The following is a 144,179-nucleotide window of genomic DNA, read 5'->3' as shown; positions in this document are numbered from 1 at the left end:
CTGTTAGTTCCCAGTGCCTCTTTCAAGCAGAGTCAATGGAGTGATCCTTGGGTGAACTTTCTATTTCCCATCCACTCATCAATATTTCTCTTGAAAAGGGCCAGTGAGGTGCTCTGCTGGACATGTATGGGAAGTCTATTCCAGAGCATAGGCAGCCTCTAGGTTATGAACCTGTCCCTCCAGCATGTTCTGTTGATTGTGGTAATGAGGTTGAGGTCCCTGGAGCATGTGGTGTGGAGGGATTTGGATTTCTTTAGGTATAACCTTTCTAACAGGGCTGGGTCAGACATGGCTTTGTATGTCAAGCAGAGATCGCCTCTTAATAGATGATATGTGACAGACAAAAGATGGAGTTTTTTTACCCTGTCCATGTTGGGCATGTGCTTAAGACCTAGGATCCTCTTCATGAGGTACTTATGGCCTTTCCAGCTGTTGCAGGTGTTTAATGAGGTACATGCCAAATGGGGCTTTATACTCGATGATTGGTCTAATGAGGGAAGAGTAGAGAGAGATGATGACCTCTTTCTTCCTGGATGCAAAACCCTTGGTAATGAGATTTGCCACATAAAAGGATTTTCCTGACCAGAGTGACAATGTGGTGGTCAAAGGCGAGGTTGCTGTCAACCTGTGTCTCCAGATCTTTTATAACACCTTCAGTGTTCAGTGGGCTACCATCAATTTGGTAATTAGTGGGAACTGAGTTTTTCTCAAAGGGAATGATGACGCATTTTTTGGCATTAAGTTTAAGGCCATGGTTTCAGCACCAGTCATTGGTCTCAGTGAAGCCTTTCTGTAGGATGTCTACATCACTTGGGGAGTTAATAATGGCTCTCATCTTGCAATCATCAGTGAACTTGGTCAGCCAGAGTCCCTCCATGTTGGCCTGGACTTCTGAGAAGTAGATGCCAAACAGGAGAGGACCCAAGACCGATACCTGTGGGACTCCACTCGTGACTGGTCAGCAGTCTGACTTGGAGTCTGCTACTTTAACACTGTGGGTTCTATCTGTGAGCCAATTTGCAACCCACCTAGCGATATAGGGGTTGTTGCCTAGTTTGGTGAGTCTATCAATAATTCCTGAGTGGGAAATGGTATCAAAGGCCTTGGCCAGATCAAGGTAGGTTATATGAACTGCCTTGCCCTCATCCACAGCTCTGGTGACTGACTCAAAGAAGTCAACCAGGTTGAGCAGACATGATCTACCCTTCACAAAACCAAATTGCATGGGATCTATAGTTTGGAGATTCCCTATATCCTTGTTAATTAGGTCCATGATGATGCGCTCCATAGCCTTACATATCAGACTTGTCAGGCTAATGGGGTGATAATTCCCAGGGTCTGTAGTCACTCCCCCTTTATGGAGAGGGATGACTGTAGCAGTATGCCATTCTGTAGGGACAAAGCCTGATGTGAGGCTGTGATTGAACATGGCACAGAGGTGTGGTGCCAGTTCACTTTGTAGTTCATGTAGAACGCAGCCAGGGATATTGTCGGGTCCCATGGAAGCTGTATTCTTGGCCTTGGACAAATATATATATATATATATATATATATATATATATATATATATATATATATATATATACACACACACACACACACACACACATACACACACACACACACACACACACACACACACACACACACACGGATGGCATTAGGTTGGTTAATCATGGCTAAGTTCAACCTTTGTGTCATTGATCCATATTGGTCAACACTGCTTAAGGTCGACATTTATGCAATAAAAGATGATCCCCTTCCCCAGGGATTGTGCAATCTTGGAGTTAGTATATATAATTAGCATAGGGTGGGGGGGTGTAAGCTCCCCTGCAAAAACACTGCTTAATATGTTGCATGCTCCAAAAACTAACCTCTTTGCATGCACAAAAGTCTGTTGACCTTGTCTGATTTAGTGTTACTGTGTCAATGTTAAGCATGTTTATGTAATGCCAAATTACCCTTATGAATAGATGTATATGTACACATTCAGAATAATTATTTTGGGATATGAAGAACAATTTCTTAATGATAGGTTGAAATGGAAAGGCTCAAGTGCCTTTTTTGCTGTAGAAATACCTAATAGAAAACAAAGATAACATGGAGAAAGATAGTTTTTGAGCCATAATTGCATTGTGCTAAAAAGGTCACATATTTTCTAGATATCATATGCACTTATTTTCTATCTGTCCTTTTATTGAGGAGAGGAAGAGATATACAGAGTTATTCTGTTGATCTTCAAATAGGCCTTGTCTGAACAGATGTGAACAGGTTTAGGATGAGAAATAGCTATGGATGTTTTCCCCTGAGTTTACACCATTTATGTACTGTATTGCATTACAAATTGGACTGGAATATGTTTTTTTTAAGAAATATTTTCTTAATTTAACATATTTACAATATATACACAGAAAGGAAGAAATTCAACATCACATACTGTTATACAATATTAGGAATATGTTGAATAATCAAAGTAGTCTTTTACAATTAACACTTTAAGAGTCTTGGTATTTCAGTAGCAACATTTCAAGGCTATTCCAACTGCTAAAAGTCTTAGTAAGATTTATAGATCTTGTTCTGATCAGTAGTTTTTCAGTTTTACATAGTATTGGTGTTAAATTAAAAAAAATTGAATGTAGATCTTGTTCTGATCAGTAGTTTTTCAGTTTTACATAGTATTGGTGTTAAATTAAAAAAAATTGAATGTAGAAACTGAATTTGATTTCAAATTTTTTGCAATAACGTTTCTAGCTACAGGCAGGAGACTCCAGAGCAGTTTTTGTTGCATGGCTTTTACAGATAAAGGAAGTGGAACATTCATTAGTATTATTGATTAAATTAAAGAACACTTAACATACCATAACACTTTAAGAACACATTTATCTCTTCCCAGTGTACATTTAATTTTCCACAGTCTATAAACATGTGTGTCCAATCTGCATTTATTTTACTGCATCATCAACAGACTGAAGGAGTCATTTGACTAAACTTAGAGATTTTATAGTGTGCTGGAATATGGTTTTCTTTCATTATTTTGGCTTTTGTTTGTGTGACAGAACCATCTTCACTATTATTTCTGTTTAGTTTGCTATTGACCTGTTCATTTATTTTTTCCTAGCCTTCATTTTGATAAGGTATGTTATCCCTGGACCAGATGTTCTGCCTCAAACAGCACACTCTGCACTACTGAAGAGATACAAAGTGGTGTGAGTATATTTATTTATTTCTTGACTAGTAAAGTCTGACTGGGTAGAAGTCAATTTCCAGTGGAGGCCTGGGGAGAAAAGCTCCAAATTATTAGAAAACTTTTTAAGAACAATAATTTTACAATTTTCAAAAATAAAAAAAGAAAAGAAAAGCATCTGTAGTTTAAATAATTATAAAAAATTAGACATAATATAAAAATATTGGTTAAGAATCAGTACAAGGTATATGACAACCATTTAATATTTAGAGGAAATTGTAGACATTATTTAGAGAAATTAAGGGTAAGTTAGTCTAATACAGACAGGAAATGCAATAAGAAGTGAGTGAAAAACAGGCTTTGGGTATATTTGGACATAAAGTCAGGAAAGAGAATTTCATAGAAGTAAGGAAGCAAGTGAAGAGGAGAATGTAAGAAATGAAAAAGTACTTGTTCACATTTAGAAATAGAGTTTATCCTAGTTTTGAGCAGGAACAGAGAAAGATTTTAGCTAGGAAGTCTTTCAGATGGGTTTTGAAAGATGGGAGAGACGTTATCGACTTGATGGATACAAGTAAGGGGATCCAGGCCTCAGCAACCTTGTGTGAATACAGACAATGCCCAGCAGATTTGATAGGTTAGTAGACAGACAGGAGTCTTTGGTCACTGGATTACAGTGACTGACTGGGAACATAGTTATGTATAATGTTTTTTTAGTGCTGGACAGGCAGATGGATGCTGAATAATTTAATAGGTGGTAAGAAGTTGTGTATATATTATTTGATGAGGCAGTTCAAACCAATTTTGGCTTTTTAGTGTCATACAGTGGTGGGTTCTGAAAGGGGTATTTGCTGCAACCTTGGCAACTGTGTTATAGCATTGTTCAAGTTTTAATTTTTGTGAAGCTTGGAGGTTAGTGAGGATGGCAGCACCATAAGGAAGTATGGAGAGGAGAGAAGTACTGGCAAGTGCAGTTACAGTTGCAACAGTGAGAAAGTTTTTGGCTCTGTAAAACATCCCTAGTTTTTGATACATTTTTCTTATGCAATTTTTATATGAAGGTCGTATATAGGCTTATTATCCATTATCATCCCTAATAATTTGACTTCAATAGTTGTATTATCAAGAGAGAGGACTTTACATTTTGTTTTTTCATGAGAAAGGGATTTGGGGAAAAAAAGTACAAGCTTGGTCTTTTTTGAGTTGAGCAGGAGTAGTGAGTTATGAAGCTATGTTCCAGTGTCTGTTAAAGCTTCCTGAGTAATGTTTTGGAGGTGTACCATGTTGTCAGATGTGCAAATGAGAGTAGAATCATCTGCATATTGCATTAAGGTCACCTGTTGTGTGGATGTGTAGAGGGTGTTGGTGAAAATGTTAAAGAGGAGGGGACCAAGGATAGAGCCTTGTGGTACACCAGTGATGAGTGGGAGGTAAGGAGAGAGCATGGAGTACCATTTTGCTGACTGATATCTATTGACCAGGTAGCTTTGGAACCACAGAAGGGTAGGCTGAGAGAGACCTAGTAAGAACATTTGAAGTAGAAGTTTACTGTGACAAACTGTGTCAAAGGCTTTATACAAGTCAAGAAATAAGGAAGATACTAGTTTGCCATTCTCTCTAGATTTTGTAACAGTATCTATATTGGTTAGAAGAGCAGTGCTAGTACCATGGGAAGGATGGAAGCCATGTTGTATAAGGGACAGGAGTTTTTCCTGCAGGGTATAGTCTAGTAATTCTGTTTGAATACATTTTTCAAGTATTTTGGTAAGGGGAGATAAGATTGCTATAGGTTTAAAATTATTAATGTGTGTTGAATTTCCTCCTTTGTGAAGAGGGATAATGTGCGACTTTTTCCAAAGAGATGGACCATGGGATTTCTGGATGTACCTATTTATAAGGATTGATACAGGATAGGCAATGTTATTGGCTGCTATTTTTAAGTATTCGCTTGGAAGGTCATCAGCTGAAGAAGAGCATGGTTTAAGTTTGCTTAAGTAGTTTTATATAAGATGTGGGCACAGGTTTGAAGTTGAAAGTGGATGTGGTGATATGTGGCTTTTGGGCAGAGTTGGAATTAGATGTTGGGGAATCCTTGGTTAGAGCTGCTATACTATCTATAAAATAAGAGTTGAACTGAGTTGCAGTTTCAAGTGGTGAGTTATCAGGTGAGGGGTTTGGGTTGAATTTTTGGCTAGGATATAAGATTTCTGTAATGGATATCCAAAAGGTTTTAGAATCGTGTTTAGTATTATTCTGAAAGTTATTGTAGTATAGCTTTTGTCTTTATTTATTTGCTTTTTATTATGATGGTGAAGCATTCTGAAGTTTTCAAGATATTGAGCTGTTTTATATTTTCAGCATTCTTTCCACACCTTTTCTCTATCCTGCATTCACATTCTACTCTTTTTTGATAGCCAGACTGCATTATTTGTTTTTAGTCTCTTCCTTCTAAGAGGTACAAGGTTATTTAGGATATTTAGCAAAGCTCAGTAGAATTCATTTGCAGCATCGCCCAAAGGGAGGATTTTTAGGAAGTTCCAGTAACAAGATGATAGTGTAGTAATGCACATTTCTGTGGTAAACCTGGAAAGGCTGCATGTTGTTTTTTAAACATGCTGTTTAACTAGATGTGTGAGAAGTCTGTTTTTTTTTAATTTCTCCAAGACTTTTGGGTTTCTAATGCCATGATGGGAATGGACCCCATTCTTAAGTCAAAGTAGAATTAAAGTTCATGAAATTAGTATTGTTTCAATCTTTGATGTCAGCCAAAAGTGCTCTTTGGAGCACCCGCAATGTGCCCAGTAATGACTCCTTCTGCAATTCGTATCAAGTTACATGGATTGGTAACATATCTAAATATGACTGTAGATTATTTTTTATAAGACCTGCTGCTCTTATTACTATTGGAACTGTCTGGGAATCTTTCTTCCACACTGCACTCATTTCTGCCCGCACATCCTGATATTTAATGACTTTGTGTCTGTCTGTATGCAGGACACTGTAGTCACTAGGTGTGGAGATTTCAATGAGCAATGCTACTCTTGTCTTCTTTCTTTGGACCACTACATCCAGTTTTCTAGTATCTGCCTTTTGAACTGTTGGCAATGGGTGGTCCCTTGTGATATAAACTTCATCATTTTCTATGATACTTTGTGGTTCATGTTTCCAGTGTTTTTCAGCCACTTCAATACCATAATGTTTGCACAATCCCCAGTGCAACAATCTTGCCACATTATTATGCCTTTCAGTATACAGTCCTTCTGCCATTAGTACCTGCAACAAGGTGTGCAACTGTTTCCATTTCAGTTTTACAAAACCTACATTTTCTCCCACATGTTCAATGAACTTTGTAAACTAATGTGTATGTAGCCCACTATCCTGGGCTGCCAATATTAACCTTTCATCTCTTGGTTTGAATTTGCCTCTCCTTAACCATTCCTGCATTCATTCCTGATCAACATGAGGTTCTTCCAGAAGTTTTCTATACTTGCAACTATATTTATGCTTTTTCCACATTTCTTGCCTTCTCATCTGGTCCTTCACTTTATTTGATTTTTTGCCACATTCAGTTGCTGGCTGATTTTTATCCACTTCTGGTCTGATTTCCATTCCTGCTTGATGTCAATATGTTTCTGCTAAATTAAGCAGAGAAGTCATCTTAGAGTTATTCTTTTCATGTTTCAAAACTTTCAGTACATTTGGGTTTTGTGAGGACAGCAAATGTGTGGAGTCCCACAATTGCAGATCGATAGATATAATCAATTTCAAGGAGGCTCATCCCTCCCTCAGAATAGAGAATATATAATCCTTGCATGCAATGATTTTTATAAATCATTTGGTGAGCATGAAGCATCCTTCTTGTTTTCCTATCTAATCTATCCAACATGTTTTGAGGCCAGTCAGTCTCTCCAAAACTGTAAGTTAGGACAGGAAGAGCAAATTGGTTTATAGCTTGAATTTTGTTCCTAGATGTCAGTGCTGTTTTCAGGATTAATTTAAGTCTTCTAAAATATTCCTTACTAAGTTTTATTCACATTTGTTTGTATTTTACTGTTGATCCTTTATCAGTTCCCAAGTATTTATACACTCCCTCTTGCTCAAGTTCTTTTATATCACATTCTTGTCCCAAACTGATGTTTTCCTGGTGTTGCAGTTTTCCTGCTTTAAAGGTTGCTTTTGCACATTTATCAAGACCAAATGGCATTCTTATATCATCTGAAAAAGTTTTGATAACTTGCAGTTGTGCTTTCAGTTTCTCATCTGATGAGCTATACAGTTTTAAATCATTGACAAAGAGAAGATGAGAAGTCTTTACACTTTGTTGTTTTCTAGAAGCCAAATTATAGCCATGGCCTAAGCTGTTAAGTAGACAGCTTAATGGGTTAAGGGCAAGTCAGAATAGCAGCCATGACAGAGAGTCACCCTGGAATATCCCCCTTTGAATTTTTATCTCTGGGATAATAATGTGTCCTTTATCATGGCTTGATTGCAAAGTGGTCTGCTATTGTTTCATGGTCACTGTAATGTAGTAGCTCAGTGCAGGGTGTATCTTATACATTTTAAGCACTCTTTTATCCATGAATGTGGGATACTATCAAATGCTTTTTAGTAGTCAATCCATGTCATACGTTGATTCTTTCCCTTTTTGCAGTCCTCCAGTATGACATTATTTAACAACAAATGATCATTTGTTCCATATGACTTTCTTTTATTGCCCTTTTGTTCTACTGCCGTAATTGAGTTTTCTTCTAAATGACTATAAACTCTGTCAGCATCAATTCCTGTGTATAGTTTATAAGTTTTCAGAAGACAAGTTATTGTTTTATAATTTTTAGGGTAGCTTGCAGGTTCACTCTTAAGTAGGAGCATTGTTTTTCCTGTTGTTAGCCAGGTTGGTGTCAGTTCTGTGTGTGCATATAGATAGTTCTTACTCATGGCTATATCTTCTTGCAAAGATGTTAATGCTTTCGGCCAAAAATTAGGTACTGCATCTGGGCCTGGGGTTTTCCAATTAGAGGCATTTCTTAACTTTGTTTCGATCTCTCTGGCTGTTACTTCATCCCATTTCATATCCTGTATCTTTGAACCTCTTATTCTTTCTTTATCTTCTTCTATCCATTTAGCATCTTTGTTATGTTCCACAGGATCTTCATAGATACTTCTCCAAAATTATCTATTTCTTCTTTTTTTGGCAGTCTTCCAAATCCTTTTACCTTATTTCCCAATTCTCTATAAAACTTTTTTGCATCATCAATAAATTGCTTATTTTGTACTTTTCCTTTATATTTATTTTTGTATCTTCTAAGTCTGTCTGCCTGTGCTGAAATTTTTAGTTTGTTATTTGCAATAGTGCATGATAGTTCCTGGTCTGTTCTAATGCTGTGCATTGCATTTATCACATCTGTTGTTCTTAGTATTTTTGTTGATCTATTCCCTCTTCTGTAATCTTCTAACAGTGATGCTTCTTGCCTTAACTGCTTTATAGTTTTCTCTATTCGTTATTTCCATGGTGGTATTCAATTTCTTTCCTTTCCCCTCACTACCCTGTGTTCTTGTGGTAGAACTTTATCAGTTATTAATTTAGCTGCACAGTAATATATCCTGTTTACTTCTGTTATATCATATGGACCTGTATGGAGACTCCTGATTATTGTGTTCATTTGTTTTATCAGACTTATGACTTTTGGGGTTTTATTAACCTTCTGCAGTCTATTTCTTTCATTGATCTTGATATATCTGTCTATGTCTAGTAAATCAAGCAACTCTTCTCTTAGTTCATTTTCTTCCAAACTAAAGGCACGTCCCTTGTTTTCTAATTCCTGCAGATATTCTATAGAAGATTCTATAGCATCTTCCTCTGTCACATTCTCTTCAACTTCATCCCTTGCCAGCTGTTGCTGTATCATATTGGAACTCACTGGCTTATCACTCCTCAACATTGACTGCATCAGAGTTTCCACAGTTTCCTGTTCCTTTCCTTGCTGTCTAGCTTCAAGTGAATGTTTAAACTGGTTTCCTGTGGAAGGCTCCAAATTATCTTCATATGGCAGCTGACCAATTGCTGTCTAGTTGTATAGGTTGAGAGATGATCACAGAGAGAGTCTGACATTGTATCTATGATGGATTATTTCTTAGGGTCTGATACTAGGATCCAGTCTAATAGGGAATTTGATGTCTTTCTATAATGTGTAGGGCTATCAATTAGTTGTGAAACCATATAAGCTCATGTTAGATGTCGGGAGTTAGAGTTTATGTCCAACTAACTGACATTTACGTCACCTAGTAGTATTTTTTCTTGTGGAAATGTTATGGGTATCCAATGTAGGATATCTTCCAGTATAGCTATATTGTTACCAGGAGGGATGTTAAAGGTAGTAATATAGGTTCATAGGTTCATAGGTAGGTACAAGGCTATCTGCCCAAGGACATTTATAAGCCTAGCCAGAGTGTGTCGGCTTTCACCACCCGATTGATTAATTAACTGATCCTCTGTCACGTAGAGACAATGAAGTGATCCCAGGGGTGTATTTTCTGTTACCCATCCACTCATCAAGGCTTCTCTTGAAGAGTGTTACTGAGGGGCTCTGCCTAATGTAGTTTGGAATTTTGTTCCAAAGCATGGGGAGTCTCTGTGACAGGAATCTATCCCTCCAGCATGTTCTATTTATTGTTGTGGTGAGGTTTAGCTCACTAGAGCATGTGACTTGCAGTGACTTGGATTTCTTTAGGTGGAGCATGTCCATCAATTCTGAGTTGGACATGGCTTTGTAAGTCAGGCAGAGATCACCTCTGAGTAAGCGATATGCCACTGAGTACAGCCAGAGTTTTTTCAGTCGGGCTGCATAGGATATATATGTTTGAGACCAGTTATCCTCTTGGTGAGGTACTTTTGTGATCTTTCCAGCTGTTGGAAGTGTCTTGTGAGATACTTCCCAAATGGGGCATTGTACTCTATGATGGGTCTGATGAGTGACAAGTAGAGGGGCACTATAACCTCTTTATTTATAGATGCAAACTCTTTAGTAAGTAGATGGGCCACATAGGATTTCCTAACTACTTTGGCAATATGATTGTCAAAGAAGAGATTACTATCTACCTGGGTCCCAGATCTCTTATTACCTCTTCTGTATTAAGGGGGCTGCCACCTATGTGGTAATTCATGGGTGTTTTGTTTTTCCCAACTGGGATGACTATGCATTTTTTGGCATTTAGCTTGAGGCCATGACTTTGACACCAGGTGTCCATTTCAGTAAGGCCCTTTTGGAGGATGTCCGTGTCAGACGGAGAGTCAATTATGGCTCCCAATTTGCAGCCATCAGTGAACTTGGTTAGCCATAGTCCTCCTGTGTTTGGCTGTACTTCTGAGAAGTATATGCCAAACAGTAGGGGTCCCAGGAACGAGCCTTGCGGGACACCACTTGTGACTGATTTAGAGTCGGACTTGGAGCCCGCTATTCTTACCGTGTGAGTTCTGTCTGTAAGCCAGTTGGCAACCCATCTCATGACATAGGGGTTTATGTTCAGGCTGGTGAGTTTTCCTGTAATACTCAAGTGGGGAATGGTGTCAAAAGCCTTGGCAAGGTCAAGGTAGGCCGTGTGAACCACCTTTCCCTCATCTATGGCCTTGGTGACTGTCTCGATGAAGTCAACCAGGTTTAGTAGGCATGATCTGCCCTTAACAAAGCTGAACTGGGAAGAGTCAAGTGTTTGGAGATTCCCAATGTCTTTGTTAATGAGTTCCATGATGATGCACTTCATAGCCTTGCAGACCAGGCTAGTCAGGCTTATGGGGTGATAGTTACCAGGGTCAGTTGTGGCCCCTCCTTTGTGGAGTGGAATAACTGTTGCTGTGCGCCATTCTATGGACATGTAGCCTGTGGAGAGGCTGAGGTTGAAAGTGTGTTTAGGTGGGGGGTTAGTTTATTCTGTAGTTCGTGCAAGATGCAGCCTGGGACACCATCTGGCTCCATTGACGCTGTGTTTTTGCCTTTTGAAAGGGCTGTTTTCTCCTGTGCGTCTGTGATTTCTGGGACACTACACTTTTCCGGTATTGTTGTGGGCCCTTTTGGGGGTGAGAGAGGGTGAAGTTTGCACTGAATCTATCTGCCAGGATGTTGGCAATATCAGTAGGTTCAGTATATTTTGTGCTATTTTGCACTAGTTCAGTGTATATCTGTGAGTTGCCACTTAGATTCTTAACATAGCTAAAGAAGGCTTTGTGGTTATATTTTGAATCCTTAGCTATTTTTCTTTCAAACTTAGCCTTGGATGATTTTACGAGGGACCTTAGTTTCCTTACTGATACTGATCAGGGATGTCTTTCCTTCTTGGGATTTGCTTTTTTCTGAACTAGTTTCCTCCTTCTATTGTATAACCTGTTTATAGCAGGGGTCCCTTCTCTTAGAGGAGTGAGTCTTGGTTTTGCTAGGGATGGCACGATCCATGCATCCTTGTAGGTGCTCATAGAGTGCATTTGTAAAGGTTTCTGCATCTTGAGCAGCATTATCCTTTAGCGTAGAGGCTGTGAAACTTACTGCCTCTGTCTTAAGTAAGGTGAAGCTTGCTTTAGAAAAGTTTTTACTGTGGTTTCCTTAGTTGGGGGTCGTGGTGGGGTGTGGACATCCAGAGTAATTACTTTATGGTCTGATCTAACCAGTGATGGGTTGATATCCGGTGTGGAACACCTGTCGCCCATGTTGGTGATGACCAGGTCCAATATGTTTTCACCTCTGGTAGGGGAGTTTACCAGCTGATCCAGGACATTTGAGTTGATGAATTCCAGGAAGCGCTGGGCCTGGGAGTTTGTACTCGAGTAGTTTCCCCAGTTAATGGTAGGGTAATTGAAATCGCCCAATATCAGGGTGTTTGGTAGGACCATGTTTTCCAGTGTCTCCAGAAAGATGGAGTGGTGATCCTGGGTCATGGAGGGTGATCTGTAGCAGACCACAATTTACATTGCAGATTTGCCCAATGTTAGTTCACATGGATGATCTCAGAGGTATCATGCTGCACCACTAACCTGGAGGTGTAGGTATCCTTGGTGAATATGGATACACCCCCTCCTTTTGTGTTTCGGTCCATGTTCTTTGGCCGAAATGTGTGGTATGAGTTGTAGCCCGGTAGTGCTGGGGTGCTCTCGGGATCCTTGAACCAGGATTCAATTATTGCACAGACGTCGATGTTCTCCATAAGGAGGAGTGCTTCGAGCACATGCATTTTGAGATTTAAACTCCTGGCACTGAGTAGCATAACCCTCAGTTTTTTGTTAATTGTGCTGTTTACGGAGGTGGGTTTGACTTTTGAGCCTTGCCTAAAAAAGGCACTATGGGGGCAGCAAGAGCCTTGGCCAGTATTCAAAAGCCTAGGGGTGACAGGTGCAAGCTGTCTCTTGTGAAGCAATGCGGCTTGTCAAACATGTCGTCCCAGGCTGACAGACACTGGATCCCCTTTGAATGACACCAGAAGCTTAGCCAATTGTTGAAATTGATCATTTTTTCTTTATACTGAGGTATCATTCGTGGTGAGGGCAGGATGCTACTCAGGCTCAGGATCATACCAGCCTGGGCTACATGATCAGAGAGCTCTACCATGTTTCTTTTCATGTAGTCCAGGGTGGTACATCTTAGGTCATTCAAACCAACATGAACAATGACAGTCATATTTGTACTTGTTCTGGAGTGACCTGAGTGCTTGTGTTATGTGGCAGATTCTGGCTCCCGACAGGTAGCTAACAGTAACCTTCTCCTTGTCCAACCTAGTGAGTGGGACATCAGTGTGCCTGACTATAGAGTCACCTATTACTAGTGTGTTAGGTATGTTATTTTGCCTTAAGGTCTGTGATTGTGCGGCACACTGATTTTGTGTTTTATGTGTTGTCTGGTTTGTGACAGGAAGTGCAGGTTGTTTGGGTGTCTGCTTTGGAGGTCTCCGATGCTTTTTCAGGCTTTTATTTAGAGCCTCCGAGTATGATTTTGTGTATTTATGTGTATTTTTTGCCAGTGCTAGTTTAGTAGGTCTATGTGTGGCTGGAGGTGTGGTGCAAGTGTTAACCTTCTCCTCTTGACTGCCTGTTCTAGTCTTGGGTGGAGAGAGCTTAGCCTCCAGTTTGGCTGTATAATTGCATCTCTCGCATATGTTAGTGTTTTGTGGTAGGAGGAGAGGGTTGTCTGTGTACATGAGGCAGTTGTAACATTGTCTCAGGATACCCAGATTCACCAGCTGGACTGGAGGGTACACCTGAAATTGCCCTTTGGTCATGCCTGAATAGTAGGGTGAACTGCTTGTTTATAATTGTTTACTTTGAGGAAAACAATAAGAGCCTCTGCTGAACTGAATTTTGGTATTGGTTTGGTGTAAGAGGAAATGTGGTAAGTGTTTGGAAATATTAAAGCAATAATACCACCTTTCCTCTTTATATGGTCATTACGGATGATATTATGGCCAGGAGGTAGAACTTCAGAATCATTTATGCTAGGTTTAAGCCACTTTTCAGTTACAGCAAGAGCACCAGGTTTATGTTGGGTAGTCTAGGCATGTAGTTCAGCAGTTTTATTTCTTATGCTTCTAACATTTATTGCAGCAAAAATTAGATCATCAAGCTTGGACATTGTCTGTTGTTGGGTTAGAGAAGTGTGTGGGAGAGAATTACGTTTGTGCTCATTGTGATAGGTGGGGCCAGGATTAGGGTTTATATTGCCTTCTCGAAGGATTTTAGCATATTGGGGAATTATGCATACTTGTTTTTGGAGAGGAATCTTGCACTTAATTTCATTCTGTTTTGAGTTGAAGTGCAGTTAATCAGTCTATATTTGGAATAAAGTTGAGGGGCAATACTAAATAGGTTTGGTGTAATGTGTGTAGAGTGTAAACAGGATGGATGGATAGGTGGTTGGGACAGAGTTGGACAGATGTTGAGAGATATTACGGAGTCATGGTAGGATGAAAGATGGCACAGTAAGAGGAAAAGAATAGATAAGCTGAAGAGTAGCATACTTAAATACAGGAATCTGTATTTTATAGATGTCAGGTAGCAATAAAGAAGGAAACAAGAAATTGCAGGGCAGTAGGAGATTCAGTGATGGTGGATTCTGAAAGCTTGTAGAGGATAGGTAAGAAGAGAAGTATTTTCTATAAAAAAGAGAGTTAGGTTGTCCTGATATCTTCTCTGGAATGCAAGGGGAAGAGGATATGAAAGATTATAGTAGTATGATGTAGCCAAAATAAGAAGAAATGAGGGTTTATTTGAGAAAAGTAAAAGATGCAATGTGGAAAAGATAGGTACTACTTGGGAGGGAATTATGGTGATTGGTGAGGTGATTATGAATACATATAGTGCAAAGCAGTATGCGAGGGTGAAAGATAGTTGGGAATGGAGCTAAAATTAAGAAACAGAAGTGTATGTATAGATATGATGGTTTTATATTTTGTGCATACATTTGAGGAGGGTTTTGGAATAAGAGTCACAGGTGAATTGTACCCTCAGATCAAATTATAACTGACAGCAATCGGTTTATAGAGAGTACAAAGCAATAAACAAAGAGTTGCCAAATTAAAACATGTTTTCTGTTATATCCTGATGCTAAATAACTAGAATATGCACTGTAGTCCACATAAAAGAAAAGGGGGACAGTGGCCAGATAGTAAGATGCATTTAGAGTGCATGGACTATTTCACTGAGCCTTTCAATCACAGAGCAGGCATGTATTTAACTGATTAAGTTAATACACATCAAGGGTCTTCATGATCAATGTGCTTACATTATACAATGGCAAAATTATCAGTAAACTTGTAGGAGTAGGGCCATGCGGCATAGCTCCTGCCGTATTGAGTTCAGATATAGTGATCACAGGCTCTAAAATGAGAGAAAGAAAAACTCTACTAAACTGTAATATTACATTGAGACAATAAGGTTAGTACTTATTATACAAAAAAAGAGATGGCAGAAAGACCAGAGTAAATTAAATACAGGGGAAGTGTAAGAGAAGAGTGATGGTAAGAAATTTATGAATGTAAGCTCAATGTAGTTTTAGCAGGTTGTATACTGACAGAGGATCACAGTAAATCAGTGTAAATATACCGCTGTATAAAGTAAATTACCAGAGCTTGGCAGTACACTGATAAGCAAAATACAAAACCATCAGTTAGAAAATATTCATGGGATTAACCAATACATCAAAGCAATGTTATATATATTCCAGAACACCAGCAACTCATATTACATATATGCTAAAGAGAACCATGCTCAGGATACATAAAACGTATTCGATTTGAATGAAATTATTACAAATGTTACACACCTCCAATGTCTTTTCACTTTTTACACAGTGTTAGATGCAATAGAAATGTAATAACATATGGCACATGTCTGCTCTATGAAGGAAGATAGTGACTTAGTGGAAGAGGAGACAACACTGAGGGAATATGTAGCAATGCATTCTACTACACCGGCCATCCCACCCTCATGTTAGATTGTAACTGAGAGCAATCAGTTTATAGCAACTACAAAGCAATTAACAAAGAGATGCTAAATTAAAACATGTTTTCTGTCATTTCCAGAGGCTTAATAACTGGCATAAACACTACAGCATATTATTCAAGAAAAAGGGGATAGCGGCAAGGGAGCCCGCAGGATTTTTTGCAGGGGGGTGCAAACCCAAGCCCCGCCCATACAGCCCCACCCACTCTGCTGCCCCACCCACACCGCTCCACCCCCGCCCACGCAGCCATTCCAGTGTCCCATTACTATTTCTCCCTATTTGTCATAGACACTGTTTAAATCTCTCAGTGTGCATACTGTTTTATGCTTTACTTCTACAATGATTACTGATATTTGGATTTCATTTACAACTTTTATTTCAAATTTTATAGCACAAACACTGATAGACATTTACTAAACCTAAACAAAGCAATAGTCTTACAATGAAAAGAGACTTAGCATTAAAACTTCTCTACCTTTGAAACCCACATTCACTGAAACAACATTGAAACTCGCATTCAAAGAAAATGCATCTGGCCAGTGGTAGGGTTTACCTTTGGGCTATTTTCAAATCATAGGCTCCTTGCACACATTTTGGAACCAATCAAAAGTTATTTGATCCACCTTCCTGACTGTATTAATTATGCTATATAATAATTGAATTATGTCCCTTGTATAATACAGCACCACTTGCTAGTGTGTTTTAAATTTATAGTTCTGAACATTTTTCCTTTAAGCAATGAAACAAATCATATGAACCAATGATGACAATCTGCCCAATTCAGAACATTTCAACCATAAAGGGCCATTCAAACTTCTGTCATACAATCCATCAATATCAATCAATATGCAGAATCTCTGCAGAAGTAAAAGTCATCTGAATAAATTCCACATTAAAGAGATATGAAACTAATGCAAAAGTTGTTGCTAGAAAACTTTATATTTCAGTGTTTCATCTACAAATTCAGTGCCTACTGATCTTAAAGAATACATTGCCCATGCTACATTAAAAAAATGGTAAGTTGGTATACTGCAACAGGGAATGGGTGGCAAGTTGAAAAACTGGTTCATAGTTACTAGGCATTTCCTCCAAAGGAGGACATTCTCAGGACTGCAGCACCCCATCCCTTAAAATACAAATCTATATGCTGTGGGAGTAGAACCTATAGACCTCTACATCAAGATGCAAATATGCTATCTACTGTGCTACTAACACTGCTTTCAAATTCTATACCACAACAGTGATACCATTTGCTTATTAAAACAGTTGCACATTTTAAACAGGCTTAGCATGAGCAGCAGTAAATTTCTCTTCCCTTGAAGCTCACAAGTCCTTATAAATACACTTGAAAATAAATTCCACCTGCTAACTCTAACTAGGGCATTACACACTCACGCACACACAACCCTCATCGTGTTAGTGCAAGAAGTCTGGACAAAGCGTAAAATAAACAGGGACAGATTATAAATATTGCCCTCATGAACTTAGAAAGTTGCTAAAAATAACAGAATTTGTTAGTATGCATTTTTCTAAAGGATATGATGTCTAAAACTCAAACATCTGTTATTATTTAGCAACTTCAATCCTTTTAGGATGAATATGGAGCAAAAATCTGGACATTCTGCAAAAACATGGACAGCTGAGGGGTATGCTACCTCACTTTTATACACACACACACACACACACACACACACACACACACACACACACACACACACACACCCACCCATACCTTTCCCTACCTATTTCTTACACACACACACACACACACACATACCTTTACCTACCTCTTTCTTACACACACACACACACACACACACACACACACACACACACACACACACACACACACACACACCTTTCCCTACCTATTTCTTACACACAATCAAATGAATGACCTGGCAGCAAAAGCAGCATTACACTTGAATGAATGGACCTGGCAGCACAAGCAGCATTGAATTCACACACACAAGCAGCATTGAATAACCTGGCAACACTGAATGAATGACCTGGCAGCAAAAGCAGCATTGAATGAAGCGAAAACTAACACATGATTGAATTTGAATGATCAAAGCAGAACTCACAGACTTGTTCTCCCACAGAGCATTTCAAATTGCGAGCGGACAACATCGTATCTTATTCTCCAAGGGTGAGAAGCATTTCAAATTGTGAGCGGACGACAATGCACGCATGGATTAGGTTCATAGGTGTGTTCATAGGTGTGTACTAGGCTAATGGCCCTGGAGCCTTTACAAGCCTAGCCCATAGAAGTGCCCTAGCATCATAATCCATTTAGACAATTCATGCCACTTTTCTTTATGTATGCCATCTTAAGAATGCCAACAATATCTTTGTAAAACATATCTTCAAAATACCATCACGACACAATCAACGTTGTTCTGTGTTATGGTACTCTTACTCTAGCTACACTTTAACACTTTTTTAGAAAGTGTCCACTTCTAAAGTGTTGAGCTTTTTCTCTTGAATCCTTTCATGGTTACACAGAACCCCCACTCTGAACAAGCACCAACCATTTAAAACAATATGGGAAAAAAAACATTCCATTTTGATGACAAGTGCATTAATGAAGTGCTACTCTAGACCGCTATCAAGGTAAGCATAATCTTGCCCCTATACCTTCATTTCAACTGTTCAGATTTTTGTAGAATATCTTAATTTTTTTTACCCCATATTTTGGTCTATCCATCACAGAATTTGTGGTTTCTGGCAAGTCATTGAGGACTAAAGTTACTAAATAATGGCATGCATTTAAAGTTTCAGACTTCATCCATCCACAACCCTTTTTTCTATTTTTGAGCATGGGGTTGGGGTGTCACTTCAGCAGTGAATTATCTAGAGCCAAGGTTCACATATCCATCAGAAAATGCACACCAACACATAACCTGCTATGCTAAGTTTACAGTAACATTTAAAATCTGTCCCTATTTGTGGCCCTTTGTCCCTCCTTGGCTTTGTCCAGATTTCTTGCATTTAGGGGTTGAGAGGTATGACCCCCCCATACATCTGACTGCTTACACTCCAGATCTATATCACCCAATTTCCAAAGTTGGGGTTATGTCAAAGCATTACAAAACTACAATTCCAGAATTTTATTTTCTCCAAAGATGAAGTCCAATATCACAGTGTCTTCCAGAAGGTACACACTGGGGCTTTTGCAGAAGATCACATTAATTCTTTCACCCAAACATGGCTGGTCTTTTAAATGCTGGTTCTCTACCAGTGTTACACTAAAATAAAAACAAGTAAATTCCCTCATTCCACTTCAAACTTTTACTTAGCAAGTGTGCTCGCAAAACGTGTGAACAGAAACTTTCTGGGACCCTACAGACTGCTTAAAATTTCCACCAGCTCCACATAGATGCTACTACTTTTGTACTAAAAGTATCTTAGGGCATATGTTTAAGCTATACATCACACATACCTTTGCACTACAAACTGAACAGCACCATGTACAAACTTAAGACATCCCAGTCAGAAGCTTATAAGCCTAAACTAGTCTGCTTAATGTAAAGTCCTAACAGAATCAATATAAAAATTAAAGGTTAATAATGAATACAAGACACATTTATCTACAAAATTCTGGTGTTTAAAATCTTGGTTTCAGGCCAGTATGTATGTATATACTATGGTTTCCTATAGATTTCTGTTCAGTCATTTAGTATACACTAATAAATCTTGTAGCAATCAATCTCAAGCCTTGAGTTTTTATTCTTGCAAGTCTTTTTATTCATATGAGTAAAGACCAAACATTATACAATATATAGGGTTGCCACCTTTTCAAATGCCCAAAGTGGGACATTTTTGGTACAACCGTCAGATTTTGCAGGCTAAAACAGACCTTCACTTTTTTTGCCTAAATAAAAGCTTATTCTTGTAGCATTTTAGTTGCTTATTCTGTTTCTTCTAACATGTGTGTGTTTCAGATACAGAAGAACAGTTTTATGCTACTCTTACATAAAATATAGGAAATAATTTTGTCCTAAAATCTCAAGACATTTGCCATTTTTACAATTGTTTTGCAGGACACAAGTGCCCAAAGAGGGACTGTCCCTCACAAAGTGTGACAGGTGGTAACTAAAGATATAAAAAACAAACAATTATAAATAAGTTGTTTTAGTTTTTTCCATTTCGGAAACAGTATAACTGCAGCCCCAAGAAACCTCCTCCAAGATAATTTGTATGAAAACTAGAAATTGGGCATTTATAGATTTGTTCTTGAATGCAAATGATGCACATCAGAAAACTGACATAGTACAGTATACAAAGTTTTGCATGTCACAAGGGAAAAATGAAAGTTCATCATTTTGACTTTAGTTTTAAGAGAGAGAAAAGAGTACTGGAATAACAAACGTTTCAGAGTTACAGTGAGACAAAAATATCTGCCAAATAGCTACTACATGCTTTTCACAACGGCAAAAGGTTCAGTACCTAAAGACACCCATCTTACTGAAGAACCGAGCCAAAGACTGAACTCAGCGAGTTAAATTGTTCATTACAATGAAACACAGAACTTTGTGTGGTATATAAACTTAGAAGGGGACAATTTGCTGAAGGAAACAGATTCAACGCAACAATGAGAATGACTTGTGCAGAGCAACTGAAGTAGCTTTGTCCTAATTAAGGGTCATAACAGAGTCTACTGTGTGCGAGATACAAAAACTGAAAATGAATAGGAGTCATGACAGGTTTAGGAAGCATAAAAGGAAATATCCTGCAACTTAAAAAACACTGCAACTAAACAAGTGTGAAGACGCAATGAAAATAACACTTTGCTAAAGCTGTAATATGATGAAAATAATTCTCAGTCAAAAAGGTTGCATGTACAAGAACAAAATGTGTTACTTGCCAACTCTATTTTCCTAAGAATGTGCACAGATGTAACAGTCTGCAAGAAAAAGGTACATACAATATGTAACCAGAGATTAAGCTAGAAAGTCAGAAATGTGGGCAGAGAAGCTGAACACAACCAAATTGTGGCATTTTAGAAATCTGTGCAGAGAAGCTAAACATTTACAATCAAATTGTGGTGTTTTTAAGCTACACATAGGCAAGTGTGCAGTGTCATATATGTTTACATATTAACAGCACTAAATTATGAAGCAGAATAAGCAAGCCGACTTATGTAAATTTCTTACTTATTCTAATAATCATGCAGAAACAAGGTTTAGAAAATATTTACATGTGCCTACTAGAATAAAAAATACAAGCATAGCTGTAGACAGGAGAATAGCAGATACCATAGTAGATAAGAATCTTGTCAGAAGAGTGACAACTTGCTTAAGGGCTACAAAGACTCAGTTAATGGTTTGGGCTGTTTGCCAGATTGCCACCAAATACAAGTATATCCTACAGAGTCAGTAGCGGTGCTTGCTCCAAGGAAAAACACAATAGCGTCAAGGAGTTGAATTGCTGAGATGAATCATATTGACATCACATATGCTTAAAAACAAGAGTACTCAATGGTTAAGCAGTTAGACCCGGTATGTCTGACAGAGCTCAATTCTCCAATTAAATTCTCACATAGTCAGCCTTTTGTGCAGTCTAAATGCTCTCTCTCTCTGTTTCCATGAGTTTCTGTTCAACACCCAATTTCTTCCCACATGCCCCATGTGAACTGATTACCTTTCCAGCTGCCTACAAGTGTCACACATGTGAATGTGCATCATGCAATAGTCAGAAGGCATGGATGCAAACAATGCAAGCAGCCAAACTAATAATGTTCTTTACACAGAGTATGGACAGTTGCTATGGAGAACATGGAGGCATTTGCTTAAAATAAACATAAGAGATGGTGTTGAAAATTGTAACTGTTTGTGATGCCTCCCCTACCTGAGGAAAAGCAAAACATTCTTTATATAAAATATGTTTCATTAGGTGTTTCCACAAGGAGTTGAGAAAATAAGAGTTCATTAGGGTACAGAACATCCTGACAGACTTGTCTAGACATTCTGCACCAGCATCAGACAGTGTATGCAGCAGCTCAACACAATAACTGGTAGCATACAAAACCAGTCTACATGTCACCTCTATCAAGGCAAACAAACAGAACAGTACAGTACCTTCACCTGCTGAGCTGTTCTTATGACTGCCAGTATTTACGGCTACATAACTACATTCAGTAGCCCTTTCTAACATACAGACTCTCAAGTGTCCCCAATGTCCAGGGATGTTGGATTTTACTTTTTTGCTCTGTACATCCTGAATTTGGTGATGTTAAAAAAAAAAAACAGTGGCACACCGCAGACAAGAAACAGTGACAACAGTTTAGAGTTACAGTTTCCTTCAAAAATTAATATCAATTCATGTCCTCACATTCTGTCATTTTCCAAGTCCATCCATCCACAACCCCCTTTTTTCTGTTTTTTGCACATGGGGTCAGGTGTCACTTCAACAGTGACAATCATCTAGATGACCAAGGATTACATTGTCAGGTGGCTAGCCCTGTCCCTGTAGTTCTTTTACACCACACACTTGCACCCACACTACCACCTATGGCCAATTTAGAGTGCCCAATCCACCTACTGCATTTGGAAGTGTGGGAGGAAAACAGAACACCCAGATGATACACAAGAGAACACAGGGAGGGCATGCTGACTCTGCACAGAAGGCACCCCGGCTGAGAGATGAACTGGGGAACCTCTTGCTGAGGCAACACCACCATCTGCTGCCACTATGCCGCTCATATTGTCAACTTTCCAAGGGAACACTACTAAACTTTATAAAGTATTCCTGATTTGAGGTCTTTGTTCCCGGTTATTTTTGTCTTTGTCCCTGCCTGGTTCTGTAACCACAAATACTCTACAGAGTACTTTTTCCCTCAGCATCACTTAGAATATTGTGTTTTTTAAGGAGGTGATACCCATTTGGAAAGGTCAGACCATCTACAAACCATCATTTTGCCACTAAGCAAAAAACAAAGTACCAGTAGCCTTGCCATGTACCTGAAATCAAGAGGTGGTCAGTAAAGGAAAGTACTACTTCATGTACCCCTACGATGTGTCATTTGATTTATACTAGACTCCTTAAAATTTACAGGAATAACTGTTGCAATGTAAAACATAGCTCTCAACCTTCAATTTTAAAACGAAGAACACTACCTCTCATAATGTGGAACAAATGGACAAAATGGGGAACACTTACTACCAGCTTTCCAACAACTTCAGCTAAGAAACTTACAGAATAAATATATGTTACTTTAAGCTTATACAATTATGCTTGGGAGTTAATTTAGTATTGTTTGCCATGTTTATAAGCTAAAAATCGTAATACTGAATGTGAGGCAGATCCTTTCAATGTGAAAATGTGACGAACACAGACATTTAAAAGCTCAAAATAAGGAGAGGCCCTCGTAGTAAGACACACCTGAGAGGTATGGAAAGGCGAAGATGCACACTACCCATCATGTTCTGAACTAAGCAGGACATGCAGTCGATGACATGTTTAAATCAGAAGAATGGCGTTTAAATTCGCATAAAACCCTTAGTATTTCTTAAAAACACTTACTTTAGCAAACTATAACCATAAGGGCACACTACATTATTCACAAAAACACCACCCGTGGGCATTACACTGCAGCCTGCAGTTTCTTTATATCCATTAGGTTATAGGTTAGGTTAGTAGTACTAGGCTAACTGCCCTTATGAGCCATTTTAAGCCTAGCCAATTGCCCCATGTGAGAATAAAACCCTGAACCTTGTAAGGTAAGGTAAACACTTTAAGCATTATACCAATCTCCCACATTGAAAAAGTCTCTCAAGTGTTCATTCTTAAGATTTTTTAACAAATTACCATGGTAAATAATACTGAATCATACTAATTACTCTTCTGTAGTCACTATTTGTACAGCTGTTAGCCATGCTGGGTGCTTCTTAGCTGAAGTTACATTTGCACATTAGGTCCACATTTTGGAGGCAGAGCACACAGCTGTTCAGATTTTGCCACATATTTTGGTCTGTTCCTCAAAATGTGTGGTTTTCTGGCAAAATGAGTACTGAAGTCACTATAATGACATGATGTATTTGGGTTTCACCCTTCATTTACTTCAGAAAAATGGATGCTAGCACAAATCCTGTTATTCTAGCAACTTTCTAAGTATATAACAGCAGTATTTAAAATGTGTCCCTATTTTTGGTCTTTAAACCACCACTGTTTTAGGCCTTATCCAGACTTCTTGTGCTAAGAAGATGGGAGGTATGTTTGGAGGTGTTCTACTGATAGCTATACTTAGGAATTCATGGCATCTCCCGTTATTCGGTGAGGCGTTGCAGCATCAGTTACTTGCTTCACCATCCGTGATTCTACAAGGGGCCTCAAGTCTTAACTATTTTATACATGCTGTGGACAGGAACAGAACAGTACAGCTACAAACCTACGAAAACCACAACGGTGCAATAATCCGCTCTTCATTTTTAGTGCGTGTTATCGCTATAGGAGTGTACACTCCTTTACCCAACTTATCGCTTTTGAGGGGTATTCACCATGCAGTCTCCTGCACTACAGTAACACATAAATCTGCATAGTACAGGGGAAAGAAAGAAAAAGAATATATTACCTCGTTCTTCATTTTCGTCAAAAGTCTTGAGTTCATGGAAGTAAACCGTGCTTCGGAAAAGACTCAGCCGAAGTAAAATAGCGAATGTCTAGCTTTTTTGCACACCACCCTTACTTGTCTGTCTTTTGGGACAGTAAGTACTGATTTACAGTACAAAGTAATTAAAGCCTGCAATACCAATCTGACCGGTTTTGTTGCGTCTTCAGTTGACAAAAAGAATACAAAACATTTCAAATAAATACTCCGAAAAAAAAAATTCATTCAAATTTCATTCAAATTAAACAAACATCAATACTTCTAGACTCATAAAACCATATGAAACTATAAAACTTTTAAGAGTTGATAGAAAGCTAAAGTTCTCAAATTTACACATTAATCCACTACGCCCGTATTCCAAAGCACACGTTAATCCAATTTATAAACATACATCTATTGTGGCTGGATACGGTGATAATTTGCCACCTCCCTAATATAGCTTCTTCAAAATATATTAATTTTACCTGAAGAGTCATATTATTAGCCGTGGGAACAGATTTTTCAGGACTTCCAAAACGATCAACACACAACTTGCTAAGCCAGCGAGTGATATAAATACACTTTCTTACAACAGTTACAGAACATGTAAAACTATTTATTTTCTGTATTTACATAGCTAAAAACTTAAGCTATAAAACAAAACAAAAACACACTCCTGCCCCTTCCGTGTAAAGATGTCGGATTTCTATGTGATGCATTATGGGACTGGCCCCGTATCCTTTCTTAAAGAAGAATGCCAAGTCTTTCGTGAAAGAAGAATGCCCAAAGTATTTTTTTTTTTTGAAAGAAAATTAATCTCCTGGCAAGCCAGTTCCAGGGGGGTGCAAGTGCACCCCCTTGCACCTGCCTGCGGGCGCCCTTGGATAGCGGCCAGCTTAATAAGAGGTCCTTAGAGTGCATGGACTATTTCACTAAGCCTTTCAATCACAGAGCAGGCATGTATTTAACTGATTACGTTAATACACATCAAGGTTCTTTGTGATAAATGTGTTTACATTTTACAATGGCAAAATTCTGAGTAAACTTGTAAGAGTAAGGACATGTTTCAGAGCTCCTGCATACTGAGGTCAGATGTAGTAACCACAGGCTCAGAAATGAAAGAAAGAGAAAAACTCTACTAAATTGTAATATTATATTGAAGCAATATGGTTTATACTTATTATACAAAATGAAATGGTGGAAGGACCACAGTAAGTTAAAACAAGAGAATACAGGGGAAGTATAACAGAAGAGTGATGGTAAGAAAGTTTATGAATGTAAGCTCAAAGTAGTTTTAGTAGGGAGTATACTGACAGAGGATCACAGTAATACAGAGTAAATGTACTGCTGTATCAAGTAAATTATCAGAACTTGGCAGTACACTGATAAGCAAAGTATAAAACCGTCACTTAGAAAATAATTCATGGGATTTACCAGTACATCAGAATAATGTTACACATATTCCAGAACACCATCAACTCACATCACATATGTGTTAAAGGGAAACATGCTCTGTATACACAAAGCTTATTCGATCTGAATGAAATTATTACAAATATTACACACCACCAAAGTCTTTCCACTGTTTTACAGTGTTAGAACAAATAGAAATGTAATAACATATAGCAAGTACCTGCTCTATGAAGGAAGATAGTGACTGAGTGGAAGAGGTGACAACACTGAGGGAATATTTAGCAATACATTCTACTACAGTGACCATCCCACCCTCGGGTCAAATTGTAACTGAGAGCAATCAGTTTATAGCAAGTACAAAGCAATTAACAAAGAGATGCTAAATGAAAACAGGTTTTCTGTCATTTCCTGAGGCTAAATAACTGGTCTATACAGTACAGTCTATTGTTCAAGAAAAAGGGGATACGGCCATGTTAGTAAGAGGTCCTTAGAGTACACGGAATATTTCAGATTGACTTTCAATCACAGAACAGGCATGTATTTAACTGATTAAGTTAATACATATCAAGGTTCTTCATGATACATGTGCATACATTACACAATGACAAAATTCTCAGTAAACTTGTAGGAAGAGAGACTTATGGCAGACCTCTTTCTGTATTGAGGTCAAATGTAGTGACCACAGGCTATTATACAATTACAAAATTTTCAATAAACTTCTAGGATTATGGCCTTGTGGCAGAGCTCCTTCAGAATTGAGGTCAGACATAGCATATAGAGTGTGAACAAGTACATGCTTGTTGTTGTTGTTATATTGCAGTGCAGCTCTCAACTGATCACATATTTCTCCACCTCTCAGTGCAAGAAATCTGGACAAAGCCAAAAATAATGGGGGAACAAAGCCCCGAAAACAGGTACATATTTTAAATATTGCTCTTATAAACAAAGTTCGAATAGCAGATTTTGCATTATTTTGCATTTTCATAAAGATATGAAGTCTGAAATTGAAATGTCTGTCATTATTTAGCATTATTTAGTGACTTCAGTCCTCAATGATTTGCCAGAAAATAACAAATTTTATGAGAAACTTACCAAAAATATGAGGCAAAAATCTGGACATTCTGTGAAAATGTAGACATTAAAGAGATATGACATCATCTAGTAACATATTCTACTATTTTTGTCACTGTTTTTTGTGTGTTTGTTGGCTTGTTTGTTTTTGTTTTTGTTGTTTTAGAAAAGCAGAACAGTGTTCTACTAAATATCAGTTTTTGATCACTGAGATGATCGAATCACATGTGTGTTGACCAGGTGGCTTTGGAACCGACCTGTTTTTCTTTTTTCCTATGGTCACTGCCTGAGCATAGAAGTTGTTATATTATTTGCTGCTTATTTTGCTCTGTGGAGTAATAGATTGTTTCTTTTAAGCATGTTATTTTGGTCTTCAGTTGCCTTAGTGCGTTAGCTCAGATTAACTCTTTAAGCATTGCAATTCTGTTGGTTGTGGATAAAGATAATCAATAAGCATCTGCCAGACTGCAGTTGCATATTCATCAAGTAAGGTTGCCACTCTCCGTTTTTTCTCCTGGAGTGTCTGGAACAACCACAGTACTCCGGTTCTCCGATTCAACTGGGACTCCAGATTTTTGCACTGCTTCATCAGCGCTTCTTCTACATTGATGAAAGAGAACATCACCTTCTTGTTGATTGGCTGTGTGCTGTGTTGGGAAAGAGCCAATCAACAACATAGACTAAGAAATTAAAAGCAGGGCTATCAACTACTAGTCACCTTACTAAGATTTCGGTCTGTAGGCTGTACTGTGTGGTGTCATGGGATTTTCTGGATGGACTTCAAATTCTTGTGGTATTGGGCTGCTCAGGAGTCTGCTTCAGCTTGTAGAGGTCGATAGTGGATGCACACTTTTCTCTGGATTTTAATTGAATTTCTGGGCTGCTTGCTTTCTTGTACTGCCTGCTGCTGCTGTTTCCCTTCTCATGATCATACCAACAAGCCTGGAGTAGAAAGACTGCAGAGAATATTCACTCATCCATCAGAGGTAAGTGAAACTGCACAAACAGAAAAAAATTTCGCTTTTTTCTTTTCAGGGCTATAAAAATATTTTGGCCTGCTCCCATAAAATATGTTTTTCTGGCAAGTCAGAGGATTGAATTCTTTTTAACTTATCCTTCATAATTTATTGTGATGCAAAGCTTTTTATTCTAGCAAATTTTAGATGTAATAGCAATATTTTACATTTGTACCTGCGTCTACTTCAGTAGACCGAAATTACACTTAATCAAAACCTACTTTACCGAGATGACATCACCATGAATAAACTGAAGCTTCACATTATTACATTTTTATCGGGAACGGAGGTACTTGACCAACATGGGGAAGTTTGCCCTTTTTTTGCCACTGTAGTATGATCCTGGAGTTAGTATATTTAGTTAGGGGGTTGTGAGAGGTGCAGCCCCCCACCTGGGTGGGTTTGACATACTGCAGTGTATTTTTACATTGAATGTTGGTCAAGTGCCCCCATTCTCTGTAAAAAAAAATGTGGTAATGTGAAGCTTTGGTTTATTCAAAGTTCGGTGATATCGTCTCAGTAAAGTAAGTTTTCATTAAGTGTATTTTCAGTTTATTGAAGTAGACCCTTGTCCCTATATTTATTGAGCTAAGAGGTCAGGTATGCTTGCAGGCAATTGCAGGGTTGAAGAGTTTTAAATATTATATGCTTCAGGAAATATATTTTATTCAAGCAACATTGGTCTGTTTGAATATTTCTGGTGCTAAGAGATTTGTCTATATTTTTACCTCACAAAAAAGTCTGTTCCTCATAGAATTGTGGTGGTTAATCACTAACACTGGAGTTTATAAGAGCAACATTTTAAATCTGCCCATTATTTTAAGCTTTGTTCCAGTGTCTTGCGCTAAGAGGTTAAGGTATGGAGCGATTTAACTCCATAAATTATACTTGTGTTATAGTTGATATCTTTAACTCATTCACTCCAATGGAGTTCAGGAAGTTTGCACTGTAACTTCCAGTGGGCGGAGCCTAAGCCTTTTGACAAAATCAAATGATGTTTTCACATTTCAAACAAATATTCATATTTCTGGAACTATAAAGGTTATGAAAGAAGTATAAATAGCAAAGTCTTCAGCACAAATAATTTTTATAGTGGTAGTATTCTTTAGGTTCTAGGTCTTAAACTGAATTGTATAAGTCACAGTAAATGAAAAAATAAGTAAACACCTAGGGATCTAAATCCGGTAGCATTTAAACCAGAGAATAATATAGAAAAATAATGTTCTGGAACCATGAGTAGCTCAGAAACTTTATTCACACTTATATACACAAGTAAAAACTTTTGCAAACTGCTTCATGCATACTTTTTTAACTAAAAAGTGACTCTTTATATAGTGTGTTCTTAATACAACAATTAAAACAATTAAATTAAACAATTAAGAAAGAATATCAATCAAATCTGAAGTTAAAAGTATACATGAAATCTAAAATTAAAATATACTAATTCCAAAGTTAATATATATGCATATAAGTATGTATAAAATCTTAAACAGACTATGTAATTTTATTATGCAATTCTTCCAACACTGGTTTTAAACTAAAGGCATCATTTAACCTAGGTGGGTACTGTGCCTTAAAACATAGGATCCATTTATTTTCTTGTACTTCAGTTATGTTTTTTATATTTCCACCCCTAAACAGCTCTGGAGTTTTATATAAAATAAGAAATTTAAAATTATCCCCCAGATTTACTAATCTTCCGTGCAGGACTAGCTTAGCCCTGCACAGAAGCGACTGTTTAGGAGCAGGACGGCAGCATGCTTATGCATATTAATGATGCGCACTGCCCGAACTCCTAGACTTACACGGAGCATTTAAGAGTGCAGGGGTCATGTCTGAGAGCAGAGCTCTCAGAATAAAAACGCCCCCACAATGTAGAACAGCAGAAAGGGGAATTCAATGAACGAGACCGCTCATGGGTGACCGCATATCCCCACCAACAGTCCCCCTTGTGATAACAGCAACAGAATATAGAAATAAAATGAAGACACCTTTTATTTTTTTTAACAATCTGATTACAGCTAACTGTAAGTGCACAGGTGTGCCCATTGCTTAGCTACAGTTAAAGCAGCTATAAAGGATGAAGAGGATAACAAGGAAGATATAAGCAAATGAAGCAGCACATCAGTAGTGTAGTGGGCAGAGCAGGCATTCCCGGTTCGAGTCCCACTGCAGCACATCCAATTTTACATGGCAAAGCACGTTATGACCAATATTTCTGTTGCATAACCCACTAAATAACATATATTTATGAATACTGCAGTAAATGCACATGTGAGGTGTCAAGTATAATGAACAAGGAACTTGTAAGCAGGTCTAAGCACCAATAAGCAGTAGTAAGCATATATAAGCACTAGTAAGCGAGTGTAACCCTGCTTGCATGGCGGTTAGCAATGCCTACACTGGCTACGCAATTCTAAAGCTAACCCTCTATAAGCAGATGTAACAGCAGGTTAGCAGTGCTTACCATCATGCAAACCCTCTTACAACTGCTCAAAAGTGCCTTAATCACTCTGTATCCAATGGCCCTTGTTCTGCCCATCAACAAAATAATTAGCCATGCAGGTCTCAAACCCAGCACCCTATACACCATAGTCCCAATAGTTATCCACCAAGCCATCACAGAAGTACAGAAGAATGAGATAGTAGCAAACAAGTCCTCACCATAGGGGTTCCTATCAGCAGACCGAAGACACATGTTTTCAAATGTGTCTTGGTCGAACTGACAAAACCAACACTGCAAAATATTGAATCGGGATGTAAGCAAATTCTTTCCCTGGGAAAGAATTCACTTGGCCACTTTGTTACTTTGCCATTTTCAGCACTGTAGTGCGATCTCGGAGTTGGTACCATGTTAGGGGGTGTGGGAGGTGAAGCCCCCCACTTAATCTCATCTTTTTTTTTTTTTTTTTTTTTTTTTGTTGGAACAGCAATTTTTTTCCTTGGAAAAAAATTGCTGTTCTGACAGTTCAGTTTTGTAAGCTTTCGTTTATATGGGATCAATTAATCACCATTCGCTTACCTAAGCATTCAGTGATCTAATATAGACCCCACCATAGTATAACCAAACTGAACCTGTGAAATGCATCAGTATACAGTCATATGTACCATAACCCACTACATAACATAAATATGTGAACTGGCGTACAGCAGTAAGCCCAGAAGTTAGGTATAATTGTAATAGAGTGTTGACGTCCCCAATAAAACACAAGGACCCCACAGAGTGTATGTACACATTAATCATGGATATCAGGCATACATATAAGGTGTAATAAATAATAACACAATGCCAAAAAGGCATTATAATGAAGGTCTAATGTAAGCAATGCTAAGCATTGCACAGGCCAGCTTAGGAGGTGTGAGCAATGTGTAGACCAGCTAACTCTTTGTGCCCAGTGGTATACCCCTTTAAACAATGCCAACATTAGGTAAGCAGCTTTGCCCATAGCTTAGCTTTTTCAAAACTGGCCAATCGCAGAAAAGTGCAGGAAATCAGCCCTACTTAAACCCAAGAGGTGGGACTACATCTCATAACTGGTTGTAGCTTTCCCTTGCAGGCATTATGGAAGTAAAGGGAGAAGGAGTGCACTTCTGGGTGCAGCACTGGTGCATCCAGGAGTCCAAGGTCATGGCAGCACTCCTAGTTAAAGACCATGCACAGAGACTGCTGCAGGGCCAGTACCAGGGCTCCCAGTATAAGGCAGAAGCCTGGGACCATCTTGCCTGCGACCTCACCAGTGCCACTGGCATACCCCAAACTGGTGAGCAGGTTAGGCACCACTATGCCAACCTGAAGTGGTGGAAGAGGGACCTCTTGGAGGAGTGTGTTCAACAGGCTAGGACATCAGGGGATGTTCCAGATGTGTGTAAGTATCACCCCAGTATGTGTGTAATGATTGCAAGCTCAGGTGTATCACGGATAGGTATGGCTAAATATTCCTCTTATGTCCCCCACAGCTGTAATGGAGCCGTCCATGAACCAAGAAGCCTACATCAGCCGCCTGGCATGGTTGAGATGCGAGGCAGGTCAGTAATACTCATGCTTTTACTGTCATAGGAAATAAAAATAAAAGTAGTAGTAAATTAATTGCTAGTATAAAACCTGTATTGTTCAAGGCAAGTACTGCATACACTAGAGAATATGGCAGGAAGAGTCTCATATTGTTTGTATGTCAATAAAAGTGTAATTACCTGACAAAACAGGTCTAACTGCTGGACTGCATGCGTATATTCTGGTATCATATGGTAATGTAGATTTGCAATCATATAATAGTAGGGTGGTATTAAGCACTGTTAACCACACAATGACCATAAATTGAATGTGTAGGAATGCCTGTATATGACAGGTGTAATCCCCAGAGGTCATTTAGTACAAATGAGAGACACATAGACAGTAAACAGGGAAAATGCAGGCAACAAAAACTGAATAGCACATGTAACTGAGATGTGAACTGTTGTTTTTTTTAGCACACACAGCTACAGTTAAAATCCTCCCAGTGGTAGTAGTCTGCATACAGAATCATACCCTACAACTGTACAGATATGTCCAGAATGTCTATGAAAGTGGCCCATATGTATTGCCTATCAACCTGTCCCCCTGGGAAATCAGTGAGATGATCCCAGATGTATAGGCAGCAAACAGGAAATACAACTGATTGGCGCACATCTATGACAACAAACCTGGCACACTAGCAGCTCCCCAACACCTTATGTGACTAGGAAGCCACGCATGTCCCATTTACACCTCAGCTTGTTAAGCTGTGGTCAGAGTGTGTACAGTAACAGAGTGAGATGTATGTGCATAATAGTAATGTGGAACCTGGTACTGTGTGGGGAACATTCAGGTAGTGCTAATAAACATTCCTCCCACAAGTCTGTCAGATACCAACACTGTGCCCAGAAATACAAGAATGATATGCAGTTGCTCTGAATAATGAGGTATTACACATCACTGTCACCCACACTGTCCTACAACATATAACTGTCTAGGAATTCTGTATAAGTGTGTTATACAAGGTCAGAATGCATACGCACAGGAGATTAATAAGACAGAAAGCAGATTGGAGATATACAGCAATATCAATATAGCAGACACAACTGTGATGGACAGTGTTTAAGTTGTAGCAGACACAGCCATGATCTGAATACTGGATGTGGAATTAGACTACATACAGATTCATACCCCACAACTGTACACGAGGCCAGAATGTCCAGTATATGTGCCCATATCTGCTGCCTGTCCCCCTGTCAAGTCTGTGGGATGATCCCAGATGTGTAGCCAGCAAATAGGGAATACAAGTGATTGTCAACCATCATGAGAACACACCTGTCAATGTAGCAGCCCTCGAAACTGTTAGGAGAGTAATATTCCAAGTATGTCCTATCTACACTCCCATGTTATCAAACTGTGACCAGAGTGTGTACAGTAACAGAGTGAGATGTATGTGCAGAATACTAATGTGTAATCTGGAACTTTGTGTGGCGACAGTCAGGTAGTGCTAACAAACATTGCTCCTACAGGTATGTTGGGTAAGAACACTGTGCTGAGAAATACAGACCAATATAACTTGTACTGGTACTGTCCACGCTGGTATTGTAGGGGATTGTGAGTGTTGCAGTTTCTCTGAATAATAAGGTATCACTGGTCACTGTTACCCACACTGTGCTACATAATATAACTGTGTAGGAAAGCATGTATATGTGTGTGTCAGGTCACTAAAGGTGGAAGAGGGCAACATTCTAGATATGTCCAGGCACACCGGCATGTGGCCAACACATGGCCAGAGTCTGTGCAGAAAGAGTTGGATAGCATAGTGCAAAACATCAACCCAGAATCCAGGCGTATGTGTACAAACAGTTAGTCAGTGTTAACAAACATTCCCTCCACAGGTATACCAGGTAAGAGGTGTATACCGCAGGTAAAACCGGTTCATGTGTAATGACGACAATAGCCATATCACTGTCCAAAATAAGGCTATAGGGTAGTGTAGTACGACTTGTAAGGTACAGATAACAGCACTGACTAGGAAAGTAATGTGGACTACAGGAATATACTACTTGTTAATTGTCATCTTCCCCCCACACCCTATCTCCAACAGTAATCAACATACCCACCCCAACTGGCATGTAATGACTCTGATAATGTCCAATTGTTTGATAAATATTTTAATGGTTCCCATGCACGTACCATATTGAATTATTCCAACATTGTTGGCATGGTGCCATCAACATACCTGCATGCTGTTCTTATTACCACTGTGGTCCCATATATGCATGTGTTTTGTTTGCTATGCAACTGTTCCGTATCTGGTGTCTGGTTAATGGGAATATCTATGCATGCTGTTACACCTAATCCTGGAATGTGTTGACTATTACTAACCCATATATGATGATGAAATCTAAACACTATATTACGCTTGGGAAGGCCAGTCCCAGCGGACCCACCTATCCCACCTCAGCTGGACTTGGCACTAGCATGTCTGGGGCCCAACCCCATACCTCCTTGTCTGTTGGTCCTGCACCACCTTCAGGTGGAACCGCCTCAGGGGATGGGGCTGGCCCCCCCGGGAGTGGGCGGGCACAGGCACCTATCACCCGTCGTCAGATCGGGGTCGTGGTGCGTAGAATGATCAATGAGCAGTTCGATGATCTTCTATGCCAGCTCGAGGGCTGTGTGTCACGATTGGACAGTCAGCCTGGCTTTGCAGCTCAGCCCCCAGCACAGCCACCTTTGGGGCTGTGAAGGTACTGTGGTGACTGCCCATGGGTGAGGACCTCAGTCCCACTGTTACCACTAGGGGGCTTGTGGGCTTCAGATATCCTAACACCCCTCCCCATCAAGGTGTTTACCCCCCACGTGTCATATACCACCCCTGAATGCATCTTGTGTGTCTTGTCTGTTAACCTACCCAACCTACCTCCCCAAATATACCTACTACCCCTCCCCAACATCCCTCTCTCACCTGAAAAAAGAAAAAAACAGCAATCTGTTCCCACAAAAAAAAATCTTGCCCCATACATAGCTGTCCATTTCGCACACATGTCCACTGAACACATGTAATCTGGTCTAATTGGCATCAAAACTTATTACTGTTGTCCTCACCCCTATCCCAGGGGTTTGGGTGTCCAAATCTACCTCCAAAGTCAGTGTATATGCACAGCTGTTGCTGTAGAAGAAATGAGCAGCTATGGACCTTCCCTACACCTGTCCTGCACATCCCTAGCTATTTTTCCTACTGTCTTTCCCTCTTTGTGCCCCTTTTTCACCACTTTCCTATCAACCCTTTTTTCTTTTCTTTTAAAGAAATTAGCATGGGGGTAAGTGAGAGAAAGCACTTTTAAGCAGCAGTGAGCAGGTCTAAGCCTGTTTGCATGGGGGTAAGCAATGCCTACACTGGTTAAGCAATTAAGAAGCTAACTGAGTATAAGAAGCTGTAACTGGAAGATAGCAGTGCTTACCTCTGCACAAACCCACTTACAACTGCTTTAAAGTTCCTTAATCACTCTGTATCCAATGGCCCATGTTCTGCCCAGCAACAAAATAAACAGCCTATGCAAGGCTCGACCCCAGGACCCTACACACCATAGACAAAGTGATTTACCACTAAGCCATGCAAGATATACATAACCCTGATGATTTCAAAAACATATCATCCAGCCCAGTCATCAAACAGTACAGAGAATGTAGTCCAACATTTAGATGTATGTGTGTGTGTAAATATATTAATATCTAAACAGATACAACATATCTATATATGTAGGCCAGTTATTTTACATTAAGCAGGTTTGTGGTCTGCACTCTTGTGGGAGGAGAGGCTAGAGTCTGCCCTTCTGAGCTGGGAATTTCTGGTTAAAGGCTTATTGTGCCTGCTTATTTGAACTGTTTCTTTCTGAAATTTGTGTGCCTTGTTTGCTGTAGCCCAGAATTTAGCAGTTTATTGGCCATTTTTGGGCTAATTTATATCTCTTTCATTTCCCTGCTATAAAAAATGCATTTGCACTGTTTTTTTGCACTTGTATTCAGCTCAGCAAGTGCCTGCCAGGTGTCCTGCAGAGTTCTACAGCAGCAGAAAGACAAAAGAGAGACTTTGGAGTGATTAAGCACTCTTGCTGTCTTTAACTAATTCTGCCTAAAATGCAGATTTTGTAGCATTTCTGTGGTTTAAAAAGCTTGTCTCTGCTACATATTGTACTTATTTGCTGCCTGCACTTGAACTAAGTTGTTTTTGTGTTTAAATAATCTGTTTAACTGTTGTATGCTACACACTAAAGTGCAATAGCCATTTCTGTGCATTTAAAGTGTTTTTTTTATTGTATCTGCTTTATTTTCTAAAAAAAACAAACAAAAATATATACTTGTTTCCCACCTGTCTGAACTAGTACAGTCCAGTTTTCAGGTTATTGCTGAATTCAGGGCTGTGTTACAAGTGTCTGTGTTGCCCATACCTTACTTGGATAGAAGGAAGTGTCTCTGTTCACCTGTGAGAGAGGGGAGCTTTGAGCAGCCTATCTGTCCCTGGAGGAGTGGTTTCAACCCAGAAGTTAGTAGTTAATTGGCCATTTTGGGCTAATTTCTATCTTTTTCATTTCCCTGTTACAAAAACCACATTTGCGTGGTTTTGCGCGCCATGCAGTGCCTATTAGCTAGGGATAAAGTATTCCTGGCTCCATGAAGTCTACTCTTCAATTTTTCCCTTCGAACTAGAAAAACTTTCAACTTAAGCACTCTAACCAGTCATTTCACAGCCCAGCACTTGCTCAAAACTCATAGCAAGCACTAATTAACTCTAGCATTAGACCCCCCTATACTGTCCAGAAGGACAAGGCTCTCTATTCATCCCTACCAGCCCATCAGTAAAACAGCTCACTTTACCTATTCAGGCATTTCCAAAGGGCAATTTCAGGTGGACTCCGCACTCCAACTGGTGAATCTGGGCATTTTGAGGCGATGTTACAACTGCCTCATGTACACAGACAACCCTCTCCTCCTACCACCAAACACTAATATATGAAAGAGATTCAATTATACAGCCAAACTGGAGGCAAAGCTCTCTCAACCCAAGACTGGAACTGACAGTCAAGAGGAGAAGGGAAATACTTGCAACACACCACCAGTCTCACACAGACCTACTAAACCAACACCGGCAAATAACACACATAAATACACAAAAGCATACTCAGGGGCTCTAAATAAAAATCTGCAAAAGCAAAAGAGACCCCCAAAGCAGACATCCAAGCAACCTCCACACCCCATCACAAACCATGAAACACATATTTCACATAATCAGTGTGCCACCCAATCACAGCCCTTAAGGCAAAATAACATACCCAACACACTAGTAATAGGTGACTCTATAGTCAGGCACACTGATGTCCCACTAACAAGGCTGGACGAGGAGAAGGTTACAGTTAGCTGCCTGTCGGGGGCAAGAATCCGCCACATAACACAAGCACTCTGGTCACTCCAGAACAAGTACAAATACGACTCTGTCATTGTCCATGTTGGTGTGAATGACCTGAGATGTACCTCCTTGGACTACATGAAAAGAGACATGGAAGAGCTCGCTGATCATATAGCCCAGGCTGGTATGACCTTGACCCTGAGTAGCATCCTGCCCTCACCAAGAATGATGCCACAGTATAAAGACAAAAATTATCAATTTCAACAATTGGCTAAGTTTCTGGTGTCATTCAAAGGGGATCCAGTATCTGTCCACCTGGGATGACATGCTCGACAAGCCACATTGCTTCACAAGAGATGGCTTGCACATGTCACCCTTATGCTTTCAAATACTGGCCAAGGCTTTTGCCGCCCCAATAGTGCCTTTTTTGGGCAAGGCTCAAAAGACAAACCCACCACCGTAAATAACATAAGTAACCAAAGACTGAGGGTAATGCTGCTCAATGCCAGAATTCTAAACCTCAAAATGCATGCACTCGAGGCGCTCCTCAGTATGGATAACATAGATATCTGTCCAGTAACAGAAACCTGGTATAAGGCTCCAGAGAGCACCCCAGCACTACCAGGCTATAATTCATACCATACTTTTTGGCCACAGAACCCGGACTGAAACACAAAAGGTAGGGGTGTATCCATATTCATCAAGGATATCCACACCACCAGGTTAGTGGCATAGCACAATGCCACAGAGATCATCCTTGTGCAACTAGCAATGGGCAAAACTGCAGTTCAAATTGTAGCTTGCTACAGATCACCCACCATGACCCAGGACCCCCCCATTCCACGTTTCTGGAGATACTCGAAAATATGAAGGTCCTACCAAACGTCCTAATACTGGGTGATTTCAATTACCCAAACATTAACTGGGAGAACTACTCAAGTACTAACTCCCTTGCCAATGCTTCCTAGAATTTATAAACTCGAATGCCCTGGATCAACTGATCAACACCCCACCAGAGGTGACAATGTATTGTACCTGGTCATCACCAACATGGGCGACTGGTGTTCCACACCAGAGGTCAACCCCTCACTGGTTAGATCAGACCATAGACTAATCACTCTGGATATCCACATTCTGCCCCCCACCCCCAATCAAGGAAACCACAGTGAAAAACTTTTCAAAAGCAAACTTCACGTTACTTAAGACTGAGGTGGAAAGGTTCACAGCCCCCATGCTAAAGGACAATGCTGTCCAAGCTGCTGAATCCCTTACAAAGGCAGTCTATGAGCACCTGCAAGAATGCATGGATCATGCTATCCCAAGCAAAACCAAGACTCACTCCTCCAAGAAAAGAAAACCAGTCTGGTGGACCCCTGCCATAAATAAGCTATACAATATAAGGCAGAAACTAGTACAGAAAAGAGTAAAATCCCAAGAAGGAAAGACATCCCTGATCAGTATCAGCAAGAAACTATGATCCTTCATAAAATCATCCAAGGCTAGCTTCGAAAAAAAAATTGTCAAGGACTCCAAAGATAACCACAAAGTGTTCTTTAGCTATGTCAAGAACCTAAGTGGAAACTCTCAGATCTGCTCTGAGTTAGTGCAGAATGGCACAAAATACACTGAACAGACTGATATTGCCAACATTCTGGCAGACAGGTTTAGTGCAAACTTCACCCCCCACCCCCTAATGGGCCCATAACCATACCAGAAGAATGTAAAGCCCTGGCAGTCACTGACACACAGGTTAAAACAGCCCTATCCAAAGCCAAAAATACAGCTTCAGTGGGACCCGACGGTGTCCCAGGCTGCGTCTTACACGAGCTCCAAAATTAACTAACCCCTCACCTAAACACACTGTTCAAACTCAGCCTCCCTACAGGCTACGTACCCATAGAGTGGCACACAGCAACAGTTATCCTGCTCCACAAAGGTGGAGCCACAATGGACCCTGGGAACTATCACCCTATAAGCCTGACAAGCCTGGTCTGCAAAGCTATGGAGCGCATCATCATGGAACTCATTAACAGAGACATTGGGAACCTCCAAACATTGGACCCTACCCAGTTTGGCTTTGTTAAGGGCAGATCATGCCTCCTAAACCTGGTGGACTTCTTTGAGACAGTTACCAAGACTTTAGACAAGGGAAAGGAGGTCCACACAGCCTACCTAGACCTTGCAAAGGCTTTCAACACCATTCCCCATTCTGGTATAATAGACAAGCTCACCAGCCTGAACATAAACCCCTACGTCACAAGATGGGTTGCCAGTTGGCTCATGGATAGAACCCACATGGTGAGAGTTGTAGGCTCTAGATCCAACTCTAAATGGGCTACAAGTGGCATCCTCCAGGGCTCAGTCCTGGGACCCCTCCTGTTCGGTATATACTTCTCAGAGGTACAGGCAAGCACAGGAGAACTATGGCTGACCAAGTTTGCAGATGACTGCAAACTGGGGGCCATAATTGACTCTCTGGCTGATACAGACATCCTCCAGAAGGGTCTCACTGAGACGGATATCTGGTGTCAAAATAATGACTTCAAGCTAAATGCCAAAACGTGCATAGTCATCCCCTTTGGAAAAAACAAAGTACCCATGAACTACCACATACATGGTAGTCCCCAAAATACAGAAAATGTAATAAGGGATCTGGGGACCAAAGTAGATAGTAATCTCTCCTTTGATAATCATATTGCCAAGGTGGTTAGGAAATCCTTCTATGTGGCCCACCTAATCACAAAAGGGTTTGCATCTAGAACAAAAAAAGTTATTATGCCCCTTTACTCATCACTCATCAGACTCATCATAGAGTACAGTGCCCCATTTGTGATGTACCTTACAAGACACCTGCAACAGCTGGAAAGACCACAGAAGTACCTCACCAAGAGTATTACTGGCCTCAAACAGTTGCCCTATGCAGCCCAACTGAAAAAACTCCAGATGTACTCGGTTGCATGCCGCTTACTCAGAGGTGATCTCTGCCTGACATACCAGGCCATGTCCAACCCAGAATGGATGGACATGCTCCACCTAAAAAAAAAAAACAAATCCTCGAGAGCCAGACGCTCTAGGGATCTAAACCTCACCACAACAATAAATAGGATGTGCTGGAGGGATAGATTCCTGTCCCAGAGACTCTCCATGCTTTGGAACAGGATTCCAATCTATATTAGGTAGAGCCCCTCACTAACACTCTTCAAGAGAAACCTTGACGAGTGGATGGGAAACAGAAAATTTACCCCGGGGATCACTGCAGTGGCTCTGCTGGACACAGGCACAGGGAACTAATGGCTCTGCTGGACAAAGGCACAGGGAACTAATCTAAGGGGGCGGCAAAAGTCAACATATTCTGGCTAGGCTTATAGATGTCCTTGGGCAGATGGCCTAGTACTTGCCTATATACCTATGGACCTATATAAATATATATGAACATATATTCATGCAAATGCTTACATCAAAACATATATATGTCCACGCCTATATGTCTACATATACACAGCAAGTTACATATATGTAAGCAGATATATATCTATGTAGGTATATACGGACATAGTTATAAATATGTAAGTAGATATATATATCCATATACGTATATATGGACATACATTTGTAGATATCAATGGGAGATTAACTAGATCATATATGTCCACATGCACTGTTAATGGGGTTGAGAGTTCCCCAAACAATATACGTCTTGTAGGAATAGGTATACCCCCACCCCACTCCCCCACAGCCAAACACATCCACCCTGCAATACACTACCAAGTGTTGCAGATCCCATAACCAGGTCCTGACATGACATGGGCACAAGATGTTAACAGTGCTACATCCCACCTGTAAGATGTCAAGCTGGTATTGGTAACATATCATGCAGTACAGTCTGACTACCATAGGAAATGTAAAATGTGGAAGCTATCAACATCCCCAGGATACATATACACAGACACATACATGCAGATATATATATATATATATATATATATATATATATATATATATATATATATATATATATATATATACACACACACACACACACACATATATATATATATATATATATGTGTGTATATATATATATATATATATATATATATATATATGTATATATAAAGATAAATATACATATATAGAGATATACATGTGACTACACATACACTTGCAGAGATATGTACAGTAAGATACTTATGTTGTTTCCCTTCGGGAAAAACAAGGTTACCCCTAGCTACCAAATAGGTGGCAATCCACTGAGCATAGAAGAAGTTATCAGGGACCTGGGGACCCAGGTTGATAGTAGTCTGTCATTCGACACCCATGTAGCTAAAGTAGTTAGGAAGACCTTCTACATTGCCCACCTTATCATGAAGGGATTCTCATCTAGATCAAGGGAGGTCATAGTCTCCCTATACTCATCACTCATCAGACCAATGATTGAGTACAATGCCCCATTGAATGTATCTGACCCGACACTTGCAGCAGCTGGAGAGGCCACAAAAGTTCCTCACCAAAAGGATAAAGGGTCTCAAACATCTGTCCTATGCTGCCCGACTGAAAGAACTCCAGCTCTATTCAGTCGCTACCGCTTGCTCAGAGGTGACCTTTGCCTAACATACAAGGCCATGTCAAACCCAGATTTGATGAATATGCTTCACCTCAAAAATCTAGATCCATCAGAGCCACAAGGGCGGAGACTTAAACCTCGACACGGCTATTAATAGGACGCTGGAGGGATAGATTCATCACCCAAAGACTCCTATGCTGTGGAATAAAATCCCGGTATATGTGAGGCAGAGCACCTCGCTGGCCTTGTTCAAGAGAAATCTTGACCAATGGATGGGAGATCGCAGATATACCCCAGGGATTACCTCAGTGTCACTGCTCAACAGAGGCACAGCAAAATAATGGGTATAGTTCCCCATACTAAAGGGGTGGCGTAAGCCACAAAACTATGGGCTAGGCTTGTAAATGCCCTCGGGCAGATAGCCTAGTATGAACCTATGAACCTATGAACCTATGTAGGAGCACACAATATGAAACAGCCACTATGCCTACAGTTAACACCCTAACAATTGGACACTGTATGAGCCACCCATACAAATGACATTTGGTGCCTGCAACATATACCCACAGAGAGGCCATAGGATAAAACACCACACACGGGTTTTCAGAAATGGAATACCTTTATTTGTGTACTATTACACATGTATATGCCATGTCACATAGCTGTTCAGACACTGACATCCATATCAACAGAGTAATGCAACTGTGAAACAGTTATACTAATACAGTAGTCTGGAAAGATTGCTGTCCAGGCCAAGCCCTCCAAATCATACAATAGTGAAGACAGACTCGGCCACAGGATACCACACAATAAACAGTAAGTGATGCAGGTGTATATTCCAGCAGCCTCTATCTACACTCTGTACACAATCACTAGGTGGTTGACCAAATGGGATGTAACTGTTACATCACAAGGCATAACTGACACCATCACAGACACACTGGCAAACAGAACAGTCTGCATGGCAGGAGGCAGTAGGCCTGCAATAACCCACTTTATGTAAGTAATGTCAAGATAGGTGAAATGTATGGTACTGTACATCCAGATACCTTAAGGCAGCTCTGCCCTGATACCCCCACATTTTGTAACAGCTTTGGTTATGTATGGTGCATCCCCCCCAGACTCAGCAATACAGGGCCATATACCACTGTTGCATACACTGGCCTCTGGAATGCATATGGGCACACATGTATTATGTAGGTGAAGCCCACATATATGGCCCCAGCCCCACCGTATGTGTGGGGGATACAACAGCAGTGGACTGCTGGCAGGAATGGCAGTGTGGTATACGTATATGTGCATATGTATCACTATCTGTATATGTATAGGCATATAATGCTCTGTATATGTATATATCTGGGTGTGTATATGCATATGTATGTACATATACACACCCATCTATATATGTCGATATGTACATGTGTAATTATGTATATAGATATCTGGATAATCATATGCACATATATATTCACCATATGTCCAGAAAATGGGGTTAGCCCTACCTCAACCCCTATAGTCCCAACTTCATAGTGCAAGGGGATGTCAGGTATGTTTAGTGGGTATATTAGTAGACTATTTCTACTGTAACAGGGATTGTCTTCACAGACATGGTGTGTGTGGGAGGTCACATCTGCTTTTCACATGTGCGCCATTGACTACTGACAGACATCCTAAGGACATCATAGTACAGTACCGCTGCAAGCACATAATGCTCCTGTAGACTACAGCAGAGATATTGGCCAATATATGTGGACATTCTGACACACTCTGTACAGTCCAGGGGTATACACAGAACCCCTTAGTGCAGAACATGTGGCCCACATCTGACAATATGGATGTTAACTGCCATGTAGATGGGTATAACACATAATGACTGGTATACATTCATCCCCATAGGTTATGCATTCACACACCCCTGTCTGTCCTGACACATAATAACTGCTGATACAGAGGTGCCATGGCCACATACTACCCACTAGATATTGATAAACATCTGCACAGCATCCCAATGCTCTGTCTGACATACGACTGTTAAGGGAGGCCCAGCAGCAGTACATCTGGCAAGTATCTGGACATGACATCTCATTGCATAAGTACACTAAGCTACTAGGCATGTAACAAAGTACTGTGCAGGCTACAGGCAGACTGGCTCAGCACTGGCCTACATCTTCTATGGGAGAATGCACATGTACCTGCATATATAGCAGGCTCTACAGGCATGTCACAGCACAGGGTAAGATACACCTCTGTGAAAGTGCATAACCACAAGCAATGTGAACACAGCCACAGCCACATATGTTAAGCTAGCATAATATTACAGTATATGGACTATCTGTCCAACACCATCCTCATATGTCCCACTCACACACTAACCCTACATATACTGGGCCTCTACACAGTGTGGCCTGATGCCTGTCTGTGGTATGGGACATGTGTGTGTATGGCTCTACAAACATGTAAGCCAATACAGTAACATACAGTGGAGCAGCATGTAACATCAGACAGAATGGGACCTAGAACGATGACATCTACCACAGTCTGTACACAGGCCAAGGTGTATATTAACAATACACACACTGTTGACATTCACCATAAGTACACAGACCTCAGTACTGTACAAACAACCACAAAACGTCCAAGTTATGCCATCAACTATAACCCCTACTGTACATAACATGTGTAGCAGTCTGATATCTCACTGGCTTGTTATCAGATATGATAATTATGGTGTACAGCACATATGCACCTCTTAATGCATGACATATGTACAAAGGTTGAGAGTTGTGGCTGGAAGCACATACACAGGGCCAATATTGACATGTTGCTGTGATAACATCATGCATTTACTGTTGTAACAGGATTTGTTGCAACATATGTCCTATGAGGGATATGAAGTTAGTAACTGTCACGGCTTTCACCATCTACAGACTGCAATCCTCACATTACCTTCTGTAGTTCACAGATACATGCTCTGTGGATAACACATGAAAGCAAAGGCAACACACACTGCCCAGACTGCAGATGACCCTACAGAGGAGAAGTCCTCATAAACATAGAACTGACATGTCAGGTATTAATACATGTAGGACAGCCATATCTTCACACACCCTGTTAAACCAGCGTTACTCCGAATGCAGTATAGCAGCACTTACAGTCTGTAGTCAGGTCAGGCACATTCCCCTCCTGTGTGTTCGCCTGTTTCCACAGTGTATGTTGTCAGAGGTAAATCCCCAATCCATCTGAGATGCTGTTTGCCAAACAACAGATCGAGTTCCTGCTCACAGTGAATGAAAACGCCCAACACCAACATGATATTCCTAGATGTTGGAGTGCGTTTCCATCCAATTGGCTATGGGAATGTTACAACAGCTGTTCCACATGCAGTCAGCTAGGGCAGGACTGCAATTCATGCAGAGGCATCAGCTGATTATGAGCATTACCTAAAATGCACAAGCTGCTGCCTAAGTAAAGCAGGTGTAGGTCTCCACATCCACCAGTTAGGGAGTGAGAGAGGCAGACAGAGGCAAAGACAAGTCAGGGAAGGGTGGGAAAGTAAAACTTAAGCATGCTTGTGTCACACACCTACCAGCACAGGGTATCAAACCCCTGACGACTATGTAGTGCTATCATAGTTTTATGCAGTTATTGGATGCGCCACATAGGTTACCTGTTGTGGAGCCCTCAGAAAATATATGTGAAGGTGAATGACATCTGCAACAGGGATATGGTAGCTATACGGTAGGTGAAGTACACATGACTGTCCACATGAACAGGTGCCAGCATCAACAGAGCCACACTCTCACAGGGATGCACATACATTGACACACTTGGCAGGGCCAGGATTGCAACTCATCACTAGTGAGATTGTCACATCACATTACTGTGCAGGCATCACATGCACCACATGGGTCATAAGGAGGATATATGGGCAAAGGGTATGGAGAGGTGTCTGACATCAGACAGCATGCTTCAGTATGCCAGTGGGAGTTGTAGTGAGTGTGGATGTGATTAGACGCATAACATAACACACACACAAACACAAGGCTGCCAGTACTGACATGCATGGGTGCATTTCTGCACTGCTGTGTGGTGGTCGACTGTGCCAGACGGCTGTAAAAGGCTAGGTGATTGGTATACCTTGGCATCAGGCTACATGACAATGGTCTGCATTGTGGCTCAGGGCTGTAGTTTCTGCATTTGCCCACACAGGTGGGTATTGTATACCCCATCCAGTCACCTGGGTGACTGTTGTGTGTGACTAATGCTGTGCATCGCTTGCCATGTATGTGTTCCTTAGTCCATGACATGGATGGTGTCTGGGATGTGCACACCTCCCACATGCATGTACAGTGACATGTGGAACTGTACCTGGGGTGTCTGGCCCATGTTGTGCATACAGATTATCATCAGATGTGCCAGTCTTGGCCACCTGTGGTGGGAACTGGTAATGGACAGCATGTTTACCCTGCACTTACATTGATAGCATGTTAACGGCATTCCCTGGTATGAGGGGCATGTTTTCAGGCATGGTATGCCCTTTGTGGGTCACATGAGATGGCACCACAGGTGTTGCAGGTGTCCAGTGGGGAGCATGGGGAAGGTGTACTCTCTGCATGCATGTGCCTGATGGACAGGGTGCCATGCCCTCTGTAATCACTCCATAGTTACTATCAGTGGCCAGTATGCAGTGTACTACCCACATATTGGCTGTTGCCTAGGCAAGTGTGTGTGCGTGTGTGTATATATGAGACAAGGGTTGAGAGTGTGCTCTGGGTAATACTGGGATTGCTAACTGTGATTGTCTGGCCTTGATGTCACATGTATGGGTATGGATTTGCACCCCAGCCTCTCGGCTATTTCACATTTGTTATCCCTGTACGGTGGACATTGTGATATATACTAGGGCTGCCATATAAGAAATTTGCAAAACCCACTCCACATTGGGACCAGGTGTCACACACTCACACCCACCTCCACACAGGATACGAGTTACACACACACACACACACACACACACACACACACACACACACACACACACACACACACACTTGTCATGTCTGGGAGTAGAGCCCTTATCTAACTAGTTTATTACACAACAGCACTATACAGTTATAGTACGTGCCACAGAGATTACTGGATGACATCAGCAGGATTGCCAAAGTAGGACATTCGAACTGTAGTGAGTGTGGCTAGGCTAAAATGCATTGTTCCCAACACAGACAGTGACACACACACAAAACATCCACAACCGACATGTGTGGGTACAGAACCCCTAACAGAGGTCTATATCACACTATAGCATGGAGCTGTTATAGGACGCACCACGGGGATTACTGGAAAGCTCCTTCCTCAAAGGTGTATTTCACAATGAATGACATCAGCTGGATTGCCAAAGTAGGGCATTTGGAATGTACTGAGTGTGAGTAGCCTAAAATGCATTGCTTCCTACACAGACATTGAAACACACACAAAACATCCAGAACTACCATGGGTAGGAATAGAACCCTACCAGAGTTCTATATCACACTACAGCAATACGCAGTTATGGCACGCATTACAGAGATTATTGGGCTACAACCTTCACAGAGGTGTACTTCTAGGTGGATGACATCAGCAGCCTAGCCAATGTTGAGCACTTGAATTGTAGGGAGTGTGACTACCCGAAAAAGCATTGCCCTTTACACAGACAGAGTCAGACAGGCACACACACAAACACTTCCCAGGTCTGGTATTAAAACAACTACCTAACTAATTTATCACACTACAGCAATACACAGTTATAGGACACGCTATGGAGATTACTGGGCTATAACCTTCACAGAGTTGTATTTCTAGGTGGATGACATCAGCTGCCTTGCCAAAGTTAAGCATTTGAATTGTGGGGAGTGTGACTACCATAAAAAGTATTGCTTTCTACACAGACAGAGTCAGACAAACAAAGACACTTGCCAGGTCTGGGATTAGGACACCTACTTAACTAATTTGTCACACTACAGCAGTACGCAGTTACAGGATGCGCTACAGAGATTACTGGGCTACAGCCTTCACATAGTTGTATTTCTAGGTGGATGACATCAGCAACCTTGCCAAAGTTGAGCGTTTGAATTGTGGGGAGTGTGACTACCCTAAAAAGCATTGCTCTCTACACAGACAGACACACAAACGTGCCAAGTCTGGGATTAGAACTACCTAACTAGTTTATCACACTACAGCAGTACGCAGTTATGGGACGCACCACAGAGATTACTGGGGTACAATCTCCCAAAGGTATATTTCACAGTGGATGACCCAAGCTTGTCATAGTAGGGCTATGGGGAGGACAGTGTGTGTGCATGGGCCATAACCCATTCATCTAGAGGTTGACACACCACATGCAGGCACACACAGGGTTATATTTCATGAGGTACATGTATACAGATGCTAAATGACACCTTCCTTGTACAGTCATGTTGCACAGCTAGTACGTGCACCACATAGTCTGTACTGCTGACAGATACCGGTGGCTAGTATCTACAGTGAGAGACATCTGAACTTCATGTGGTTGTGGCCCTTTGGCTGTGTGCTGAGTGGGGCAGGCCTGGATGGCTCCTTGTCACAGTCACCCTCTTCCACACATCTATGTATGTCTACCTTTGGCTTATTATAGTGTGTTGTCCTTAGATATATGTCTGTATTCCTGTCCACTATGTGTGCAAAGCATGTGTAGTGCATACTGAGGATTGTCTGCACTAACATCCACGACTGCCAGTTATATCTGGTCCACTGGTGTTTGCAGACAGGACCTTCATGTGTTTAGGTGTGTGAGCATGCCCAGTATGCCTGTCTGTATTGAATGTGTGGATCAAGTCCAGGTAGTCTGTATTGCATTGCTGACCTATGTGTTGTACACTTACAGGTAGCATACCATTTCTGTAGGTTGTCTGTCAATCACATGGCATTGACTGTTACTACATCTCAACATGGGATGGGGGGGCACCCATGCCTATTTCTACATTTCTTCACAGGATTGGGGGCACACCTGACTGTTAGTATATTTCTATGTAGGATGGGGTGGGGCACACCTGACTATTTCTACATTTCTGCACAGGCTTTGGGGGGGTGCACACCTGACTGTTACTACATTTCTATGTAGGATGGAGCACACCTGACTATTTCTACATTTCTACACAGGCTTTGGGGAGGCATACCTAACTGTTAATTCATTTCTACGTAGGATGGGGTGGGGCACACCTGACTATTTCTACATTTCTACAAGGCTTTGGGGGGGGCACACCTGACTGTTACCGCATTTCTACGTAGGATGGGGGGGCACACCTGACACTTGTACACATTTGCTATGACTGTACTGGTATATCAGGTACTCCATTTCATTCTGTAGTCTTACCTATCATGCTGCCTAGAGGCATACCAGTGTACTACAGATCTTAGCTTTTATTTACCTACATATTAATTTCAGACTTCCTACCCTTCAGAACGGACATCCCACTGCCTGACCTGCTGTCATCTGTCTGTGTAGGCCTGGGGGGGTTACCCATAGGCATCATTCAGAGACCATAGCACAGCCTTTGTTTGTGTTTGTCTACACCTGTCCTGCTAGCTGTGACTGTTGTTGGGTATGTGAATCCCCCCTGACTGGCATGTGAGAGTCACTTACCTTGTGGGTGTCTCAGTATTGAGGGTTGTGCTGCGGGGCTGCCTATGTTGGATGCACATAGTACACTCCCTACACATGGTTGAGAACAGGTAGTGTAATGTTTGGCATCCCTTTTACTGTATTTGAGAGTCGGATAGAGTTGTCATTTCCTGGGTCCATTCTGTGTCAGTGTATGTGCTATATGTTGCCTCTTTGCCAAGGCCAGGGCATACTGGGCATGCCTCCTTCTGGCTACTGGGGCAGGGTCAGGTTGTTCCTCCTCTGAGTCACTCTGTGCCTGTGCAGGCCTTGGCAATGGTGGGGGGCTGTGTGGCCCTGCCCTGTGCTGTTCCTCCTGCAGCTGTTTCCACAGGATCATATTGTCTAGCATGGCACATATGAGGACAATTTTGGTACATGTAACAGGTGAGTACTGCAAGGCTCCACCGGATGTGTCCAGGCACCGGAACCATGACTTGAGCATCCCAAACACATGCTCTACTATAATTCTGGTCTGTTTGTGTGCTTCATTATGGAGTTCTTGTTCGGGTGTGTGTGCATTTCTGATGGGTGTCATGAGCCACGGCTCCAGTGCATATCCAGCATCCCCCACTAGGTGACCATCAGGGATGTCCTCAGTGACAAATCTCTGGTACAGCTGCTTCAGATGCCAGATGTGGGAATTGTGATAGCTTCCAGGGCAGCCAGCACACACATTCATTATTATGCCCTGGGCATTGCACATGACCTGGCAGTTGATGGAGGGAAAGCCCTTGCGGTTGATGTAGATCCTACCCCGCTCACCGGGTGGTGCTTTGATGCACATGTGCATGCACTCTGTAGCACCCACTACCTCAGGGTATTCTGCTATTTGGTGGAACAGTTCCATATTGCTGGCCAACGCCTCATGGGTGTTGGGGAAATATACATGCTCACCAACATGTGCTGACATGGCATCCAGGAATGGGTGGAGTACCCTGGATGCTGAAGCCTGTGAGATCCCACATATCCCCAGTTGGCCTTTGGAAGGTACCTGTAGCTAGTATTCTTAGGCCTACACATACTTTGGTATCCACTGGGATGGGTTCCCCTCTGTTAGTTCTGTGTGTGAGGCGTGGCCGGCACAGCTCAACAATTTTCTGTAGGAAGTCCCTGTCTACCCTATAGCACTCCACTATCTCCAGCTCATGTAGCCCCTGGTAGGTTACCCTGGGTCTGTACACTCTTCTCCATCTCCTCACTGTGGGTTGGTCGACAGCATTTTCATCCTCACCACCCTCAGCCTCTTCCACAAGTTGTATGATACATATTGCAGCCCCTATCATTTTGCTGTTGTGAGTGTTAAAAGTTCCCCGCTTATTTACACCAGTGGTGTAGAGTGTGGGAAAAACCAGAGGGGAAGGTGTTTGCATAGTTTATAGTAGTGTTCTGGGCTGGGCTGGTCTGCTGCCTGTGTAATTGGCTGATTCTGATACATTTCACCTGACAGCTATGCTAGTTATTCTTGATTAGCTTCCTATTGCTGTTTTCCCTTCCCATTGCCTTCCTGTTTAAGCCCAGGGGGCGTGCCGTGCAAACAGAGTGCTCAAATGTGCATAGTGCTGCTATTTCCTGGTTTAACTTTTGTTTTCTGCCTTTAAAACCCAGTGCGCCACTTTGGCATTGTAAAGAGTGCTATGCAGGTTTAGATACACTCTCTAGCTTAGCTGTCCTAAGCTAGGAGCAAACCCGAGCCACAGGGCTCCAAACCACTTACATTATGCCTAACATACCACCCATGATGTCACCTAACTCCTAGGCTTGCACCAATCTATTCCTACTCTTACACTGTTGGGACCTGACTCACATGCTGGGGAAGAATGGGATTCACTATCCTTCCCCTGATTTGCATAGATTGCCTGCTAATGCCTCCCCCCTTAGCAACCACTACTCACTGGCCATGTTGTCTTCTGCCTGCCATTGACTTGCATGGCAGAATACTGATTTTAGTTGGTATGCTTAATTTAGGTTCATTTTGTGATTTTCCCCCAGATGCCGTTTATGCACCACTGCCCTACACTTAAACAGCCGAGATCGGCTAAAAAAATTAAAGTTGATTTTTAATTTATTTTACTGTTTGCAATGTAAATAGCCTTATACTTGGCCATTGGCATGCTTACTACATGATATGCAGCCATTATTTGGGGCTGTCACAGCTCCGTTTTGGATTTTGCAGAAATGTACTCCGTTACTAACCGAGTATATTTCTGCAGATAGCACCAGTCCTGCACGGATGGTTGCAAGCTTTCTGGATTGCAAAATCACCTCATTTGCATAGAGTTATCCTGAAAATGGGGTGATTTGCATACAATGGCTTAGTCCGTGCAGGATTAGTGCAGAAGCAGGCTGTTCCTGGATCGCACGACAGACATATTGCCTGCTGGAGCTCCTGTACTGATCTTGCACACCATGCAAGCTTTAGAGAATCCGGGGGTATATGTATTGTCTGTGTCACAAACATGCTTATAGACCACATTGGTCTGTATCCTTCTCTTAATTTCTGATATGTGACTCCATATTCTGTCGTTAAGCCTTTGATTTGTTTTTCCTATATAAAATGCATTGCATTGACAACATTTAGCCATATATACTAAATGTGTGGTTTTACAGTTGCCATATGCTTGTAATGTAAAGACCTTTGTTACATTTTTATGTGCCCGTCTTATTAGAGGTACTTGTTCTTACCTGTTCCTTATAGCCCAATTTATTTTTAATGTAATACCCCTCTTAAAGCCAAATTTTGGGCCCTCATTATACATTTCTCTTAGTTATGGTACTTGTGACAATATCAACCATAGTTTTTGACAATATTCTTAATTTGGGTTGTATTACAACCATATATTAAAGTGTATCTTCAACTAACATTCTTTTTAACTCGTTCATTGTTTTTATTATCATTCACTTTGCTCCTATCAGCCTTAGAAAAATAGGTTTAAAGTCTGTCTCTTATTCATTACTTCATTCCTAATATTTTGTAGTTCTCTATGGTATCATCTGTTTTGAAAATCAGTCTCCATTTATTCAAATTGTGTATTCATAATTCATTTTGCATATTTAACCTACATACTCTTGTCATCTGTTTTTTTTACAATGTTCTTGAACATAAAGGATGGATGCATACTATCCCTGGCTAAATATGTACACTTCTGAACCTCTTTCTTATAGAGTGTTGCATCAAGATTTCCTTTTAAATCCTTTCTTAATGTAATGTCTAAAAAATCTGTTTGTCTATATTGTATATTCTTCTTGAACCTAAGAAATGATGTAGTAGTGTGCAGATATTAAACAAAATCATTCAGCTTGTGTAGAGGACCATCTCAGATAAGGAATAAGTTGTAACTTTGTAAAATAACACCTTGCTATAGCATTTATTATTACTTTCTGATAATATAACTTATTTCTCCCAGGAGTTCATGATTAAATTAGCATATGTGTTGGCCACTGGAGTACCCATGGCAACATCTTGCCTATACAACTTATCTTGAAATAAAAATACATTATTTATTAGGACAATATTTAAAAGATCACATATTAAGTTTACATCCATATGCCCCAAACTTGGTTCATTAGCTATATACTTTCTAACCATTTTAATACCATCACTGTTAGGGATACACATGAACAAGTCAACATCAAGTGTTACCATGTTACAGGTTAATACAATATTATATCCATTCTAGTCAGACAACTGTTGCAAAAAGTCAGAGTTATTTTTAACAATAATAGTAGATATTCTAAGAACCTGGTTTAGCTGGATTTCCAAATATTTGAGAGGAGTTCTGTGACCCGCCCTCTTGCTAATACTATAGGGCATAGTGGTGAATCAGTCAATGAAATACATACTTTCTGTATTCCATAAATCATAGGAATGACTGCAGTATCAACCTACAGATAATAAAAATGTATTTTGTAATTCATCCATGTTGAAATAGGCAGCACTTCTAGACAAACACTGTCACTTATATTATTAACCTCACTTCTCTTTATACATAACTAATCATTTGAGTTCAGCAAGAGTAACATACTGTTGACATATTTTTGCTTGTCTAATACCACCACACCACCTCCCTTGTCAGCTGGTGCTCATTATCACACAGCTTTTGAACCACTAAAAGTTAATTCTTTTACAAGTTACATTTTTTTTTTGTTTTTAAGAGCATATAAATTTTATAATTTATTTTCAACCACTTTTTTTCAAAACAAACACTACACTATTAACAACTGGTATATATGAACTGCTTCTGGGGTTTGAGACACTGACATAATCAGATCGCTGATTAAATCCTACTTTCAAGTTGAGTTTTCTAATAAATAACTTAAAATATGTTAAGATCAGTGATATATCAACATTATTTACTGGTATAAAGTTTAGACCCTTGTTAAGTACTTTATAGTCATGTTTGCTAAGCTGATGATTTGACAAATTAAAACCAATATTGTTTTCAGTATTTGCGTTTTTTGTTAATCATTCATTTATCATACCTCTAAACCATTGCACTTTTTTAGTCCATGTTGACTAAAAATCCTTTTGCCCACAAACTGAATAATTTTGTTTTATATCTACACACTACTACATCATTTCTTAGGTTCAAGAAGAATATACAATATAGGCAAACAGATTTTTTAGACATTACATTAAGAAACTATTTAAAAGGAAATCTTGATGCAATACTTTGTAAGAAAGAGGTTAAGAAGTGTACATATTTAACAAGGGACAGTATGCATCCATCCTTCATGTTTGAGAATATTGTAAAAAAAAACAGATGACAAGAGTATGTAGGTTAAATACACAAAATGAAATTATGACATGATTGATATTCTAATTTGTTAATTATTTTAATTGTATTATGAACACACTATATATAGAGTCACTTTTTAATTTAAAAAAAAGTATACCTGATGAAGCAGTTTCACTGTAAAAGTTTTTACTTGCGTATATAAGTGTGAGCTTGGTTGCGGAACATTATTTTTCTACATAAGTCACAGTAAACACAGTAACTATTACATTTGTAATATTTTTTAAACTTACAATATCTCAGCAACCACTCAAGTTAAACACATGCTGTCAGCAGCATTATATTTATCTAGCTGAAAGCTTTAATATGAGGCTAACAAGTTCTGTTTGTATTACTTGGTTGTTGAGATATTTAGAAAAATGTGAAAATTATATCTATATAAATTAATATCATAAAAAGCAACAGTTAATATCTATGTACCTGCATTAGACAGAGGTCAAATATTAATGTAGTTGAGTTTGCCATTGTGTAAGCTTTAAGATGAAATCTTTTAAAACCTTGTACATAGCTTGGTATTGGAATTATTGATGCAAATATGAACAAGCAATATTTGATATCAATAGGCAATAGAAGGACTTAGCTACAGATGTACCTGGAGGGGTCACTAAGATGTAAGGAGTTAAGGAAATGCACTATAGGGTGAAAACTGTTATTCTAGTTACTTTTTAAGTTTATAAGTAGCAATTTTTTAAGCAATTGCTTTCTTTGATTTGTTCATGTTTTTTAAGCATTACTCTGGGCTTTTGTGATGTTTATAAGTAGCAGTTCCCCCCCTTCTGATTAGTGCTGTCCAGATTCCGAGGTTGAAAGGTATCATTATGCTGCTAGAAGATAATGTACAGATTTTTGCCTCATACTTTTTGTTCTGTTTCTCAAACTGTGTGGATTTCATGCAAATCGTAGAGTGACAAAGTCACTAAATTATAACAATGTTTTTCTGTTAGACTTCATATCTTTAAGAAAATGTATGATAAAGAAAACTGTTCTACCAACTTTCTAAGATTGTAAGAGCAATATTTAAAATCTCTCTGATTTTTGAGCCTTTGTAATGCATTCTTTTTGGTTCTGCGAAAATTTATTCAAATCAGACCATCATCTGAGTACTTATGACATGCCTAGATTGTCTTAGTTTGTCTCTACGTAAGTTATTACAGTTGCAGAGGGTATTAGGATTGCTAAGCTACAACATATTTCATCTTTATCATTTTGATGGCCCACAGTATGTCTGAATTTTGCTGTCTCTCTGTGTCCAGACTCATTTGGATACCTTTGCATCAGGTTCATGGGTGTAGCAGTTGATGCTCTCGATTTGGGACATTAGTTTCTGTTGCTGCTTCAATATCTGATCCACAGATTTTAATCTCAGTTGAACGCCTTGTGTATTGGAACTACATACCTCGCTGTCTGCCAGGTTCATGTGTGCAACAGCTGCAGAATGTCACTCAGTCAAGAGTTACTTTTGCTGCCTTACATTGCTTGACCTCCACTGTTAATTTTTTAGGTGATGTCTGTATCTTCTTGCACCCACATGCTGTGTTTTTCTTTATGCATACCTGTATATCAAGGTGTACTACAAGTCTGGAGATTTTCATGTTACAGGATGTGAGCAAGTATCTCTGGCTAGTGACTATGGCACAAGCCCCTGAGGCACTGCTGTTCCTGGTCACTTAATCATATTGTCTGGTTTGGTATTAATAGCTGTTTTAGTTTAATGTAGTAGTGTTGAGCAAGGATCCTGCAAGAATCATGTTTGGGACAAGGATAATGGATTAGCAAGAGGCTGGAGGAAGTACAATGTCTCTTAAGAAGTTTAAAGTATTCCTCACTTATAATAAGGCATGGGAGCAAAGTTACTTATGGGTGTGATCTGTTCCAAATGCAGATGCCATGGCCAAGTGCACATCCTGTGGAATAACTTTCATTGTTAAGTGGGATGGAGAAAAGACACTGAAAAGCCACCAGAAGTCAGACAAACATCAGCAAAGCCTTCAGCTTCAGAGGCAGAACTTTGTAATGACAAAGTTTATTCAGCCATGTAGTGCAGCCAGTGAAACTTCCAAAGTGACTCTAGCTGAGTTGACAGCAGTTAATCATGGAGTGAAGCACAATCACTGATATGTATCCATGGAGTGTGGATGCAAGCTGACACAGAAAGTTTTCCCTGGCTCTACTGTGGCTTTGAAATTCAGCTGTGGGAAGATCAAATCTGCGAGCACTGTAATGAATGGACTTGCACCTCATTCAGAGGAGTTTCTTTTTCAGGAACTTCCTATTTCTCACTGCAATCAGATGCATCCAATAAGGGGAACAAAAAAATGTTTCCCCTGATTATTCAGTACTTCACTCGCAGTCATGGCACACAACAGAAACTTCTGAATTTCTATGAGCATTATAATAAAAGGGCTGAATGCATCTTTACAAGTATAAAGGTCATCCTTGTGCAGGAAGGACTGAAAGTACAAAACAAGTCTAGCTATGCTGCAGACGTCTCAGTTAATTATGGAAAACACAGGCCTGTTTTTAAACATTTGAAAGTTGAAGTGCCTCACATCATTGTAGCAAACTGTTTGCGCCATGTAGTACATAATTGTGCAAAGTGTGCAAGCAAGGCCCTTCCAAGGTTGGAGACTCTGGTTTTGAAAGTAACATAGTGAGTTTTCAACATCTGCAAAAAACTGGCACTGTTGAAGAACTTCTATTCTTTCCTAGGCCAAGAATTTAAGAGGTCATGCAGCATGTTGTCACAAGGTGGTTGCTTTGTTCCCAGCTGTGGTGAGGCTGGTAGAATGCTGGCCTGCTATTAAAAGTTATTTTATTAGCCAAGGCCCTGAGGAGTGTCACTCCCTTATCTGTAGAGTTTGGAGGTCAATGAAGATGGCATTAGTGGGGGTATCTCAGAGGCAGAGTGCTACAACCATTTTATGCACTACATCCTGCAGATATTCCACAAGTCTATTACAAGCCTTGAAAGTAACACATTCTCTGCTCCAGAGTTGTACACAGTGATGATGTCTTAAAATGCTGCAGAGAAGGCTAAGATGACTAGTTATTTGGTGCTAAAGTTACATCTGCCTTAAAACACTTTACTCCAGCTATAGCACATCAGGTCTGTAGAAACTTAGGTGATTTTTTTTTTTACTAAAGCACTTAGTTTGACTATGATAATAGTCCCTTTAAAGCTATACAGATCCTCCACCTCCAACATCCTGTAACTTGGCCAGAACTGTGTACATTTACAAAAGTTTTCAAATTGGATGTGGACATTACTGCACTTTACTCAGACTCCTGTACTTTAACTGCTGCATTTCCAGCCCTGTTATAGATGGCAGAGATCTGTAAGTGATCCCTGGTTGAATTATTTAGTAAAGCTCTAGACTGCAAAACAATTTACAGACTGGTGCAGTTCATCCTTTCAATTCCCCCAGCAATAGCTTCATGGAAAGGGTTTTCACTCATATGGAATGGATGGACTGATAACAAGAAACAGAATGCTTATGCCTCTTGTCAAGGCTGAGTTGCAGGTCAAGCTAAATTTTAACATGAGTTGTTCACAACTTTATACACGTGTAGAAAGTAGCCAGCCATTACTTGAGGCTGACAGTTCAAATGCAAAATATGGCTTCAAATATAAGCAATGATTATAGCAAGTGGTCTGCTCTTACTGGAAAACTTCAATACATATAAAATTGTGACAGGACAATGATTTTTTCACTTTTCCTATAAAAATATTAATGTGACCCATGATTTTATTTTCAGTTCATATTCAGTTTTCCCATTGTCTTTTGTCCTGTGGTGTGGTGTCATTTTAATGTACTGTTGTGTGCAGTGAACCTTTAACAATGTACTGCTTTGAATTAATTATTGCTAAATAAAGTTGTTCACTTTGCATCTGATTCATTGTATGTTTTTCCACTTAGTAGTAGTAACGGCATGTGGTATTCAAGACTTGTGTTGAGGGGTGTTGTTAGATAAAAAGACATGGCTACTAAAAGAAATGGATGTGACTAGATTATACATGGGGTGAGGCTTTTTGTCAGGAAATGGCACTATAGAAAGCTGGCAACCCTGTCATCAAGTGTGTGCTGCTACTTTAAACATCCTTCAAAAGTGACTTCATATCTAAGTATGAAGTTATTGGAGTGATCATTTTCTTCAGGATGAAAAACCCTGACCAAGATAACATTATCTATCACAAAGTTGAAACAGTATGTGGAAATGCAGCAGATCTGAGGAGGATAAAGGCTCTGACCTCTTATCAAAATGCTTCTTGTAGTAAAGGGTACAGGGATTTCCCTCCAACTCCATTTTCCTACTGTGTGACTCTGAGCAAGTCACTTGGCCAGGCAGTGTTCTTAGGTCATCCCTGAAAAGGAATGTGTATCCAGTGGGCTTACCTGGTTAACAATCTATTTAAAAAAATCTATAGAGCAGCAGTCTCTGGATACTGTTTAATAAAAATGTCTCCATGTCAAACACCTGTTACTTTAGTGTGGATCTTTTTCACAAGAGTGAGACTTAATAGTGCAAATCCTACTGTAACAAAAGGAGGTACTGCCAGCCCAGCTAGCTGGAATTTTGTAAATAATTATGTGTCATTGTGAATATTAATATGATTTATATATAAGTGTGACAGAAGGAGATGCTGCCAGCCCAGCTATCTGGAGTTTTATAAATGGTTATGTATCATTTGTGAATGTCAACATGATTCATATGCTTGTGTTGCAAATGTATTGGAGCTGTATGTCATATAAGATGTTTTGTACAGACTTGTGTGCTGAAGAGATAGTTTGTAAAGTACTGAGCATAAATGTATATGCACTATTGTGGCTGTTTAGATGTATATATTTTAACAGGGGCTACTGAAACACAGGAGGTTAATTCAGAAGAATAGCGGAAAATGTAAATTACTTTATAACCACATAATAAAAGGATGTTATCTTTCAGTTTCAGTCAACAGGAGACAGAATGTCTGTACGAGAGAAGTTTTTTATATTGTCTAAGTGTGGATGAATGTAAATTATTTTACAACTTCCACGATTTGCCAAAATATCTGAAGTCTATGTGTTTTCACAGGTAGATGTTAAATGCTACAGCTGCATCAATGGTTGTGAGACTGGGAACTTGAAGTCAGAATAACAAGAAGTAAAGCCATTCTGCAAGTATCCCAGCAGTAATATTTGGGATGTTAATTTAAGCACTCATTGAGAGAGAGAGAGAGAGAGAGAGAGACTGAGCATTTTGTATTTTGTCTTTGATCTGACAGCATCAGCTGAAGACCCACTCACCACATCTTGCTTTGCTGTGTAAGTAGGTTAACTAGGGTACAGTAATTTCTCTTAGATTCAGTCAGGAATATAGAGAAGTATAGCAAAGATGTTTTCTATATTCATTTGAGACTGTCCTGCAATGTTGTTTTAAGTATTTACCTTGGTTTTGAACTCTGATGTAACTGATTATTTACTTAGTATTTTCTTGTTCTTTTATTATTAAATAGATTGAAAGCTGCTTGCATATTTATTTGGTGACACTGTGGGCCACTCATAACAGCCTTGTTCTTGGTCAAACTATCATTTGTATTGATAGTAATATTGCACAGTATGATTGGACAACCTTTGTGTGTGTGTGTGTGTGTGTGTGTGTGTGTGTGTGTGTGTGTGTGTGTGTGTGTGTGTGTGTGTGTGTGTATGGATTCACTTTAGAAGCTCGAAATACTGAGATATCGAAATTCAGTATTTTTGAGCCCATAAAGTGGAATCCTGAAAATAATGAAACCTCAGAAGCTGGAAATTCAAAACCTTGCACACTGGAGATTTTGAATTAGGGCTTTCAGTGTTTCGCTGTGGTTGTGGATTCAGGTAAGTGTTTATTAGTTAAGGGTTTTGGGTAGGGGCTGTGGTGTGTGTTAGTGTGTTTTGTTGCTGTGATGTGTGTGTGCAAGGAGAATGCAGCTTGTGTGGTGGTGTTTTGTGTGTGTTTGTATGTGGTGTGACCTCAGAGTTAGAATATTTAGGTAGGGGGGTGTGAGGGGCGCAGCCCCCCACATGGGGGGTGCATGGTGACTTGCCCCCCTGCTTTTATGTAGTAGAAAACTTGTGTTTGTGTGTGGGGAGGAAAGTGTGCGAGTGTGTGTATGTGGAGTAGAAGCGCTAATTCAAAATCTCCAGTGTGCGAGATTTTGAATTTCGCGCTTCTGAGTTTTCATTGTTTTCAGGTATCGACTTTATAGGTTCTTAGGTTCATAGGTTGGTACTAGGCTATCAGCCCTAGGGCCTATACAAGCCTAGCCATAACAATTCCCTGGCTATTTCTTCCCACATTATTTACTTTCCTGGACCCCTGTCTAGCAGGGCGACTGACGTGATCCCTGGGGTGAATTTCCTTTCTCCCATCCAAACGTCAAGGTTCCTCTTGAAGAGGTCCAAAGAGGTACTCTGCTTGACATGTATGGGCAATTTATTCCAGAGTCTGGGGAGTCTCTGGGTCAGGAACCTATCCCTCCAGCATGTTTTGTTTATTGTGATGACAAGGTTTAGATCCCTGGAGCGTGTAGCTCTGAGGGATTGGGATTTCTTTAAGTGTAGCATGTCCAACAGCTCTGGGTTTGACATGGCCTCGAAATACTGAATTTCGATATTTCAGTATTTCGAGGATATAAAGTGAATCTATATAACTTCAACCCTGCACTACTCAGTGTGAGGAATATGACATACCTCTGTTATTTATATATTCTAATTCCAAAAGTCTTGTTCCTTGGAATGAAGGCGAATACACTCTTCAAATTACTGTATTAACACCTTCTTGCAGTTTAGTGCATTGAACATACCTACATCACAGTTTAACATTACTCCCCTTGCACTCAGTATACATTCATCTGATTTGGACTTCTAGTTCTACTATTCTGACAGTTGCAATTATGATCCTCAGATTTTCAGGTGGAACTACTCCAAGGCTCTCTATTAGAAGTGCAGAACTTGCTAGTCTAACTCTTCAATACTAAACTGCATTTCTGTTGGAAGAATGGCAAAATCTGAAACTCTGTGTTAGATCGTTCAATGTTACAGGGGGCTTCACCCCATGTTTGTGTCTTTCGGCTTTTCCCAGTTAGGGGTCGCCACAGCGGAACTCTGGTCCGCTAATGATTGGCAGTAGAGTTTTATGTGCTGGCTTGCCAGGCCTAACGCACAACCTTCAACGAAGGAATGCCCGTTCACACATGTCGCCACACAGAAGATGCTCTAACTGAGAATCGAACGGGCAACGTCTAACTGTGAGGTGACAAAGCTACCGCAGCACCACCACCACAGTATCCTCCTTATTTCTGTTACTTTTGTACTAAATTCAAGATCACTATGTTTTAGAAATGAGGGGATAGTCTGAAGTAGTACTACCTCAGACTTGTTATATATTTTGCCCTCACTGATGCTTGTTACACTATTTTGAGCGTTCCTATAATAGTCTGGATTGCAGTAAGTCTCTTTCCCAAGCAGTACATAAAGTTCTCTCACTATAAATGCTCATAACAAACAGCATGAGAACTCAACATGATCTGAGATAATGATGAACCCACAGTGTTTTCGGTAGTAACAAACAAAGCAGGCAACATAGTCAGTAGTCTGTTAATGTCATTTTAATGTCAGACACTTTCTTACACAATAAAGAACAAATCAAAAATGCATTTTACTGAAAGCAAATCTAGAGCACCGTAATAAAAATAGAAAGTACACGTACTCTCAAAATCACATCAAAGAAAGTTTATGCCCACTGAGGAATAACATGACAATTGACAAGCACATCAGAGTTAACAAAAGACAGACCCTAGCACACTGAGTTCTCAGCATCAATCCTGTCCCTCACAAGAAAAATGCAAACATCAGAGTGGTGAAATGAATAGTGACTCTGGTACATTGAGCCCTTGGCAGCTAAACTGTTTCTCACAAGTAAACCTAAACATCACAATACCTAACTAAAGTATGTATCTGATACACAAAGCCTTATGTGATGATATCACCTCTTACCATATAAATAAATAAATGCAATTCCAGCCTGCACAGTTGTTTTCAAACATATTTAGTTACCATAAATCTCTGTCATTAAGCAGGTCAGTTGGTCCATATACGTTTGACATTACACATCTCTATAATGTGTTTTTCAGAAACCAGAGACTATATTTAAACTCAACAGTATTTGTAAATTGAGAAATGCTTTGCATTTCCTTTAATGTTTAACAGTTAGAATCATCTTATCTTTGGTGTATACCTGAACAGTGTATTTTATTTAGAGCTGTTCTTTACATGTTGTTAACTGTGGCATAATATATCCTGTGTTTCTCTTTCTTTCATAGTTGCCCTACTAGTGATTTACTCATACTATAACACAATTAAGATCCATATAGACCTAGTTTTATCTGTACGAATTCATGGTCTTCTCTTTAGCAAGGGATGCTAACGTGTTTCCATGAAAAAGGTCAGAGGTGTATAAAGGACAGTATACTATAGCTTCAACTAGTAGGCTTATGAACATAATAAATTATATTCTCAATATTATATTTCAGAAAGAAAAACTTTAAATTTTTAGGGTTCATCACAGACCTCCACATTTACTCACATCAAGAGAAAAAGCAAAATGACAAAAATGCTATATAGTTTTCAAGACCCATTCTAATTATTGTCAAGATAAATTTGCAAACAGTCAACCAGAAGTCATATATTATGCAGTTATGGATAATTCAGCTGACATAGATATGCAGTTCTCATTGTGGTTTGCTTCACCAATCAACAACACTAATCATATGTATGCATGTTTTAATTAATTGCTTAACCAGATAAGCACACACAGCAAAATTAGCTAAGGTTGCCACCTACTTTTTTTGTTTAAACTGTTCAAAAAACTGAAGATTGATCCAATTACCTGGAAATGATTTTCTGCTTGTTATAAAAACAGAATGCCAGACTTTGTAAAGTCACTCTCTCCAGATGCCAGTTTTTGTACAAGCATCATTTAGGTGCAATATGATAATGTCCTAGATATGCCAGTGATGAGCAAATATGCACATTTATATCCTAAAATGGTTGGGGAGTGGATGGATTAGGTTGGGCAAAGATTGGAGTACAGTGAAGCAAAGGGCATAGATGCTGCTGCATGGAGATGAGCAAGATGTAGGTCTGTTGTCTATTTTCTGACTCTTAAAATCACTCCTTTTTCAGGTGTGGCCCAGAAGTAGGGTTCCTATCAGTAGAGACTATATTTGTTGTAAAGCCATACCTCTTACCCCACTCTTACCTCCCCTTGCTCCATCTTTTTGCCCTACATATCCCCCCCCCCATTGCTGACATATATAAATAAGTCTGCTTTCCTGTGCAGGAGGTGGAAGTCGTATTCCCCTGTTTGCCACTGGATGAAATTCATCACACAGAAGTGATGCTTGCACAAAAGCTGATGTCTGGAAGTGGTGGCTTCATAAACTGTGGTATTAGTTTGCTGTGCCATTAAATGAATACTTAATATAACAACAATTCTGTGGCAGTAGGGTTCTGTGGCAAACAGAATTCTGAATTTTGTAAACTAATCTCCAAATTACTGGATTAGTATTCAGTTTTCTAGGAAGTCTAAAAAATAGGTACATCCACAGCCTTTCAATGTCCTGCAGCAGGCAAAATAACAATGTAGGAATCAAACCCAGGGCTATATAATTTATCTTGTTAGTAGTATTCAACATTCAACACATTTGCATTACACTACCATAATCATAGACTTGCAAAGCTATTCTTTGTGGAAACAGCCTTCCAAGAATCTATGCCAAGGAAACCTCATACAGCTTTTATATTTGGGTTGGGCCTTCACCCAAACATTGGTCACACCTCTGCAGTCCTCAAGTGCTTTCTTCACAGATTTAGCTTACAAAACACTGCGGCTAAACTTTAAACAAAGTGATTGTTAGTTGTCTCCACACATAGCTGAATAACACCCCTTGGCAAATTTTATTGGCCATAGGGTATTAGACAGACTTTCAAACTATTTACTTTAGACATCTATTTGGAGTCTTCTGTAAGCTGCTAAAAATGAAACAGGGTTGTATAAAAATTAATCACTGTACATAGACCTTTGTTGTTATGTTTTGTTATATATGTATGTGTGTACTTATTTATTTACTGATGCATTTACTTACTTATGTATTCGGTCATTAATTTATTAATTTATTCATTCACAGGTTAAGAGGGCTGCTATGAAGACACTTTCAAGTAAGATCCAAGCCAGAAGACAAAGCAACATGTATGCCTTATATATTAGCAGACATGACAGTTAATGGGTTCTCTACTGCAAGCCAGTAGTCAAACATAGGTCTGAAAACAAGGAAAAGTCATTTTTTAAAGTAAATATCAGATGAAACAGTGTATTATATAGTGTATTTACACAGTATAGTGAAGTGAAATATGTTAGTAGAAAGAAAAAACAAAGATACAAGTTTCTCACAAAGTCAACAGACTATAGTTCATTCACATTTCAAATTAGCGATGCCTGTCAAATCCAATTAAAAGTCAATCATCCCTCAGTCATTAAATGGATAAATCCATTTATTACTGGGAATTTATTTAATACTGTTACACCTAGTTTCCAGTCAAGTTAACATGGAAAAAGCTCATTATCATTTTAAATTGATACCTATCAAATCCAGGCAGGGATCAGTAATTACTAGTGCATTAAATAGAAAAATATGCCCATTATCTATTTGAATTAATTTGTGGTTAGACTAGTTCTAAAACTAATCTATATTCATCCACATTTGTCATCTACTAGGTACTTAGAACATCCTGTGAAAAGAAACAGTAACACTATGTGCTATTATACATATACTTTTAAACAGGTTAGTCTCTTTATAACCAATTCTGTCTGGTTTTCTAAGTAAAAGGCTATCCTTGGCAAAGTTATTTTTAGGTAAAACATCATTGCTGGGTTGGTCAAGACATATTGTTTTGGGTACCAAACTTACTGAAAACTCTGGTTAATATGTGTTTCCATTATTTGCCACTGATCCTCTTATACCTTTCAAAAGGTATGTCTCAGTACTACACAAAGGTAAATATTTACTTCACTTGCTTTATTAAAACAGGATAGCCCTTTCTGAAAAAAGTGCATTGTATCATGAGTCTGTTAAAGTCTGCTTATTTACCTGAGCCTTTTGTTCAAAATCTGTTTAACTTGCTATAATTTCTGATTTATCAGTTGACTCATGGATAAAAGGAATTTTGTTTATTTCTAAACTTATATCTGAACATAAGGATGAATGTTGTTTCTCTTTTTGAGTGTTTTATTATACCCCCTTATCTCTCAGCATGGTGAATAACTATTGTTTTTATGGCACTCTTTTAATGGTGTCTATTTTATGACATTTTGTGTACTGCCTCCAAATCCTTCCACTATTCTGTTGGCTTCAAGTCATAACAGACTTACTCTTCTGTCATGTACTTCCTTATTGTCATAAAACAATCTAAGTTAAATACAATGGAAATGTTGGCAACTATCAGACTTTATGAAAGTTTGTATCCCAAATAAGAACAAAATCTTTTCTAAAACAGACATCACATCAGTGGTTAATATGACTGTTATATATTCTACAGTGCAAAATCTGGAGTATCCATCTAGTAATACTACAAGTGAAGGATCCTGGTATTATATAGTTTTCTATCAATTTTAGATACTCCTCTGCTACTCTAGCATGTCTTTATCCTTTCTGAATGTATCCTTTGCATATCTCAAAATAAAACCAATTAACTTCTATCTCCCTTTTTATAGTGAACACTGGGTGGATAAGACTGTAGTCTTAGAGAATGCCTTTTCATTTCTGATAGGTGATTGTGATCTGGGATTGATAAAGAATGTTCAAGCAGTCTGTCATCAGTTATTAATATAGACTATTTTTTTCCAATTAAATATGGATGAAATATGACTACACTATAGCAACAGCTTCTTTTTCTGTTGTCAGTATTTTCTAAATATTTAACAGCACTCTCCAACACCTCCAATTGTACACAAAACGAAACCAAAAACTGCACAGTCCTGTTGATTCCAAATGACCACAAGCGGACAATCACTTAAAGCTTTCATTTTCTAAATATGTTAATGATTTGCTTGATATCCTTTCTTATCAACTTAAACATAACATAAAACTGCCCCCAGGCTAGGTGAACTGTTATTAGCCTTTAAAAATGTTTCATACTTTAGATTAAAACATGACATCATGATTTGTAAACTAAACTGTCTTTTATTTGACCAAACATTTCCTGATGTTTTTATGTTCAGTAGACTGTCTTTTTTCAATACCTCTGTTAAACATACAGTTATTATACCTGTTTCTCATTTTTCTGTGCTGAGCAGACATCCTAAACTTCCTTTACATTTTTAGAAAGGATGTCATGTAAAGCCTTAACTATGTTATCATCTCACAACATTACCATTATGGATTATATGCGTATATAGAATCTGAGTACACATTTTGCAGCTATGAATTCCCTTTGCTCTGCATTAGTCAATTATTTTCTTAGTGAACCATTGCTTTCATGTTTTCATTTTGACAAATATAGTTAAATCACTGTGTTTTTACATATCTGTATCATTTGGATAACCCATATTGCAATGTATTTTGGCTTTTCCCAGTTAGGGATTGCCACAGCAGATCACTGGTCCACAGAGTGATTGGCAGTTGTGTTTCTATGGTGTTGAGTTGCCAGCCCAGCGCCCAACCTTCACAGAAGGCACATGCACACACAGACACTTACATGCACAGACACACACACACACACACACACACACACACACACACACACACACACACACACACACACCTACCTGCTTGTCTTTAAAACTCACTCAACCACATGGAGGTTATACAGACTCCACACAGAAGGTCCTTCAGCTGAGAATCAAACCAGAGAATCTCTTGCTGTGAGGTGACAATGCTAACCACTGCACCACCACAGCCACCCTGAGCTTAACTCAAAGATCAGTGTTTTATGCACCATGTGTCTTATATGAGCTGAAAATGTAGTAATATTTCAATAGCCTGGATGTAATTTCACCTGTTCATAACCCAAACTCAAAGCAAATTTCCTGAAAATGACTACATTGTTTAGTTCATTAATAATGCTATCCATATAAGCTGTTATATGTCCTTCTGTTTGCATGACCTTAGTTGTTACTGTTATGTCTGCCCATATTCATACATCATTGGAATTGTTTTGTATAAGTGGGGTAATAATAGGTCAAATCTAATGCGTTGGTCATGTTATTCAATAAAGTCTGTTTTTTTTTTCAACTTTCTGTTTTAGGGGATCAATGCTTTTGAACCTAATTATTTGTTAGACAAGCTCTTAATGTAAATAAAAATTCTTCTCAGTGTTGGCTATGAGTCAGTCACCCTGTATCCTAAGACTGTGCCAGCATTTTCATACACATTTTTTTTCTAAAAAAAATGCTACCCACTTTGGCACAATCATTGCTATTATTTTGTCATTTAGAGAAAAAAAAAAACATTTGGCAAGTGTATCAGCAATTGTGAAATCTATCTAAGAATAGAGTTCTAAAGGTTAATTAAAAGCACTGCATTACTCTGCAGAAAAACCACAGTAAATCTCCAAAACAGTTTTGGCCAATAATCAAGAAACTTAATTAAGCCTGGAAAAAACTCACAACCCTGCCCTTTCACAGATGAAGCAAACTATAACATGGCATGCAAATTTAATTCATGCTAAATAAATGCTGCTGACTCCCATAATACACTCAGTACAATCAATACAGAAATAAGTGATGTAGAGAGTGTCACTACTACCTCTTCATTTATTACAAATCCTACAGGATAATAATAATAATTAAAAAAAAAAACTCCCCTCTCTTGCAGTAGATAGCCTTTCTGTAGACAACTAAAAATAGTTGCAAGAAGCTTTAGTCCTGAAACTCTGGAAACTACTGTAGAGATTCATAAATTATAGATACGTAGATATTCAGAAGCCATGGAGTCTCAAGACTGTCCTCTCCTTGGCAGTACCCTCCCACAGACCACACTTCCTTTCTCCTAGAATGTCATACCGATCAATTCTGGAGTACTTTTGTGGATAATTCTCAAAAAGCCAAACAGTTACAGAACAAAGCTTAGTTCATAAAACCAAGGCTGAATGCAGTATGAAACAAACCAAGCAACGCTGATACTGAACAAGTGTTTAATAAAACAAAGCTTTCAGGTCATACAAACCCTTCATCGCTGTATAAAATACTAACACATACTAACCATTTTATATACTATCAAAAATCACACAGCCGTTAATTATTCAATTAAACAATCAATCCTAGTTAAAAACAATAATTGCAGAAGTACAGAACTCTATTAAAATATAGTAAGTTGTACTGCTTAACAGACAGGGGACGTTTATTCAGAGTTTTGGGGACACTGGGTAATAATAGTATGTTTGCCTCCAACCCAACAATCAAATAATTGTAATATACATATATTATCAGTTGATAATGCTAGAACTGAGCTAGTATAAAATAAAAAAATAGTGTGGGGTATAGTAATTGACCACAATGTAAGATTCGATGAGCTTATCCAATATGCTGTTCAAAAAAAAAGCAACCATAAACTATGACTTCTTTATAAAGTCAAATCTTTTCAGTCAAACTATGCACATAAGATCATAGCTTATACCAGTCTACTCCCTAGTCTCCTGCATGCTTCATTACTTCTGACTAACCTACAGTCTTCTCAGCTAGTCAGACTGGAGCAATAATATAAGACTGCAAAGTCTGCAAGCAAGCACATTACTGAACATATCAATGTCTTGCACTTCATCTTCTCAGTTTGGTTTAGCTACCTAATCTGTTAGCCTACACTTACACTAAGGCTGCACACATCATCCTGTACAGCCCAGACACATGCTCTGCAACCAGCCGGATATTAAACTGGCACTTGCCTCACTGAGATCTGCACTCACTGAACCAACACATAGTGCTGACTTAAAAATGTAAAAGTTATAATGGTGACTGCCTGTACTCTGCATACATTGCTATACTGCAAAATTCTCTCTGAACAAGCACAAAAAATCTCATTCAATCTATTATTTAATACCACCTTGAAAACATACCTGTCTGCAAAATGGCCAACACTTGTAACACTCCCATTAATAAGCCTCCTTCTTGTTCTAATCATTTTCCAGTCATACTTTAAAATTCTAATGAAATCATACCTATCAACAAAACAATCCTGCTTTTGTAACAGCACTATTCATGTAGTCAAATCAAGTACTCATCATAAAATCGTCTTATTTTCACCTTTTTACATGTCTCAAGTGAATAACTAGTTGAATAAAACTTTAATATGCCTGAACTGCTGTATGGGTACTAAACTTGCAATGTGATTTTTATACATAAACTGTAAACTACTGCTGAATGTTCTTTAGATATGTGTCATTTTAACATCCTGTAAATTCTGTAAAGTATAGTTAACACGGTGATCAGTTGCTGTTAAACTATATATAGTTTACTGTAATTTAATATATTTTTATTGTTAGCTCATGGTAATTGCATGTGGAAAAGTATGTAAGGTGCAGCATTTCTCCTGAGGCCTCCATTGAAAAGGGACTTTTCCAGTAAGCGAAGGCTACTAAACAAATGTCTAATAAAAAGTAAAAAGGCTATAACAGAGTTATACCCCAGATTCACTAATCTGCCATGCAGGACTAAACTAGTCCTGCATGTAAGCGGCAGTTTAAGATGCGGATGGCAGCATGCCATGCATAATAATGAAGGTGCACCGCCGGAGCTCCAAATCCTACACTGATCATGGACGAGTGCAGGGGGTGTGTCTGAGAGCAGAGCTCTCAGAATAAATACACCCCTGCAAAGTAGAGCAGAAGAAAGTGTAAATAAATGAGCAAAACCGCTCATATGTGTTTGCATATCTCCACCAACAGTCCCCATCTGTTCAACAGCAACAGTACATTGAAATAAAATGAAGAAACCCTTGTATTTATTTTTTTTAAACCAAGAGTACAGCTAGCCATAGATGCGCTGGTTTGCCCATCGTTTAGCTACGGTCAAAGCAGCTGAAAAGGCTGAAGAGGATAACAAGGAATATACATGCAAATGAAGCAGCACAGCAATAATGTCCTGGTTAGAGCATCCGCCTAATGGACAAGCATTCCTGGTTTGAGTCCCACTACAGCACATATAATTTTCCATGTGAAAACTGTATATGAACATATATTTCCATCTGTATGCCGTATAACCTACATAATAACATTTAAATGTGAACTGGAGTACTGCATGAAATACACATGAAGTGTCAGTGTCATAATGAATTAGGCACTAGTAAGCATGTTTAAGTACAAATAAGCAGTAGTAAGTGTGTCTAAGTGCATTTGCGTGGGTGTAAGCATTGCCTACACAGATTAAGCAAAGTAGAAGCTAACTGAGTGTAAGAAACTGTATCCGGTGGTTAGCAGTGCTTACCATCATGCAAACTCACGCATACCCACTTACAACTGCTTTAAAGTGCCTTAATCACTCTGGATCGAATGGCCAATGTTCTGCCCAGCAACAAAATAAACTGACTCTGCAAGTCTCAAACACAGGACCCTGTACATTATAGCCACAGTAGTTAACCACCAAGCCATCATAGCAATAGATTTGCATGAGGCATCAGCAAACTAAGTCTCACCACAGGAAAATCAAACCAAACATGTGAACTGCATCTATGTACAGTGTGATGTTAGATAACCTGATACAGAACATAAATATGTGAACTGGAGTACTGCAGTAAGCATAGATTGGAGGTGTTATTTTATACAGTGTATGTACACATGAATCACGGATACCAGAAACATATATAACCAGTAATGAAGAATAAATCATTGCAAGTGGCAAACATAGTGCTAATTAACCATTAAGCAATGCTAACCGCAGCACACCTCAAGTTAGTAAGTGTAAGCAAGGTGTAGGTAAGCCAATTCAATCTGCCTAGTGGTATACCTCTTTAAGCAGTGCCAACCACATGTAAGCAGATCTGCCCATAGCTTAGCTTTTTCCAAACTGGCCAATCATGGGGAAGTGCAGGAAAATGTCTGTATTTAAACCCCACAGCTGGGAATACTACCCATAACTAGATGCAGCTCCCTACTGCAGGCAGAATGGCTGGTGTGGTTGAAAGCACTCGATTTAGAGTGCAGGGCTGGGACATCCAGGAGTAAAAAAAAAATGGTATGGCTCCTGGTAAAACACCATGATCAGAGACTACTTCAGGGCCAGTACCAGGGCCCGCAGTATAAAATGGAGGTCTGGGACAGTCTCGCCCATGACCTCACCAGTGCCACAGGTATCCCCCATACTGGTGAGCAGGTCAGGCACCACCATGCTGACCTGAAGCGGTGGAGGGGGATGCACTGGAAAAGTGGATCCATGAGTCTCGGCAGATGCCCAATGCCCCAGGATTGAGTAAGTACTCATTCTACTAAGTAGAAAATAATTGCCTAGCTTGTGTATACTATGGATAGGTATGGCTAAATATCACTGCATTCCTCTGACAGCTGCAGATGAGTGGGCTGTGAACCAACAATCCCATGATGCTAGGCTACAAAGGCTTCATCGCGAGGCAGGTTAGTAATCAGTCTGCATGTACTGTCATAACAAATAAGTATAAAAGCCTTAGAAAGTGCTGTACCAGTATAAATAAATGTGTAATAGTCTGTGAATAAAGGTATAACCCCTGCAGTGCTTCTGTTTACTCCTCTCTCGTATTCAAGCCATAGACTCAAGAGACTCAAACCCTGCACCTTGTGTTTGTAAGGCAAACACCTTAACCATTAGGCCACCTTCAACTCAACACAGCTCCTCGTGGTGTCCTGCAGAGTGCTACAAGCAGCAGAGAGACAAAAGAGAGACTTTCAACAGATTTAAGTATTTTTTCTCTGCTATTTTTCTTGTGACTGCATTTTCTCACCGAAAAGCGAGTTTCTAGCTGTTCCAAAGATTTAATAAGCATTATTTTTGTATTTTTCCTGTTCTGCACTTCCTAAAGTCATTTTATGTCATTATTGTGATGTTTAACTGTTGTAGGCTACACACTCAAGTGTGCTAGCCTGTGTAAAGCATTTACAGTGTTTTCTGTTAGGTTACTGCTGTTTCTGTTGTAAAAAAAACAACAAAAAACCAAAAAATCCTTGTTTCTCGCCTTTTCTTAACGAGAGTAGTCCAGATTTCAGGTTTTGCTGAATCCTGGTTTGCGGTATAAGTTCCTGTGTTGCCCATATCCTTACTTGGATAGGAGGAAGCTTCTCCGTTCGCCAGTGAGAGTAGAGAGCTTTGAGCAGCCTATCTGTCCCTGGAGGAGTAGTCTCAGCCAGCAACTAGTAGTCTGTTGGCCATTTTGGGCTAATTCCTATCTCTTTCAAGCTCCCTGCCTTAAAACCTGCATTAGCGCAATTTTGTGCCTGTATTCAACTCAGCAAAGCTTCTCGTGGTGTCCTGCAGAGTGCTACAAGCAGCAAAGAGACAAAAGAGAGACTTTCAACAGATTTAAGTATTTTTTCTCTGCTATTTTTCTTGCGACTGCAATTTCTCACCGAAAAGTGAGTTTCTAGATGTTCCAAAGATTTAATAAGCATTAGTTTTGTATTTTTCCTGTTATGCACTTCCTAAAATCATTTTAAGTCATTTTTGTGTTGTTTAACTGTTGTAGGCTACACACTCAAATGCGCTAGCCTGTGTAAAGCATTTACAGTGTTTTCTGTTAAGTTACTACTGTTTCTGTTGTAAAAAAAAAAAAAAATCCTTGTTTCCACCTTTTCTGAACTAGAGTAGTCCAGATTTCAGGTTTTGCTGAATCCTGGGCTGTGGTATAAGTTCCTGTATTGCCAATATCCTTACTTTGATAGGAGGAGGCTTCTCTGTTCACCAGTGAAAGTTGGGAGCTGTGAGCAGCCTATCTGTCCCTGGAGGAGTGGTCTCAGCCCAGCAACTAGTAGTCTATTGGCCGTTTTGGGTTAATTCCTATCTCTTTCAAACTCCCTGCCTTAAAACCTGCATTTGTGTGGTTTTGCACCTGTATTCAACTCAGCACAGTTCCTTGTGGTGTCCTGCAGAGTGCTACAAGCAGCAGTGAGACAAAAGAGAGACTTTCAACAGATTTAAGTATTTTTTCTCTGCTATTTTTCTTGCGACTGCATTTCCTCACCGATAAGTGAGTTTCTAGCTGTTTCAAAGATTTAATAAGCATTATTTTTGTATTTTTCCTGTTCTGCACTTCCTAAAGTCATTTTAAGTCATTATTGTGATATTTAACTGTTGTAGGCTACACACTCAAGTGTGCTAGCCTGTGTAAAGCATTTACAGTGTTTTCTGTTAGGTTATTGCTGTTTCTGTTGTAAAAAAAACAACAAAAAAACAAAAAATCCTTGTTTCTCACCTTTTCTGAACTAGAGTAGTCCAGATTTCAGGTTTTGCTGAATCCCGGTTTGCGGTATAAGTTCCTGCGTTGCCCATATCCTTACTTGGATAGGAGGAAGCTTCTCTGTTCGCTAGTGAGAGTAGGGAGCTTTGAGCAGCCTATCTGTCCCTGGAGGAGTAGTCTCAGCCACCAACTAGTAGTCTGTTGGCCATTTTGGGCTAATTCCTATCTCTTTCAAGCTCCCTGCCTTAAAACCTGCATTTGCGCAATTTTGCGCCTGTATGCAACTCAGCACAGCTCCTTGTGGTGTCCTGCATAGTGCTACAAGCAGCAAAGAGACAAAAGAGAGACTTTCAACAGATTTAAGTATTTTTTCTCTGCTATTTTTCTTGCAACTGCAATTTCTCACCGAAAAGTGAGTTTCTAGCTGTTCCAAAGATTTAATAAGTATTATTTTTGTATTTTTCTTGTTCTGCACTTCCTAAAGTCATTTTAAGTCGCTTTTGTGTTGTTTAACTGTTGTAGGCTACACACTCAAGTGCGCTAGCCTGTGTAAAGCATTTACATTGTTTTCTGTTAAGTTACTGCTGTTTCTGTTTTAAAAAAATCAAAAAAAAACAAAACAAATCCTTGTTTCCCACCTTTTCTGAACTAGAGTAGTCCAGATTTCAGGTTTTGCTGAATCCTGGGCTGTGGTCTAAGTTCATGTGTTGCCCATATTCTTACTTGGATAGAAGGAAGCTTCTCTGTTCACCAGTGAGAGTGGGGAGCTTTGAGCAGCCTATCTGTCCCTGGAGGAGTGGTCTCAGTCCAGCAACTAGTAGTCTATTGGCTGTTTTGGGCTAATTCCTATCTCTTTTAAGCTCCCTGCCTTAAAACCCGCATTTGCACAGTTTTGCATGATTTTGTGCATTGCGCAATGTCACGCAATGTCGCACAGCGCCATTTAAGCAGTTTTAAACTATCCTCAGCTCCACAAAGTCTGCTCTTCAATTTTTCCCTTAGAACTAGTCAAACTCTCAAAATAAGCACTCATCCTTCATTCTACAGCCCAGCACTTGCTCAAATTCCTCAGTAAGCACTAACAAACTTTAGCTCTACACCTCCTTATGCTATCCAGAAGTACAATGCTCCCTATTTGTCCATTCTGGACAATCAATAAATCAGTTCTTTAAACCATCCAGGCATGTCCAAAGCACAGTTTCAGGTATACTCTCCAGTCCAGCTGGTGAATCTGGAAATCTTGAGACAATGTTACAGTTGCCTTATGTACAGAGACAACCCTCTCCTCCTTCCAACAAACTCAAATATATGTGAGAGATGCAACTATACAGCCAAACTGGAGGCCAAGCTCTCTCAACCCAAGACTGGCACAGTCAGTCAGGAGGAGAAGGAAAACACTCGCACCACACAACCAGTCTTACATAGACCAATCGCACCAGCAAACAAGACACATAAACTCACAAAAACATACTTGGAGGCTCTAAATAAAAATCTGCCAAAACAACAGAGACCTCCAAAGCAGACGTCCAAGCAACCGCTACCCCACAACAACTTTCATGTATCACATACTTCACAAAGTCAGTGTGCCATGCAGTCGCAGCCCCTAAGGCTTAATAACACGCCTAATACACTAGTAATTGGAGACTCTATTGTCAGGCACACTGACGTCCCACTCATCAGACTGAACAAGGAAAAAGTCACTGTAAGCTGCCTGTCAGATGCCAGGATCTGCCACATAACACAAGCACTCAGGACACTCCACAGAAGGTACAAATATGACTCTGTCATTGTCGATGTTGGTGTGAATGACCTGAGATGTACCTCCCTGGACTACATGAAAAGAGACATAGAGGAGCTCTCTGATCATGTAGCCCAGGCCGGTATGACCCTGACCCTGAGTAGCATCTTGCCCTCACCAAGAATGATGCCACAGTATAAAGACAAAATGATCAATTTTAACAATTGGCTAAGCTATTGGTGTCACTCAAAGGGGTTCCAGTGTCTCACAGCCTGGGATTACATGCTCGACAAGCCACGTTGCTTCGCCAGGGACAGCTTGCACCTGTCACCCTTAGGCTTTCGAATACTGGCTAAGGATCTTGCCACCCCAATAGTGCCTTTTCTAGACAAGGCTTAAAAGAGAAACCCACCTCCATAAACAGTACCAAAAACAAAAAACTAAGGGTAATGCTACTCAACGCCAGAAGTCTAAACCTCAAGATGCACACACTCGAGGCACTACTCAGTATGGAGAAAATTGATATCTGTGCAGTAACAGAAACCTGGTTCAAGGCTCCAGGGAGCACCCCAGCACTACCAGGATTCAACTCATACCATTCTTTTCAGCCCCAGAACTCGGACCGAAATACTAAAGGTGGGGGAGTATCCATTTTCATCAAGGATACCCACATCTCCAGGTTAGTGGCACTGCACGAGACAGCGGAAACCATCCATGTGCAACTGACAGTAAGTAAAACTGCTTTTCAATTTGTAGCCTGCTACAGATCACCCACCTTGTCTCAGGACCCCCACTTGGCATTCCTGAGAACATTGGAGAATATGAAGGTCTCACCAAACACCATGATATTGGGGGATTTCAACTACCCAAACTTTGACTGGGAAAACTACTCAAGTCCCAACTCTTTCACCCAACGGTTCCTGGAGTTTATAAACTCAAATGCCATGGAACAACTGGTCACCACTCCCACAAGAGGGGACAACATATTGGACTTGGTCATCACCAACATGGGGGCTCAATGTTCCACACCAGAGGTAAACCCTCATTGGTAAGATCAGACCATAAACTAATCACAATGGACATCCACATCCCAACCCCACCCCAAGCCAAGGAAACCACTGTGAAAGATTTTTCAAAAGCAAACTTCACACTTCTCAGGACCGAGGTGGAAAGTTTCAAAGCCCCCGGGCTAATGGAAAATGCTACCCAAACCACAGAATCCTTTACAAATGCACTCTATGAGCACCTACAGGAATGCATGGATCGTGCCATCCCAACTAAAACCAAGACTCACTTCTCCAAAAACAGGAGACCAGTCTGGTGGACCCCAGCCATAAATAAGCTATACAACAGAAGGAGGAAACTATTACATGATAAGGCAAAATCCCAAAAAGGGAAGGCATCACTGATCAGTACTAGCAAAAAACTTCGATCCCTCATGAAATCATCAAAGGCTACCTTTGAAAGAAAAATCACCAAAGACTCTAAAGATAATCACAAGGCATTCTTTAGCTACATCAAGAGTCTGGGTGGCAACTCTCAGATCTGCTCCGAGCTGGTGCAAAATGGCACAAAATACAATGAACCCACTGACATTGCCAACATCCTGGTGGACAGGTTCAGTGCAAACTTTACCCCCCTTCCCCTCCAAAAGGGCCAGTGTCTATCCCAGAAGAATGCAGTCCCCCAGACATCACAGACACACAGGTGAAAGCAGCCCTCTCCAAAGTAAAAAACACAGCATCAATGGGACCGGATGGTATCCCGGGCTGCATCTTACACGAGCTCCAAAATGAACTAAACCCACACATAAATTCACCGTTCCAACTCAGCCTTACCACAGGTTACGTACCCAAAGAATGGCATACAGCAACAGTGATCCCACTCCACAAAGGTGGCGCCACAACGGATCCTGGGAACTATCGCCATATAAGCCTGACTAGCCTAGTCTGCAAGGCTATGGAGTGCATCATCATGGATCTCATAAACAAAGACATTGGGACCCTCCAAACACTGGACCCTACCCAATTCGGCTTTGTTAAAGGCAGATCTTGCCTCTTAAACCTTGTTGACTTCTTCGAAATAGTTACCAAAGCCATAAATGAGGGAAAGGTAGTCCACACAGCCTACCTGGACCTCGCAAAGCATTCGACACAATACCACACTCTGGCATCATAAATAAGCTTACCAGTTTAAATATTAACCCATATGTCACAAGATGGGTTGCAAACTGGCTCAGGGATAGAACTCACATGGTAAGAGTTGCAGGTGCCATGTCCTACTCTAAATAGTTTACAAGTGGCATCCCACACGGCTCAGTCCTGGGACCCCTCTTGTTCAATATATACTTCTCTGAGGTACAGGTAAACATGGAGGACTGTGGCTTACCAAGTTCGCAGATGATTGCAAACTGGGAGCCATAATCGACTCGCCGGCTGACACAAGCATCCTCCAGAAGGGCCTTATGGAGACGGAAATCTGGTGTCAGAACCATGACCTCAAGCTAAATGCCAAAAAGTGCATAGTCATCCCCTTTGGGAAAAACAAAGTGCCCACAAACTACCACATAGGAGGTAATCCACTAAGTACAGAAGAAGTAATTAGGGATCTGGGGACCCAAGTAGATAGTAACCTCTCCTTTGACAATCACATTGCCAAAGTGGTTAGAAAAACCTTCTATATAGCTCACCTAATCACAAAAAGGTTCACATCTAGATCAAGAGAAGTCATTGTGCCCCTCTACTCATCGCTTATCAGGCCCATAATTGAGTACAATGTCCCATTTGGGATGTACCTTACCCAACACTTGCAACAGCTGGAGAGACCTCAAAATACCTCACCAAGAGGATTGTGGCCCTCAAACAGATGCCCTATGCAGCTCAACTAAAGAAACTCCAGCTCTACTCAGTTGCTTACTGCCTACTCAGAGACAATCTCTGCCTGACGTACAAGGCCATGTCTAACCCAGAATTGTTGGACATTCTCCACCTCAAGAAAACCAAATCCATTAGAGCTACACGCCCCAGGGATTTAAACCTTAGCACAACAATAAATAGGCATGCTGGAGGGATAGATTCATATCCCAAAGGCTTCCCTCGCTCTGGAATAGAACCCAGTCCATGTTAGGCAGAGCCCCTCGCTGACCCTCTTCAAGAGAAATCATGATGAGTAAATTTACTCCTGGGATCACTTATATGGCCCTGCTGGACAGAGGCTCAGAAATCTAGTCTAAAAGGGAGGTGAAAGCCAACACATTCTGGCTAGGTTTATAAATGGCCTAGGGCAGATAGCCTAGTCCCTACCTATGAACCTATATGTTGGTGAGCTGTTCCGTACTATAAATAGTAATGTTGCATCTTAAGCAGTGTCACCCACACCATGGTATGCAGATAAAATGGATATGAAGTCCTGCATAACAATGTTGGAAGTGCCAAGAGGTCAGTTATATTGCACAAGTTAGGGAGACTTAGATAGAAAACACCTGAAAGCTTTACATCAATACCCTGATAGCAAAGTGTACTGTCATGTTAGCTATAATAGTTTGTCACACACAGCAGGGGTCTGAATCCTGGGAGTGCTACTAAGTTGTATGCATAATCATACCCCACAACTGTACACATTTGATACAATGTCCAGATAGAAAGCTGTATGCATACTTATACCCAACAACCGTACAGAATTTGCTAGAATGTTCAAAATGTAAGTTGTATGCATATTCATACCCAACAACTGTTCCAATTTGTCCAGCATGTCCAGATAAATGGCCCATATCACCAGCTTGGTACCCTGTTCCCCTGAAAATCTAGTGTGATGTTCCAAGACATCTAGGCAGCTGTCAATGACATATAACTGATATTCAAACATATACATAGTCAGAGAATGTATATGGAAACAAACCTGTCATTCTAGCACCTCACCCAAAGTGTATGTCATCAATACCCAACATATGTTGCATTAACACCTGCAGCATGTCATGCCTGTATGTAAGATGCAGGTAATGTATATAATAACTTAGAAACATACAGGTGTACAATATAAGGATATTGTGTAGTGTAATAATACATGAAAGGGAAATACCACTACAGTGTCTAAGAATGTTGTGTAAACTACAAGGATATATTAGTTGTTAATTGAAGTCTCTCTCTCACTCCTACCATATGTGCATAATAACACAATGACACTTCTCAACTGGTATGTGTACACTCCACACTTTTGTTTGGACATATCTCCTAATGGTGAATAAATATTCACATGTGTTTCTATGTATGTGCCATGTGAAAATACACCCATATTGGTGGCCTGTTGCCATCAATGAAACCTGCATGCACCTGTAATGGCTACTGTTATTCCATATATGCATGTGTTCTGCAATTGTGTTAAATCTGGTGTGTTGGGTTAATGGGAATACCTATGCATGCTGTTATAACTAATCCTGAATGCTGTTGACTGTTATTAACCCATATCTGTCATAAACCTGTGACAACACAGCTCGTATGGGAAGGCCGGTCCCACCGGACCCACCAATCCCACCTCAGCTGGCCATGGCACCAGGCACCAGCACATCTGGGGCCCAGGCTGGGACATCTTCCTTCGTGGGCCCTGCTCCACCTTCGGGTGGAACCGCTGCAGGAGATGGGGCTTGCCCCCCCTCGGAGCGGGCGTAGAGGGGACTTCCCATGGGTTGGGACCTCAGTCCCACTGTTTCCAGTTGGAGGCTCATGGGCTTGCGACTTCCAAACACCCCTCCCTGTCCAAGGTGTTTACCCCCCACATGTGTCATATACTGGCCCTGTATGCATCTTGTGTATCTTGTCTGTTAACCTACCCCAACCTACCTCCCTGAATATACCAACTACCCCTTCCCAACATCCCACTCTCACCTGACAAAAAGAAAAAGGGCAATCTGGTCACAAAAAAATCACGCACCACACATAGATGCCCATTTCGCACACGTGTCCACTGGACACATGTAATCTGGTCTAATTGGCATCACAATGAATATATGTCATCCTCACCCCTCTCCCAGGGGATTTAGGGTCCAAATCTACCTGCAAATATAGTGTATATGCACAGCTGTTGCTGTAGAAGAAATAGGCAGCTATGAACCTTTCCTAAACCCTTCCTGCACACGCCTAGCTATTTTCCCTACTGTCTTTCCCTTTTTGTGCCCCGTTTTTCACCACTGTCCTTGCAACCCCTTTTTCTTTTCTTTTAAAGGAATTAGCATGATAGTAAGTGGCAGTAGGCACCGTTAAGCAACAGTAAGTGGGTTTGCTTGGGGGTACGCTATGCCTACACAGGTTGAGAAATTCGAAGCTAACCGACTGTAAGGAAACATAAGCGGCAGGTGGCAGTGCTTACCATTTCGCAAACTGGCGCAAACCTGCTTACAACTGCAAACCTGCTTACAACCCCTTAAAAGTGCCTTAATCACTCTGTAGCCAACATCCCTTGTTCTGCCCAGCAACAAAATAAACTGCCTCTCCAAGCCTCGAACCCAGGATTCTGCCCTCAATACACAAAGTGATTTACCACTAGTCCATGGCAGATATACATAACCTGATGTTTTCACAAATATATCATGCAGCACAATCAGGCAACATAGCAAGGGAAGTCTTTGCAAAGGGAATCTATCCCTCCAGCATGTTCTATTCATTGTTGTGCTGAGGTTTATATCCCTAGAGCGTGTAGCTCGAGTAGATTTTGTTTTGCTAAGATTGAGCATGTTCAACAGTTCTGGGTAGGACATGGCTCTGTATGTTTGTATGTCATCAGGTTGGTGAGTTTATCAATAATACCTGAATGGGGAATGGTGTCAAATGCTTTAGCAAGGTCAAGGTAAGCCATGTGTACCTCCTTTCCCTTATCTATAGCCTGAGTAACTGTCTCAAAGAAGTCCACCAGGTTCAGGAGGCATGATCTGCCCTTGACAAAGCCGAACTGTGTGGGGTCAAGTGTTTGGAGGTTCCCAATCTCTCCATTTATGAGTTCCATAATGATACACTTAAAATGTTGCTAGTTACACAGTTATATGTATTAGTACACATATGTAGTTGGAGATGAAGTCTGAAACACAAAAGTGTTGCCACTAGTTACTGACTTCAATGCTGCGATCATCCATGACAATTGCCAAGTGAATGAGGAACAAGCCAAAATATGAGCCGAACATGCATGGATATATGGACAGATATATATCTGTAAATATACACAGATAGACAGCTATATGTAGATATATATTAATGTATGACTCACAAATAATTATATAACATCAATTGTATATATATATATATATATATATATATATATATATATATATATATATATATATATATATATATATATACAGATGCATATATCTATAGATACATATATAGATATATCCATACGAGATATATATAGGTACATATACATATACACACAAAAAGGTATCAGTAGCCATACATATGTAGAAGTAGTGTGGAAATACTGGGTGCAAAGTATATCCCTCAGCCACAGGCCGTTCAACTGGCACCTGCGAAATGTGTAGTGTGGCAACCATTCCAACCAATGAGAATACTGACATTAAACATATACCCACTCACAATTCAAAGGACATGACACAACACACAGGTATGCATACACAGATAACCTTTATTCCTGTACTATACAATAATGTATGCCAGTACTGACACCGCGTAAGGTTTGAAATATGTAATCAGTCATGAATGCAAGACCACACAAAGCAGTAGATGCAAGCAATGTGCATATATACCATACTGTGCTGTCCAGGCCAAGGCCTTCAATTAGTACAACAGTAGAAACAGGTTTTGCCTTCAGGATACGTAACAATCAACAATTACAGATGTAGTTCAGCAGCCTCCAATTACACCCTGTAGTCAAGCCCTTGGGGGAAAAGTAGCACTTGTGTTTATGTCACAGTATCTTGTACATAACATTGCTTAACCTAACATCTCACTATCACACTGAATGACCCTCATCTTAACAGTTATATCCCTGAAAAGGTGCCATAGCCTAGGTTACTGGCATAGACCCTCCCCATAAAAGGCTGTACAAGGGCAAGGAACACTGTGTACCACACACTTACCTCTGGAATGTACAGGGGCACATATGTGTTCTCCAGCTGTTGCCCCCATATATATGGACCTGGCCCAACAGTTGGTGTGGGAGTCTATGACATGACTGGGATGATAGCATTAATGCTAGCGGTAAATAATGATAGGTCATTACCTAACAACCCTTCCTGTATCACAGCAGGACAAAGACTGGCATATATGTGGAGGACTGAGGCAGGAACATAGGGCCATATTTGCATTATTGCTGTTACACACCCTGGAAATTACTGGTGTTACAGGATTTATTGCAGCATACCCTTATGCAGGAATACGACATTGAAATACAAATGGATGTAGCCATGTACTGATAGCACTCAATAGACAGACTGCCACAGATATATCTGGGACAATACATGTGTGGTGCACAGACAAAACCTAACAGACAATCCCCCTGGTATCATACAGATAGGCCCACGGTTGAGAGCTATGCAGCCAGACAACATTCCATGAAAAAGTGCCATGTACACAGAAACCCTGTAAGAACAGCAAGATACATTGCACACAACAACACTACTCACGCTGTCTGTAGGTCAGGAACCTTACTTAAATGTGGATTTGCCCTATGTCTGCAGGTTCTGCTGTAAGAGGTATTGCTACCTGCTGTCTGTAACACTGATGTCCACACACAGGAAGGATGTCATCCATACTGTAAAGGTGAAGGGACAACGCCCACAGAAGGCAACACTTTATAGTACAGGGTTGCCATGACAGTGGTTATCTGAAGTACTACACAGCAGGCTGCATGCAATTAGCAATGGGTGGACACTGGTGCAGAGGCCACCACCTGATCATGTGCAATACCAACAAAAGCATGCTGCAATCTATTCATAGCAGCTCATTCACTCTACTGGAGAGACTGAGAGAGAGAGAGAGAGAGAGAGAGAGAGAGAGAGAGAGAGGAAAAAATAAAAAATAAAACCTTCAAGAAAGTTCACAAAGCTCGTGGTTGTGTTACAGCAGAAACAACATAACAGGTATGTGAAACAGATATGCATTTACTAACATGTAGTATATGAAATAGAATAATAGGATGTATACTGTGAAAGGATTTATATTTGACATCAGTACTTCTTCCTGTAATGATGTTGTGCTCAACAGCAGCACTGGACAGTAGTGTCAGTCCCTGCGGACAGTGAGACACACCTGGCAAATGTGCAGACCAGCAGTGAATGGCAAAGATGTGACCCATGATATCTGTGTTCTGTAAATTACTGTGGCCAGTGGCTGGTGGGGGCATTAATACTGCCATAATAGACATATGGGTGAGAGACCACACCACCTGCAGGACAGTCATGTTAAAGTGTAGCATAGCATGCCCAACTGCCATAGCAGTATAATATGCTTATCTAATGTTTGTCACCATATATACCCCCCAATGTTAGTCTGTGTTCACATGTGACACCTGTCTGTGTTGCAGCAAGGCCGAACAGTTCATCTGTGAAGTAAAGAGGGTATATAAGTGCAGTCCAGATGGTCGTATGCACCCACATACAGATAAATATATGTGTGATACATATTCACAGCTGTGTATGTGTACAGAATCTCAGACAGTTATACATTCATATAGATATATAAACAACATAAAAATGATATCTACACATATATGCACTTATGTATACATATATATATATATATATATATATATATATATATATATATATATATATATATATATATATGTATACATATATATATATATATATATATATATATATATATATATATATATATGTATATATATATATATATACATATATATATATATATATATATATATATATATATATATATATATACAGACAGATATATATATGTGTGTATACATATACATATATATATATCTATATATATATATATATATATATATATATATATATATATATATATATATATATAATATGTAAATATATATATACATGTCAATACATTTCCCCTGCCATGACATTTATGAGAGAACGTCACACTTCAATACACAACATACCTACACACCAGTACATGGTTGCAAGATGGAGTGTGGAGTGAGGTGTGAAACCCATGTTGGGAACACATTGCAATTGTATGAGATGGTGGGATATATATGTTGTTGAAGGGTATTAGGCACATATTGGTATGTAGGTCTGGTTGGGTGACAAACAAGACAGCATGCAGGGCTGGTATATGACACATGTGGTGTTTAAACACTGTGGACGGGTAGTTACATTAGGAATGTAGAGGCCATTGAGCCCTCACATGGGAACAAAGGGAACATGGTGTCCACCCATGGACAGTCACAATAGCATCTACATGGACCTAAAGGTACCTGGGCTGTGCGCTGGGCAGGAGGGACATGCATGTCGTACCTTGTGTATGTGTACTGCATGCGTCTAGGTGATGTAGCACATACTCCCATATCTCTGTGGAGCTCCATATGCACAATACGCATGACCTAACTGGGTGACAGACACATGTCTGTGTGTGCTCCATGGGGGAGGGACACCATTCCCTGAGGTGGTTCCACATGAAGGTAGTGATGGAACAGTAGATAATGAAGTTCCATGGTGGGCAACGGATGTGATGTGGACTGGTAACATGTGCACATTAGGTTGGAGTGCTGTTCCTGCTGGCAAATAACTCCTACACATACTGGTGTGTAACTGTCATTTAACATACGTGGCCTGTAATAGTCCACGCAATCCCAGAACATGTCCAACAGCATGCATAGATATCCCCAATACCACAGAATGGCAGATGTGTAGCAACCACATAGCAGACCTACCACATGCATATGTGGAAACATAGTGGCAGTGACAGTGGCATGCAGGTGAAATACCCTGTAACAGCCCTGCAACTCTAGTGTCCCCACAGGGAGCATATCTATAACCACATAGCAGAATGTGTTGTACAATACAATATATGGCCCAATAGTACACATACCAGACACATACCACTAGCATAGTGTGATCATTATGTTGGAGCTGATATGGTGGTGGGAAACTGATATGTGTATTGTATTATGGTAAACTTGACATATGAGTTGCTCAGACATATTTCCATCATGTCTTTCAGGGAGTATGGCACACCCGAGCAACCCCGCCCACAGTGCCGCTGAGGAAGAGATTATCATCCCAGTATCATCCACAACTATCAGCTGTTGTGCTCATGGACAAGCCAGGACCAGCAGGAGAGAACAGCCATGTGGAATGATGTGGTCTGCAGGGTGAATGAGGTGGGGATGCACAGCCGTACTTATGAGCAGGTCTGCCACCTCATTCATCCTGCAGACCACATCATTCCACATGGCTGCAGGGTGAATGAGGTGGCAGACCTGCTCATAAGTATGGCTGTGCATCCCCACCTCATTCACCCTGCAGACCACATCATTCCACATGGCTGCAGGGTGAATGAGGTGGTCTGCAGGGTGAATGAGGTGGGGATGCACAGCCGTACTTATGAGCAGGTCTGCCACCATTGTAGTGACCTGCTCCGGCAAGTATGTTGTTGTGCCGCTGCCATACAGGGTGACCATCTTGCAACAGGGGGGGCTATAACATCCAACCCCCTCACCAGAGTGGAGGAGCTGCTCATCAGCCTAGTAGCACCTGCCCACCTGCAAGAGCTTCAGACTTATACAGTCATGGAGGTGTGTGCTACTCACACACAACACGTTGAGCATGCAGGTAAGGTTCCAGGGCATATCAGTAGACTACTGCAGTGTATGCAGCTGTACAGGTAGATCATGCATATGTGAGATGTGGGGTATATTGCTGTGTAGTACTGATAAGCAGTAATGCATAAACTGTAGTGCTGTGGACTTCAGCTGTTGTACTGTAATATTGCAGCCACCCTGTAGCAATGCCACAGCTGTGGCCACTGACATCAACTCTATCCCATTTCAATGTAGGTGCCTCTGGGATACCATCAGGGCAGTGGACGGATGCCAGTGATTATGGTTTAAGGTTATGCTTGACAATTCACTGTGCATGTCATAGCTAAGGTGTAGGTTATATACACATCTAACACACCTACACATAGTGCATGCTGTACATGTGCACTAACACAGCACACACCTCATTAATGGGATTACCAGCCTCAAACACATGAAATACACAGTCCATCTCAGACCACTGTGGCTACACTCCAGTGCACATTGCCCAGGCACAGATGACATATGCCCAACATACACAGCTATGTCATACACAGAGCAGTTGAAAATGCTACATATAATGACATCCCACTCCCTCTGCTAACACATGCTCCAGAGTCCTAAACCTAATCAACACATTACACAGAACATACTGGAGGGATAGGGCTCTGTCCTGGGGAATCACCACACTCTGGAATGGACTACCCATACATGTCAGGCAATGCTACTCATTGGCCCTCTTTACAGAAACACTTGGCAATTGGATGGGGAATGGGGAATACACCCTGGGTGGCATGTCTGTGCCACAGCCTGTCAGGGGCACAGGGGAATAACATTAGTGGGTGATGCATGGCTGGGAACTCCTGTGGCTAGGCTTATGTAGGCTCCAAGACCAATAGACCAGTACTCACCTATGAACCTATGTGTACCACAGGCAACATCAGCCAGGGCCCAATAATGGTCGATAATGGTCTCTCAACTCACCACAGGTACAGTACATTGTGTCTGTGGTTGGTCTGATGGTAGTCTACCACTCATACATGCACCACTGATGATGACATATGTAAATATACATCAAGCATTCACTAAACACGTGTCCACATGTGATCCAAGAACACACAGAGTCTGTGAGCAGCAGTGGAAACACAACTGACACAGAGACACATCCTGCAGTGGTGTGTACACCCATGAGGTATGCTGCACAGTACATGCCAGGGTGCTGAACAGATGCACAGCAATGCTGTGGACATGGGTGCAGTGAGGTCCAGGGAGAGGGCCATCACCTACAAATAGGGGCCATGCATCACAGCCATGTATAATGTTGGTAACGGGGATTGACTACAGTTGCACTGCATGCTGTTGAGCCCCACATGTCCTGCATGCTGACATGTGTGTAATTACAGGTATGTGTGTGATATTGTACTGCACCATCACCTGCTATTGTGTGTGTTATGGTGTTGCAGGAGCTGTCTGTAGGTGCTGTCTGGTGGAGTGTATGGGTTTCCATGTATGTCGACTGCTCACGTGTGTGTGTGTGTGTGTGTGTGTGTGTGTGTGTGTGTGTGTGTGTGTGTGTGTGTGTGTGTGTCTGTGTGTGTGTGTGTGTGTGTGTGTGCGTGTGTGTGCGTGTGTGTGTGTGTGTGTGTGTGCGTGTGTGTGTTCTGTTTAGTGGTGTTGTACAGGTCTTACAGTCTGTTCCCTGTTTTCCCCTCAAAGGTGGCAAGGTGAGGCTGGGTCCCCCCTGCAGGGAATCTGCTGTCACTGATACAGACAGTGACCATGAAGATAGGTGTGTTGAGGCACAGGGAGGGTCATCAGGGGCTGCCACTGGCCACCAGTTGACAACCCACATGTATCAACACCATCCACGCACACAGTCACACTGCCTCTGCACACCTCATCACCATTGGTCCTAGCTGAGGGACAGCCTACAGCTGGCATTGGCCAGGACAGTGTGGTATCTATGGCATGTGTGTCTGGACACAGCATCCATAGCCAGATGTCTGGCGGGGTATCACATAGGCAGATATGTAGGGGTGCTTGTAGGAGCACTGCTGGTCATCATGCCCCTGGCAGATGGGCCACATCTATTTCAACCACATGCATGTTCCAGACTGTCATGGAGGCACAGACATGAATGGAATGAGACACCAGGCAGGGTCTAAGGGTGCAGAGGTCTCATCACACCTCTGTAACTGACAACATCTGTAACCTAGCAGGTGCCATCCATAATTACACCGAGGTCATGGATAGATGGTGGGGTGAGACATTGGAACTCATCAACAATGTCATGTCCATGCATCAGGACAGGGTGGGATGGTTGCAACGGCTATGTGGAAATCTGCCAGCAACACCAGCAGCTGTAGGTCGCTGTGGACACCCAACCAGTCACAGCTGCTCCCATAGTGGAAGTAACAGCCCCAGCACTGTGGGGGGGCTGTCCACAGACCATCATAGCAGACCACATGCACGTGGCCCTGGCCAGTACCAGGAGGGACCTGGATCCAGTGGACGTCTGTCAAACTCGGGGAACAGTACTTGGTCTGGCTCTGTACCTGATACTGCCTGTAGCACCCCTGCCAGACACAGGTCCTGTGTCTATGACCAGAGATGGTGAACTGCAAACCCTGCCAAGTACAGTCTGCAGCTGTCCCACAATTCCCTGCATAGGGCAGCCACATGGAGGAACTGTGTGCATGCAAACAAACACACATAAACAACGAACCTATGGCAACTGCATACCTGCACACACAACATCACTAGTGGCCCATAACAATACTCAGCCCCCTCACACACACACTCACACACACACACACACACACACACACACACACACACACACACACATACACACATGTTGTCAATTGCATGGCTCAGCCTAGGCCTCTGGCAAATCAACAACACACCCTGAGCATATGATGATACCTGTGCCACTCCCTGACATCCATAACATCAATGCAGGGACAGGCTAACATGATTCTGATGCACAGGGTGACTGTACAACAGTGTAGCAATGGAATGGATATGTAGCATGTTGTCAGCAGTAAAGTGAAATGCTAATATCTTGGAAGGTATAGCTGTGCAGTCATGATGCATCATAGCTGTAATTAACAATGTTGTATTGTTGTCACCAGTATCTGTTCTGATTGTGTTGTGTTTGTCCATGTGCCACATGGGTGATGGGTGTAATGGTGTCAGCAGGCCTTCTATTGTGGACACCAGTAAGTGTACTGGGTGGTACACATGCCATGGCTGAGTACAACACACAGTGCCTTTGGTTTGGATGCAGTACAGGTACAGGACTGTACACATGGAGGTATGTCCCCATGCAGGTAACACATCTGTTGCACATGTAATCCCACCAAGACAAGATAGGCACAACCACACAGTGCTATATATGCAGTCTGCAATGTGGATAACATTGAACATGCTAACAGCAGGATGTATGTCCCTCTCCCCACTCTACTGCGATCCTCACCTAAGGAACATGTGTGTGCCAATGCCGGTGGCATAGCCCTACCCTTAGGAGGGTGTGAGGTGCTCAACTACTGTGAATGGTATAAACAACAACTAACAACCTAATTACATACACTGTACAGTATTACAGACAGCTATGTAGGGGGATAGACGCAACAGTAACTGCAATAATGGCAGTTGTGTCCACAAAAGACACACTCAGTGAGTTATAGCAACCCCAGTAGTGCTGCACACCTCAACAGTGTGGAGGAGGGCATTGACACATCTATGACCTGTGAAGGACTGTATGTCCACAGAATGGCACCTGTGGTATGTTGGCATATGCCAAGCAGTCCTGGTGGTAACATATTCTGTGAATGGATGTGGATCCCATAACAACTACACACATTCCTACAAATGGGATGGTGTACAAAAGCCTGCTATGATCTGCATAGGCATTGTGCACCTCCTAACCCTCATCTACACCTGTCATGATTGGATTAAGAAGGTATACCAGGTTCAGGTTGTATTCTCTGTCTTTGACAAGTCCAACATTGGCAGGGTCTCGTGTGTTGAGATAACCAGTGACATTGGCCATGGGTTCATTGTTGATATGTTGCATGTCCCTGCAGACCAAGGTCATCAGGCTACTGGGTTGTAGTTCCCAGCTGACATGGTGGGTTTGTAGATGTCCCTGCCAACATTGGTGAATCCATTGTCAGGTGTAGGGCATTTGGATTGTATGAGGGATCCCAGCTACTACCTGCACCTGCCCAGAGGGTTCCCTCAAGCATGGCACGTCACTTCACTGTACTGCATGATATGTTAGTAATGCCAGCCTTACATCCTACAGGTGGGATGGAGTACTGTTAACATGTACTGCCCTTGTCATGTAGGGTCCTGCTTATGGGATCTGCTAAGGCTGGTATTGTATTGCAGGCCAGACGTATTTGGCTGGGGGGATACCTATCCATGCCAGATGTATGTTGCTTGGGTCTCTCAAACCCATCAATGGTGCATGTGGACATATATGTTGTGGTTATGTTCCCAGTTCCATCTACAGATGTATGTCCATATATACCTATATTGATATATATATGTGTTCAACTTTGACAGGGGGACAATCATTCCTTTGAATGGCCCTTTCTGCAAACCGAAAGGGCTAACCCGTCATTTCTTACTGCACCACAGTTAAAACAACTGCAGTTCTAAAGGCACTTTCGCTGACTGTTGAACTGCAAGTTGGAATACATATCGTAATGGCAGGGGGACATGAATCCCTGCACCCCTCTGGGGGGCTGAGCCCCCCACAACCCCCCTACTGTGATATATGAACTCCTAGTGTGCACTACAGTGGGGATAGGCAATTATTCCCCATCCCCACTATAGTGGCATCTGCAACAAAATTGCCTAATCTGCAATGAGCGAATGCATAATGACATTTGTTCATTGCATATTCGATGCATGTATTGCAAGATTGTGCAATGTTGAGAACATACTTTTGGCCTTCCAGCTTCCGGACACACGGATTTCTCCCTTTGAAAGGTGAGCCATATATATGCTGACATATATGCATTCCTAGTGCTGTATATATGTGGACATGTGGATATATACATATCTATGGCTGTATGCATATCTATATATATATGTATTTACATACACTTCTTCAAACTCACACAGTAGACCCTGGGTTACGCGAAAGTGCACTTAATCAACAGTGCACTTTTGCGAAACCCGCTTCAACGAACAGGCTACATACTGATGTTTAGTGCAGCAGTTACAGACCTTAGGGTTAGGGCGTGGGTCATGGTAAGGGGATAGCTAGTAGGGCTATCCCCTTACCATGACCCATTCCCTAACCCTAAGGTCCATAAATACTGCACCACAGTGGAGGACATAGCACGTTTTCCTGCTGTCCTCCACTGTGGTGTGATCTGTTCGTAGAAGCTGAGTTTGCAAAAGTGCACTTTCGAATAAGTGCACTTTCACGTAACTGAGAGGTCTACTGCTCTTTTTCGAATACGTGGTATTTGATGAAAAGCAGTAGACCCATATATATATATATATATATATATATATATATATATATATATATATATATATATATATATACACACACACACACACACACACACACACACACACACACACACACACACACACACACACACACACACACACACACACACACAAATGCATCTACATGGCAGAATACATTCCCTGCAGTGTTGTATACCTGGGCTGGATGATATGTATGTGAAAACATCATGATTATACATATCTGCCATGGCTTAGTGGTAAATCACTTTGTGTATGATGTGTAGGGTCCTGGTTGTGAGCCTTGCAGGATCTGTTTATTTTGTTGCTGGGCAGGACACACAAACCTGCTTACAATTGCTTAACAGTGCCCTAATCACTCTCTATTCAGTGGTCCATGTCCTGGCAAGCAACAAATTAAACAGCTCTTGCAAGGCTCAAACCAAAGACCCTGCACACCTTAAACAAACCAATGTACCACTAAGCCATGACAGGTACACTGATATTCAATGTTTCAGAAACATATTAGCCAGTCCTGTCATGCAACAGTGCAGAGAATGTATACCAACATCTAGATGTCTGCACATGTAACTATAGTGCAACCTTAACAGATACAACATACCCATATATGTATAGATACACATATGTTCAAATATATATGTTGTTGTACTAACTCTATATGCATATATATCACTATCTATGCACATATACCTATACATCTGTTAGCAGATAAATATATCTGTATAGGTATATATGGCCATACATCTGTAGATAGCAATTGCAGATTAACAAATACACCTATGTCCACATGCACTGTTAATGGGGCTGACAGGCCCCACACACTATACATCTTGTACGAATAGGCATCCCCCCACAGCCAAACACATGCGCCCTGCAATACACTACCAAGTACAGTCTGCCTCCCACAGGACATGTAATATGTGGAAGCCGTCAACGTCCCCAGGATACAGATACACAGACACATATATGCAGATACAGATATACATATATATATATATATGTGTGTGTGTGTATATATATATATATATATATATATATATATATATATATATATATATATATAAATGTGACTACACATTCACACACAGATATATGTACAGTAAGATACATATGTAGGAGGTGCACACAATATGGAACAGCCACTATGCCTACAGTTAACACCTGAACAACTGGACACTGTACGGGCTACACATACTAATGTCAATCATTGCCTGAAACATATACCAATAGAAAGGTCATAGGAGAGACACCACACACAGGTTTGCAGAAATGGGACTCCTTTAATTGTGTACCATAACAGTCCTATATGCCATATCATATAGCTGTTCAAATACTGACAACCATATAAATGGAGTACTGCAACTGTGAAACAGTTACACTTATACAGTGGTCTGGAAAGATTCACAACTGTTGCAGTCCAAGCCAAACCCTTCAGAATGTATAATAGTGTTGTCAGACTGGGCCACAGGGTACCACACAATCAACAGTATGTACTGCAGGTGTGTAGTTCAGCAGCCTCTATCTACACACTGTACAAACTCCATAGGAGGTAATGACATTTTGTGATCAAATGGGTTGTACCCGGAACATAACAAGGCATAATGCACAGAACAGTCTGTATGGCAGGAGGCAGTAGGCTTGCAGTACCCCAAGTCATGTAAGTAATGCCAATATAGGTGGAGTATACGGTACTGTACATCCACATACCTTGTGGCAGCTCACCCCTGATACCCCCACATTTGTAACAGCCTAGGTCATTTATGGTGCTCCCCACCTGGACTAAATAATACAAGACCATATACCACTGTTACATGCACTGGCCTCTGCAGTGCATAAGGGTGCTCATGTGTTGTGTAGGGGACACCCACACATATATGGCCCCAGCCCCACTGTATGTGTGGGGGATTCAACAGCAGTGGACTAAGGGCAGCAATGGCAGTGTGATATACTCGCAGCCCACTACAGAACAACCCCCAACAGCATGACATATGTGCACAGCTTGGTATGTAGATGGGGGACAGAGGCTGGAACACAGGCATATATGTGGAACACTGCTGCCATGCACTATGCAAGGAGCTGGTGTTACAGGATAGTCTGCAACATACCCTTAGTTAGGGAATTGAGGTTAGATATAGACATGGATGTAGCCATGTACCAATAGCACACAACACACACACTGCCAGTGTCATATCTGACACAGGACCTGTGTGGTGGACAGACAACGCATGATAGGCATACCTCTGCCCAGCAAGAGGTTAGGCCCACAGTAGTGAGCTATGCTGACAGACTGCATTCCAAGGTACACTAGTATGTACACACATGGGATCACTACAAAATACCGAATGCCCAAAATCCCAACGCTGAAAACAAGACCAGATGACCAAAACCCCGCATTACTGACAGAACAGCAGTGCAAAATGCAAAATCCCGATGCTAAGGGATTTTGCGTTAGCGCTTCTGGTGTTGCGGTTCAGGTAAGTATGTGTGTGTAAGTGTGTTTGTGAGGGGTGTAGTGTGTGTAAGTGTGTGTTGCGACTGTGGTGTGTGTGTGAGGGACTGTAATGTGTGGGTTTGAGTTTGCCTTGTGTGTCCATTTGTGCAATTTCGGAGATAGAATAATAAAGTAGGGGGGTGTGGGGGTGCATCCCCCACATGAGGGGTGCAGGGGGGCTTGCCCCCCTGCCTATGTCTAGTGTAGGATGCATTGTTTGGTTGTGGGGGGGTGTGTGTATGTATGTGTGTGCTGTTTGGTTGTGTAACTTTCGCGATTTTGAATTTCGCGGTTTTAAATATTCGGTATTGTGGGGTTTCGGGCATGTGGTCTCGGTGTTTTAAGCATTGGGATTTTGGGCGTTCAGTATTTAGTAGTGATTCCACACACACAGACATACCCTGTAACACCAGTACTATGCAAAGCATTACACAACTCTACCAACAGTCTGTCTGTAGTTCCTGAACCTCCTACAAATATGTGTCCGCTCTGAGTATGCAGGTTCTCCTGTAAGAGGTATTGCTACCTGCTGCCCGTATCACTGATGCCCACACACAGGATGGATGTCCATCACACAGGAAATGTAAAGGGACCGCGGCCACATGCTGCACGGAGTTATGGTGGGTGGTTGCTGGACATGGAGTGTAGCCATATGCCAGCCCCTACACTCCCACAGTAGTAGTGCAAGGGGATGACAGCTATGTATAGCAGGTATATTACTAGACTGTTGCTATTGTCATTGGGAGTGTCTTCACAGACATGGCATGTGTGGATGCTGACATCTGCTTATAACATGTGTGCCATTGGCTACTGACAGACATCCTAAGGAAATCATTGTAAGGTACCGCTGCTAGCATGTATTGTCCATGTGGAGTGCAGCAGAGATATTGGCCACTATATGTTGAACTTCGGACACACCCTGTACAGTCCAGAGGTATACATATGATCTCTTAGTGCACCACATGTGTACCAGGCCTGACAGTATGGATGTCGACAGTCATGTAGATGGGTATAACACATAACGACTGGTATAAATTTGGAACCATAGGTGTTGGATTTACACACTCCTGTTTGGCCTGACACATAATGACTGCTGGTACAGGGGTGCCATGGACACACAACACCCACTAGATATTAACATACATCTGTACAGCATCCCACTGCTCTGTCTGACATACATAACATTTAAGGGAGGTCCAGCAGCAGTACATCTGGCGAGTAACTGCACATAACATTCCACTGGTTAAGTACACTAAGCTGCTAGGCATGTAACAATGCACTGTGCAGGCTACAGGCAGACTGGCTCAACACTGGCCTACATCTCATATGGGGTAATGCACATGTATCTGCATATATAGCAGGCTCAACAGCCATGTCACAGCACAGGGTAAGATACACCTGTGTGAAAGTGCATAACCACAACCAATGTGAACACAGCCACAGCTGCATATGGTAAGCTAGCATAATATTGCAGTATATGGACTATCTGTTCTACACTATCCTCATATGTGCCACTCACAGAATGACTCTACATATACTGGGCTGCTACACAGTTTGTCATGATGGCTGTCTGTTGTATGAGACGTGTGTGTATGGCCCTACCAACATGTACTGCAAAATGGTACCATACAGTAGGGCAGCATGTAACATCTAAGAGAAGCGGAGCTAGAACAATGACATCTACAACCGCCTGTACACAGGCTGAGGTACGTATTAACAATACACACATTGCCAACACTCACCGTCACTACACAGACCTCAGTACTGTACAATCATCCGCAGAATGTCCAGCTTATGTCATGAAATATAACCACCACTATACATGACATGTGTAGCAATCTGATATATCATTGGCTTGTTTTTAGATATGATGACAGTATTTATATTGTACAGCACATATGCACCACTTCATGCACACCATATGTACAAAGGTTGACAGAGGTGTGGCTGACAGCACATACACAGAGCCAGTATAGACATGTTACTGTGATAACTCCATATAAATTCCATCATAACAGGGTTTGTTGCAACATATGTCCTATGAGGGATATGATGTCAGTAACTGTCACTGCCTTCACCATCTACAGACTGCAGTCCTCACACTACTTTCTGCATTCCACAGATTGATGCACTGTGGCTAAAACATGAAACCATAGGCACAACACTGCCCAGTCTGCAAATGACCCTGCAGATGGGGATTCCTCATATGCATGGAACTGATAAGGGAGGTATTGCGACATGTACGACAGGCATATCCAGACAAATATTGTTAAACCAACATTACTCCAAATGCAGTATAGCAGCACTTACAATCTGTAGTCAGGGCAGGCACACCCCCCTCCTGTTGGTTGCCCTCTTCCCACAGTGTATGTTGTTAGAGGTAAATCCCCAATCCATCTGGGATGCTGTTTGCCAAACATCAAATCTAGTTTCTGCTCACAGTGACTGCAAAGGCCCAACACCACCATAATGTTCCTAGGTAATGGAGTGTGTTTCCATGCAATTGACTATGGGATTGTTACCACAGCTGTTCCACATGCAATCAGCTAGGGGAGGGCTGCAATTCTTGCAGATGCCATCAGCTGATCATGAGCATCACGGAACATACACATGCTGCTGCCTAAGCAAGGCAGGTGTGGGTCCCCACATCCACCAGAGAGGGAGTGGTGGAGGCAGACAGATGCAGATACATGTCAGGGAGGGGTGGGAGGGTAAAACTGAAGCATGCTTGTGTAACACACCTACCAGCACAGGGTATCAAACCCCCGACAACTATGTAGTGCTATCACAGTTCGATGCAGTTATTGGATGCACCACATGGTTTACCTGATGTGGAGCACTCAAAACATATATGTCAGGGTGAGTGACATCTGCAACAGGGATATGATAGATATACAGTAGGTGTCGTACACGTGCCTGTCTGCATGAACATGTGCCAGCATAAACACAGGCACACTCACACAGAGATGCACACACATTAACACACTTGGCAGGGTCAGGAATGCATCTCATCAGTAGTGGGATTGCCACAACACATCAATGTGCAGGTATCACATGCACCACATGGGTCATACGGAAGCCGTATGGGCAAAGAGTATGAGGAGATGTAAGACATCAGACAGCATGCTTCAGTATGCCCTGGGGGTTGTAGTGAGTGTGGATGTGGACATACCACCATACAACACACACACGTACACACAGGGTGCTAGTTCTGACATGCATGGGTGCATGTCTACACGGGTGTGTGGTGGTCAACTGTGCCAGCAGGCTGTACAAGGGTAGGCAATGGGTTTACCATGGCATCAGGCCACATGACAATGGTTTGCATTGTAGCTCAGGGCTGTAGTTACTGCATTTGCCCACACAGGTGGATATTGCATCCCCCATCCAGTCAGCTGGGTGACTATTATGTGTGGCCAATGCTGTACACCACATACCATGTATGTGTTCCTTAGTCCATGACATGAATGGTGTCTGGGATGTGCACACTTCCCACATGCATATACAGTGACATGTGGAACTGTACCTGGGGTGGTTGGCCCATGTTGTGAACACAGCTTATCATCAGTTGTGCCAGTCTTGCCCACCTGTGGCAGGAATTGGTAATGGGCAGCAGGTTTACTCTTCACCTACACTGATAGCATGCCAACAGCATTCGCTGATGTCAGTGTCATCTGTCTATAAAGGGCATGTTGTCAGGCATGGTATGTCCATTGTGAGTCACATGTGGAGGCACCACAATCGGTGCAGGTGTCCATTGGGGAACATGGTGGAGGTGCACTGTCTGCATGTACGTGCATATTGGACAGATAGCCAGGGTGACATGCCCTCTGTAGCCCACTGCTGTCACTGTATAGTTACTATCAGTGGCTAATATGCAGTGTACTAACCACATATTGGCTGTTGTCTAGGCATGTGTGTGCATATGGCACATGGGTTGAGTGTGTGTTCTGGGTAATAGTGGGATTGATAATTTGGATTGGCTGGCCTTGATGTCACATGTATGGGTATGGCTTTGCACCCCAGCCTCCCAGCTAATTTACATCTGTTATCCCTGTATGGTTGACATTGTGATATATAGTAGGGCCAATATAAAAGTTATGAGTAAAACCCCCTCCACATTGTCCACAGGTGTCACACACTCACCTCTACACAGGAAATGAGTTACACACACACACACACACACACACACACACACACACACACACACACACACACACACACACACACACACACACACACACACACACACACCTGTCATGTCTGGGAGTTGAGCCCCTACCTAACTAGTTTATTACACTACAGCACTACACAGTTATAGTACGCGCCATGGACATTACTGGAGTACTTTTTTTCCCCAAAGGTGTATTTCACAGTGACAGACATCAGCAGGATTACCAAAGTAAGGCATTTCACCTGTACTGTCAGTGATTAGCCTAAAATGCATTGCTCCCTACACAAACAGTGAGACACACACAAAACATCCACAGTTATCATGTGTGGGTATTGAACCCATGCTAAGCTCTATATTAGAGTACAGCACAGAGCTGTTATAGGTCGCACCACAGTGATTACAGGGAACTTTTTCCCCAAAGTAGTATTTCACAATTAATGACTTCAGCAGGATTGGCAACACAGGGCATTTGAATTGTACTGCACATGAGTAGCTTATGATGCATTGCTCCATACACAGACATTGAAACACACACAAAACATCCAGAACTGCCATGGGTGGTAATGGAACCCTACCACAGTTCTAAATCAGAATACAGCAGTACACAGTTACAGGCTGCACTACAGACATTACTGGTCTATGACTTTCACAGAGGCGTATTTCTAGGTGAGTGACATCAGCAGCCTTGCCAAAGTTGGGTATATGAATTCTAAGGAGTGTGTGTGACCTAAAAAGCATTGTCTGTCACTCAGTCATGAACAGACAGATTCACACACACACACACACACACACACACACACACACACACACACACACACAGGTGCCAAGACTGGGGTTAGAACACCTATCTAACTACTTTATCACACTACAGCAGTGTGCAGTTACAGGACACACTATGGAGATTACTGGACTATGATTTTCCCAGAGGTGTATTTCTAGGTGAGTGTCATCAGCAGCCTTGCCAAAGTGGAGTATATGAATTGTACAGGGTGTGAGTGGCCTAAAAAGGCATTGCTCTCTACGCATTTAGACACACACACAGTTGCCAGGTTTGGGGTTATAACACCTAGCTAACTACTTTATCACACTACAGCAATGTTCAGTTACAGGACATGCTATAGAGATTATTGAGCTATGATTTCCCCAGAGGTGAATTTCTAGGTGAGTGACATCAGCAGCCTTGCCAAAGTCGAGTATATGTATTGTATGGGGTGTTAGTGGCCTACAAAGCATTGCTCTTTACACAGCCAGACACACAAATACACACAAGCCAGGTCTGGGGTTAGAACACCTAACTAACTATTTTATCACACTACAGCAGTGCACAGTTATAGGACACGCTACGGAGATTACTGGGCTATGATTTCATCAGAGGTGTAATTCTAGGCACGTGACATCGGCGGCCTTGCCAGTGTTGTGTATATGAACTGTACTGAGTGTGAGTAGCCTAGAAAGTATTTCTCTCTACACAGGCAGAGATTGAGACATGCACACATACACACACTCACACAGTTGCCAAGTCTGGGGTTAGGACTACTACCTAACTAGTTTATCAGTACAGCAGTACACAGTTATGGGACGCACCATGGGGATTATTGAGCTACAGCTCCCCCAAAGGTGTATTTCATATTAGATGACCTCAGCAGGCTTGTCATGATACTGCTATGGGGAGGGCGGTGTGTGCATGGGCCGTAACCCATTCATGTAGGGGTTGACATGCTGCATGTGGGCAGACATGGGGGTCATATGCCACAGGTACATGTTCATAGGTTCATAGGTTCATACTAGGCTATCTGCCCTAGGGCATTTATAAGCCTAGCCAGAGTATGTTTGGCTTTCGCCACCCATTTTAAATGAATTTTGCTATGCCCTTTTTCAAGGTTAGTATACTGTGCCTCTGTCTAACAGTGACACAGAATTGATACCCAGGGTAAACCTACGATCTCCCATCAACTCATCAAGATTCTTCTTGAAGACAGTCAATCAGGGACTCTGCCTAACCTGGACTGGGATTTTATTACAGAGTGAAGGGAGCCTCTGGGTTATAAGTCTGTCCCTCCAGCATGTCCTATTTATTTCAGTGCTGAGGTTCAAGTCTCTCGAGCGCGTAGCTCAATGGGATTTGGATTTTCTGAGGTGCAGCATGTCCATTAATTCCGGGTTGGACATGGTTTTATACGTCAGGCACAGATCGCCACTGAGTAGAGTTGGAGTTTCTTTAACCAGGCAGCATACGGCATCTGTTTGAGCCCTCTGATCCTCTTGGTGAGGTACTTTTGGGGACTTTCCAGTTGCTGCAGGTGTCTGGTAAGGTACATCCCAAAAGGGGCATTGTACTCAATTATGGGCCTGATGACGGATGAGTAAAGAGGCACGATGACCTCCCCTGATCTATATGTGAATCCCTTCATGATTAGGTGGGCTATGTAAAATGTTTTTCTAACCACTTTAGCCACGTTGTTTTCAAATGAGAGATTGCTATCAACTTGGGTCCCCAGGTCCCTAATTACTTCTTCTGTACTTAATGGATTACCACCTATGTGGTAATTTGTGGGCACTTTGTTTTTGCCAAAGGGGATGACTATACACTTTTTGGCTTTTAGCTTGAGTCCATGGCTCTGGCACCAGTTGTCTGTTTCTATGAGGCCCTTTTGTAGGATGCTTGTGTTGGCTGGAGAGTCGATTATTGCGCCTAGTTTGCAGTCATCTGTGAACTTGGTCAGCCACAGTCCTTCCATGTTGGCATGTACCTCCGAGAAATATATACCGAACAAGAGAGGTCCCAGGACTGAGCCTTGAGGGATGCCACTTGTAACTGGTTTGGAGTCTGACATGGCTCCAGCAATTCTAACCATGTGGGTTCTGTCCTTGAGCCAGTTTGCAACCCATCTAGTGACATAAGGGTTTATATTAAACTGGTGAGCTTATCTATAATGCCCGAGTGGGGTATTGTAGTGAAGGCTTTTGCGAGGTCCAGGTAGGCTGTGTGGACCACCTTCCCCTCGTCAATGGCCTTGGTGACTGTTTCAAAGAAATTGACCAGGTTTAAGAGACAGGATCTGCCCTTAACAAAGCCGAACTGGGTAGGATCCAGTGTCTGTAGGTCCCCAATATCTTTATTTATGAGGTCCATGATGATCCTTTCCATAGCTTTGCAGACCAAGCTAGTCAGGCTTATGGGGCAATAGTTGAGGCACCACCTTTGTGGAGAGGGACCACTGTTGCTGTACGCCACTCTTTGGGTACATATCCTGTAGTAAGGCTGAGATTGAACAGTAGTTTTATGTTTGGGTTTAGCTCTTCTTGGAGTTCATGTAGGACGCAGCCCGGGGCACTGTCTGGTCCCATTGATGCTGTGTTTTTTGCTTTGGAGAGGGCGGTTCTTACCTGAGCATCTGAGATGTCAGGGGGACAGCACTATGCTGGGATAGATATTTGCCCTTTTGGTGGGGGTGGGGACTTTGCACTGAACCTGTCAGCTAGGATGTTGGCAATGTCTGTGGGTATTTTTTGTCATTTTGGACTAATTCTGAGTATATCTGAGAATTCCCACCCAGGTTCCTAACATAACTAAAGAAAGCCTTGTGATTATCCTTAGTGTCCTGTGCAATTTTTCTCTCGAAACTGGCCTTAGACGATTTTATGGGTGCCCGTAGTTTTTTGCTAATACTGATCAGAGATGCCTTCCCTTTTTGGGATTTTGCTCTATCATGTAGTAGCTTCCTCCTTCTATTGTATAGTTTGTTTATGGCTGGGGTCCCTAGATATACAGAATAATTATGGCTGGGGTCCACCAGACAGGACGTCTGCCTTTGGAGGATTGGGTCTTAGTTTTATTTGGGATTGCATGATCCATGCATTCCTGAAGGTGTTCATAGAATGCGTTTATAAAGGATTCTGCGGTCTGGTCTGTATTTTCCACAGGCCCGGGGGCTTTGAAGGATTCCACCTCGGTTTTGAGGAGCGTGAAATTTGCTTTAGAGAAGTTTTTCACTGTGGTTTTCTGGGCAGGGGGTGGGGTCGGGATGTGAATATCCAGTGAGATTAGGTTATGGTCTGATCTTACCAGTGAGGGATACACTTCTGGTCTGGAGCATAAAGCCCCCATGTTGGTGATGATCAGGTCCAGTATGTTTTCCCCTCTTGTGGGAGTGGTAACAAGTTGTTTCATAGCATTTGAGTTTATAAATTCTAGGAACCTTTGGGTTAGGGTGTTGGAGCTAGAGTAATGCTCCCAGTCTATGTTTGGGTAGTTGAAGTCGCCCAATATAATGGTGTTTGGAGATACCTTCATATTTTCCAGTGTTCTCAGGAAGGCTGAGTGGGGTTCCTGGATTTGGGAGGGTGGTCTTTAGCAGGCTATAAACTGGAAGGCAGTTTTACCCACTGTTAGTTGCACATGGATAGTCTCTGATGCTTCGTGCTGTGCCACCAACCTGGAGGTGTGAGTATCTTTGACGAATATTGATACTCCCCCTCCTTTTGTGGTTCGGTCCACATTTTGGGTCCGAAAAGCATGGTATGAGGTATAACCTGGTAGTGCTGGGGTGCTCTCAGGATCCTTGAACCAGGTTTCTGTTACTGCACAGATATCAATGTTCTCCATACTAAGGAGAGTTTCGAGTGCATGCATCTTGAGGTTTAGACTTCTGGCATTGAGTAGCATTACTCTTAGTTTCTTATCCCTTGTGATACCTATGGAGGTGGGTTTGTCTTTTGAGCCTTGCCTAAAAAAGGCACTATGGGGGTGGCAAGAGCCTTTGCCAATATCCGAAAGCCCAGGGGTGACAGGTACAAGCCGTCCCTAGCGAAGCATCGTGGCTTGTCGAGCATGTCATCCCAGGCTGGCAGGCATTAGATCCCCTTTGAATTACACCAATACTTAAGCCAATTGTTGAAATTGATCATCTTGTCTTCATACTGTGGCATCATTCTTGGTGAGGGTAAGATGCTACTCAAGGTCAGGGTCATACCAGCCTGGGCTACATGCTCAGAGAACTCCTCTATGTCACCTTTCATGTAGTCCAGGGAGGTACATCTCAGGTCATTCACACCAGCATGGACAATGACTGAGTCATATTTGTACTTGCCTTGGAGTGACCTGAGTGCTTGTGTTATGTGGCGGATCCTAGCGCCCAACAGGCAACTCACCGTGACCTTCTCCTTGTTCAGCCTGGTGAGTGGGAAGTCAGTGTGCCTGATGATAGAGTCACCTATTACAAGTGTATCAGGTGTGTTGTTTAGCCTTAAGGGCTGTGACTGTTTGGCACACTGGCTTTGTGAGCTATGTGTTGCACGTGTTTTGTTTGGGGGTATACAGCTACTAGGTGACAACTTCCTTGTACAGTCATGTTGCATAGCTGGCACATGCAATATGCTGTCATGCTGACAGATACTGGTGGCTAGTGAGTGATACCTGCACCTCATGTGTTTGGGGCCCTTGGCTGTGTGCTGAATGGGACAGGCCCAGATGGCTCCTTGTCACAGTCACCCTCTTCAACATATCTATGTCCATCTACCTTTGGCTTATTATAGTGTGTTTTCCTTACATATATGTCTGCATTCCTATCCACTGTGTGTGCAAGGCAGGAGTGGTGCATACTGACATGTGTCTGCACTAAAAACTGCAACTGCCAGATATGTCTGGTCCACTGCTGTTTGCTGACATGGCCTTCATGTGTTTAAGTGTGTGAGCATGCCCAGTCTGGTCTTTCATAATTTTGTTGACTAGCATTGCCTTCATTCCTCTAAGTGTGTGAGCATGCCCAGTATGGCCATCTATATTGCATGTGTGGATCAAGTCCAGGTGGTTTGTACTGCGGTGCTGACCTTTGTGTTGTACACCGACAGGTAAAATGCTGTGCCTGCAGGGTATGCATTGGTCATTTGGCATTGACTGTTGCTACATTTCTGCATAGCAGGGGGACACCTAACTGCTTCTATATTTCTACACAGGAGTGGGGGGCACACCTGACTGTTACTATAAGTGTACATAGGATAGTGGGGCACACCTTACACTTTTACACAGTTGCTAGGACTGTACTGGTATGTCAGGTACACCATTTCAGTCTGTAGCCTTTCCTATCATGCTGGCTAGAGACATACCAGTGTACTACAGATCATAGCTTTCACTACCTACATATTAGTGTCTGACTTCCTAGCCTTCACAACTTACATCCAACTGGCTGGCCTGCTGTATTCTCTCTGTGTAGGGCTGGGGTAGGGGTTACCCATGGGGCTCATTCAGAGGCCATAGTACAGCATTTGTATGTGTTTGTCTACACCTATCCTGCTGGCTGTGACTGTTGTTGGGTATGTGCCCCCCCACTGGCATGTGTGAGTCACTTAACTTTTGGGTGTCCCAGTATTGAGGGTGGTGCTGCAGGGTTGCCTATGTTGGATGCACATAGTACACTCCCTATACATGGTTTAGCACAGGTAGTGTCATGTTTGGCATCCTTTTTACTCTATGTGCGAGTCAGAGAGAGTTGTTATTCCCTGGGTCCCTACTGTGTCAGTGCATGTGCTATGCATTGCCTCTTTGCCAAGGCCAGGGCATACTGGGCATGCCTCCTTCTGCCTACTGGGGCAGGCTCAGGTAGTTCCTCATCCAAGTCACTCTGCACCTGTGCAGGCCTTGGCACTGGTGGGGGGCTGTGTGGCCCTGCCCCATGCTGTTCCTGCTGCAGCTGTTTCACAGGATCATATTGTGTAACATGAAACATACAAGGACAATTTGGGTACATGTAGTTGGCGAGTACTGCAAGGCTCCACCGGATGTGTCCAGGCACCAGAAGCGTGACTTGAGCATCCCAGAAACACGCTCTATTATGATTCATGTTTGTGCATGTGCCTCATTATGGAGTTCTTGTTCGGGTGTGTGTGCATTTCTGATGGGTGTCATCAGCCATGGCTCCAGTGCATATCCAGCATTCCCCACTAGGTGACCATGTGGGATGGCCCAATTGGCAAATGTCTGGTACAGCTGCATCAGGTGCCAGATGTGGGAATCGTGGTAGCTTCCACGGCAGCCAGCATACACATTCATTATTATGCCCTGGGCATCGCACATGACCTGGCAGTTGATGGAGGGGAAGCCCTTGCGGTTGATGTAGACCCTATCCTGCTCACCTGGTGGTGCTTTTATGCGTATGTAAATGCAATCTATTGCACCCACTACCTCAGGATATTCTGCTATTTGGTGGAAGAGACGCATATTGCTGGCCAACGCCTCACGGGTGATGGACAAATATACATGCTCACCGACATGTGCTGACATGACATCCAGAAACTGGTGGAGTACCCTGGATGCTGATGCCTGTGAGATCCCCATCATATCCCCAGTTGGCCTTTGGAAGGTACCTGTAGCTAGTATTCTTAGGCCTACGCATACCTTGGTAGCCACTGGGATGGGTTCCACTCTGTTGGTTCTGTGTGACAGGCTTGGCTGGCACAGCTAAACAATATGCTGTAGGAGGTCCCTGTCCACCCTACAGCACTCCACTATCTCCAGCTCATGTAGTTCTTGGTAGGTTACCCTGGGTATGTACACTCTTCTCTGTCTCTTCACTGTGGGTTGCTCAGCAGCATTCACATCCTCACCACCCTCAGCCTCTTGCCCATGCTGGTTTATGATAGCAAAAGCAGCCCCTAACATTTTTTCTCTTGCTTTCGTTTTCTATAATTTCCCCATCTGTATTCACCGGTGGTGCTTAGTTTCTGGGAAAAACAAGAGGGAAAGGTGTTTGCATAGTTTATAATGGTGTGCTGGGCTGGGCTGCCTGTGTAATTGGCTGATTCTGATACATTTCACTTGTCAAGCTAGTTCTCCTTGATTACCTTCCTACTGCTGATCTCCCTTCCCATTGACTCCCTGTTTAAGCCTGGGGGCACGCTGTACAAATGGAGTGCACAAATGTGCACAGAACTGCTTTTTCCTGGTTTAACTTCCTTTTTCTTCCTGTACAACCCGGTGTGCGGCACTCACACCCTCTTACACTTTGTAGAGAGTGATAGTCAGATTTAGACACACCCCTAGCTTAGCTGTGCTAAGCCAGGAGCAATCCCGAGCCACAGATCTCCAATCCACTTACAGTATGCCTGACACACACCCCCATGATGTCACCTATATCCTAGTCTTGCACCCAGCTAACAACAGGCAAACAATAGGTAAATGGAGACCGAGAGGGATCACACCCAGGACCAGAGGACAAAGAGTGCTAGCAGTTCATAGCTCTTTATTATACCTCCCAGCCTATTCGTGCAAAACATATGGACAAGGCCAAATTAATGGAGAGACAAAGACCCAAAAATAAGGACAGATTTTAAATATTGCCCTTATAAACTTAAGATAATTGCTAGAAAACAGGTTTTGTGTTGGTATACATTTTCTGAAGGATATGAAGTCTGAAACTCAAATGCCTGTCATTATTTAGTGACTTCAATGCCTAGTGGTTTGCCAGAAAACCACAAATTGTATGAGAAACCGACCAAAAATATGATGTTAAAATCTGGACATTCTGAAAATATCTGGACAGTTAAGAGACGTGTCTCTGTTACAGACTGCCAGACAACTTGTTGAAATAATTAAATTTATTTTTTATAACTACAAAAATGTCATGGAATAACACAAACTATATACGATATACTATACATGGTACAATTTGTAATAAGAATCACTGTCACCAATATTCTACATTTCAGAGATATTAAAGACTAAAAATATTTTTTATCTATGCTTAGTTAGCAGCCTTGAGGCATGAAACTTTGTGTCACAAAGATGTAAATTTCAAAACATCAATTAACAAAAAACACTTTATTTCATGTTTGAAATAAAAACAAATAAAGAAATTTGATTGGCTAGGAAAGATATGTAAACTGGTATTCAAATGAAGCAAAAAGAAATGCAGGTTCCAGCTAGCCAATAAGAAAGCAGACACCATGCTATTTCCAGTGGATCAGCATCACAAAAGAATCAGCAACAATTGCGTACTCATTCCAAAAACCAACTTTGAGGTAACACTAACCAAAAATAAAATCAGAATAAATATTCATGAGGAATATGGAAACCAAAAAGGTATTAACTTTAAAAAACAGGAAAAGCAAGTTTACTACTGAAAAACAAAAAAACAATTGTAGCATAGCTAAATAAAGTATAGGACACTGCAAAAGAAGTAAATGCAAAAGGAACAACTTGATTACTTTCAATATTCAACTTGTAAGAAGCAGGTTCAGCTAAAAATAAAGCACATTTCCAGGAAATCCTATACTAAAGTCAGAAATGCTAAAGGAAATCAGCATTACAGTGATAACATTAAACAGTTAGTTGAACTCAATGAAATGAGCAAAATAATGAATGCTGTAAAATACATACTGATTTTACAAAGCCAAATAAAGTTGTTATAGTAACATTAAAATATAGAAAAGATTCCAGTATTAAAATATGTATTCTACTTTTGTGAACAGTTCATCTTTTTGTAAGAAATAATAGCTTTGTAATGCCAGCAATCAAATTATACTTTCCTGGTTAAGTTAAATTACAGGTGAAATGCATTTATTAATAGACAAACCAGTGTATTAAAACTTTGAAAATTAAGGAAACTGAGAACAACCTTATAAATTTATGTTGTTGCTGTGTCTTTCGGCTTTTCCTAGTTAGGGGTCGCCACAGCCGAACTCCAGTCCACTAATGATTGGCAGTAGATTTTTACATGCCAAGATGCCGGCCCTGACGCACAACCTTCAACGAAGGTACGCCCATTCACGCATGTCTCCACACAGAAGATGCTCCACCTGAGAATTGAACAGGACAACGTCTTACTGTGAGGTGACAACGCTACTGCAGTACCACCACCGCAGTCAACCTTATAAATTTATGATTATAAATAAATTAAAACGGGTCTATATCATAACATTGAAGTTCTCTAACATCGAATGTTATTATATAGAATCCTAAACACTCAAGTGTGACAACATCGAACAGTCAGAATAGTGAATTTTTTCCCAGGGAAAAAAATCACTATTCCGCGAAACATACACACAGCACAAACACACACAAAAAACAGCCATCCACACACATACACTTAAAATCCTACACCTAATCTAAACTTTACATACAGTACTAGCTATCCACTTACCTTAACCCAACCCTAACCCTAAGGTCCGTCACTATCGCACACTCACCCGCGCCCTAACCCTAACTCACCTAATCCGACCCTAACTCTAACCTACACATAATTGCATACTTACCTGACCTGCGCCCTAACCCTAACTCACCTAACCCGCCCCTAACCCTAACCTACACACAATCGCACACTTACCTGAACCCAACCTGTAACGCTCCAACATATCGAACGCTGAAAACAGCGAAGCCACAGCAACAGCCCACCAAATTCTTTCCCTGGGAAAGAATTCGATGTCCTGCACCTTCGCTGTTTTCAGCGTTCGACATTATGGGTTCGATATTATAACATTCGATGTTAGAGAACTTCAGTGTTATAATATAGACCCATTAAAACACAGTCCTCATTTCTGGTTAATTTAAGAACAGAAACAAATATTTATTTCATTAGTGTATGATACATGCAGTGGCATAGGCAGGTTAGATATTACTTCACTGCCATGGTTATAAATCCCTTCATCTTATTAGGTGTACTCCACAGCAGGTGTCATAATCTGGAGTGTGCATATGTCCAAGTATTTATATGTTCAGAGATATTCCAGTTTCAAATAAACACTTTTTATGAACAAGAGATACAATGATGCTGATAAGCTTCATCTAATAATAACTGAGGTTAAACTCACCAAGGGTTCAAGTTAAACTGGCCTGAAGTCAATCCGATGAAGATACTCAAACATTAGTATTTTTGCAGTGGGCCAGGCCTTCTGCACCCCCCAGCGATATGTATGTGCTAACCCCCTGCCCACAACATAAAGAAAATGGAAGAATCACTGCCAGTGCACACTTACATACCAGACTGATGGTGATACCTATAAATAACAGTAATCAGCAAGTTGCATATCTGAGAGTTAGGGGCTTGAGGATGGATCCCCCGGGGAGCTGGATCTCAAGAAAGTGAAGAGATGTCTATTGAAATTACCAGAAATAAATACCAAAACTAACTGGCATTTCAAATTGCATATCCATTAGTAAATGCAGAATGTACAGATTGTAGCAGCTCAAGTTTTGCTTAAGGAAACCAGGCATTGCATTTCAGCTGGAAGCATGTATTTTGGAATATGAAAATACTAGTATATTAAACCATCAGAGTGCATTCTAAAAAGTATTCAGATAGTAACATACACTGAAGGTGGTATAAAGAGCTTTTTGATTATCAGACATTGCTCTGATTCTCTCAAGTTCCACTAACAAATGTTTTAACATGGAGAAAGCTAATTAAAATTCTAAACATTCATGAGACACTGATATCAGCAGACATTCTTCTGGATGAATGTCATGCATAACTGACACTGTGTGCACCCGCATGCGGGGTTTTGTCTGTGTGTGTGTGTGTGTGTGTGTGTGTGTGTGTGTGTGTGTGTGTGTCTGTGTGGCTGGTTCTGTCTCAGTGTATGTGTGTTTGTCCATATGTGTATGTAAGTACTTAAGCAGTCACACAGAGACACACATAGACGGCTGAAGATGTGCACACTCATGCGCATACATACACACATAAACACACACACACACACACACACACACACACACACACACACACACTCATATGCATTCATGTTAGTTGTTTACCACTGCATCATAAACGTAATAAAATGACTGCTCTGTGTTTTGATAAACATAGAAATAGCATCAGAATACTTCCGTGTTGCTGAAACATTGAAATTAGGGAGTTTTGATTTTCTGCAAACATACAGAAAAAGTACCTACTTGTAATTATTTTTTCTTTAACAATGGCTCCTTATGACAAGCTGTCAAGTTATCTTAACACCTGAGAGAAGTGTAGAAATGCTAGGTACAAAATAACCTGGTTTCCATATTCACTGAAATATCAGCAATATCAGGAAACTATATAAAAAAAAATAAAAAAAACGTTTGTACTTACTTGATGATGGGTAAGTGCCACTTGAAAGTCTGCTGATGTTTATGAATTATTTATTAAATATGGTTGAGTTATTTTGGGGATATCTTGTTGTTTTTTTCCATTTGAAATTCATATATATTTACACACCTAGCGTAGATCAAGGTGGGGATTTAAACTTGTGTAGGGATAGTGGAAGGCCTACACAGAGGTTACTGTGGCCATGTTTGCAGCTACCTCTTGGCAGCGAGCCTAGCATATTAATGAAGGTGTGCTACTGAGAAATAACCATGTAACACAGTTACAGAATCAGTGTAGGGGGTATGTCATAGTGTCTGGAGATGAGTAACACACCCCTTGCACTGTCAAAGTGCTGGATGGCACTAAAATATTAAAGTTAAAATTTTTTTTTGTGTGTGTGTTTGCGCGGTGCAGCACTTAGCAATGGACATATGCCAGGCATCTAAAAATAGAAACCGGATACTTTAAATTTTTATATTAAAGGTCAATTTTAAACATAGCTGAGCATGTTTGCACAGCATGGTGCAGTGTTCAGCAGTGCTTAAACATAGCTGAACACTATACAGAAATGTATAGGACGTGTCAACATATCCATGCAGATGAATGGTTAGAGTCACTGCCCTATGTGCAGTAGGTGCATGGTTCGAATACAGACATTTAGCTTTTATATTTGATAGCAATATTTTATAAATTATGTTTTTTTTTTGTTTTTTGTTTTTTGTTTTTTTTTTATTATCTGTATTTATTGACATTTGTTAACCGGGTTATTTCAGCTGGGCCAGAAGCCAATTTTCAGTGGAGACCTGAGGAGAAAAGATCCAGTTTCACACAAGTTTACAATACATAAAATACACACTCCAAGATAAAGAAATCAAAATAAATAAGGTCAGGAAATAGAGAACTACAATACATACAGCCAAGCCAAGCAGTGTTTAATCAGGATCCATTTACCAATGTGCAGCTCCACTTAGCTGATTTGGGCAATGCTAAGCAAACCCTGTTAAGCAGTTCTCAGCTCAGCTAAGCTGGTTTGGGCACCGCTAAGCATGGTTAAGCATTGTCAGTTTAAGCACTGCTCAGCTGAACCAGTAGGTTTGTGCAGTGCTAAGCGAAGCACCACATTTTTAAAATGGCCCACTGGTGGCAAAGGGCAGGAAAACAGCCTTATTTAAGTGCAGCAGGCAGGAATACAGCCAGCATCTGTTGGAGTTTGATCTTGGCAGAGACTGTGGTAGGAGTTGAAGAGGGTGCATGGTTCTGGGTGCAGCAGTGGGGAATTCTGGACTCCAGGGTCATGGTTGGACTCCTAGTAAAAGACCATGACATCCGGCTGCTGCAGGACCAGTTCCAGGGATCAGAGTACAAGGTGGAGGCCTGGGACCAGCTGGCACATGACCTCATCAGTGCAACTGGTATCCCCCACACAGGTGAGTAGGTGCCGTTTGTAAGTATTGTTATCATTGCTTTACCAAATTCTATTCTGAATCTATGATAGACAGGTATGCATAATGATGTGTCTCTCTCCCCACAGCTGCAGAGGAGAGAGCTTGCAACCTGGAGGCCCATGCAGGATGCCTGGTGAGGGTGCACTGAGAGTGTGGTGAGTACAGATATATCCTGCAATCTATAGCCATATAAGCAATAAAGTACATTAGTAACTGCCAGTATGTTTTGAGTGTATTGCAATGAATGTGGTCATAGACCTGGACTGATATAACTGAGTAATGCCAGGTGCAGTTCAATAAAGATGAAAGCATGATACCTAATAATGTTAAAGAAAAAAATGTTTCAACTTCATTAATAATGTTAAGGAAATAAAAGTTTCTACTGCATTAATAATGTTAAGTAAGTAAAGTTTCTACTGCATTAATTGTGGACTTACAGCTGTATTGCAACACCTGGATTATAGGAAGTGTTCTTCAATAAAGACTGTTACATATATACCAATTACTTTATGATGTCACCCCTAATAAAGCTATGTTGTGCAATAAGTTTGTATTTTCGGCTATTGGTCATGAACCTGAGTAGTACAACTGCAATGAAGTACATACAGGAATAATACCATGAAGTGACTGAAGGCTAGCTAATAAAGAAGTGTTTTATTAAACTGCAGATGTGGAGCTGTACTACAAGATATAATGCATTATGATATTGTTCTGTGCTAAGATCTGAATCTAGAATAGGAACAAACAAGGTATATAGTGTGTATCTCAGGATTGTCTTGTGTTAACCATTGCATTACAGCTATATTCATTCCTGATCTTAGTTATGCTGCTGCAGGCAAGTATGAAACTGTAATAGCTATAGACTGCAGATATACCATCTGCAACTGTATATGGGTCAGGTAGCCAACCCAGCACTCTGATATGGTCTGTACTCATCACACATAGTTCCACCCACTAGTGGTTAATTGTCTACACCTGCATTCCATGTATTAATGCTCAGTTCACCTACTATCTCTGTCATGCATGAATCTCACACATGTGCACACAAGTGTCACTGCAGTCTTGTATAGCACTCTACCTCTATTACCAGGTCACAGTTTGTTACCAGGTGAGCTCTAGGCACATATCAGTCAATCAGTATTCAGCAGTGGCTCAGTAGCTCAGTTTGATAAACACTAGATATGATGTACATTTTGTCACACACAGACCGGGGCTCAAATCCAGGAACAAGTAATACTAAATATTTATAGGAACAGTTATGTATTGTTAACAGATGTTCTCCCCACATGAATTACAGATAAATAAATGGCTGTAGTAGCTGTTCAAATGGGTTACTAATTTTTGTGACCAGATGTACCAGAGTGTTAACAGCATTGCTCAGCAAAGTGATAAGACATCAGTATATAAAAACTCAACAAGTACAATACTAATACAGGTTAATAAAACAAATAAAACTGTTTATTTTTGGTATGGCTGTATGCCTTGTGTGTCTGTAAATGTCTGCTGATAGTCTAACCCCATGCCTGCCAATACATGTCTCTCAAGTATCGTGCTGTCATGGACTGTGATCACTGTTGCAAAATCCTTTGGACACAGATTTAACATGCACGTGATTTATGTCACTAGCACAGTCACACTACATCAGTCTACAGTACACCTTGGTTCTCATATATGTTCCCCTGACATGTAATAGTCCCCTTTAGTTGTGTACCTGTAGGTGTTACTGCTTGGCCCATACTGTACCATGCAGATAGCCTGAGAGGTATGTCGGTACTACAGAAACTATAGGGCACTTTTATACATAAAGTAAGGGCAGAAATCTACAGTATATCAGAGTACTGTTGCAAGCAATATAGCCTATACTGGTAATAATGGAATGTCTTTCTCTCTCTCTCCCCACCCCTATCTGCATCATAATTTATTATTGGTATACATTGGGTGTGGCTTACTTTTAACATATGTTGTTCTTAAAACGTTATGTTAGGCCTTGTGTTTTAATATTGTGATATATTATATTGGTTGCATACTAACACACCTTGTTGAATTACCTATATTCTTGGCCTTTGCCATAACTGTTACTGGAATGTTGTTACAATACTGACTGTTATACCACTTATTGTTGTGTTCCAAATGTTATGCAATCTTATGTTACTGGGTTACTTGGAACAACTTGGCATGCTGTTATAACTAACATTTAAATGTTCTGTTCATTACTAACTGATACAGATTGAAAAAACATTAACACCATAGCTTGACTGAATAGGCCAGTTCCAGCGGATCCACCGACCCTACCTTAACCGGCCATGGCACTGCATCCAAGCACGTGTGGGACCTAACCTGGAGTATAATGCCCTGTTCAACATGTACCGTACAAAGCACCTGATGCAATTGGAGAGATCTCAGATGTTTCTAACAAAGAAGATCAATGGACTCCAGCATGTGCCATACACAGACCGACTAAAGTCCCTGTTACTATACTCTGTATTATATAGACTTCTTAGGGGAGACTTATGCCTGCCCTACATTGCAATCCAAGACCCAAATCTAATGAACTTGCCTCATATCAGTAAATCAAATGGGACTAGGATTACCCATTCCAGGGACCTAAATATGGCCTGCAAGGTATGAAGGCCATTGAGTACTTTTGTTTCAGGCAGGCTATGCAGATTCCTAGATTCATAGCTCTCTACTCAAGGTTGTCAGTGTTGTCCTGCATTAGTGTTATTAGAGAGAGTTATAATGCCCAAAAACAAAAGCAGTGCAAGTACTGTATCTGTTACAGATGCTACATCAAGACTGTATCCAAAAAAACAAGCTTAATTAACTCCACTAGTTAAGCACTTCCATCCTGCAACAGAACTTCATCAAAACTGAGAGTTACAATGCACGCGTGCTGTAGTGCATTGTTGTATCCATTGCAAAATATGGTTGTTTACTGTGACTATATTTTAATCAGTGTCTTCTATTACTGCTGCAAATGGTTAAATGTCTGATTAAAGCAGTGCCAGGTCTAACTTTATATAATGTTTCTTATCCAAAGAAATTGATATACATTTCCAGTGGCTGTTTATAGTATTCCAGATTGTTTTCTTATTCTCTCAGGTTGTGAGAATATCAGTAAAATGTTCATGACAACTTCAAAGTTTGTTTTAATTGTTTGCTGAAAAGAATGATCATCATATTGCAGAACTAATGAACACAACATTGGGATGAACCTTTAAACAGACCTATTTGATGCAAGTTTGAGTTCATATTTAAAAAGGTAATGTATAGATGTTGAAAATGCTGCTGTTACAATCACTCTCAGCAGCTACAAATGATTACAGTTTAATGTCGATGTCTAGATTGGTATTAACATCATTGTATTAGAACTGTACAGATCCTGATATAATTCATTAGTCTGACTTGTGGCTATATTATTCCATCTAATTTCCATATATTTCTTTTGCTTTTTAAATTCCAAGCTGGGACATTTACTGTTTATTCATTTACTGTTTAAATAGCTGCCTTTAGAATGATATTGATTAAAAATTCTTAAAATAAGTCTTATACTTTCTCTACTTTTTGTCTTTCCCTACCATCTTATCTTACTGACTACAGCTTAAATAAAGAAGAGCACCACTCCATCTTTTTAAACTCCCCATTCTTGAGACTGTCTATTTCACCCTGAAATCTAAAACCAAGCAGGACATTTCCCCCAAGTCTTCCTGGATAAACAGTTATGTAGGGTCTATGTTAAATAAACGAATGCTTAAAATGTCGAGTACAACATACTCGAACACTAAGCGAATGTTTATTTAACAGACAGCCCAAAACATTGCAAAACACAATATGGAAATGTTTTGTTTGGCCACCTACCCCTCTTAAGTCCTGCAGAACACTAAACCAACTTACAGCAACTTCCAATACATCGTAACAAAAAAAAAATGTAGACAAGCATAATATAACTGTGCCCCCCAACACCCCCCCTTACTTATATATACCAACTCCAAGACCGCACTTCAGTGCAGAAAAGGGAAATTCTCCCTTTCTGTACCATATGGCGCCATTAGCAGTAGCTTACATGATGCAATACGTCACATATGTCACTGCTGGCCAACCGAAATATTTCTGAACTTCGTTTTCCGACATTCGGGGCTGTCGATTAAATAAATGTTCACTTAAAAGTGTTTGAGTATGTTGTATGCAACATTTTAAGCATTCGTTTATTTAATTTAGACCCTATAAATAGACATGTATCTTTGCTAAGAGTGTCTTAAAAATTATCTTTCAGTTGTTGGAAGCACATTAAATTCCTTTCTATATCACTAGCAAGTTAACTACAAGGAGACATGACTACTGAGTCATATTCCTGCAGTTATCCTCTAGGAAAACATATATCCTGTCCAACAGTATATTATTTAAAGTTATATAAAAAAGTGACTATATTCTGCACTATAGTTAATCAATACTGATCCAGGAAGGAAATATAGTTTACCTTCCATGCTCTACAGTCAGATCATGTTCAGGCTGCTCCATTCTGCTCCTCTGCCCTACTCCCAATTCACACTCACTTCCATGCACAATACACTCCTCCTAGTTTTCTCCAATAAGCAGCCATTTACCTCTTACTAACTACATCTATAGCCCCACTGCATTGTTAAACCTATCTAAGATGATACCAACAACTATTCCTCTTCTAATTACTCTCATCCTAATATCTATACTAACTGAAACTATACATTAGTTAATTTCTACAAGTCCTACACAAATCCACAGTACAAACTCAAAATAATTCATGTCACCACAACATATTATAAGAATTCCTTCAGTCTACCACACATACTCTAGTTTCCTATAAATGCTTACATATTCCCAATACAGACACCTTCTCTCTCAAACTGTTCTCAAACTACCTTCAAGCAAAAACACACAAAACAAAAAAAAAATCAAACTAAAGTGGCTATATAATAAGTACATAACATCTTCCTTCTTGCTTCTCTATGGAGATGTGCACCCCAACTCAGGGCTCACCCATACTGACCAATCCTTTACCACTCCTCTTTTCAATCTTAGCAGTAACCCTCTTTTCTCCCAAACAGACACAACAGCATCATTTTTCACAGTGCAACATAGAAAGCCTCAACAATAAAATCCAATACATTGATATATCCACAGCACACTACTCTTCCTTCCTACCTATTCCTAGGTACTGAAACCTGGCTAAAAAAAAAAACAGAAGTGAAAGATGAACATTTATTCCCCCGGCTACAATATTCTTAGTCTTCATAAACAAAAAAAAGAGAAAGCACAGAGCGTTACCACTTTATACAAAAATACATTAATCATAACTCCCTACCCAAATATGATTCCCTAGTTCCACAATGCTGAACTACTAGTAGCACAATTTAAAATAAATAAAGAAGATAAACAATATGTATAACAGCTTTTTTTATTTCACCAGGTAATAACACTGTAACAGTCAAAGATATTTTGAGCTGATTTAACAAAAACATCTCTCAAGAAACAATATTTCTAGGTGATGTTAATACTGACTGCATAACTCTAAACTAGCACCAAACCATAAGCCTCTACTCTTATCTTAACTGTTAATTATTGAGCATCATCTACCTTCAACATTGGCATACTTAAGTCTTCCATAAATATTTCCATTTTGCTTTTTCTTGATTTCCACATTCCTCTGCTATATACACATTTTCATAAAATTACCAACATATCTCTAATACCTCTCCAGGACCTCTGGTTATTTTTCTTGTTATAGGCTCCCTATGTTTGGCAACAACCCTTTCTTCTTTCTGTTGTCTAAATTGTGCTAAGAGATTGTTGCTTTGTAGTTATAAAAAAAGAGTTGTTTAACAGCAATTTTTCTAAACCTATGCATATTATCCAGATACTCCTTTATTTTCTCTTTAGCACACTGCAGTTGTGTCTTTTCTTGTTCTGTGAGATTCCACTTATTCTACAACACTTTAACCTTTGTCAGCCCCTAATTAATTATTGTTACTTTGTAACCATATCTCTTTTTCTTTTATTTCTACTTTATTTTTAAACTCCATTTTTGTTTTACCCCACTCATTAGCTGTAACTTCTGAACAAATTTCTATCTTTCCTAATAACTTTTGAATAATTTTACTACCCATTCCTTAAATTCCTCTCTTTTTAACAGGTAGGTGGAGAAAAATAAGTGTGTCTCATTTTTGCTTTGTTAGCCTGCATTTTTATGTTACTCATTGTTGGTGCATGATCTGAAATAGTTATTTGATGTGTGTCGAAGCTTTCAATTAAATGAACATGTTCCTGTGAAATATCATTTCTGTCTAGTCTAGCCTAGTTACTGTAACTTGCAGAATAATATGCAAATTCTCTCCACACCAACTATCCTTATAAATTAAAAAAAAAAAATACCATTTTTTGTTATATTTTCCTTTCTAGGTCCCCAAATATATCCTCACTAATGCAAATCAAGTTTCAGTCCCCATCTAATTCTCTGCCAAAAGCTGATTATTTCTCTAAAAGTTTTCTTAAGCTCCATAATAGCAGTTTTAAGTGGAATATAAATACATTCCAGCATAATCCTCTTCTATTGCCAGTAGTCCCTTAAAACCACAAATGTACCACTACTATCTTTTTCCTTCTTCTGTTACTATTGGAACTCCTCTAGCAATTAGTATAAGTATCCCCATTTCCTTTGTCCCTGATATTCTGCTAAATTTCATCCTGAATTCCTTTCTTTATCAAAATTCACATGCTCACTTATTTCCAAATATGTCTCCTGTAGCATTCCTAGTTGCACTCTACATTCTTTAATAAAATGCAATATTCTTACATTTTTGTATATACCTGTGAAGCCATTCACATTCCAAAATAATATGTTTAGTGTAGCCATTATGATAAGAAGTTGTCATTCCCATCTATTATATAATGACAGCTTTTTAAGTGTTTATTTCCATCTTTTCTTTTACATGCATCTGTTAATGTTTTGCAGATTGGTCCTTTATACAGTTGTTTCTTGTCATCTCCATTTGAACCAGTCTCATTTTACAAGACTTTGTGTTTTAATGAAAACTCCCAAACAAAAAAGAGAGCACACCCTCATAATACCCCCACAACATATTAACTTAAAACAAACACACAAAACTATGTACATTTTCAAATAATGAAGTTTAACTCTACTGATAGGAAAAATATATCCCAAATCAACAGCTGCACCTACACACATTAATTAACCTACACTTAAGGCTATCCATACAAAGGCACATGTTACAGCCTGTGCTCATACATATGTCAGTTGCTGTCTTTTCTTTTCTTATGTTTATTCCTCTCCCAGATGTGAATAACTTGTATGCTTTCAAAAACATTAACTTTTATCCTTAACTGAAAGTGTACTGGTTCTCTTTAAATGCAACTAAAGTATACACTGTTCTAGTAAATGCAATAACTTATTTTTGTTTTACCAGAAAACCTACTATCTCTTAAAAAATAATTTCAAACTTTATTTTTTGCTGATCTGCTTGCCCTTGTATCTTTTAATTTTATGTTTCTCTCAGTAAACAATGTCCAGACCACATGATTTATTGCCTTCTCTTTTAGTCAGCTTATTTCCATGAAAACCTATTGATTTATATATGCTTTTGGCCAGCCTTTCTTCTCATCTTACATTGTAATGCCTTGTTTTCTTAAAAGGTAAAAAACACCTGTTTCCTTTAGTATCTTCATCATATACAACAATCATTGAAAATGATTTACTGTATAACATGCAATTTGTATCATAAAATATTTTACATAAATACTGTTAAGAACAAAAATAGTTTTACTTACAGTTACTTATAGGTCCATGGGTGTTTACTAGGCTAATGACCACAAGGGCCTTTTTAAGCCTAGCCATGCATCCCAAATCTCTGACAAGTTATGATACCTTTGATAAGTGTAAGCATGGGCCTATAAGATGAACCATTTACAGGTTACCTGTTTGCATTAGAGACATAGGTGCCAAACCAGGAATGAATTTCCATTTTCCCATCCATTTGTCTAATTTGCACTTAAATTGGATTAGGGAGGAACTCTGATTCACATGAATGAGGAGCCTGTTCCATAGATGGGGTGGTCTCTGGGATACATCCTTATCTCTCCATCAGGTCCTATTTATATCACAGGCAAGGTTTAAGTATTTATTATAGTTAATTCTGGTACTGTTTGTTTTGTGGATATGCAGGAGGTCCATCAGAGTGGGGTCTGACAATGCCATGTATGCCAGACATAGATCTCCCCTCAAAACCTGTAGGAGACAGAATACAGAGATAGGGCCTTGAGGTGGTCTGCAAAGGACATATTACACATGCCATGTATTCTTTTAGTGAGCAACCTCTGTGGACATTCTAGTTGCTGGGCATGCCTGGTTAGGTACATACCAAAGGGGGTATTGTACTCAATGACAGGTCTGATGAATGCCAAATACAGTGGAGCAATGACTTCTTTGGACTTAGATGCCACACCTTTGTTTATAAGTTGAGTAGCATAGAATGATTTCCTTACTACTGTAGACACATGATAATCAAAGGCTAGATTATTATCAATCTATGTTCCTAAGTCCCTGACTACTGGGTCAACTCTAAGGGGTGTGTTGTCAATATGATAGTCACCAGGGATGGATGACTTCCCAAAGAATACTAATATGCATTTCTTGGCATTTAGTTTTAGTCCATGACTCGGACACTAGTTGTTTGTCTGTGTCAGCCCCTCCTGGAGAACATTTGTGTCAGTGTGAGATTCAATGACAGCTCCTAATCTGCAATCATCTGCAAATTTAGTCAGCCAGAGGCCACTGACATTGGCCTTGATTTCTGTGAAGTAAATGCCAAAAAGGAGTGGTCCAATGACTGATCCCTGAGGGACTCCAATTGTGACTAGCCTCTTTGAAGAGGTGGACCCCCCCAACTCTAACTTCCTGGGTCCTGTCTGTGAGACAGTTGGCTATCCACAGGGTGCATAGAGGTTTGTACCTAACCGCTTGAGTTTGTCAACAATGCCTGAGTGGGATATTATGTCAAATGCCTTGGCCAGGTCAAGATAGGCAGTGTGAACGATTTTGCCTTTATCAATTGCATTGGTGACTTTCTCAATAAAATCCACCAGGTTGTGTAGGCATGATTTGCCCTTGACAAAACCAAACTGGGTTGGGTCCAGTGTCTGGAGGTTTACTATATCTCTGTTGATCATCTCCATGATAATTCTTTCCATGGCTTTTCATATAAGACTAGTGAGACTTATGGGTCTGTAGTTTCCAGGGTCTGTAGATGGCCCACTTTTGTGCAGAGAGATTAGGAATATAACATTACATACAAATGGCTATCATAGGTAGTTTGGTTACAAGAAATGTACAGGGGCAGCTCATGCTATAGGACTGCAGGATGCAGCACTGCCACCTTAAAACAAAGAAGAAAAGGCAAAACAATAAAATGAATGAGTCCCAGAACTCCACTCATAAATGCCTGGAGTTCCTGGTACTCTCAGAACTCCAGACTGTTATGTCAGGCAGTCCGGATAAGGGAAAATGGCATCCCTGCCCTGCAGCCCAGAAGTCTTGCGGTGATGACGACTGTGGAAAAGAACAACACTGGACTGCATCGTCAGTAGTCTGGTGCTTCCAGCCTACTCTCACGGGAAACCAGCATCATCGGCAGGCTGAGAAACCTACCAAAAGGGCCGTTACTGTGCGCGGGCTAAAGAGGACACTACTGAAAGTGAATTGAGCCTGACTAGGAGACTGAAAGTGGATTTATGGGTACGGAGATGCTGAACTAATTCAGGTAAGGTGTGTGTGTGTGTGTGTGTGTGTGCGTGTGTGTGTGTGTGTGTGTGCGTGCGTGCGTGCATGCGTGCGTGTGTGTGTGTGTGTGTGTGTGTGTGTGTGTGTGTGTGTGTTTGTGTGCATGTAAAATGTAAAATGCCCCAGTTGCTGTATACTGGTGGCTAGAGAGAAAGAGAGCACATTGTGATGGGTAGAGAATACCTCAGGCTTGAACCCTGTACCTTGAATGCAAGGTGGCAAGGGCCTGAATTCCCTACCTACCACCATTTGTAAAAAAAAGTTTGCAGCTCTTTGCCTCATATTTGATCTGTTCCTCATAAAATCTGTGGTTTCTGTATGTTTGTTTTTGCATGCACCGTCAGTAGTGCAGTTGTACGCTGGTAGTAGTATTGCCTGACAGCTACAGATTCTCTGGTTAGATTCTTGGGTTGGGTGCCTTGTGAGTGGAGTCTGCATGTCCTCCCATCTTACAAAGACATGTGTCTGCAATGTTTCTCCCTGGGCCTCTGCTGAAAATTGGCTTTTGTTCCAAGTCAAACTTTCCTGGTTAACAAATGTTAAATAAATAAAAATAACAGGCATTTGAATTTCAGACTTCATATTCTTCAGGAAGTACATGGTAACACAAAACCTTTTATTCTAGCAATTTTCTAAGTTTATAACATGGTTATTTGAAATTCGTCCCTATTTTTGGGACTGTAACCCCCCCCCCCCCATTATTGGCTTCGTCCAGGTTTTTTGTGCTAAGGTTGACAGCTATGGTGAGAACTGAATTCACTAAATGGTAGCCATTTAAGTTTGTCTTCCTCTCTTTCATAAAACAGCTGATGTGGCATAGTGGTATGTTGCTCTGACTGTTTTGCACAGGGTCCTGGGTTTAAGACTTGGCAGTGAAATGTATGGTGGTAACACAGCATTTTATTCTAGCAACTTTCCAACATTATACAAGCAATGTTTAAAATGTGTCCCTGGTTTTTGGGCTTTTGCCCAAATAAATTTTAGCTTTTTCCAGATTTCTTGTACTGCAAAGTTCAGAGATACAGCTGAGTGTCGAGTAGATTTTACAAGGAGCTGAGAGCTGCAGGGGAACAAAAGTGTAGTGCTGCTTATGCTGAGTCGGCTTGCATTGTTAATAGCATAACAGGTAGTGTATTTGCTTTTGATGAAGAAGGCTGTGGGTTTTACTCCCACAGTAGGAAGATGCATTGCTCATACTGTACTGTGTTGTAAAGGGGGTGGATAATGCAGTCCTTTTTGGTGAAGATACCTAGTAACTATGAACCTGTTATCAGTTTGCCATCCATTCCATATTGCGATATTACTAGCTTATTTTTTTAATGCAGCATAGGCAATTTATTTCTCAACAGCAACAGGCACTTTATTTGTAGATGAAACAATGACATATAAAGTTGTTTGTTTGCAGCAACCTCTTCATTAGTTAAAGATTTCTTTAATGTGGAATTTAGATGACTTTTACTTCTTCAGAGATTGTGCATATTTACTGATACTGGTGGAATGTAGAAGTTTGAATAGACTTTTATGATGGAAATGTTCTGAATTGGGCAGGTTTGTCATTATTGGTGCATGCATTTTGTTTCATTGTTTACTGGAAAAATGTTCAAAACAATACATTTAAAATGCCCTCTAACAACTGTATTGTATTGTACAAGGAATATACTTTAATACCATCAGGAAGGTGTAACAAAGTGCATGTGTATGTTTCATGTTCAAGGGTCCTATGATTTGAAATCAGCCCAAAGTTAATCTTTATCTGCCACTGGCAAAATGCATTTTCCTTGAATGTGGATTTCAATAATATTTCAATGAATGTGAGTTTCAAAGGCAGAGAAGTTTTAATGCTAAGTCTATTTTCATTGTGAGACTGCATTGCTTTGTTTAGCAGATAGTGTTTGTGCTGTAAAATGCAAAATAAAACTTTCAAATGAAATCCAAATCATTGCAGAAGTAAAGCAGTATGCACATTACAGTGTTTATGGTAAATGGGGCAAAATAACCAAGGAATGGGACATCGGAATGGCTGCAGACGGGAGGCTCTATTCGACCATGATTTTGTGAGGGGGGGTCAACAAACTCAAAGACAGCCCCAGCTGAACTATACCTCTCAACTGCCCAGGTTTTTTATTCTTATTTTTGGTTTGTTCCTCATAACATTTGTGGTTTTCTGGCAAATCATTTAGGAATGAAGTCACTAAATAATGACAGACATTGAGGTTCAGACATCATAACCTTCAGAAAAATGCATGCTAAATCAAGACCTGTTATTCTATCAACTGTCTTGAGTGTATACAAGAGCAATTTTTAGTGCTGTTTGTATGTTCCCCCAATATATTTGGCCTTGTCCAGATTTCCTGCATTAAGAGGTTGAGAGGTACATGCAAATAAATCACTTTATAGAATTAGGAATATCCAAACGTCTCAACTGTCCACAATTCTGGCTCAAAATGTTGCTCTCCCCCTAATAATCCCTCTGCAAAATAGCAATTTTGGAAGAAAACGTGGAGGGTTTATAATTATAAATAACTGTAATGATCAGAGTTATAGATTACTTTTATTTCAGAAATGCATGTAGATGCTCTTATTTTGTCAGCTGCTCAAGTTAACAGTACTAATATTAAAAAGGTGTCCTTTCTTTGACAGGTTCTCAGTTGTATTGTGTGGCAATTGTATATGTTTGCATCACATTTTTGGTCTGTTTTTCATAAAAGTGTGGTTTTCTGACAAATTAGTGGCAAATCATTAAAGACTGAAGATAGAAAATAATGGCAGACATTTAAGTTTCAGATTTCATACCTTTCAGAAAATTCATACTAATGCAAGACCTACTACTAGTCTATTATCTTTCTAAGTTTATAAGAGCAATATTTAAAGATTGTTCTTATTTTGGGCCTGTGTCCCATTTCTATGTATGGCTTTGTCCAGATTTCTTGCCCTGAGGTTGAGAGGTATGAGCCATCACTGTCAGCCAGAGACATTTCAAATTGTGACATACTTGTTACACCCCACTCCCAACTGTAGTGGCTTTAGATGTTTGAGGATAACCATTGTACTACAGGGGATGGCAACAACTGACTAGGTTTTGCCATTAGACATGAACAGCCATTTGCCATCACCCATCATTGGTGCATGATGCCATTTCTGGCCATGTGTGTTGTGTGTGATTCTGTTTTTTTTTTACCAGATTAAATATGTGAAAAGGGGATTGATATGAAGTGGTAAAATGCAGAGAGGGGGAAAACAGAGGGGAGGAGACAGGGTTCTATTACAGAGATTTGCATAAGGGTAGTGCAAGAGAACCATTACTATCCACAATATAAATGTAGAACTGTCAACAGAATTTGCTGAATTTGGATTGTTACTTCACCAAGGCAAGGTGACAACAACCGAATAATGTTGTAAAACCAATTGTGCCAAATCAAGGGTGGAGAGCTATGTATGGGTTGATTTTTTTTTTGTGTGTGTGGGGGGGGGGGGACAGGGGTGCATTTTTTTTTTCTATTAAGAGAGAGGCATGTTGGGGAAGGTGCTTAGAAATATGAGCATCAGGTACGAAGGTTTGGTGAAGAAGCAGGCACAGACATACAAGACCGAGCTGGATGGTGATGGACACAAAAGGTTGGGGGACGTCATGACTGGGGATAGGTAGGGGACATCAGAGCTCCACCTATGTTAAGCCAGAGAACAGTGAGAATCTAGTGCACACCCTGAGAACTGTTATTACTGTCTCCTGTCTCAGTTTCCTGCATCAGTGCTCAATGGGACATCATCTTTGCAATATGATGAAGCACCTTTTCTACATGGCCAATTCAGGCATGGAGTCCCCTTTCCATGATACCTTCCACCAACCCAGCTCTTGTCTGGTGAGAAAAATCACCACCTCCACTACCAATGCTCCCAGAGGGTATAAGTCCACCAGCTGCCAGGGCAGAGCTACCTTATATAGGTGGAGCAAGTTGAGTAGGGTTGTGGAGGCAGTGCTAACAGGTTGGTACCCCAAGGTGCTGGGTGTCAGTGCTGCAACCTGTGGAAGGATGGCAAGCTGATCTGCAGTGGTCAGTCCACCTCCATGTGCTGAACATAATTTTTTAAGCTGAAATGTTTGACAACAGAGCTATTTTTAGCCATAGAAAATATTAAAATAATAATCTTCTTCTTCTTTCAGCTTTTTCCCAGTTAGGGGTCGCCACAGCAGATCACTTGTCCTCTCATGATTGGCAGTGGAGTTTTATGGTGTCGAGTTGCCAGCCCAGCACCCAACCTTCCACAGAAGGCATGTACGCATACACACACACACACACACACACACACACACACACACACACACACACACACACACACACACACACACACACACACACACTCACACCTAGGGCCAATTTAGAATGTCCAATCCACCTTCAGCATGTCTTTAGGATGTGGGAGGAAACAGGAGCATCCAGAGGTAACCCACACAACCACAGGGAGGATATGTAGACTCCACACAGAAGGCACCCCAGCCGAGGATCGAACTGGAGAACCTCTTGCTGTGAGGTGGCAACACTAACCGCTGCACCACCGTGGCCACCCAATAATAATAATAATAATAATAATAATAATAATAATAATAAAAACATGAAGAGACAATACAGAATAAAGGCAGAATAAAGGCATTACTTTGTAACACTCTATAACAGTTCTTTGATTACTGGATGTAGCAAAGTACAACTTCATCTGTGGAATATTTACCTAAATCACGTGTCTGAAGATTGCTTTCTGGCTATACATCAAGGGCTGTACATGTTTTTGGATATGCATCAATGGCTGTACATGAAAGACATTCCAGATGTCTGTCATATTATTTCTTACTGTGATGTTATTTTTCTATGATATGATTAATGGCATACATCATCATTTTTATCCAGTTATGACCTTTCATGAACAGATTTTTGAATATTGTTGGAAAAAAAGCATTTGGAAACACATCCATGTCCATAAGGAAGAATTATTAAACCACCCTTATTTTAATGATGTCTCAATCATGTTTTGCCTGTCCTACACCTCCTTGATCTCCAGAGACATCAGTTAATGAAACAGAGCATGGCAGACAAATAGTGAGGACATACCATAAAGATGAGAATTAATGACCTATATCACCAACCTCTGATATGTCTCTGTCCATCTGTCTTTCTCTCACTCTTTTGTACTGTTGACTATTCATTTGGCTGATGCATGTAAATTTCATTTTATGGCATTTTCATACTGGCATTACTTTGCTGAAGGCTAATACCGATATCTTCTCTTCCATTGGCTTAACAGTTTATCAGTGTCCCCTCAATAGCATAATTTTCTTTGTCCTATGTTGAGATAACAGCTGACACTATGAATTTAATTTTGCATCTTGACAAGGGTTCTAATACAGCAGTAGGTAAAACTCTTACTGCCTGTTTTTATAAGTCTCTTTCCTGTGTATGTGTTGGCTGTGGACCTGTCTAACTACCATCTGTTTTATCTGTTGTAGTGCTTAGCATTTGCACGAAGTCTGGCAACAAGCAAGTGCACTGTCTGATGCTAAATGGCATTTCAAGTACTATTGCAAAATGTGGTGAGTTTTTGCCTTAGACCACATTGCCACATTTATGGCAAATACCAATACTTCTGCCATGCTACAGTAAAACAGACTTAGGTAATACAGTGTGATGCAGTTACTCTACCATATGTATCATGCTGACAGATATCATGTAAAGTATAAGGTAGGCTACAACTGACTGCTGCCTACCTAATGCTTTTATTGAACAAGCTGTCAGTGTCTCCTTTACAACATGTGATTGAAAGCTATTACAGCATGAGCTCCTCTGCTGCCAAAGGTTCAAATCCTGAAATATGGTATATGGTAATGTAATTTTTATCTGTATTAATATTACTTGTGTAAGTGTGTGTTATATCTGTTATCAACAAAATACCATTCTTATTTCAACATCATGTTTCCAATTTCCTACACTTTCTTCAGCCAGATGTATGTAGATGTGTTGGTTATTGTTACTACTCCATCTTCTCTATCCCTATATCAATCATTTCATGATATAGAGCAGGTCACATTCGGAGTGTGGAAACAAGTAATACAAACACACCATAAAGATGGTCATAAATGTACCATAACACAAACTCTTATGAGCCTCTCCATCTCCGTGTCCCTCATCACCTCTTTGAGCTCATGACATTATACATTAGCATATTTAGTAGGCTGATGTATGAAATGTATATCTTATTTCATTTGGCTACTGTTCTTACTGTGAGGAAGCATAATGCCCACACTTCACAAGATATCCTGCCCTACACACATAGTCAGGATATGTGCTGGGTCATAATAATTATTTCAAAATACATACCATCCGTGTCATGTTTACCAGATTGTACACACAATTAACTTGTGATTTTGCTTGAAACATGGCTGATATATGCTAGTTAGAAAATATTATTTCAGTAGGCATTACTGACACAATGTGTGTAATCAACATATTTAGGATAGTCATTCCTGTGCAGTGTTACAGCCATGAACAAAATAACTTATAATAATTACATTCTGACATCCTTTGTAAAATTATTTGTTTAATGGATTTGAACCCTGCTTCACCTCTGCATTTTCATTTCACTCACTGAGCTTACACCTTGTGTCACAGAGTTTATGTTGCAGAAGGCTAACCAAATTAAATAACTTTGAAATATCCAAAAGCCACAGGACCCGGAGCCAACTTGAAATCAAGGCAAACTTTAATGCTTTTTTTAAAAAACAAACAAATCCAACCAAGCGCTTTCACCCGGCCTCTGCCAGGCTTTCTCAAGGACTGAATAATGTTACACTCCACAATTCATCATTTAAATACTTCATTTCAACATCAGCTGGTCAACAATTAATTAATTAATTATTTGCAATTAGCTTAACATTTGGTTAAAATGCTATATCCTAAACATTAAAAATCCAATTTGTAATGTTAAAACCTTATAAATCAGTTATTCAACCCCATCCAGAATACATTAAAGCCTAGCTTTCCTCAGTTTTAAAACTGGTGCAATATTTATGTTGTCATTTAATCCTGGGAACCTCGTGGCGTCTAGTTTAAGCTGCCAATAAAGTTCACAGTATTCTAACCGTGTCTCCCAACTCCCTCCTCTTACTTCAGGAGTAATTTGTTCCAGTACCATAAACTTTAACTTCATCTCCTTACACTTTTGGGAATGTTTAAAAGAAAGCATTTGTTTCTTTACCTCTAGAAATGTCATAAAGATGTTCATACACCCTTCTTCTTAGGGGTCTTTCTGTTTTGCCAATGTAAAAACCTAAGCAAAATGTACAGACCCCCAAGTACACCACTCCTTTTGATGTACAGTTGTAATAATTATAAGATCTAACCACAAATTTTCTCTGAGGTAAATAAAGTGTGCCCTGGTTTAACATAGCATCACATTGATTTCAATGATTGCACTTAAATGTCCCCATTTTGCTCTTATTAGTTTTAACATTTTCCTTTCTTTCAAACCATTCTTTTAAATTGGCCCCTCTCTTTCTTATAAAATGAGGATTCCCCAAAAACTATTCATTCAATTCCTCATTCATACCCAAAATCGGCCAATATTTTGAAATAATGGCTTCTATTTCTTATGCCTTACTAGAAAATGTGTACACAAACTTATTCTCATTTTCAACCTCAAAATTCTTTTTTTTGTTGCTCGTTATGAGTCGATGTGTTACCTAACCCTAATAGAGGTGGATATTTCACTTCTCTGCTGTCCCTAACTTCTTGAATCATACTATCTATTAAATATTCAACGTATCCTTTTTCCAAAAATAATCTTTTAAAGGTGTTTATTTCCTTGTTGAAACTTTCCATCAAACTAGACTTCCTTGAGGCCCTGATTAGCTGTCCTTTAATAATACCTTTTTTTTGATAAAAAGGGTGTCCACTATCAAAGTGTAAATAAGCACTGGAAAAAGTGGGCTTCCTAAATATTTGAGATTGGAACCTAGAATTAGTGTAATCTTTCATTAATTTAATGTCTAAATAGTGTAATTCATTTCAATCAATTTCATAAGTAAATCTCAAAAAATTCGTACTAGAATTAATAAACTGTATGAACATTTTTCGTTCATCCTCTGTCCCAGCCCATAGTAAATAAATATCATCCAAATATCATCTATAAAATCTTATACTCCTCTTCCATGAGCTGTTAAACACATAGTTTTGTTCCCAATAGTGTAAAATTAAATTAGCGTAAACTGTAGCACAAGGGGTTCCCATCACTACCCCTTTTCTCTGCCTATAAAATTCACCATTAAACAGCATAAAATTATTGTCTAGTATTATTTCCATAAATTCCACCATCAAGTTAATGTTCCTACTATCTATACCTGTTTCCTTGTTCAATACTTCTCCAAACTATTCTAATCCTATTTGATGTGGAATACTAGGGAACAATTCTACTGCATCTATAGTCACCATCCAAAGTTGGGTGTCAAACCATGTATGGTTGATCTCTTTTAAAAATTCCCAAGAGTCCTTACAATTGTGTTCAATTGTGGACATAAATTCCTTGAGTCTTTCATCAATAAACTTAGCTAGTGGCTCTGTGATGCTTCCCGAACCTGCCACTATTGGTCTAAACTTCAATTGTTCTAACCCTTTCTGCATTTTCAGTATTCTGAAAATAACTGGGATCTTGGGCTTGTCCACATATAAAAAATTATATAAACTCTCATTAATAACACCTTGTAATAAATGGGCATACAACAAATACTTGATTTTAGAGTGGGCTATGTTAATTTCAATTTTAGATGTTACTTCATATTGTTCTTCATCTTGTAACATTTCATAAATGTGAGCATCATAATCCACTTTGTACATCAACACCACCCCCCTCCCTTGTCTGGTTTCATAATTCTGCAATGTTCTTTTTTCAGTAATTCCATCAAGTCCCATTCTTTTGACTCTAAATTGCTAGACTGGACCTGATGTGAATCTGTTCTCATTTGTCTCAAATCTTTCTCCACCAGTTCCTCAAATATATTTAAGATAGGGTGGGTGGGTGGATTAAAAGTACTTGTCCTGGTTAACTTATGGTCAGGTTTAGATTTACCTTTAAAAAATATTTTCAAATTTAGCTGTCTTAGAAACATTTTTAAGTCCACTATCGTCTCAGTGACATTAATTGTTTTGAGGGGAACAAAATGAAGCCCTTTTGAAAACAAGCTAAAATATTCTTGTGTGGGAGTCAATTCAGTGTAGTTAAAATAGAAAAATTGTCCTTCCTATAAATAATTTGTTTTTTGGAGTACACTTCTAAATTTAGGGAAATTATTCCTGTTTCTATGTTCGGTTGTGGAAATTGCTCCATATCTGCTGTTGTTGCCTTAACCCCTTCCCCCCTCTGTTGGGGGGATGTTGAAATTCCTGGACCGAATGCTTCCTATTTCTTTCAGCTAACCTTTCACTTCTCCTGGGTGGGTCTACTGTGTTATTCAAATCATCAGCATTTAAGTTGCTCTTTTCGTCCACCCTCATAGTGCATGTGTCCAAGTTAACTTGTTGTTTCTTTCCCCTAATGGGGTTCGGGTAGGCCTTCCCTCCCTGTATTCCTGTAAGTCCCTATCCAACTTCTTTATTTTTCTACTTAAAATTTTGTTGCAGAATTGGTCCACTTCAACAAACATTTTTTCATAGTCCCTTTTTATACTAGTAAAATCTCTACCATTCATCATTTTTTCATTCAAAACATTCAATTCTTTTAATTGCAAAACACCAAACTGCTCAACCACGACCAATAAACTCAAAAGAGCAAAGTAGATGGAACGGAGTACACCAATAATATTTCCACAAAAAAGTTTATTACACAACCACGAAGGACAGACTCCACATCAACGCTCTTAATACACTCTTCGTTTTCGTCCACAAGCACTGTTGGACTTCATCAGATATAACATATCAATATAAGAAAAGTGATTAAATATATTTTTAAAATTTCATTCACCTATGTTAGTAAAGTGCATTTTGCATCATCAAATCAGGCTAGGCTTAGCTCATTAATATTTGATTACTTCTTAAAAACTCATTAAAAAACAAACACCAAAACCAACTCCAAAACCAACACCAAAATAGCATGTGCTGAACTGGAAGGAACCGAAGGGTCTGGGCATCTGAAAGCTAAAAGGAAGAGGACTAGCGGTGAGCAAATGGCACTAGATATGGATAATATGGAACCGAATGGTAGCAGTTTTAATCCAGCAGCAACGCCATCTATTTTTGGGACAGCTGTGCGACAAAACAGTAGAGGAAGTTCATTGCGAGCGGATAACAATTGTAACCCTGGTAAGCCTTCTTCGTGGAAGGCTCCTGAAGGTACTGTTATTAACTTGACTGCAAAAAAAGACATTAATGAATGGTTACACATACCATGTCCTTTTAATTTTGAATCCAAACAAAATGTTAACTTGCCTGATGGCGAGTCATATACTACAAAGATGGATAAACTTCAGAAATTAATGTTAAAATTTAAGACTTTAAATATTGAAAATGATTATCTACATGAATGTATCAAAAGGAAAATAGTCCCTAAGGGACTAAGGGTATGGAAATACCCGAACAATGTACAGGCAGGCTCAGATTTTCATAAAGATTTACTAGAAGTTTTTAATAATTGTGGTTTAGATATTTTAAGGCTTGTTATTAAAGAAAATATTAGGGTGCAAGAGACATTAGAAGGGGAGATTGATACACTGGATGCTTGTATTAAAAATGATTTAATACATGGGATTAGAGATAAGAGAGACAAGTATTACAAAGTTAGAGATGATATTGATTTCAAATGTAATGAGCTTGTGCAAAGGAAGTTGAATAAATTAAAGAGGGATATAGAAGAATATCAGAATGACTATAGTTACCCCAAGCCACCGTATATTAAATGGGACCATTATGGTGATAGAACTATAAGGAATAATAAATACCAGACTACTTATAGAAAAAATGAGGTGGTTAGAAGAGAATGGAATGGTATGGATTATAAAACTGAATTTCCACCTTTGGATAGAGGGGAGAGGCGTATTGACTCTAACTATCAAGAAAACCAGGATTTTCAGAGAAGTGGGGGAAAAAGGGGGAGAGAGAGGTATTAGACAAGTTACACCTGCCCCCCACTTTGGACAATAGAGAAATTTCAAGTACTGGTCCCAAATATACCTATAATGAATTTTCTATATACAATTATAGTGCTATTCCCATTACAAATTAACATTTTGATCTATTGAGTAAGGGATTGAAGTTCATTCCTTACAACAAAGGGGATATAGTTAAAACTATTATTGATATGAAAGTATGTATGAGGAAAATTAATTTAAAAACTGTAATGAATAGCAATTCTACTCCTCAGGACTCAGCTTTGGTCCGTCATTCTACCTATAATCCCCCCCTACATCCGCAGATTAAGAATTTGGAGATGGTCTTGGAGAAGGAAATTAGGAAAGTATATAATCAAAGTTTTTATAAAACTAATCTTACTAAAGAAGAATATCAGATTTTGAACATGTTAAAGAATAATTCTGATATTAGAATCATGAAACCGGATATTGTTATAATGGATAATATTATGTATGAAGGTAAGATGAACTGCATTTTGAGAGATGAAATAAAGTATACTTGTGTATCAAAAAATGAGGTAAATGTGGCATATCACAAAATTGATGTATATTTGAAAGATATGTTACTTGAAGGAACAATTGACAAAAAAACATATGAATATTTACAAGTGGGGAAACCAAGGATACCAATTATCTTTGGTATACCCAAGGTTCATAAAAATATAGAGGATCCCCCATTTAGGCCAATAGTTTCCTCTGAAGGTTCAAAAACACTCCTCTTAGCCAAATATGTAGATTTTAAGGTAAAACATATATGTGCCGGTAACAAATATATATTAAAAGATTCTTGGGACCTCCTAAGAAACATTACTCCTGAATTATATAGTGAAGAATTGATGTTTGTGACCATAGACATTATAGACCTTTTTTCTTGTATACCCTATGGAGAGGGTTTATTAATGTTTGAGGAAGTAATTTATGAAGCTAATAAGTTAACTCAAGTAGATAAAATAACAGTTATGAGTCTAGTAGATATGGTGTTGAAATATAATTTTTTGATGTTTAATAAAGAATATTACCAACAAATACAAGGGGTTGCTATGGGTGCAGCATGTGCACCCATATATGCAAACCTTGTATTGGCAAAATGGGAAGAAAAATATGTACTACATTCGGATTTTAGCAAATGCTGGACATTATACCGTCGCTTTTTGGATGATATAGTCATTTTTTGGATCGGAGGTATGGATAAATTTAAAGAGTTTTTTGATTATATAAATAAAACTACAAACTTTTTGAAATTTACTTATACCACTTCTATAAATTCTCTAAAATATTTGGATGTTGAGGTGTATAAAAATAACAATACACTTGAATCTAAAATATATAGGAAAAAAACTTTTTGTAATTCCTTTTTGCGTTTTACTAGTGCACACCCCTCACATTGCAAAAAGAATATAGTAAAGTGGCAATTTGTGAGGGGTTGTTGCATGACTAGTTTAAATGAAAATTTTTATATTGAGTGTAATATTTTGGAAAAAATGTTCCATGAAAGAGGATACCCTAGAGGGTTCGTAGAGAATATTAGAAAAGAGGTGGAAATTGGGAGAGACACAAAGTTTAAACCTATCAAAGTTAGGCCAGATATTACTATAATCAATAACAATAGTGAAAAGGACGGTATTTATGAACAGGCTATGATTTTGGAATATAATATTTCGAATTCTAAAATAAGGGAATTATTTATTAAAGAATGGGATAATTTTTCATTACACTCAGATATAAATAACATCAATAATATTGTCCCGAAAGTGGTATATAGAAATTCATTAAACATGAAACAGTTATTAGAATCCAACAATATAGGGAGTAATAGTAGTGTTTATGGCACGGTGAGGGGGCTGAGGAACAATGGAACATATAAATGCGGCCATTGCAAGCAATGTGAATTTATAGTAAACAAGAGTGAGGTGTATTTGAGCAGTAGGGGAGTGAATAGTAGAAACAAAGGACATTATAATTGTGGTACACAGGGTTTGGTATATATAGCTTTATGTGGAAAATGCAGTTCTTTTTATATAGGTAAGACAGAGAGAGTCCTGAGGAGAAGAATCTATGAACATACATATGAAATTTCAAGACAAAAGGAAACAAATGCTTTATATAAGCATACCAGGGAATGTAAAGGTTCAAAATTTTCATTTTTTATAATAGAGCAAGTAAAAAGGGAAATAAGGGGTGGACTATGGGAAGAATGGCTCGAATACAGGGAATTATGGTGGCAAATCAAGTTGGAAGCCACAAAAAATCCTGGTTTAAATGAACACATTTCATTAACCCCTGTATTAAAATTAAAAGCTGGGAAAGAGTAATTAACTATTTGAACAGTAGAGGGTGATAGTGTATATATCTCCAATGCACACTAAAAGGGACTAAATAGGGATGTATTAGTTTTACATACTGAGTGAATTTATTATGCATTTATTTATTTATTTATTTAATGTAAAATGGAGATAGAGTGTAATATATTTTGTATATAGAGTAAGTAATTTTAAACATTTTAATTATTTAATATAGTAAATATTGGTTTTGGTGTTTGTTTTTTAATGAGTTTTTAAGAAGTAATCAAATATTAATGAGCTAAGCCTAGCCTGATTTGATGATGCAAAATGCACTTTACTAACATAGGTGAATGAAATTTTAAAAATATATTTAAGCACTTTACTTATATTGATGTGTTGTATCTGATGAAGTCCAACAGTGCTTGTGGACGAAAACGCAGAGTGTATTAAGAGCGTTAATGTGGAGTCTGTCCTTCGTGGTTGTGTAATAAACTTTTTTGTGGAAATATTATTGGCGTACTCTGTTCCATCTACTTTGCTCTTTTGAGTTTATCAATTCTTTTAATAATACTTCCGTTTTGCTCTCATATTCTGCAATCATTAAATTCAGCATTTCCAAACCAGCATTATCAAAAATTGTACATAATTTTTCATAAAAAACAGTTCCCGGCTGAACATTATTCGGGAATTTATAAAAACGCAAACCTTTCGGTATGCGCTTTACTCGCACACATTCCCTTAAATAGTCTATCTCAAGTTGTTTACTTTTCAAAGTATAAAGCTTGTCTCTGAAGATGCCGAGATTGCCTTCAACACCTTCATTTAAAAAGTTGTTCACAGTACCTTGCTGGAAATAAAAACGTTGACTAGCCCAACTATCAAAATTAAAATCCTTTGGTGCCCCATTGTGGACACCTCCTTGACCGCTTCCTTGCTTCCCTGCTCCTGTTATTGAAGCATTGCTTTGATTCATGCTTCCAGTAGGTTCGTCATTACCACTACTCCCCATCACAGTCCAGGAAGGAGTAGTACGTTTCTATTGCACTTCCAGTAACTGCAACTGGTTACACGGTAACCCCAAATCACCCTCCTCATTTTTTTTGTTTAATAGTATTAGATAGCTGAGTCAAAAGAGTCAACAAGTGATTAAACTCAGCTCTAGTTACCGGCCCATCATCAGTGCTATCATTACGCACTTGAGGTGTGCTTAAACAACTTGCTTGCTCCGTTCCTTCCGCCATGGATTAAAGGTGCCAACCACGAACCAAACAACTGTACAAACCAATAACTTCGAAATAACCAAACAACTGTACAAACCAATCATTTTGTTCCCCTCAAAACAATTAATGTCACTGAGACAATAGTGGACTTAAAAATGTTTCTAAGACAGCTAAATTTGAAAATATTTTTTAAAGGTAAATCTAAACCTGACCATAAGTTAACCAGGACAAGTATTTTTAATCCATCCACCCACCCTATTTTAAATATATTTGGGGAACTGGTGGAGAAAGATTTGAGACAAATGAGAACAGATTCTCATCAGGTCCAGTCTAGCAATTTAGAGTCAAAAGAATGGGACTTGATGGAATTACTGAAAAAAGAACATTGCAGAATTATGAAACCAGACAAGGGAGGGGGGTGGTGTTGATGTACGAAGTGGATTATGATGCTCACATTTATGAAATGTTACAAGATGAAGAACAATATGAAGTAACATCTAAAAATGAAATTAACATAGCCCACTCTAAAATCAAGTATTTGTTGTATGACCATTTATTACAAGGTGTTATTAATGAGAGTTTATATAATGTTTTATATGTGGACAAGCCCAAGATCCCAGTTATTTTCAGGATACCGAAAACGCACAAAGGGTTAGAACAATTGAAGTTTAGACCAATAGTGGCAGGTTCGGGAAGCATCACAGAGCCACTAGCTAAGTTTATTGATGAAAGACTCAAGGAATTTATGTCCACAATTGAACACATTTGTAAGGACTCTTGGGAATTTTTAAAAGAGATCAACCATACATGGTTTGACACCCAACTTTGCATGGTAACCATAGATGTGTTAGAATTGTTCCCTAGTATTCCACATCAAATAGGATTAGAATGGTTTGGAGAAGTATTGAACAAGGAAACAGGTTTAGATAGTAGGAACATTAACTTGATGGTGGAATTTATGGAAATAATACTAGACAATAATTTTATGTTGTTTAATGGTGAATTTTGTAGGCAGAGAAAAGGGGTAGCGATGGGAAACCCTTGTGCTACAGTTTATGCTAATTTAGTTTTACACTATTGGGAACAAAACTGTGTTTAACAGCTCATGGAAGAGGAGTATAAGATTTTATAGATGATATTTGGACGATATTTGTTTACTATGGGCTGGGACAGAGGATGAACTAAAAATGTTCATACAGTTTATTAATTCTAGTACAATTTTTTTGAGATTTACTTATGAAATTGATTTAAATTAATTACACTATTTAGACATTAAATTAATGAAAGATTACACTAATTCTAGGTTCCAATCTCAAATATTTAGGAAGCCCACTTTTTCCAATGCTTATTTACACTTTGATAGTGGACACCCTTTTTATCAAAAAAAGGGTATTATTAAAGGACAGCTAATCAGGGCCTCAAGGATGTCTAGTTTGATGGAAAGTTTCAACAAGGAAATAGACACCCTTAAAGGATTATTTTTGGAAAAAGGATACCTTGAACATTTAATAGATAGTGAAAGTGCTTATCTTTGGTATTAAAATTAATTTTCCTTTTTGTGGTGGTCCATCTTCGTTTGTTATTATAATATAATTTAATAGATAGTATGATTCAAGAAGTTAGGGACAGCAGAGAAGTGAAATATCCACCTCTATTAGGGTTAGGTAACACATCGACTCATAACGAGCAACAAAAAAAGAATTTTGAGGTTGAAAATAAGAATAATTTTGTGTACACATTTTCTAGTAAGGCACAAGAAATAGAAGCCATTATTTCAAAATATTGGCCGATTTTGGGTATGAATGAGGAATTGAATGAATTGTTTTTGGGGAATCCTCATTTTATAAGAAAGAGAGGGGCCAATTTAAAAGAATGGTTTGAAAGAAAGGAAAATGTTAAGACTAATAAGAGCAAAATGGGGACATTTAAGTGCAATCATTGTAATCAATGTGCTGCTATGTTAAACCAGGGCACACTTTATTTACCTCAGAGAAAATTTGTGGTTAGATCTTATAATTATTACAACTGTGCATCAAAAGGAGTGGTGTACTTGGGGGTCTGTATATTTTGCTTAGGTTTTTACAGTTGCAAAACAGAAAGACCCCTAAGAAGAAGGGTGTATGAACATCTTTATGACATTTCTAGAAGTAAAGAAACAAATGCTTTCTTTAAACATTCCCAAAAGTGTAAGGAGATGAAGTTAAAGTTTATGGTACTGGAACAAATTACTCCTGAAGTAAGAGGAGGGAGTTGGGAGACACGGTTAGAATACCGTGAACTTTATTGGCAGCTTAAACTAGATGCCACGAGGTTCCCAGGATTAAATGACAACATAAATATTGCACCAGTTTTAAAACTGAGGAAAGCTAGGCTTTAATGTATTCTGGATGGGGTTGAATAACTGATTTAAAAGGTTTTAACATTACAAATTGGATTTTTAATGTTTAGGATATAGCATTTTAACCAAATGTTAAGCTAATTGCAAATAATTAATTAATTGTTGACCAGCTGATGTTGAAATTAAGTATTTAAATGATGAATTGTGGAGTGTAACATTATTCAGTCCTTGAGAAAGCCTGGCAGAGGCCGGGTGAAAGCGCTTGGTTGGATTTGTTTGTTTTTTAAAAAAAGCATTAAAGTTTGCCTTGATTTCAAGTTGGCTCCAGGTCCTGTGGCTTTTGGATATTTCGAAGTTATTGGTTTGTACAGTTGTTTGGTTCGTTTCTAACCAAATTAAAGTTTTTCACAATTTTTCTCTTCAGCAGTAAATCCTGTTTGATCACCACTTAATGTCATACAAATGGGGAAGACAAGAACAATAATTCATTTCTGAGTTAAGCTTTGGCCCCAGTGTGCCACAGCTATTGTCTAACATGTAAAGTGCAAATCTGCAAGACACTGAACAAGTACTGCCATGACATATGTTGAAATCATGACACATTAAACAGTAACATAAAACAGATCTGCTCTACATCTAATCACAATCAGACCATTTTCTTGCTGTTCCTTATTTGCACTAAGGTTGACAGACAGCACTGCTGAGCACTTCTACTTAACATTCCAAGTTCAACACCTCAAATTTGAATCATGCATGCACTAATACTTTGCCAGCATCCTCACAAATGAGTTTCTCTGCATTGCAATTTAGGAAGAGATTTTGAACACAGATAAGTATTGTTCCTTCATGTTATCGCTTCTTTACATGGAAATGGTTTACTGTACACAAGTGAACTGCACTGAACTGTGTTGTTGACTGACCACTTCATTCTGAACAGTTGTGTCTGTACTTCAGCCCTTACACTTGCAAATGATATACAGCCACATAGAGCCTTGGCACACCTACATCATCATCATTTAACCCTACTGCACTGGAACATTAAGGACTTTTTTGTATCTACAGTGCATATTGTCCATGCATGAACAGGTACTATTGCTAATATCAGTAGTATTTATTAAGGTTTACATACCATCATCCTAACCTGATGAGCCATAAATGTTTCATTGTCTATCCTGTGTCTCACAAGTGTGTGTGTCTCATCTACACAGCATCATGTAAAACAGGTACATGTCAGTCTCAGTTCTGTAATATACATTAATGGCAGAATAGCTTACCTAACTCATCAATATGTATTTAATAATGATCAGACAATTGCACTTACTCCTTCATATCAACAAATATGGCTTTACACAAAAACTTCAACATCACAATATCTTCTCTGACACAGAATGAGAAACTAATCCTATGTATGCTATACTCAAACACTATAAAAGTCAAAATCCTTTGGTGGTATTTGCATAATGTTCTGTGTCCTCTAAATTGTGTGACTAGATATGGAAGGAGTTCTAATCTCATACCAATCAATATAGGTATGTGAGGGGTTATGCACAGAGTCACGTTAATATGATCATACCTACTGCTGGCATCACTGAATTAGCAGTCTGGAGAAACTTTTACACTGGAGGGTGAGTCCACATCAGTGTCACACCCTTCTCCCAACATCATCCTCTCTGCAGCACAATGATGATGTCATCCTCTATAAAGTGCATTTTCACACTCTATAAGTCAGACGTCTGCAGTGGTACTTGCATTAAGTACTGTATAACTAAAAGGTAAGAGGTTCCAATCATCTCACCACAGTCAACTTGTGTGTGTGTGTGTGTGTGTGTGTGTGTGTGTGTGTGTGTGTGTGTGTGTGTGTGTGTGTGTGTGTGTGTGTGTGTGTGTGTGTGTGTGTGTGTGTGTGTGTTATGTATGGAGCCATGTAAATATGATCTTATGTACTGTTGACCTCACTGAACTAGCAGTCTGGAGAAACATTTACACTGGATGGCAAGTCCACATCAGTGTCAAACCCTTCTCCCATCATCATCTTTTCTGCAACACAACGATGATGTCATCCTCTATAAAGGGCATTCTTACAGTGTATAAGTCAGTTTTCTGTGGTGGCACTTGCATTAAGTACTGTGTTCTCTAGACTGTATAACTAGATAGGGGGTTTTACTCTCACAGTTATCAACATGTGTGTGTGTGTGTGTGTGTGTGTGTGTGTGTGTGTGTGTGTGTGTGTGTGTGTGTGTGTGTGTGTGTGTGTGTGTGTGTGTGTGTGTGTGTGTGTGTAAGAATATAGATGAAGGAATGTCTTCAACCTCTTAGTATAGACAATATTTGTGATACTACATGACTGTAGAAGAAATTTTTGTACACACATCTCCTTTTCAAGACACATCTGATATCATCCCTTTAAAGATGCTGTGTGGCTCACATGTAGTCAGATGTCTTCTGTGGCATGTGCCTGTAATATACTGGCATGTAGATTGTGTCAGTAGACAGGTAGGGAGTTTGAGTATAGGACTGATTTCAACTACCCTTCCATCAACTGGGAAAATGATTCAAGTACCAATGCACCAGCCCAATGCTTCCTGGAGGAAGCAACATCCTCTACCTGGTTATCACCAACATGGGAGACTATTGTTCCACACCTATAGTCAATTCCTCCCTGTTTAAATCCGACCACAAACTGATCACCATGGAAATCTTCATCTCACCTACACAACCCGCAGAGCTGACCACCCTGAAAAACTTCTCCAAAGCTGACTTTGTGGCTCCTAAAAACAGTGTTGGCTAACTTCTCAGCACCCATGCCAATGGAAAATAACTGCATGGCTGCTGAATCATACACCAATGCACTGTACGAGCACATACACAAATGCATGGAACTTGCCATACCAAATATAATCAAGACGCTCTCCTCCAAAAAAAGGAAGCCAATCTGGTAGTTCCCAGTCATCAATAAACTGTACAACAGAAGGAAGAAACTGTTGCAGAAAAAAGTGAAGTTACAAGACTGGAAAAACTCCTTTATCAGCCTCAACAAATTCTCTAAATCCAGCTATGAAGGCAGAATTGAGGCTGACACCAATAACAACCACAAAGCCTTCTATAGCTGTATAAAGAACCACCAATGCAATACCCAGATTTGCTTTGAGTTATTGCACAATGGTACCTCCTATACTGAGCCAATAGATATAGTCAACATACTGGCCAACAGATTCAGTGCCAACTTTAACCCCCCCCCCCCAAAGCCCCTATCACAATACCAGAAGAGAGCCAGGTACTCAACATTTCTGCAGCACAGGTAAAAGCTGCATTGTCCAAGATAATATCCCTGAATTTGTTCTACATGAACTACAAAATGAACTGTCACCACACCTGTGTGCCATATTCAATCACAGCCTTACCTCAGGCTTTGTCCCTAATGAATGGCACAGTGCTAAAGTCATCCCTCTCCATAAAGGGGGAGCAACTACAGACCCTGGGAACTATCACCTCATTAGCCTGATGAGTCTGATATGTAAAGCTATGGAGCACATCATCATGGACCTGCTTAACAAAGATATATGCAATCTCCAAGCTCTTGACCCCACACAGTTTGGCTTTGTCAAGGGAAGATCCTGCCTGCTGAAACTGGTTGACTTCTTTGAGGCAGTCACCAAGGCTGTGGATGAGGGTAAGGCAGTGCATACAGCCTACCTCGACCTGGCCAAGGTCTTTGATACCATTCCCCACTCGGGTATCATTGATAAACTCACCATACTAGGCATCAATCCTTATATCACGAGGCTCACAGACAAGACCCACAGAGTGAAAGTTGCAGATTCCAAGCCAGACTGTCGACCAGTCATGAGTGGAGTTCCACAGGGTTTGGTCCTGGGCCTTTTCCTGTTTGGCATCTACTTCTCAGAAGTCCAGGCCAACACAGAGTGACTCTGGCTGACCAAGTTCACTGATGACTGCAAGCCAGTGATGCAGACATCCTACAAAAGGGCCTCACTGAGACCAAATGACTGGTGTTGGAACCATGGCCTTCAGCTTAACACCAAAAAATGCGTTATTATTCCCTTTGGAAAAAACTCAGTTCCCACTAATTGCCAAGTCAATGGGAGCCCACTGAACACTGAAGGGGCCATAAGAGATCTGGGCACCCAAGTTGACATCAACCTCACCTTCAACCATCACATTGCTACTGTGGTCAGAAAGTCCTTCTATGTGGCACATCTCATAACCAAAATTTTTGCATCCAGGAAGAAAGAGGTCATCATCCCTCTCTACTCATCCCTCAGACCAATCATCAAATATAATGCCCCATTTAGCATGTAACTGACCAGACATCTTCAACAACTAGAGAGACCACAGAAGTGCCTCACAAAAAGGATCCTAGGCCTTAAACACATGCCCTACATGGACAGACTAAAGAAACGTCAGCTGTTCTCAGTCTCTTATTATCTACTGAGAGATGATCTCTGCTTGACTTATAAAGCCAGATCCGATCCAGCCCTACTTGAAATGCTACACCTAAAGAAATCCCAATCTCCCATGCCACATACTCCAGAGATCTCAATATCATTACCACAATTAAAAGAATATGCTGTCTGGACAGGTTCATCACCCAGAGACTTCCCAAACTCTGGAATAAGCTTCCCATTCATGTCAAGCAGAGCACCTTGCTGGCCATCTTCAAAAGAAATCTCGACGAGTGGATAAGTAACAGAAAATTCACTCCAGGGATCACTCCAGTTGCCCTACTGGATAGAGACTCTGTGAACTAACATCGGGTGGCACGATGTCAGGGCAATTTTTTGGGGGGCTAGGCTTGTAAAGGCTCCAGGGCCATTAGCCTAGTATACACCTATGAACCTATGTGAATGTGTGTGTTTTTTCCTCTTACTATGCACAACAGGCTGCAAATACATATATGATGTATATCTATGCAATGTGTTTGCTCTGTGTGACCACTTTTTAGCAGAAACATTATGTAATACATAATGTTGATGTCAGCCATTGAAATGTACAGTGTCACAGTTGTAAAATAATGTTTGAGTGATGCTTGTGTTTCAGCAAACCTTTGGTAGATTCTGATGTTAGGCATGTAGTTCAAACCTAGACATTGCTACTTACACTCAGTGTACATGTTTACAGTGTTATCACCCACATATGATATGTTCATGTGTAGATATTGTTTCCTCTTACAAGAGTTTATTCTAATTTTCATTCTGAAATGCTGTATTGAAGACTAATGATGATTAGATTGTCTTTCCATCCCAATTGTGGTATGACACCACCTCAGGACTGAGGACATGAGAAGATGTATGCTGTTGCCTAAGTAAGGCATGTGTTCCAATGCAGGATTATATCCACATTGGACATAATTGTTATTCTGCCATCACAGTCACTGCAGTAGGGGGCTACATGTGTGTTGGGATATACCTAGCATCAAACAGAGTTGTCTGAAATACAGTGCAAGTGGTCTAAGTAATTACAGGAACACACATCCCTTGATTTGTTAACATGATGTAATGCTTTCATATAACTACACATATAACAATTGTTCCAAACCAGCAACGAGTGATTGTAAACATTTGTGTCCA

The sequence above is a fragment of the Protopterus annectens genome, chromosome 11.part0 (genome assembly GCF_019279795.1).
Source record: "Protopterus annectens isolate FY-2018-M chromosome 11.part0, PAN1.0, whole genome shotgun sequence".
Lineage (NCBI taxonomy): Eukaryota > Metazoa > Chordata > Ceratodontiformes > Protopteridae > Protopterus > Protopterus annectens.
Note: the sequence above shows the minus strand (reverse complement) of the source record.